The sequence below is a fragment of the Mauremys reevesii genome, linkage group 21 (genome assembly GCF_016161935.1).
Source record: "Mauremys reevesii isolate NIE-2019 linkage group 21, ASM1616193v1, whole genome shotgun sequence".
NCBI classification, from domain to species: Eukaryota; Metazoa; Chordata; order Testudines; family Geoemydidae; genus Mauremys; species Mauremys reevesii.
In genome coordinates, this window is record NC_052643.1 from 8,199,679 (window position 1) to 8,301,321 (window position 101,643).

The 101,643-nt window shown below is 46.8% G+C and overlaps 1 protein-coding gene across 1 annotated transcript; it reads right to left on the reverse strand.

The window, feature by feature from the left end:
• Window positions 1–260: 260 nt before the first annotated feature.
• On the reverse strand, window positions 261–83,674 carry LOC120388032. Its single transcript, XM_039509570.1, has 22 exons — window positions 83,462–83,674; window positions 66,970–67,060; window positions 62,670–62,795; window positions 59,730–59,885; window positions 59,516–59,609; window positions 58,676–59,058; window positions 58,382–58,504; window positions 57,875–57,925; window positions 54,492–54,517; window positions 50,706–50,919; window positions 47,142–47,385; window positions 46,338–46,419; window positions 40,037–40,225; window positions 20,174–20,276; window positions 13,636–13,764; window positions 10,857–11,015; window positions 7,485–7,578; window positions 7,201–7,385; window positions 6,280–6,357; window positions 5,414–5,424; window positions 4,678–4,942; window positions 261–2,690 (listed from the first exon to the last, which is right to left on the reverse strand). The coding sequence occupies exons 1-22, from the start codon at window positions 83,534–83,536 to the stop codon at window positions 2,389–2,391; spliced, it is 3,180 nt and encodes a 1,059-aa protein (XP_039365504.1). The 5' UTR covers window positions 83,537–83,674; the 3' UTR covers window positions 261–2,388.
• Window positions 83,675–101,643: the final 17,969 nt, after the last annotated feature.

Below are 101,643 nucleotides of genomic sequence, written 5' to 3' on the forward strand. Positions count from 1 at the left end.
GGGGATTTTTGTGCACCATTCTGTACACTGTATCTTTTGATATAATCACTAAGGCTCCTCATCCTGCAATGAGTTCCACACAGCTACACACATTCACCACTGAAGTCAATGGGAGTTTGGGTGGGAATAGGGCACAGAACAGATTGCAGGATCGCGGCTTCACTCATCTTCTCTGAAATTCAAGATGAATAGCTTTTTACTACATCCTACTTAACTTCAAACTAGTACCAACATTTAGAAAGTGGTAGATGAAACTGAACTTGATCAAACCTGCTTTAATTAGGCAATAATGATAAAAAGAGCCAAAAGTAATGGTTTGGATACAAATGAAATCAACAAATAGTAGGCTTTTTAATTTTTTAAAAACAAAAGAAAACAAAGGCATTTTGTTTACTAGAAAGAACAGGACAGGAGAGTTCAAGTCATACATAAATTATAAAAATAAAAACAGATTTTTACTTTTTTATACATAGCTAAATGACCAAGTTAAAAAATTTCTTTGATAATATTTACATGAATACATAGGATTTTTATGCCACCATGCAGCTGCATAATATAAAATTAACTGCCATGGCCGAACCCCTGGTTTTTCCTTTGGGCTGCTGTTTCAATATGGACCCAGTTCTTGGAAGTGATGAGCAACAGATACAGATATTCAGCACATTGCTGGAAACAGCCAGCTGTGCAATCAAGTCGTATGTAAGCATAAATTCTGTGGTTTTGGATTAAATTCAATGTTTCCATATGCTAAGTCATTTCAGAGCATACTCTCAAATGCAAGTTAAAATATAGTTCAGCATGTTTCACCTCTAACCTCCACAGCCACAGAGGATAATCCTGAAAGTTTAGGTGAAAGTGTAAAGCATACTTGCTCTTCAGCAGCTGTTGAATGAAAGCTGCATAAAGGCATTCTTCTTCAGCCTAAAGCCTCTGGAATAAATACTGCATTCTGTTACTCTTGAGCAGCTCCAATAGGGTTTGCAGGTGTTTTAATAAAGGACAGAATTCAGACCCCAGTTTGATTTAGCCTGAATCTGACTCAGCCGGAATCTGACTCACGCACTTTGTAACAAATTTATGTTTGAATGCAGACATCACAGTTGCTGGTTAACCCACCCATGTGCAACATGATTATGGGAAGTACAATCCCAGAACTTGAGCTTCAAAAGCGCAGACTTCTGCCACCGGCGCTAAAGAAAAGTCTCCATTAGTTGTCAGTAGGGAGTACAATCTCCTTGCAGATCAGCTACTAGAGGACGATATAATCACAAACAGCTGATTTTGTGGTTCTGAGGTTCCATTCAGCCTTTCACCGTTTCCTGGGGTCAACCAGGATGAGTTGTATGAAATACGTATTTGCCTGGGTCTTCACCATTATTAATTGAAATGCAGAGGAAAATATTTGGCACACACCATTCTCTCTGATAGACCTCAAGAGTCAGCCAGCTAACAGCATGAAATCAACCATGGCACAAACATGACAGTCCTTAGATTGACAATTACCTACTTTGATGTTACAAGTTCTACTTAATATATATTCTTTTTTTAAAAAATATATTAAATATGTACAGCTGACACAAAAATAAGTGCATTTTTGCTATTGTTGAATAGAATAGTTGTAGTCTAGTATAAAAGCTCATGCAGAAGATTTTACCCTCCAATACACACAAATCTTAGAGAACAGATATGCCTCCACCGTATGAGAGAGAAAGAGAAAAACAGCAGCAAAAAGTATCCAGGACAGAAGGAAAGATCTGAAGCATACATCCCTTAAAAAAAAAAAAAAGTGAATATTTTGAGAGGTGGGTAGATCAGATGGGAAATGGTATAATCTGATGCCATAAAAACATGTGACTAAATCAACAGCATTGGACAGCTGGTCACCAACTCATTTCTCATGGAATGCTGGTCTTAGTCCTGTTCTTAGCCAATGGGATGTGTGAATGAAAAATCCCATCATTATCCCTAAATGGCATCCTGGAGGCAGACTCAGCAGATAGGTCAATGACTGAACAAGCTCAAGACTGAATACACTTCCTTTTCAGCTGCAAAGGAGATCCCTCTAGGCCAGGATCAAGACACGTGGTAAAGGCATGACAGAAGGAAGCTTGCATGTGACAATTTGATGGATAAACAAACTACTAAATTGAAAAGAAAAAGACCGCTTTTAAAAATAACACTGACTTCTGCACCGATCTTCCTTCAACTTTTAAAACCATTACATATCAAAAGGTTAAAACATTTTTAAAAGGCTCTGCCTCCCTCCATATCTTTATACATTTTAGATTTTAAGTCTCCATAAGAATGCTATTCTTAACGCATTGTTTATTTTAGCAGATCAGAAGCTGCTTAGAGTTTTATTGATCAATATCTGATCTGTCATCTTCTTTAGCTATTTTTCATCCCTGCATCTTGAACACTCAGAGGAAATGGCTTTACTTCTGGAAACGATAAGCTTGGAGGTAAACTATCTGCAGCTTCCACTGAGATTTGAATTTCAGATTCTCTTTTCAAGGGGTTTTCTTCTTTAGAAAGGGGAATTTCTTCCTCTGTTGGAGTGCAGTAGGAAACATTTTCATAATCCGTGGCGGTTGAAGTGGTCGGTTCTGGAAATTGTGGGCTGTGGTTTGAATTACACAAGTTAACAATACAAGTTACGTTCACCTGCGTTCCTCCACTAGCAGAATGCTCTGTGAAACAAACAGAAAACAATACAAATTAGAAGTGGAAGAGTGAAACCTACAGCAGGATGATAAGATTCTTTATCCAGTTTAATGACTTAGGAAAAAAATTATAAAAGTTTTAAAACAGACTGTGTAGATTGAATCTCCTTCCTTCTCTTACTATAGGCAGAGTTGGTAGCACCACCTATGGTACGTCTACACTGCAATTAAATACCTGAGGCTGCCCCAAGCCAGTTGAATTAGACTTGTGGGGCTCAGGTGAACAGTCTGCTTAACTGCAGTGTAGATGTTCAGGCTCAATTGGAGCTCTGGGACCTTCCCACCTTGCAGGGTCCGAGAGCCCGGGCTGCAGCCCCAGCCTGTACAGCTACATAGCAACTGAACAGTTCCCAAGCCCAAGTCAGCTGGCACAGATCAGCCGCGGGTGTTTGTTGGGTGTGTAGACACACCCCCAGAGTTAAGGTTACCAAAACACTTTCCATTACAAGGTCCTGTTTTCAGTGGCTTATAGCTTTGCCAACCTGTAGCTGTTTGGACTAAAACTTTCATGCCAGGTGTCTGCCCCAGGCTGAATTTTTGGGGAAAATTTCAGCTAAAATAGTTCAGCTGTTTTCACTAATTAGCGTAGGGAAACCTTAATTCTGCACAAGCAACCTTAATTCTGGAATTTCCTAACTGCTGAGTGCTTGCCCTTGCAACCTTAATGTTCTTTTAACAGGTTTCAGAGTAGCAGTCGTGTTAGTCTGTATGGTAACACCCATTGTTTCATTGTGTGTGTGTGTGTGTGTGTGTGTGTGTGTGTGTGTGTGTGTGTGTGTGTGTGTGTGTGTGAGACACACACACACACACGGAAAATTTTATTTATATATATTTCTGTATTTTCCACTGCATGCATCAAATGAAGTGGGCTGTAGCCCACGAAAGCTTATGCTCAAATAAATTTGTTAGTCTCTAAGGTGCCACAAGTCCTCCTGTTCTTTTAACACTGGTTCTTTGGATATAACCCGTAAAAATATTGGGGCAACAAAAAACATTCAGAGAGTCACTGGATCATTTTTGACTCCCTGGATATTTGTTGAATTTTTCCCCTACTCCCCACCTCATTCCCTACCCTCTTCCCCGTCTTCTTGCTTTACTGCTCCCTTGTCTCCTTTTCCCACTCTCAGTTTAATACCTACAGTTATGCTGCCCCCTTTGCCTGTGCTTTTCCTGGAAGATGTTAACAGCTGCCAACAAGCCGTACTTCGATATATACACAACCAAGGACATGGTTAAAAGCCAATGGGCCCCCTTCTTTCAGCAATGGAGGGAGCAATTAAATGTCCCTTTATGTAGTGATAGCTGGAAACAATAGGAGGCTACCACCCAAGGCACTAGGCCACATGGCGAAGCCTGATTAGCTAAGCCATGTGATCTGAGGGGTTCCCTACTAGAATATTGATTGAAGGTGGGTGGGGGTGGGTGTTTTTAGGAGAAAGCCAGAAGACAGTGAGGGAGGACGGCTGTGAACATGGCCCTGAGAGGGAACAGGGACAGAACTTGTTAGGCATGGAAATGGCTGAAGGGGCAGACTTGAAAATGGTGAACAAGGAAACTGCCTATCGTTTGATCCTAGTGCGTTCAGGGAGACAGGACTTTGTGTACATTCTTCCTCAACAAACAGGATTGCATCCAAGAAAACGCTACTCATATCATCAGTTTCTCTTCCTACCAAAAACAAACCTGCAAGGGCCCCAGATATTGGCTAACTGCTCAGGCCAAAGGAGCAACAGCCTACAACATTCTGTTCACCCCCGTCCAGCGTCTCTAGTCTCCCAATCCTATTTCTTCAAGCAGTCACTCCTCCCTCCTTCTGATCAACCGTCTCCATACACTCCCACCTCTTGTCTTGTATCATAAAATTCTATTTCCATTTGTGGCACTCTCTGTGTTAAAAAATAATGATAATAAAATACCGGAGGGCTCTGGTGTTCACCTTTTGATAGACTCTTACCTGAGCTTGCAGAGCCGGGTCTGGCTCCGCTGTGATGATTACAACCTTCTGAGGTCATACGTCTCTGCTGAGTTCTCTCAGTTTCTTTCTTTTCTGTGTTCTTAATACTTATTATGCTGATTCCGGAAGCTGTGTTGTCCAAAGAGCTGCTGCTTGAGCCAGGAGTTTCTAAGAGATGCTGCTCCTCCTGCTTAGGACCACTGGTGCTCTGTGCTCCTGTATCTCGTGGCCTTTTCTCAGGCTGCTTCGGAGGACACAAGAAGGGCTGGGACGGTTACAGAAAATGGCAAAAGGTGAAATTTTGTGAAACGTTTAACAAGAAAAGAAGATAGTAGGTTGAAATAAAGTATGAGGCTTTATTTCACTGCTTGGGTCAGTCCCTTAGCTGTTGCTGATTGGCATAGTTTCACTGATGTTAATGGAGCCACAACAACTTACACCAGGTGATGGTCTGACCCCTTATGTCCTAGGTCTGTTCTTAGGGGCCTGAAGAAACCTTTAGTGATCCCCTGGTGATCCCACTGGCACACTGACCACCACAAGGCCACTGCAAACTGGTGCATCTGAGGCTCTGACTTGTTCAGAGGGCAACCCACTCCCCTTATCTTTCCAGCGATATTTTTCAGCTATTCATTTTTATTATTTTTTTTTTAACAGATATTGATCTTGCATGAATTTATAAAACATGAATTAATGAAAAGGGGCAGCAGGGAAGAAGGAATGAACTGATACTCACCAAATCTGGAGCTTCAATTCGACAAGAACCAAATCAGGTTGCAAGTGAGAAAAGAAAGTTAAAATTAAAAACAAAGCACCAAATACTATCAATTACAAAACAGCTGCACTTTAACTAAATGGGGATATGGTGCCTGCAAGAGGTCTGCATTTTATTTTGTTCTTGTATCATCTGTGGGTGGAGCAGACCTGGTTGTGTACCCTGTTTTAAAGTGTTATCAAACATTTGCTTTATATTCACTCTGCAATGTGCCTAGAGTCTGGGACAGGTGCAGTAGACAAAGGGGATTCTCAAAAAAATCAGTTGAATTAAATAATCAGCACTCTCCAGCGGAAAGGACAAAGAGTGCTGATCACAGTCAAAATCATGGCCATAATACTTAAGTAAAAACAACCATTAATAATGTCGTGTAATTATATCATGCAGCACAAAATACTTCACAAACTGCAGTGGCGGTTTTTGTTGCACAGGTGCTTGATTTCACGGGAACACTGGAGGCTTACAGGCCTGTGTCCCAGATATGAGGGATTATATGAGGCTTCAGCAGTGCACAGGTCTCATGCCAGCCTTCCATGGAGGGAAGAATTTCACCCCAAATACATATTGAATATTGTGGATAGGAGACTAGCATTTGTATATCTAAGCTTACAGATGCTGCCAAGTGAGGGATAGCTCTGTGGTTTGAGCATTGGCCTGCTAAACCCAGGGTTGTGAGCTCAATCCTTGAGGGGGCGATCTGGGGCAAAAACCAGTACTTAGTCCGGCTAGTGAAGGCAGGGGGCTGGACTCAATGACCCTTCGGGGTCCCTTCCAGTTCTAGGAGATAGGTATATCTCCAATTTTTTTTTTCACTCCATGAATCTTACCTCTTTTTCTAGAAACAATGCAACAGGCAACCCCTGCAACTACGATGAGTACTAGAGACGTCAATCCTACTATTATACCTACAGAAAACAAGAGAAGTAATTTGGCGGACAGATCTAAGCAGTACCGGTAAAAACTGGTGATTTTTATTTTTTTTTTGGTTCTCCTTTACTATAAAAGTTAAATATCACACACATCAGTTGTGCCTCTAAGTTTAACAGAGAGCGATGGTTTTGGCTGATAGATACAAAATATCTTATTTTGATCTCACTTGCCTCATTAAATTTGGACTGTCTCATAATCTTGAAAAGTGAGGGATGGGTTCTGGCCCACACACCACCCATCAGGGAGCCACAATGGGCTAGGAGAATTCCCCAGGTGCAGTAGAAGCATAGGGCTGACATAAGCAACCCTACGTTGGGCCTTATACACACAGAGGCCTCAGCGTAAAAGTTATGCCAGGAGGAGAGAGCATCCCCACCGTGTTCAATACTACGGAGATTCTGAGCTGCTCACAGGCAGCTGGGTAAGACTGCCATACATCAGAATGACTCCCAGGCAGCTTGTTAAGCCAGAGATGATTTTGGCCCCTATAGCAGCCCAGACTCTAGGCATTACACCTTTGCACTTGCTCCTCCTGGGCTGCATCTCTCAGGAGACACAGCACATAACCTGACACTGGGCCCCAGAGGAAATCTGCCAAGTCACAAGAGAGCTGCAGTGTACTACAGCTGGGTAAATATTCTGGGGGAAAAAAAAATGTACAAACCAGTCTAAGCAAGCCCTTTTGAACTCCTCCAACGGAATGCAGGCATTGCGAGTTTGCATTTGCAAATGATTTCATAAGCGATCAGCAAAGAAACACCTATGCATCACCTCACTTCCTGAACCGAAAAGAACATGAACTTAAATCAATAGCTCACCAATGGTCTGAGAGACATCAGGAGAAAGCTGGACGGCATCGGTTTTCATGGAGCTTGCTGCTATAGGCTGGCCAGTGCTGGGTGTGGTAGTATGAGGAGATGTGGCTGTGACAGCAACATCTACCTTGGAGTCACTGCAGACTGTGTCACTTGTGTTGCTTCCTGCAACAGACACTGACTGACAGCTGCAAGAAACAAGAGGAGGGTTTAAAAACAAAACCACCCCTGGACACAATTACAGGCTGATGTCTCGCTAAATCAGAAAGGGCAAATCTGGGACTTACACGCTGTGCGGTTTGCAGGAGGCAGTTGAGGATTCTTCATCTGAAAAAGTGCCGGGAGGGCAGGGGGAACACTCTGTATTCGTAACGTTCGTTCCTTTAAACAAATATTTTCAAAAGTTGCCAGTTAGTCACTTGCTGAGAAACGCCAAGTGAATCATAAAGTTTTAGGTGGGTCATACAGATCCTGGAAATGTTATGGAGACAAACGAACGCGCTAGCTTTGACAGCCTCTCAGCCAAGCATCCCACATGCTGCCCAGTTACAGAAGGAAAGATTAATTGGGCTGTTATCTCTCTGTCCTTGAGGGCTATGGTATTTTTCAAAGGGTTACTTGGAATCAACTGGAACAGTTAAAACATGGCATTAAAAGCCAAACCCTGCAGTCTTTGCCAATCCTTAATCAGGCAAAACTCCTAATCCAGTCAATGGAGTTTTAGTTGAGTAAGGACTGCAACGGTTGGCAACCATAAAAAATTAGTCCCCATTCCCCAGCAGCCTCTGGGTATGATGTTTTTTCTTCACATCAGTATATTCACCAACATTCTGGGGCCAACCAAGGTAGGCACAACATTTAAAATACCATCTAAACCCTGAGGCAATCCAAATAATGTTCTATGAGCAGGAACGACTGAAACGGAGGACGCATATTTCGCAAGTAGAGGCAGGATCCTAACAACAAGCCCTTGCCGCTGCCTGGCATGAGGAAGGAAGATTGCAGAATGAAACAAAAGCTCTGCAATACGAAGCTGCTGGGAAACGTACAGTTTAAGAGTCATGTACTACATCCCACAGTCACACTTCAGTGCCACTTAAAACAATACAGCTCACAACAATATGCAGCAGACAGGGAAGGCACTATAGTGCAAGTCACTATTAAAAATAATGACTCTCTCCATTCTAGAAACATTAACATTTCGATCGCTAAGAATGAAATTTCTTCCCTGTGCGGAGACAGCACAAGGCTCACATATCACTTAATCATTCAAAACAGGGCTTAAGTAATTCATAGGCCTTGAGCTGGCCCTCTGCACAGGGGATGAATTTTGCCCTAAAAGAATATTAAAATATTCAATATGGTTTTAGGGGCCCTGTGCTGCTGGATGTGCCATCTCTCAGGTTGGGTTCATTAAAGATCCCACGGAAGCTTTGACAAGATAAGTGTGTTAGCCCCAGAGTCCTGGCCACATGACTTCCCCTTAGTAATTACAGTTGACTCATCTAAAAATTTACCCTGAATGTTTTATCATGTTAGGTATTCTTCACTTTTTGTCCTGAATCACAGGATAGTGTTGCTTTGCAGATACATTGATTTATAAAGTGCATATTGCTATGGGTAACAACAGTTGTGACTGCCATCTTCCACCCAAGATGTGGCTACGTTTTACTGATGGGTGACAGGATACCTGTGTGGAAACTACAATATTGTCATTTTTACTCCCTCCTGACTCAGGAAGAACGCCCACTGAAAACAGGATTGCAGAAATAAATCCAGCTGTTCTGAGATTCTTAAGCCATCTTGAGATGGCTACACTGTCATAGGATCCTAGGAAAATGCAGAACCATCTACAGCAGGGTGAAATTCACTCGTGTACACTGTGCAGTGGGCCACCACAAAGTTTATTCTTCACCTAAATCAACCCTACGCCCTGTTTTGAGATCATAAGTGAGATATGAGCAGCATACAGGCCTAATGCTAACAGGCAGACTTTAGCAAACTCAGGGAGCTGGTAGATAAGGTCCCATGGGAAGCAAGTCTAAGGGGAAAAACAATAGAAGCGAGTTGGCAGTTTTTCAAGGAGATATTATTAAAGGCACAAGAGCAAACTATCCCACTGTGTAGGAAAGACAGGAAGTCTGGCAAGAGACCAGCCTGGCTTAACCAGGAGATCTTCAATGATCTAAACATGGTAAATCTTGACTTTAGTAAAACTTCTGATACTGTCTCGCATGACCTTCTCATAAACAAACTAGGGAAATGCAACCTAGATGGAGCTACTATAAGGTGGTACTGGTTGGAAAACCAGTTGCAAAACTGGTTGGAAAACTATTCCCAGAGAGTAATTATCAGCGATTCACAGTCATGCTGGAAGGGCATAACGAGTGGGGTCCTGCAGGGATCAGTTCTGGGGCAGGTTCTGTTCAATATCTTCATCAGTGACTTAGAGAGTACACTTACAAAGTCTGCAGATCATATTAAGCTGGGACGGGTTGCAAATGCTTTGGAGGATAGGATTAAAATGCAAAATGATCTGGACAAACTGGAGAAATGGTCTGAACTGAACAGGATGAAATCCAATAAGGACAAATGCAAAGTGCTGCACTTAGGAAGGAACAATCAGTTGCACACACACACAATGGGAAATGACTGCCTAGGAAGGAGCACTGCGGAAAGGGATCTGGGGGTCAGAGTGGATCACAAGCTAAATATGAGTCAACAGTGTAACGCTGTTGCAAAAAAAGCCAACGTCATTCTGGGAGGTATTAGCAGGAGTGTTGTAAGCAAGACACGAGAAGTAATTCTTCCGCTCTACTCCGGAAGTATTGTGTCCAGTTCTGGGTGCCACATTTCGGGGAGGATGTGGACAAATTGGCGAAAGTCCAGAGAAGAGCAACAAAAATGATTAAAGGTCTAGAAAACATGACCTACGAGGGAAGATAGAAAAAATTGGGCATTTTGTATGGAAAAGAAGACTGAGAGGGGACATGATAAAAGGGTGTTACAAGGAGGAGGGAGAAAAATTGTTCTTCTTAACCTCTGAGGATAGGACAAGAAGCAATGGGCTTAAATTGCAGCAAGGGAGGTTTAGGTTGGACATTAGGAAAAACTTCCTAACTGTCAGGGTGGTTAAGCACTGGAATAAATTGTCTAGGGAGGTTGTGGAATCTCATTGGAGATTTTTAAGAGCAGGTTAGACAAACACCTGTGAGGGATGTTCTAGATAATACATAGTCCTGCCTTGAGTGCAGGGGACTGGGCTAGATGACCTCTCAAGGTCCCTTCCAGTTCTATGAGTCACACACATGGAGCAAATCACAAAACGGAGCAATATAATAAAGCAACGAGTGGAGAGAGACAGGGAGAGCTTTACTGAAACATGCAGCTGTGAGAAGAGGGGAACATATATCCTTCCCCTGCCCAGACAACACTATTGTGATTCCTAATGCTGTATTTGGTGCATAGATACTGTTATGATGGGTGCACTAGAAATACCTAAGAAAGTAATTTAGGCGATCGGAGGAAAATATTTCTCTAATGTACAGTGTTCAGGGTGGATCAGCAATTATTTTTATGGGCAGACAAGTAGCAAAAATACTCACGCTTCATCCACTAATTCTTTGTACATGGAAACTGCTCACCCAAACTTAATTTACCTGGTTTGGAAACGCCAAAGCCTTTTTTACACGTCTTGTGTGCTTTACAAACCAGGCAGCGACTGGGACTTTGTTTTGATTTTGAAGCACAGTAGGCGTTAGCCGGGCAGATGCAGATTCTGTCATGGGTCCTTGTGCATTCTTGAGTCTGCACTAATCCTAATTCCAAAAACAATAACGGAAGTTGTGAGGATATAAGGAACAATTAAAGGGACAGTCCTCACTATCTGTTAGTACATAATGGACGTGAAGGTCAATTATTTTGCAGCAGGTGACTAGCAGGCTTAGATTCCTCCTCAAAGGAAGATTTTGCAATGAGTTTTGCCGTTGTGTGCACATTTTCTGAAGAGTGATCTCTCTTGTACGGGCGCAATTTGCATTTGCAAAATGTGCACTTAGATGTGGATCCCCACAGTTGAACTGCAGCCATAAATCTAAGCTCTTGTGCCTCTGATTACCCAGTTTTCAATACAAAGAGAGGACAGGACCCAGAACAGCTGAAAATATACCTCCCAGTGAGAGGAAAATATACCATTTAATGTGGTGCTTTGAAGGGGCCGCCCAGACATTTTTCACATAGTACACACAGCTGGACCCCCTCTTATCCTCCCCGCACCCTCGTCAGGGCTCCCCACCACCTCTCTCCTGGCTGGCTCCCCTGCACGGGACCTCACCACGGCTCCCCATAGTTGCAGCAGTCTTGAGGGTGTCATTGAGCGAGTCCTGAGGGCTCAGCAGTTGCGGGAAGTGGGATGAGGTTGGGCAGGCCTCTGGGGAGGAGCCCGGGTGCAGGAGCTGGCCTCACAGCAGCGGCAAGGAGGGGAAGCGCCAGCTGCCCCATGGCCCACTCAGGTTGGGAGCAGGCACGCGGCCCCACAGTCCCTCCTGATCAGCACTGCGACCCCTGTGCGCCAGGCGGCAATGCCACTCACGCCATTTTGGCCCCGCCCACCATGATGAAGGGGCCGCGAAGCCACACCTGAGTAGACAGTGCTGCTGCTCCTCAGCACTGCCGTTGGGCAGCCGGGACAGGAGTGTGGGGGGGCAAAACTGAGTGAGGGGCCTTGCAACCTGTGGCATTGGGGGGGGTCACAGTGCTGTTCAGGGGGGAGCCCGAGGCGCCGCTCAGATGACCCTAGTGCAGCATCGGGGCTTTCCCTCGGAGACCAGACCGGCCTCGCCATACTTCCAGCAGCCCGAGCCCTGGGCACCCCTGCCACTGGTGCTTTGGCCCTATGGACGCTGGATCAGGCCAGGGGCTGCCCACACTTTGCCCAAGGGTCACGTTGGCCACTTGCCAGGGATCAAAGGGCTGCACCTCATTCGCATAATATGGAGCAAAATGCAAATGCCCTCATTTTTTATTATGGAGATGAGGCCTATGCAGGCTGTAGCTCCTAAAACACAATGCCTCATCTGCATCCAGGGGGATCGCAAAGCAGCGCAGCATCCCATCTGTCTCTATCTACCTGCCCATCACTACGGTATCCGAGAGCCATGCCGGGACATGGAGCCTCGCCGGACAATCCCTCTATACTGAACATCAACCTGATCACAGAACACAGTGTAGACATCTGCAATTAGCCAGTTTTGTCACTTCTGCCTGCTCCCTTTAGGCCTAACCCAAAGCTCACGGACATCAATGACTCCCATTGCCACAACAAGATTTGCACCAGGCCCCTTAGTCTTTATGCTGCTTCCCCTCCCTCCTAATTGCTAGTGAAGTGAATGAGAGCATTACTTCCCCCCCCCCCCACTACCCCCACTAGGAGTCGCATGCAATGGGAGAACAGACTACAGTCACCAGCGATTACATTGTGTTACACTGTGCACCCTGTGATGGATTGAGCCAGTATCCTTCTGCCGCCTGAACTGCAGAGCAAATGAAAAACAAAAACATCACAAGTCACCCTCACAGCTGGTGCTAATTACTGGAGGCCAAGAAATGAATAGACCATAGGACCTATATCATACATACAAGATTAGGATTGGAAGGGACCTCAGGAGGTATCTAGTCCAACCCCCTGCTCAAAGCAGGACCAATCCCCAGACACATTTTTATGCCTGTTCCCTAAATGGCTTCCTCAAGGATTGAACTCACAACCCTGGGTTTAGGCAAGCCAATGCTCAAACCACTGAGCTATCCCTCCCCACTGAAGTATCCCCTCACCTGCTCAGGCAGCCCCTTCAAGTCAGGGTTCTAGCAATATTGGCTGAGGAGTGTAAGGAGAAACTGAACATGTGGTACCAATTTTGTGGCTAACAGAGAAGTTCAATCTCCAGGAATATCAGTCTGATGCCAAATTATTCAGAATAAAAAAAATCTGTGACAGGGATGGATAAGTGACCTCGAAATCTTTTCCCTCGTTGATTTCTAGGATACTATTTACATTTAAATTGTTGTATAATGAAAATTCGCACTGAGAATAGCCAGGTGACAGAAAGACAACCCCCCCCAATTATTTCGAAGATAGAAAATCAGGTTAAACCAAACCAAACCTAGAAGCAGACCACTCGTACCATTTCCAGGCAATCAATTCCTTCTGGATTGTGCTATTCATCTAGATGCCCAGTGCAAAGCCTACGCGTCACTGCTGCCTTCAACACAGAGCTGAAGTGAGACTTAAATGGTGCACAGGCATCTTTGTGTAGGCTCTCAACACCCAAGTGAGTTTCACCTCTAGAGTATCATTTAGATCTATCTTTTCATTCTCAGCATCCCTAAAACAAAACAGAGCTGGCAAAGGGATAAGCATCCCAGGCAATGGCTTCAGCATACCGCTATTGCAGGGGGGTGAGCAGCCCAGGCAGCGCAGAACTCTGTTCCAGAGCCCTGTATACGTGTTGTCATCGCACGGTGCACATTGTGTGTCAACACTGCTATTGCAGCTTTGAAGCATCCGGTAACCTGCAAAATAAACAATGAAAATGTCTGCTTGGAATGACTCAGTAGGAATTGCATCTGGTAAGTTTCGTTCATAGCTGTGGCACCGATTTCCCTTCATCATCATCCTGTTTGCTCGTTGATTAAAAGAAACATGAAGAAGTTTTGATAACCACAACATAGATGTTAAAATAATGGTGAGACTGAGACATTAAAGGATACAAGCGAAGAAATGCCACAGCAACCTCAATTCGTCATCCTCTTGTTCCTAAATATTGCAATATATATTGTACCAAATTCTGACCTAAGATACTTCTTGTTTTTGTATGGCACTTGGATACCAAGCTGATAGGTATCTTAGAATTACCACAGATCCACAGATATATATATACTCACGTCCCATTGATTTAAGCAGGAGTTGCAAACATTTACAACTTTTACATTTACAGAGGTTGATGATCTGTGCCATCTAATACAAATATCTGGTACCTTTCAAGGATCTCAAAGCACCTTACAAATACGAAGGCACTGATTTAGCAAAGAATTTAAGCCAAGACAAAAGCTTTGCATTCAGAGCACGTGTGATCAAAAGGATCACAGACCAACCGCCGTCTCAGCCACAGCATGGCAGTCATGTGAGAGAGGTGGAAGAACTTGATGGAATATTTGGTGATACTGGACTTCTGAAAAGAGATTCAGTTCAAATAACCTTAAAAGACAATGCTGAACCATACAGCGTACATACACCTCACAGGATTCCTAGCCCATTGCTTCCTAAAGTGGAAAGTGAGTTAACGAGAATGCAGCAGATTGTCTCCATTATGCCAATCTCTCTGAGCCAACAGCCAGGTGTGTCCCAGTGGTACCAGTTATAAAGAAAAATGGGAGAATACAAATCTGTGTGGAACTTCAAAGACTTAATGAAGCAGTTGTGAGAGAACATATCCTCGCAACGCTGGATGCCTTCCTCTCCAAAGTGAAAGGAGCTACAGTATTCTCCAAGCTGGATGCCTTGAGTGGATTCTGGCAAATCCCTTTAGCCATAGAAAGTGCTAAACCAACTACATTTATCATACCCTTTGGGAAATTTTGCTTTCAAAAGATTACCTTTTGGGATTACCAGTGCACCTGAAATTTTCTAAAGAAAGATGGCAGAACTGTTAATGAACACAAATGCAGTTGTAGTTTTCATGGATGATATTTCAATCTATGGCTCTCTGATGGAAGAATATAACAAAACCATCAACAAAGTCCTGAGGGCTAATAAGTCATTCTGGACACAAATGAAACATGGCAAAGTGCATTTTCCACCTACCCTAAATGGAGTTTCTGGGACAGGCAATAAACAGAGATGGAATCAGTCCCAGCCCTGAGAAAGTAAAAGCAATTCAAGAACTCAATGCACCAGTGAACATACCAGAACAGAAACATGTACTGGGCGTGGTAAATTACCTTCATCGAAACCTGCAAGACCTTTCTACAGTGGCAAAACCACGGAATAAACTGTTAAAGTCCAACGTATCCTGGTGCCAAGGGGGGAAAAGGGAAATCAAGACATTTCCTTCAGCAAGGTAAGAGAAACGATCTCAACAGCTCCAGTTCTCAAGTACAACAAGGGTACAAATCCACAATGGGAGTCAGTGCCAATGCACGCAGCAATGGCCTACATGCAGCACGGTTGCGACAACATGGCTCTGAGCGGAAGCCATTCGCATTTCACTTTTGCACACTTACAGAAGCAAAAAAGAAGATGCACCGACTGAAAAGGAGTGCCAGGCAAGGAGTGCCTGGTGTGGACATGGGAGAACTTTTACAGCTCTCTGTGTGGATTGGATTCGTTTACACTGACAACACACCACAAACTGCTGGTACCCTCATCGGTGGAAAAGTCCTGGATCAAGCATCATTAAGACAGTAACGGCTATCGAAAAGGTTAATGAGATTTAACCCAATTGCTAATAAATTCTGGGGGAAAAACTGGTCATTGCAGAACTCTGTCTCGGAGCGCAGCTCTGCACTCAACTACCCGTGAGTTCAAAGATGCTGTAACGGCATACATGGAAGCTGTGGACGCATACAGACCCAGTGTCAGAAAAGAGACTACACCAGCTACAAAAATCAACCTTGGCAGACATGCAAGTTTAGGAAGTTCTAAGTTACATTAGAGCTGGCTCACCCAAGTATCTAAAGGATTCTAAGGCAATGACAAGAGACTAATTTGCAGTGCGTAGACCAGGGGTCGGCAACCTTTCAGAAGTGGTGTGCCGAGTCTTCATTTATTCACTCTAATTTAAGGTTTCGCGTGCCGGGAATACATTTTTAGAAGGTCTCTTTCTATAAGTCTATAATATATAACTAAACTATTGTTGTATATAAAGTAAATAAGGTTTTTAAAATGTTTAAGAAGCTTCATTTAAAATTAAATTAAAATGCAGAGCCTCCCGGACTGGTGGCCAGGACCTGGGCAGTGTGAGTGCCACTGAAAATCAGCTCGTGTGTCGCCTTCGGCACGCGTGCCATAGGTTGCCTACCCCTGGCGTAGACAACTAAGCAAGTCAAATGGACACACGAATAAAGACAACTGCATCATAATTCTAAACAAAATTAAAGAAGAAATCCTAAATCTCATCCACGAAGGTCATTAAGGATTAACTAAATACTGTGAACAGCCAACCAGACGGTACGGTGGCTGGGCATCAGCAAGGACAAAAGTATGAAATAGTTCTGCAACATTTGCATGCACATAACACACCAACACAACACAAAGAACCTTTAATAACACCACCTCTACCAGAGAGACCTTGGAAGAGACTAGCCACAGATTTATGCGAATTCAGAGGACATTATTACCTAGTCGTCGTGGATTATTTTTCCAACAGAAATAACATACTTGAAAGACATAACATGTTGCAGTGTTGCTGAGAAAACTAACGTGCACTTTTGCTCACTTCAGTATTCCAGAACAACTCGTCATGGGAAACGGATCACAATTCACTGCAGCAGAATGTGAGTCGTTCCAAACAAAATAGGATTTTGATCATAGCAGCCCACATTACCCACAAGCAAACGGAGAGGCTGAGAGAGCTGTAAAGACAGCCAATAAAATCCTACAGCGGGAAGATTCATTCTTTGTTTTTCTGAGCGACAGATCAACACCAAGAGCTGCTCCGCGATATAGTCCAGCACAACTCCTGATGGGAAGACAGCTCAAAACTACTGTTCCAACTTTGGGAAAAGAATCAATCTCCAAAGTGACCAGATATGAAGAGGTGGCGAAATTGGATACAAAAGGCTAAGAGAGCTTGCAAACACTTTTACAACAGATGTCACTCATTAGAGAACTGCCAAGTCTAGAACCTGGTGACCGCGTTCCTCTCAATCTGGGGGGAAGGAGGAGGGGCGGGGGAAATGGATAACTCCAGCTGTTGGGGGGGGGGGGAAAATCAGGTCAGATCATATGTAATTAAGACCTTCCAACAGCGGAGAGTTCAACGGAAACTGTTGACATCTACAGTCTGTTCCTCTGAAAGAGCAATCAACAGAGCCAACTCTACAGATGGCAGATGCAGAACAAGAAGACACAGATTTGAAACAGACCACAGCCAGTCATTGCAGCTAATGAATCTCCTTATGACGAAGTTGCTAAGCATTCAGGACATTTAATTAGCAAACCAAAACTACTCAGAGACACTTAACAGATTGTTCCATATTGAACTTCAAAAACAGTGGAATAGCGTAAATTTTGTAAAATGGTAGGAATGTAGAACTTAAAGGGAGTTTAAATGAAATGCTAAATTGTATTATATTAGTTAGCCACTAGGTGGCGTTGTGTGTGGCATACAATAGAACCTCAGCCTTACTAGCAGCTCAGGAATGGAGGTGGTGAGACTCAGCATTGACTTAATACAGCTTTGAAACTTGATTTTTCACTCCATGCATCTGATGAAGTGGGTTCTAGCCCACGAAAGCTTATGCCCAAATAAATGTGTTAGTCTCTAAGGTGCCACACAGACTCCTCGTTGTTTATGCAGAAGAAAAATGCTGCTTTTAACCATCTTAATTTAACTGAAACAAGCACGGAAAGTTTCCTTACCTTGTCAAATCTCTCTTTTAAACTTTCCTTTTTTTAGTAATTTACATTTAACGCTGTACTGAGCTGCATTTGCTTTGTTGTCTCTGCTGCTGCCCGATTGCATACTTCTGGTTCCATATGAGGGGTGTGGTTTGAGGCTCTGCTGTACCTTATTTCAGCTAAACTCAGCCATACAGGCTGAGCACTGAAGGATTTTACACTGACCACATCTGGTGTGTATCGCTCTGTAGCCAGTCCGTATCTGGTATAGGAGCACAGCATACAGGAACACGCTGGAGGACATGCTTGCTCAATGAGAGGAACAACGAGACCCCGCCAAGAAAGCCTTCGTAGCCAGTTTTGGCCCCTCCTTTGAGAATCTCCATTTTAGGGATTAGTGATGTGGAATCTCCATCCTTAGAGGTTTTTAAAGGTCAGGCTTGACAAAGCCCTGGCTGGGATGATTTAGTTGGGAATTGGTCATGCTTTAAGCAGGGGGTTGGACTAGATGACCTCCTGAGGTCCCTTCCAACCCTGATATTCTATGATTCTATGATGTACTGGAGTCACAGGGAACCATGAAACCAGGCTCTGGCAGTTCAGTAACACAGGAAATGATTTCCAAATACTTGGTTTTCCAATATATTTTATCTACAATTTCTAATTTGGCTCCATGTATCCTGTTAATGATTTAGGTTCTTAGGCCCAGATTTTTAAAAGGCATTTAGAGGCAGCACTGTGCTCAGCATTGTAACGTCTTACTGATTTAGGAGCCTAAATTTCATTGACAAGTCATGGGATTTAGGCTCCAAAGTGCCTAAGTCCCTTCTTAAAAATGTGACCTAGGCTCCTAAATCATGTAGGCTTTGCAATGCTGATGGCAAAAATGAGTAAATACCTTTAAAAATCTGGGCTTTTTTTTGTTTTATATAAAATCAACATGAAAAATCCTTCCGTTCAACTTCACAAATATCGACAACTACAGAGACTTTCAGTTTCCTATGCACTGCCCCAAATCCTGGGCTTGTTATTGTGAAATATTATAATAAAGGGGAGAGGGTGCCACCGGAGCGTGATCGCTATTTACTGCCAGAGTGTGAAGGTTTAATTATGAATCATGACATTTTCCTCCATTGCATTTTTAACACAGGAAACCCAGATGTTAGTTCTTGACATTTTTGGTCAATTCGAGCCACTTCGGCTGCTTCAGCACATGCTTGTTTCCTGCTTAATCATCCAAATCTCTGCGACAGGAACTTTGCACTTACAGAGACAAAGAACATTTGCTCAGCATGTTGTGAGGTAAATGCTAGGGGAGTAAGAATAACTCTGATGGCTCGTCTCTGTAACGACAACATACCCACCAAAGTTCTGTGCTCTCCCTGGGCTTTATACCCATATGATCAAAATACATGATGGGAATTACAACAACCAGCAACTAAAATGTCTTCACCTGCAACCAAAAGAAAGCTTTCTATGCTGAATAAATACTTACCAAGATGATGTCACTACTAAATATCATTGGAGTATAGGTGGAGGCCAGGCTTCACATTAGTCACTTGCCTCATTTCTTAGTAGGCGTAATTGGGAACAATAGGAAAAGCCACAGCAAATCAGATCAGTGGTCCCTGTGGCCTGTCTTTGAAAGTGGTCAGTACTAGATGCTTCATAGGAAAAAGGCACCTAACTCCATAATGAACAATTATAGAATAACTGAATCTACCCAGAGCTAGATTGTACCTAATAATATTGTACAAATACGAAATCGTACCCCACACAGGGCTTAACAGTGTTTTTGCTATTACCGTACTCGGGCTGACATTGGCAAATAATGTTAAATTGGGGGCGAGGATTCGGTGCCACTGATTTAATTAGTTTTATATGTTATTTTCCTTGTATGAAAATACATTTTTACAAATATTTTAATAAAAAGATTATTCTCAAAAAATTGGCAGGGGAAACGGCATCTGTTCACTTATAAGAACCTAGCAAATTCCCAAGAAACCCCACGCCTCACCATGAAACAGCTGAATCTGCCACACTGCAGCTGGCATGGGATCCAAATCATGCAAGATAACACTTGGGCGCCAGACTCATTCAAAGGTTCAGCCAACTGGATGAGCCCTTTGGTAAACCCTGGCCAGAAGTAATTCAGGCAACTGGCTCCAGGCCCTGCAGTAAAATGTTTCTTACGGTCTCAGGATCAACAATATAAAGGTCTTATGGCTGGGAGTATATTAAAGCAGCAAAAATCAGCAGCTCCTCTGGCTCTCTCAATGATGCAGGCACACCACATTTATCCAGAAATCAGATGAATTTAGCCTTGCACAGTAATAGTCATAAATAACCTAAATCCATTACCTGGAGAGCATTTGCTGCAACATTTATTAATGTTTTCTTGAAAGTATTCAGATTCTGGGTCTTTGCACTCCGGGGTCTTCCACGTATAAGGCAACAAATAGTTCTAGGAAAAAGAAAGGAAAAGTTGTCAGATGCAAGCATATTATGACCCTTCATGTTGTTGGTGTGTTTTGGGGTTTTTAATAAAGGAAAACTGAAAGGTTAACAGCCGTTTGAGACAGGGAATGTCGTTTCATTGTATGTGTGCGCAGACCCCTAACTGGGGCTTCTTGCTGCAAGCTCAATACAAATAAACAATAAAGCAGAAATTGAAGATACAGCGCTAGAGAATCAATGTATTTGCAGCCAGCTTTCTTTTCAATCTGCTGTTGAGTACATGACCCAGCAAATAGAGGAAGCTGAGGCCAGTTCTGTTTGTGGAGCAGCACGGGCCAGACTTTGTCCTAACTTACACCCCACTGAGTTGCAGCCAGGGCAGAAGCTTGTCCTATGTTCTAGCAGATGCATGTTGTAGTTCTTGAAGAGAAGTTAAATCCAGTCATGTTTATGTATCTTACCTCTGTATCCTCATTAACACTTATCCTTGTGTATATTAATAACTTGCTTTCTCTTATGGGTTGATAAAAAGTAATATTACAGTAGAGGCTATTTTTTAAAAGAGAGAGAGATTCCCCCCCCCCCCAATAAACCTCAAAACCTTCGCAAGCGAGACTCCAAATGCCACTGAAATTTCCTGGTGAAATCCTGACCCCATTAACATCATTCTTTAAATATATCAGAGGGATAAATACCAGGGAAGGAGAGGAATTATTTCAGCTCAGTGCTAATGTGGACACGAGGACAAACGGATATAAATTGTCAGTCAGGAAATTTAGGCTTGAAATTAGACGAAGGTTTCTAACCATCAGAGGAGTGCAATTCTGGAACAGCCTTCCGAAGGAAACAGTGGGGGCGAAGGACCTCCATGACTTTAAGATTAAGCTAGATAAGTTTATGGAGAAGATAGTATGATAGGATAACGGGCTTAGTCAATAGGTCAATTAAGTGCCACACTGGTAATTAGTACAAAGGGTCAATGATAGGATATTGTTAGCCTTTTTCCAGAGGGTCTGGCTGGAGAGTCTTGCCCGCATACTCGGGGTTCAGCTGACCGCCATATTTGGGGTCGGGAAGGAATTTTCCTCCAGGGAAGATTGGCAGTGGCCCTGGAGGTTTTTCGCCTTCCTCCGAAGCATGGGGCAGGGGTCGCTTGCTTAAGGAGTGGATGGATCGGCTTATGTGGCCTGCATCTTGCAGGAGGTCAGACTAGATGATCATAATGGTCCCTTCTGATCTTGAATTCTATGATTCTATGATCAATGTTTTCACCCTCCGTGTTACGGCAAAAGGCTGCAAACATCCACACCTCCCATCCTAGATTTCGGGAAAGTTCAGATTCAGGGAATCCAAACATCACAAGTCAGGACTATCTCGGTAATGCCCCCAAATCGGGAACAAAAATATTAAACTACCACAAACACTGGGAAAGTTTGAGATCTGACCTGAATCCAGTTCCAGATTTTACAGTTTGACCCCATCTCTTCTGTTTAACAATCCGTATTACCAATTGCAAGCATTCAAAAATCAGGAGTCGGGCACCAAAAAAAATCATAAGATACAAATCAAGAGATTTTTTACAAAATATAATTTTGGGAGTTCTTTTCAATTGCCTTCTGATTTCTAAGCCGTTAGGCTGCACTTGCTTAGTATTATCGAACTACCTCCGTATCTAAGGCTAGAAACGTAATTCTTTAAAAAAATGAGCTCTGAGATTCACATGCAGTCTCTTGAGTCCAGTACCTGAGATTTCAACAAAAAACACCAAATATTGCAAGACTGGCAATAAAAATCGTAAGCGTTGGCAACGCTGCATAATCCAAAGGAGAATGTGTTTTGCATCATGTTACAGTTCTAACTTTTTCAACACCACTCTGGTGATGAAAATGTTAGGACGCACAACAAAACCACAGTACATTTATAGATGGAAGGAACTGGGCCTTCTTCCTTCATTTTCATGATGACTTTGCATTTAACTAGACCTGCAGTTTGTGGACTGTTTACTTTCTAGTGACAAATCACTACGAACAAAAATAAATTGTGCAGCTTGTAAACCACTGCTCTGCAATTTTTTCCTTGTAATTTCATAGCACAAACAAATAAACAAAACAAACAATCTGATCATCAACACTCCTGGTCAAAAATCCACAGTCCATCAAAATCAGCTGTGATCAAAATAAAATCCAGCCCCAAGCAGCAGGCCCTAGGCACCGCTTGACACGTGGTTCTAGTGTTTAAAAGTGAATCCATGACAATGGCACCTTCTTACTCCGCAGTTCTGCTCCCTGTGTGCATTCAGAGTCGTACCTCCCAACTTCATTTTTTTTTAAATAAAAGTACAATTTTACAACTTTTTACTCCTCTCAGGCTTTGTGAGCCATCACTGCGGGGGGAGAGGGAGATGGATTATGTTCTCGCCCATACATCATCAACAGAATTAACTGTGGAACTGCTCCAGCACCACTGAAATGGACAGAAATCTTTCCATTGATTTCAACAGACATTGGATGAGACCCTAAATTCCTCTCCTCTGCAGCCCTTAATTACATCCAAGCAACACCAGTGCAGGCAAGAGACTCTGGTCCCTACCGGCAAAGAACCGGTGCCATCAAACCCAGGCCACCAGATGAAAGCGGGAAGTGGTTTTATCATTGTCAGTACTTTCTGATACCACTGCGGACTTCAGAAACCTCTTTGTTTAAAACCCGATCAAAAGAAAATTCAGGAATGATGCTTCTGACAACAGTGATGCCTCTAAAGTGGCTGGCTGAGAGTCTCCTTTTTAAAAAAAAAATTATATATAATATAGCAAGTCAGATGAATACAGAACAATCAATCAAACACACTCTGGACCAGAACTTCAGCTGGTATAAATTGGCACAGGTCAGTTACTTCAATGGACAAATGTCTGAAAATCTGGCCCTTTATTCTCAAAGCAACCACAAAAAGTTCACTGTGTCTTTAAAAATAATAATCAAGGAAAGCTTTTTGTTGGGCAGCAAAAGTGTAGGCGTTTCCTGACACATTAAAAGGGCACAGCTCGGAAAGCACTTAACAGTCATTAATTCAATGAAGAGTAAGAAGACCACTCCGTCAGACTCAGAAATCTCATTAACCCAATTGTTATTGTAAGATTTAGATAAACTTGGAGACGTGCCTTAAAACATGGATAAAAAGAGAAATCAAAGCAGGAACAAGCCTGTTTGGAGACCGGCAATAAGAATATCCTTCCTCCTTGCCTAACAAACAAAACAAAAAAAAACGCATTCATATTCCATTGTGTCTCTTCTTCGGGGTCTGACAGAGATATCCACTTCCCACTTTCATTTAAAGGGAACCCCACTGTTTTTCTTCTAGCTGGTAGAAATGCTTTGCCCTTATTTTTAGCAGTGTTTGAGAACAGGGCTCGGAAAACCCACTCAGCCCGTGGCAATCACCAGCAAGAGTGGCTTCTTGGACCGTTGCTCCAGCCTGTGCCCATAACCGGGTGCATTTAGCCTCAAGGGCCTCTCTTAAGGAGAAGCACCTGCAATCCGTTCTGCCTCTCCTCGGGAGCTCTGGGCGTGAAAGTCCAGCAGATAGAACATCCGGAAGGAGAGTGGCCTTATCCTAAGCACTTCAGACACCTAACGTACATAAAGCACATCTCTCAGCTTCTTCTTTTTCTTCACCGCCACCATAACGTGGAACCGAGTTAACTACCTGTACGGATCCCTCAACTGTAACTACACTAAACCATTATCAAGACACTAAGGGCTTGTCTTCGTGGGGCTTTTGAACCATATAAATAGAGTTAATCCGCTTCTAAAACACGAGCCCTACCAATGATGCAGTGCATCACAGCGCATTAACTCTGCACTTCACCTGAAATCTGGACTCCTCTTGCGAAGTGGACTAAGTTTGTGGAGAACTGAATTAATTTGCACTATTGTTTGTGTGCAAGCAACAGCTGGCATCCCTGTGTGCCTCCAATAGCTATCCCACATTACTGACCTGCTCACATCCTGTGCCCTCCCCTGCCCTGGTCTCAAGTTCCCAAGACAAACCCTTCCCCCATTTAAGAGCTGGCACGGAGCCAGATTTTGGCCATTTGCTCCTGGAGTCAAGTGTATCAGCATTCTTGTGACACTACAGCAATCCTACTCCACAACCCCCACGACACACCTGGTGCTGCTGCTTGGAGCCATGCTAAGATCCTGGAGCTCATTGCCATCTGGTAAGAAGTAATCGGTGTAGTAAGCTCTTGTGGCCTGCCACCAGCTTAAAGACCTGTTTGTAGACACTGCAAAGCAGATGTCCACTATGTGACGTCCCTGGTCTTGAACCCAGGCTTAGGAGTCTCGAGATAGCCGCTACATCCTGGCCAACACCCAAAGCCTACTGATATCTGGTGGGCTGAGAAACGACTAGGACGATAGCCCCAGTCAAGGCACCACCCATGGGAGCTCTGATTGGAGGATCGCCCAGCTCCACCAATTGCTCCAACCACGCTGTTTAATGCAGGAGAAGACACAGGACGTTTGTCCCAGCTACCAGATGTTATCCTGTTGTGGCTGCTTCGTGCATCCAAACCTGTTCCTGATTCCTGCTCCGCCGCTGGCTCCTGCCTCACCCCGGCCTTTGTTCCTCTTCCCACCATGATCTTTGCCCCTCCTCCTGCCCTTACACTTTGCCTCCAATCCTCAGTGGCCAGACCTTTCTCTGGCACCAGCCTCCAACTTATGACCCTGACTCTGGCTTGGCCTTTGGCTCTGCTAACTGGCAGGTGACTCTCCACCCCAGAAGCTCTGCAGACAAGAAGAGGAAAAGCGAAGGCATATACCGGCCTCGGACTCTAACCCCCCTTAGCCGTTCTGCCATACCCTGCACATTCAGTTTTGGCTGCACTATTTTTAATGTTTTTTCCACAGTTTGCAGCTGGTAGCTTGGCTTGTTAAATGTATGTTCAAGTAACAGTTGTTTTAATACTGGTTCAATTAAAAACTTTATTTTGATTTGTTACATTACTGTTGGTTGGCTCTTAATGAAACTAGTTTAAAATTCATCCATTACAACTCACCGCTGCTCTGAAGCCAAAAGCCCCTTCACACGAAGCGGGAAAGTCACAGGCAGGGTCAGACTTCCAACACCCGTAAGCTACACCACCCAGCTCACCGTCAACCCAAATACCTCCCTCCACAGGCTGACAGCTGGATGCAAAGCTGCACATTTTCAGGCATCCCTAATAACATCCCCTGGGTGTTTCCATTTTCTATTTTCGGTGGCTGCTCAAAGTGCCGAGCAAGTGTCTGCACCTCGGACTCCCACTCATCTTGCAGGGTTTCTCCCTTAGTCCAACAAATATCACACAGAACGCAATGTGCTGCTATAAATGGGCAGCACAGGTTTTTTTCAGCGGCTTTTGAACCTATTCCACAAACTGCGCCATCTCCCTTCCCACGGGCCAACTGCACCCTCCACTTCCGTTCTGCAGATTCCTTCCTCTTGTCCAAGAGGCCTATGAATGGCATCTTTAACCAGGGAAGCAGAGGATAAGCCTGGGTATAACCAAAGAAACCTCTCCACCATTAATGCCCATAGGGTTCCTGTGGATAAATATCCTTTCTCCATTAATGCAAATAGGATCTCTCAGAGCTCAGCTGTATCACCACAGCCCCTTCCTGGCCACCCTACATTTATGTTTGTAAACCTGCCACGGCGGCCAGCCGGCCCTTGGAACACCATTGCGGAAATTCCCCTTTCTGTGCCCTAGTACGGGCGGCAATTGATGGAACCCATGTGCCTAATATAGTTTGGGAACCCCACTGGTGCAAAACCTCAATAATTTTCTGAGCATTACCCAGCTTTATAACCTGGTGTGACAGTATATTTTCCTAGGCATGACACATCCCTTTGACAGTTGCCTCAACAGTCCATCTCCCCACACCAAATTGGTTGGCCACATACTGGTGGCACTCTGGAGTGGCTAGCTTCCAGATGACAGTGGTGACCCAGGTATGGGGGAGCACAGATTGGTATGCTGCCTCTGCAGTCAGCTCAACACATCACTTACACACACAAAAAAATCCCATCCTGAAATTCTCTCACCAGTGCTGGTCATCCCAGGTCCGCAGAACAATCCTTTCGCACCAATCCACACTGGTTTCCAGAGCCCAGAAATGGCACTGCATAGTGTGTAGCTGATCCAGGACCCGGTCCTCTAGTACCAACTGCTTGGTGTTCTCTTCCTCCGCGCTCCCATCCTGCTTCCACCGCTGCTCAATCTCCCACTGCTGCCACCACATCATTTGTTTGGCGACGTGACAGGTGGTCTCCGAAGTCAAATTGGTCCAGCTTTGAGTGCTTAAAAATACACCCCAAGCAGACTCCGTGTGATCACAGCTACCACCACAGCAGAGCAGAGCATTGCCAGGTCCATGCTGGCCAACAACAATTAAAAAATGGTGCTAGTCGGCACAGGATGGTGGAGACATGGGATTTCTCAAAAATTTGAAGCCCCCTGGCTTCCCACAATTCATAGCAAAAACAATCTCAGGAGGGCTAGTGCTGTGCAGTAAAGCAAAGGACCGCGCCCTCTGAGAAGGCAACACCTTTGGTTCACAACAAGCCACCACTGTGCATACACATGACGCAAACTGAGAAACAGGAGTTCCACGTGCATGCTATTGGTGCAGCTCGCCTCCAGTGCTTTACCAGACACAGCGCAACAAGCTTCGCATTCACACACACACAAACCCCAGGAATGGAGAACACCCCGGATCCGAACAGACTGGAGTGGTTTGCTTCCATCTGGCACAGCAGTTGGAAGGAACTGAGATGGTAGAGGGCACTTGCGCCCCCTCATATCGCTCCATCCTCAGACGCTGCTTGGAGACAGTTCAGCACCATTAGACAGACAGTGCAATCTCCCTCAGTGGGACTATGCGAGCCACTGGAAGAACTCTCCCTGTCAAGTGAAGGTGAGGCTGAGCCCTTCCTTTCTGTCAAAGGTAAGTTTTCACTTCAAGAAAAAAGGGTTTCTAATACTTATGGTTAGGGCTCCATGTCAGTCACGGATACTGTGCCTTTCCGTGACCACCACAACTTCTGCAGCGGCCAGTGTGGCTGACCCCAGGGCCGCCCAAGCAGCTGCCACAGGGCTGATGGAACAGCTCCACAACCAGCCGCACCGGCTGCTGCTTGGGCGGCCCCGGGTAGCTGGCCTCGGGGACCACCGGGGCAGCCGCTGGTGTAGCTGGCCCTGGGACCACCTGAGCAGCAGTCCTGGGGGCGGCGGAGCAACAGCGGGTGGACGGCCCTGGGGGGCTCCTGGCAGCTGGTCTCGATGACCCCTGGCAGCTGATGCTGCAGGCCTCCCCGCGAGCATGTGCCCCTGCCCTGCCCCCCAGCTAAGATTTAGGCAGAGGTAAATAGTACAAGTCATGGACAGGTCACGGGCCGTGAATTTTTGGTTACTGCTCAGGATCTGTCCATGACTTTTACAAAAAATACCCATGATTAAATCGTAGCCTTCCTTACGGTGGTTGTGAAGAAAATCTAGTGAATGTAAAGCAATAGTAGGCTGCCTTCCTGCATCTGTCGCAAAGCGACATTGACAGGACTCTGGTCAATTTCACAATGGCTCTTCAAAATACTGTAGACCTTCTGGGTGGCTGAGAAACTGACCTGAATCAGGACACTTTCAATCTGCAGCTACTTGAGACATCTTTGAACCAATGTGCACATTCACTGGGAGCAGGGGGGGGTCCCAAACCAGAGGTCAAAGGACGAATAGAGAAGCAGAGTCCCCAGCCCCATACCAGCACCCAACCATGCACAAATACAGCTTACAGCAGACAGGCTTCTCGGGGAAAGGGTAGAATAGCACAGACCCCTCAACATCCACGAGGCTCCAGGACGGGGTGGAGAAGGCAGACAGGAAGCCCCTTCTCCCTTTCAGTAGCCACAGAAGGTCTTCAAATGTATTAGATCCCTACACCCCAGAGGCTGATAGAAAAGGGGAGTTGCTGAGCGGCACCTTGGTAGGTATCCCACCTTCCCGACAGCTGAATTTTTCACTAGGATATTGCCCCCACACTTCATCTCTCATAGTTCCTGGACGATAGGTTTGGTCAGGCCTGGCTGCTGGAGGCACAAAACATTTTTCAAGTTTTGTAGCGTAAGAACAAAGCCAGTTTTAAAGGAGTCACATTCCCGCTATAATAGGCTCCAAAAGCCGTGAGCACGTTCCCTTTCCTGAGCTACAGTCAAGGGCTGGGGACTCTGAGGCAGACAATGCAGCCCCTTTTCACCAGCAGGAGGCTTGATTCATTCTTATTATTCTCATTTATATAAAAAGGAAAAAAATATTTTCAAAAACGTCTTGGTTCAGCGCTCATCGTTAATGCTGGGCTTGCTATAGCAGTCTCACAGGAAGAGTAACAAGTAATAGAGAAACCACACCATTTGCAAATGTGAGCTGACAGCACTTCTGCTGCAAAAGCTAGCAAAGGAAAATAGTTTCTGAAGGCTTCGCTGCTGGCCACAGTATTTTTAGTTGAAACTCTTCCCTTGTTTAATAAGAGGAGGCCAATTGAGTGCAGTAGCTGCAGTTCTCCGGTCAGGTCATGGTGAACAGTATTAAGTCAAACACACCTAAGGAACTTTTTAAATCTTAAACCTTCACTTCAAAAACAGAGAGTGAGAGAGAGAGAAATAAAACAAACCACATCATAAATTATCCTGCTGGTGAGGCTTCCCGGCAAGACACGGTCTTGTCTCATTTTCTGCACTGTCTTTTAGATGTTGCAATACTGCCCTGGAAGCGGTGGAGAGACAGAAAAACCTGTTGCTCAATGGGTTCACATCCGCCTTTCAGAAATTTTGCTTGACACGGTGCATCTATTGACTGATACGATCACACAAAGTTTATCTGATTAGTGGTGGCTGTTGCTGACTAACTGTTAAGAAATTGTCAATTAATCCCAAACTAAACTAAAAAGAATCTTATCACTTTGGACTTGACTTCTCGGCAGAATACAATGGGCTGGGTTCTAATCTCACTGTTAAAACTTCTGTGGAATTAGTTCTTATTTACTCTGGGGTAAGCAAGGGCACAGTTAAGAACACTCAGTCAGATCCGCTGTGCAAGGACAAAATTAGGCCTCTCATTTGATGTTTAGCTGTCCTAAAGCTATGTTACCTGGCCACAGGACGATTCCCCTTTTCCCACCCTTGCCCCCTAAGTCAGGGACCAGAAGCTGTTATGCCAGTGTAGAAGCTGTTATGCCAGGCAAATCCTCAGATCCACTGGCTTTATGGCGGCTCTCCACTGGGATAGTGACAGAACACAGGTGCAGCAGGGGCCAGGGTCTGACCTAAAATTTTTCAGTTCCACCCAATTTTTGTGCAAGTCATCTCTCCCTCTGCTTTAATTTGTACCTCTAATTACAGCACCTAACCTGTATTATGAAAATAAACTCTTCACTTGAAAAAGAATGCTGTAAATCTGAAACCCTTTCATGGGCTGATGTGACTCATACCATCACTCAGGAATAAAATCTGATCCCAGATTCAAGTTAATCATAACCCAGAGTAACAATTTGGCACGAGACAAGTTTGAGAAGAACCTTGCGCTGAATACTTAGGGTCAACTTTAGAGTTGCTCAGACTAGACAGTAGCATGTGAGGAGGAAAGACTTTTCAGAGATTCGTACGAACAGAATGGAAACATCTGAATGTCGTCAGTGGAAGCAAAACTCATTTCCCAAGAGCAGGCAGAGACACTTACACCAGAGATTTTGATTCGCCCTTTCATAACTGTTTTCTACTGCCACCTCTGTACATTAGCTGAACAAACGTTGGCATGTTGCTACAGTGCTGGAATATCAGCAGGACAAACGGGGACAAGCCGAGTTCACAGGGAGGGGAAGTACGGTACAGTAGGCAATGCCCAGGACATTAGGCAGAGCACGAGAGGTTACATGCAAGAAGTCAGAGACCCAGAACTCTGTCCCTATGGAGTTAAAAACACAAATGCTTACAGCGCATTCCACTCTGCAGGGTGTATTACAGACTCCCAGCAACCTGATGGTCTAACCCAGGGGTGGCCAACCTGCGGCTCTTCAGAAGTTAATATGCGGCTCCTTACATAGGCACTGACTCCGGGGCTGGCGCTACAGGCGCCAACTTTCCAATGTGCCGGGGGGGTGCTCACTGCTCAACCCCTGCTCTGCCCCAGGCCCTGCCCCCACATCACCCCTTCCCCCGAGCCGGCCATGCCCTCGCTCTCCCCCCCTCCGCACCAGAGCCTCCTGCACACCACGTAATAGCTGGTCGCGGCGGGCGGAAGGGAGGGAGAGGGAGGTGCTGATCGGCGGAGCTGCCGGTGGGTGGGAGGCACTGGGACGGGGCAGGGGAGCTGATGGGGGGCTGCTGACGTATTACTGTGGCTCTTTGGCAATGTACATTGATACGTTCTGGCTCCTTCTCAGACTCAAGTTGGCCGCCCCCGCTCTAACCTACCACAGGCTTATGAGGGACCTAGCAGCAGCTTCTGTAACAACCAGGGCCACAGCGGGTAGCTCATCAAAACACATATTTACAAACACACCTGAGCTCAAAGACTCCCAGAATGGAGCTGAGCCATCTCCTCCCTGCCCCCCTTTGGGGGATTAGCACCCCAGGGACTGCAACGGTGCCTGGCCTCCCTGCTGGGCCCGATGGGAGGAGGCTCACCCTCCTCACACACCCAACCACAATCCAGGCCCTAACGTTCGTATTAGAGGTGGACCTGGGTCGTAAAGTTCAAATCCAGATTGGGAGTCACCCTTCCCCAAAGCGTGAGGGGCTTGGGACGGAAGCACTGAGTAGGCTCCATGTAACAGGGAGGACTGACCAGCTCAGAAGTTCAGAGAAGGGTCCTCCCCAACATTCAGGGAGATTTGCCCCCAGGCCACTCTAGCCAGAAACGTCTCCATTTCAGCCCTGGGTGTCACTACACAGCACTAACGGGTAACACTCCACTAAAATGTGTCTCCAAATTCAAGGAGTCAAGTGGAGGATTTTAAACAGGAACTGCCGCCTGTAGGTAAACCACAATGAAGTCATCTAACACTCTAACATCAGAACCTGTTGCTATGGAAAAGACTGTGGTTCAGAGACGCAGTCTGTTCAGCGGCAAGAGGGGAAAATATAGAGCTTGATTTAAAATAACTGAGCTGGTAATTTGGAGGACAAATACTGTCAAGGCCAAATCCTGCCCTCAGATGGTGGCAACTCTCACTGAAGTCAAGGGGTGCTGCGCCCGTGTAACTGAGATCGGAACCAGGCCCGAAGACCTACACTCAAAGCAGTGAGCTCTTCAAAATCACTTACTGCCATCACTGCTCTAAGACAGGGGTGGGCAAACGTTTTGGCCTGAGGGCCACATCCAGGTATGGAAATTGTATGGCAGGCCAGGAATCCTCATGAAATTGGCGTTGGGGGGGGGGGCCTCTCAGGTGGGGCCAGAAATGAGGCATTCAGGATGCAGGAAGGGGCTCTGGGCTGGGACAGGGGGTTGGGGTGCAGAAGGGAGGTGAGGGCTCCAGCTGGAGGTGCGGGCTCTGGGGTGGGGCTGGGGGTGCAGGAGGGAGCTCTGGGCTGGGACCAAGGGGTTGGAGGGTGGGAGGAGGATCAAGGATGGGGCAGGGGTTGTGGCGCGGAAGGGGGTCATGGAGCAGGCTCCGGGTGGCACTTAGCTCAAGCAGCTCCCAGAAGCACTGGCATGTTCCCACTCTGGCTCCTACGTGGAAGCACAACCAGGCAGCTCTGCACGCTGCCCCGTATGCAGGTGCCACCGCTGCAGCTCCCCCTGGCCGTGGCTCCCAGCCAATGAGAGCTGCAGAAGCAGTGCTTGGGGTGATGGCAGCACACAGAGCCCCCTTGCTGCCCCTATGTGCAGGAGCCGGAGGGGGGACATGCTGCTTCCAGGAGCTGTGCAGAGCCACAGCATACACAGAGTGGGGCAAGCCCCCGACCCCGCTCCCTGGCTGGAGTGCCACAGCAGGGCAAGCCCCCAACCCCGCTCACCAACGGGAGCTCGAGGGACAGATTAAAGCATCTAAAGGGTTGGATACGGCCCAGGGCTGTAGTTTGCCCACCCCTGCTCTAAGACAAGTTTTTGGGTCCACTGTATGAATAGTTCACCCATCCTGTACTCTCTAGGAGTAAAGAGGGCCAGAATAAGGCCTCTGAACTATTTAATGCGGGGTCTTCTGCACAAGGGTGAATTTCACCCTATAAACTAGGAGCTTGGCATATTCTGATAGCAATGGACAGTACAACTCTCCTTCCCTGACCATCAGCTCCCAAAACGTCTCTATTTTCTTTCTTACGACTATGGGTTTTCTTTTTCTAGCTTCTCTTATCACCATAGTATCCGAGCACATTTTTCCCATCATAAACTAGGAAAGCAGGAAACTTTATTATGCATGGAACTCATTTATAATCCACAAAAACAACGTAAGTGTCCAAAAATATCTGGCCCACAGTCTGGCTTGAAGATGCAGTGCCAGAATCTGATTGCTGTCATACTGATGTGAACCTGGTGTAACCCCAAGGGGCAGAGCTAGTCTGACAGACAAAATCAGAATCCAGTCAACAATACTTAATAAATCCTACGAGCCACCTGATTTTCTTTACTGGTCCTTGTCTATAATACTGTATCTTGATCTAGTCTGTAATATCAGATCCAGAGACAGATGCTTAAGAGACCACAGCTGTCAGTGGCTTTCTGATTTGTTGCTGATAGCTAACTTTGGTTTACTTTTGATGATACATCTTCTAATACCAACATTCAACAATATGTTGAAGGTGAGAATCATACTTTTGAGATTTTAGTCACATATCCTGTTCGTTTTCTATGACCTTGCTCTGCTAACCATCATTGGTGTATATTAACTAAGACTTATACTGCTCTGGGGCATACAGACACAAAGTTTGTACATGCAGGCTCACAGTAAATGTTAACAACACCTATGTGGAATTTTATAAGAACAGTTATGAAATTGTATTATTTTTCCTCTAATTCTGATACTGGTGAGCACCTTAAAGTTTCATTACTCTCTGATGGGACTATATCTGTGCACGTGCCGATACAACACTCAGTTTCACTGACTAGGCCCTGGTCTACACTACAAACCCATGCTGGTATAACTATGGAAAATCCACACCCCTGAATGACGCAGTTATGCCAACCAAACTCCCGGTGTAGACGACGCTGTGTCAACAGGAGGGCTTCTCCTGCGACATAGCTACCACCTTTCGCGTTGGCAGAGTACCTGTGCCAATGGGAGAAGCTCTCTCGTTGGCATAGCTAGCGTCTTCACTAAGCGCTACAGCAGCACTCTAAGTGTGGACAAGTCCCGAGCGTCCAGAGGCCCGTATCAAGATCTGGAACCCGAGATGACAGGAGCTGGACAAACAAATATAAAGACATGGTCCCTAATCCTAAAATCTTACAACGTAAGATGAGAAGGGTCATGAGAAAAAGATGGTAGATATTACACACAGTTGCCATTTTGTGCAGAGTACGGGAGAGGGAGGAATCAGAGATGACCACCAGATCAAAAGGCCCGAAGCACATGGAGAATGCTGGTGTCAACATTGGCAGAGAAGAGGGTCGGAGAAAGTTGCAGAGGGAAAAAAAGAAGGAAGCAGATTTGCCCATATTAAGTATAAACTGATGGTGAGACATCCAGGAAGAGGTATCTGAGACAGGCGGAGATGTAAGATTGGATGGAGAGGGGAAGAGTGGGAGTGAAGAAGACAACAGGCAAGTCACCAGCGTGAAGATAGCAGACGAAATCATGTGAGGAGACGAGATCACCCAGAGAGAGGGCGTAAAAGGAGAAGTTCTGGTTATACAAAATTAAGGGGAAACATTCATAAAGGCTTCTTGTAATGTGGCATTTGGGGGATTTTTAATATAGAATTTCCTGGCTCTGCAGCGTTTGTGTATTTTAAACTACAATGTCCTATTTAGATTTTCTCCCTTACAACCTTAACTCCTGCTTAATATAATTTGAACTGTGAATCATACAAAGGGCGTTAGCGCATTATTCTGGTCTCCTTCCTCTTGCATATAATGCACTGTGCTCCTTCTGAGACTCCAATTTCTCTGCATAATACCCACACCCCTGACGTCAACCAGGGAAACAAAGAGGAAATAATACAAGAAGAGATGGGCCAACGGTAAAACCCAGATCTTAATAGTCCCGTCCTTGGGAGAAAACGGGATCTGGATCTGAATTTTGCAGCTGGTTCTCTCCAAGGGTACGTCTACACTGCAATTAGACAACCTCAGCTGGCCTGTGCCAGTTGCTCGAGCTAAGGGGCTGTTTAATTGTGGCATAGAGATTTGGGCTCAGGCTCAGGCCACACGGAGCCCACACACCTAAAAAAAGGGGAAAAGTGCCAGATGAGTGGACCAGTGGGGTTATAGTGAAGAAACCAAAGAAAGGAACTCTCAGTGATTGTAATAACTGGCATGGTATCACACTTTTCTCTGTGCCAGGCAAAGTACGGTGTAAGATCATAGTCCAGCGTATACCAGAGGCAGTTGATAGCGTTCTTGGAAAAGAGCAAGCTGGTTTTCGGAAAGGGAGTGGATGCACAGACCAGATCATCACTCTGTGAAACATAATAGAACGGTGCTCAGATTGGCAATGGCAACTCTACATGAATTTCATAGACTTTAAGAAGGCTTTTGATAGCATTCAGAGGACCAGCCCATGGCGCATTCTGCAGCCATATGGAATTCCTTTCCGTATAATCAACATCATCAAAAGCTTCTATTTCAACTTTACATGCAGTGTTGATCACAGAAAGCTCAGTTTTGAAGTCAAAACAGGAGTACGTTGGGGTGTCTCATGTCTGCAATCCTCTTCAACATCATCATCAACTGGGTAATGCAGAGTACAACAGAAGTCATGCCAAGAGGTTTTAAATGGACACTCTTCTCATCCCTTGAAGACCTGGACTTTGCAGATGATGTCGTTCTCCTATCACATACCCAACACCATATACAAGAAAAAACAACTCAACTCAATGCATTCAGCCAGCAAATTGAACTGAAAATCAACCTCAGTAAGACAGATATCATGACCTTTAATATTGCCTCATCATCACCAGTACGGATAGAGGATTATGTTCTCACCAATGTAGAAACATTCTCATACTTGGGCAGCACCATCATCCAGGACGGTGGAACAAGCCAGGACGTCCAGAACAGAATCAGTAAAGCCAGGAACACCTTCAGGACCTTAAATACAGTCTGGAAATCATCAAAATACAACACCAAAACCAAACTCAAGATTTATCAGAGCTGCGTAATTTTAACACTACATTATAGTGCAGAATGCTGGGGAATAAGAACGTATGACATGTCCAAACTGTCTTCATACCATACAACCTCAGAAAAATCCTCCGTATCTTTTGGTCCAGAACAATCTCAAACCAAGATCTATTGACACAGTGCAGCCAAGAGGATCTGAGCACCATCACTGCCAGGAGGCATTGGAGATGGATCAGTCATGTGCTTCGGATGGAAGCTGATTCCAGAGTAGCAATAAGATGGACACCTGAAGGCACGTGAAAACGAGGCTGCCTGAAAAGAACACGATGAAGAGCTGTGGAAGCCGAGCTGAAAATCGTGGAGCTCAGCTGGGGAACCATTGAAAGACTTGACAGAAACAGACAGGAGTGGAGGAGCTTCGTCACTGCCCTAAATGTCAGAGGCGTAATAGGAATATCATGATCATGATGATTAGCCCAAGCCTCATAAGCCTGAGTCAGCTGGCATGGGGCAGCCACAGGTTTTTAATTGTAATCTAGACATAACCTTCCCAGCCAAACCCAAACCCTGTATCCATGGCCCTTGGGAAAATTCAGAGATGGCTCCAAACTTGGCAACTTGGGCCCATCTCTAGATACAAGGAATTCCGAAAATGATGCTGTACGAAGAACCTAACTAAAAGCAGGCCTGGTAGTCTCAGCATTCCCATACCTGTCACTGGAAAAAATGACTATGGATCAAACAAACTGCAAACATTAGAGTGACATTTTTTGCCAGTATGTTAAACACAGAATCACAGGGTTAGAAGAGACCACAAGGGTCAATCTAACCCCTTGCCAAGATGCAGGATTTGTTGTGGCTAAACCACCCAAGGCAGACGGCTTTCCAGCCTCCTTTTGAAAACCTCCAGTGAAGCAGCTTCCACGACCTCCCTCGGTGTCTGTTCCTTCCTGTAAGAACAGCAGGAGAATGGAGGTTTTTCCTGAGATTCAATCTAAATTCGATATGCTGCAGTTTGAACCCATTGCCTCTCGTCCTGCCCTCTAGCACGATCCTCCTGTTTTCCCTGTGACACTAATGGCTTTGCACAGCTCTGTTTACAGTCTCTTAGCCACAGAACTCCTTCATCATTGCAGCACAAATGAAAATGTGTGCAACCACCAGCTAGCAGTGGCACATAGCCCCTAGACCTAATGGTGAGACAAGCTGGGGAAATCAGCACGGTTATCCTGAGCCTCTTGCTTTGGGTTTTTAACAACCTCCCGCCCGATTCCCATCTCTCAGCTGCCCAGGCCTTGTATCATGGTCATCACTCATCCTGCCAAGATCTAAATGGAAATTCCTCAGAAACCGGTTATCACTTACAGGATGGGTCACCGGGGAGAGACCAGAGACACTCAGCTTTCCAGTGAAAGGCATGTGCCCTTGCGGGCTGCTGAAACCACTTCTATTAAAAACACTGGTTGACTGAATTGTTCTAAACGGCAAGATTTAGGCTCAGTTCCTGTGGGTAAGTGCAGACTTTGACAAGAATCTTTCAAGTATCTCAGACTGAATGAGAAAAACAAACCAAGAAAAAGTGTGTCATTCAAGAGCTATTTGCTTTGCTAACTTCCCCTGACTGAACCCTCCTGCCAGCAAATAAAATGCTGAGCTTTCATTAGCCCCACTATGCACCGGTTCTTTGAACTGATCACATTTTGCAATAATGGGCAGAAGATCTCTTTTTTCCACATCATTATGGTGGCTGCAATGTTTCTGAAATGACCTCTTTTTTTTTCCCCCCAGATCTGCATGCGATTTATTTATTTTATTTTTTTGCTGATGAAAGGTGCAAGATTCACAGCCCCAAAAAGACCAAATACCCCTGTATGACAACAGAATGGGTACAGCATGGGCAGTGATGGTGAAAGCTTCCCCAGTTCTCTGCCACCAGTGTGGGACCATGTGTAGGAGTGAAAAAGGAGTTCACTATCCATTACCCAGTCGATCTTGGGCCTCGCTGAAGCTGCCAGCAAGGGGCACAAGCAGGGCTAATTGTGAGGATTTTGGTGATGAGACGCACCACAAGACTAAGACACAAAGCAGGCAAACTGGCAACCAAATGCTAACTGCTTTCAGTCACTACTTACCTGGGCTAGATTCAAACTGGAAAACGATAGCTGAAAAGCTTGCTAAACCGTTACCAATCCACCAAGGTATCCAGTCCCTCTAAAATACCACTGTATAACTGCAGGTGTAATATATATAAAATACCATTGTGTAACTCCGTGTGTATATATACACACACACACACACACACACCCTGATTGTCTGGTCACTTTAGCTTTTCATCCTATAAACCCTAAATTAATATAAAGAAATACAGAAATAAATTGCACATCCCATCAAAGCTTCCCCTACATAGGAAATATTTTAGATCTTGAAACAACTAAGACAAACGTACAGATCAGCATGATAGAGGGAAATTATGAATGTCCAATTCTGTACCTATTCAGAGAACATCAGCCAAGACTCCTTAGCCTATATAAAGTGTTCGTTATACTGTATAAATATTTTAAACATGTGAATCAGAGGTCACTAAAACTATTACAAAATCACTTCTTCCTAAATATCAGAAAGGCAAATGACACCGCAGATCCCTCATTACTGTACTGTGCATGCAGATCAGTGTCAAGGTCCTACAGCTCACCCCATCTCACCTTCACTGTGGTCCTGTTATCCAGGTCCCTCCCCTACTACCTACAGTTGCTTGGAAGCTATTTTCAGCTCTTTGAATATCTCAATTTTTCTGGTGCTCTTTTCTCCAGATTCCTAGTCCTGTTCACTAAAATCATTCTGGTCTCCAGACTTCTACATTTGCTATAAACAAACATCAGAGAGCCAAATCTTGGATTTTCTGCGCATCCCAGGCTATGGGAGATCGGGGTGTGCAAGGAACACGAGACCAGGTCCATACAAAGCTTCACGGAAACTCTCTCTCTGAAGCAGTGATGCTCAGACTGAAGCCCAAGAGCCACAAGTGGTTCTTTAATGTGTCTCCTGTGGCTCTTTGCAGTGCCTGTATTCATTTAATTAAATCAGAAACCAATCAGGATGCTTTTAGTATGTTATTAACCAATTAAGTTAAATTAACAACTTATTTGCTGTGAGAATTGTGTGTGTATATATATAAAAATAAAAACACAAGTATTTCCCCTGTCATACTGTTTGACTATGAATAGTACTACAGTAAATGAAACAAGGAATTCACACTGCTACAGCTCTTTCGGGTAATGTTGATTGCTAATTTCACTCCTGAACCACTGAGATCTGAGTATCCCAGATCTAAAGTATGTATATGGTCTCCCTTGCACAGTATCTGAGTACACCACCACAGTCATTGTATTTATCCTTGCTAAAAGTCCACTGCCAGGAACAAATCAATATAGTGTGTAAACACAACGTTCAAAGTCAAAATGGCCTTTCCAAGGTTTCTTACTTGAAAAGTTATGTGCTCTGTTAGACAGAAGCATAACAGAAAGTGGAAGGGTCCCAGCTGCAGCTCCAAATCAGGCTGTGGATCGAAATCAAAGGACTTTTCTATGTATATAAGGGCAGATTTTAAAGTCTTATTAAGTACAACCAAAGGTTCCTGTTTAATGCACACAGTAAATAATGTGCAGATTTTTATTCTGCACCTGCCAGGGTGCACTTCGTCTGTGCATAATAAGCAAACAGCCTAAGGAAGCGGATATAGTGCTAAAGCAGATTCCCCAAACAGGGAACCCACCAAGGGTAACAATGTTTTTTAAAAAGTAGTGACATTTGCAACGCTGCAAAGGGTTAACGCTTGGCTGGGATCTGAGGGGCTGCAGCGCTCGAAGGGCACAAGCAGCGGCCGTTTGAGGGCTGCATGTAGTCATACCAGTAAAGCAATGAGCAATCTCTTGTCTCTCTCTGGTGCAGAGCAGACACGCCAGCCCCCAGATGTGCTCATCTCTCGGGGGCAGGAGACTGGCTCTGCACAGCACGCAACCTCGGAGGGGCCCTTCGAGCCGCACCGCAATGCACAGGCGTGAACAGAAGAAGAATGAGCAGGATGCACCCAAAGCTCGGTGCACGGAAAGGGGGGGCTTTTGCACCACGGGTTGGGGCACCCAGCTGCGGAACCTGGTAAAGTCTCCCCACGTCTGGCCGCTGGGTGAAGGGAGGGGGGGGGGCGGTGGAATGACTGCAGCCCTACGGCGAGAAGTAACCAAGCAATCGGGGGAGAGGGGCCTGCCCCACACATGGGGGGTGCGGGAGGCCTCAGGACTCGGCGGGCGGCGCGGATCCGAGCACGGGCGCCCGGCCCGCTCCGCTCCCCCTCCCAGCTCCGGGTTCCCAGCAGCCGCCCGCTCTGAGTCAATGGGCGCCGTCACGGGAAAGGGCCGGAGCCCCGGCGGGCTCCCCGGGCCGCGCTCACCCACCTTGCCGGGCTGCGAGCCCCCCACGTGCAGCAGCAGCGCGCCCACCAGCCAGCCGGGCCCCCTCCTGCAGCCCCGCCGCGCCGCGACTGAAACCCGCCGCCGGCCGCCAGCCGAGGGGCGGGGCCGGCTGTGGGACAGCCCCCCCGCGGCAGGGCTGAGCGGAAGCCTCGGCCCCTCCCTCCCCCTCGGCTAAGCGGTGGGGCTGCTAGGAAAAGCCCCCCCCCCCCAGGGACCAGAGGGCCTGATCTGATAGAGACAGACCCGAGATTTGGGGCTTTGTCTTATCTAGGTGCCTATTACCCCCCCACACACCCCATCCTGATTTTTCACACTTGCTGTCTGGTTATCCTACCCCGCCCACTTCCCCTGGAGCGGGGGCAGCTGTGGCCCTGCAGGGTGGGAAGTACTTGGGGGGGTCCACACCTATCCGAGGGGGCTTCTGGGAGCCAAGAGAATAAGGCAGGTTGCAGGAGGCTGATCCGGTCCCCCCAAAAGTCAGTCCCGTCTCTGCATGGCACAGGGTGGATCGCAGGTGCCTTGGGCTTGGGGCAGGGCAAATGGGGCTCGCCCAAGGCTTGGGCCAGCTCAGGGCCAGCGCTAGCCTGAAGCAAGAATATTTTTGCTGGCCGCCAAGGGCTACTGCTTGCCTTGCACTGTTTCCACAAACCAAAAATATCCCACCCCAAGCTGCACTAATACAGAGGGTAAAGAATCCTCATTAAATGGGATGAATGGGATTTGGGGGGGCAATACTAAAATGAGGCCATTTCCACCTGCTGGGGCCCCTAAGAATGGCTTACAAGCCCTGTCTACACTACAGACGTGTGGGTATAACTCCAGTTTGCGATGCAGTTATCCCCGGGGGGGGACCAAGCTCCTGGTGTAGACAGAGCGGTGTCGACAAGAAGCCTTCTCCCATTGATATAGCTACCACCTCTCAGGGAGGTGGATTAACTATGCCAGTGGGTCTCAGACTTTTGTCCTGGTGACCCCTTTCACATAGCAAGCCTCTGAGTGTGACCCCCAATCCCCCCTTATAAATTAAAAACACTTAAATATATTTAACACCATTATAAATGCAGGAGGCAAAGCAGGGTTTGAAGTGGAGGCTGACAGCTCGTGACCCCCCCCATGTAATAACCTTGCGACCCCCTGAGGGGTCCCAACCCCCAGTTTGAGAGCCCTGAACTACGCTAATGGGAGAAGCTCCCCCGTGGGAGTAGGTAGGATCTTCACTAAGCACTACAGCTGTGCTGTAAGTGTAGACAAGCCCTCGTCACTAGCATCACTACTGCCCGGTGGGGCGGATCACCCGCGTGTGATGGATTAGACAGATTCCTACAAGGCAGATGACACATTTTTCCCTTCTGGCGCTCCACCCATGAACTGCAGTGCAATCAGCTGCACCTGTCTGATTGGAATCTAATCCCTGAGGCCTTGTGTACACTGGGGAAGTGACTCATGATAGAAAACATGTTACCTAGCGACCAAGCACGATTTTGTCTTTAGTGCAGACAAAGAGAATTGAGTTTAAGAACAGGTCTGCTACTTGTGATTAACCCTAGGGTACCTTTCCAAGGTTACCTATGACCAACTAACTGGCTTTAAAACATGATATTAAACATGGCTTAGACCTAATGTAGACAGGGACACAGCATGTTTAAAAACATGTTAGCTGATTGTGGTTAATGCCCCAGTCCTCTTCAGAGTTAACCGTGACTGAGTAACACGATCCCTGGGTGGGAGTGGGGAAAACCATGACCAGCTAATACATTTTTACACATGCTTTGTCCTGCTCCACACTAGCCAGTGTCATATTTAACATCAAGCTACATTTTCCCATTGTAGACACAGTCGATGAGTATAATAAACGTTTCCTGGTCTGAATTTACTCTGTAGCAAAGACGGTCATGTTTTATGGACCAAACACCACTCCCCTTACTCATGGGAATATTCCCACCAGCTTCAAGTCACCTCTTGGGAAGGGAGAGAAGGTGGGGCTCAGATTGCGGGGGCAGGGTGGGGAAGACAGGAACTATACAGCAGGGTGGAGTGGGGATGGGAAGTGAAGTCTCAGCAGGAATTTCTCCAGCTCACTGGTCCCTTTTCTGTTTCCCCTTCATTATTTATTTCTCTGATCTGCTATTTTGCCTCTCTTAACACTCCAGCTTTTTTCCAATCCCTTCTACAGCTCCATCCTCCACCAAATACACTTTCTAAACTTGTGATGTTGGGGGGATGGGCATCACACTCTAAGCAACCCACACGGTCACTGTACAAACATCTGTGAAATTGCTCCAGTCGTTGCCTGCAGAGTAATAAATCAGCTATTAGTCAGCCCTGTCCTCCAAACATTCCAGTGGAGTCAAGGTGCAGACTGAACATCTTAACCTATGATGTAATCTCATACTCCAGGCTTCAGCTGCAGCTCTTCAATGCAGTACTCCTATCTTGGGGGGGGGAGGGGGTGCACAGCCACTGACAAGGAGGTATATTGGGGGCTTCCCATAGGGGGGGAAAGGAGACTGCTGGCTTGGTGGACAAGGGGGAAAATGAAGCACCTGCCATGGAGCTAGAACGGGGGACCCTGGTCTAGGGGAAGGAGAGAACAGATGTTATATAAACGCCTGCCACAGGGAAGGGGGAAGAAGGAATGGGTGTGCCCAAAGAGCCACTAACAGGTGGAGATTGTGGGGAGTTTCAGGGTGTCCCTGAAATAGAGGGGAATAGGAGAGTGGTGCCGAGGGAACTTATTGGAGGGAATGGAGGGAGGCCTTGGTGTATGTGAATCACTCAGCCTATCAAAGCGAATAAGTGTGCAAACCCCTCCCAAGATCAATTAAGACAGGACTTAAACCAATTTTTTTGGGCCTTATCCAAAGCCGAGTGCAGCCAATAGAAAGACTCCCAGTGACTGCAGTGGCCTTTGTCCTTTCTCCATCTCGCCCTAATTAAAATAACCCATAGCATTAACCCGGGGCCAGCCTCACTCGCTTTGTCCTGCTCTGCAGTCTTGCTCCATTTTTTCGTAGGCACCCACACAGCTTTGAACTTGGGGGAGGAAATAAGCAATTTCCCTCAATCTAATATCTCAGCCCTTGTGAAGAAGATGATTGTGACATCCGAACTTGACCTTTACCCCCTCCAGTCACAACGCTGTAGCTATATTTTATACATCACCGCGGGAGCAAGCAATACATTTTAGCACATGTATGATCTCTATCGATAAATCCGCTCTTCTGCTCTAATTAGAAAGGGGAACTTTCCGTTCTGAGCCTGAATTTAATTTACACTGAAGTTTATAGACACCCAGATGAAGGCTTCTTTCCACGTTGCCCAAATGGTGTAAATAAGCCTTAATGGCAGAGGTGAAAGTAAGCCGGTACACCATGCCAGACCATACCAGCTTCCCCAGGCCAGCGATTTAAAGGGCCTGAGGCTCCCAGCAGTGGCCCTGGGTGTTGGAGGCAGCAATTTAAAGGGCCCTTTAAATCACCACCAGAGCCTTGGGCCGCTGCCATTACCCAAGGGGCTCCAGCAGCGGGGCTCAGGCAGTGATTTAAAGGGCCTTGGGCTCCGCTGCGTCAGGCCCTTTAAATCGCCCCCTAGCCCCAGGGCTGCCAGCCGCCTCTGCAGCTGGTAGCTTCAGGGGTGATTTAAAGGACCTGGGGCTCCCTGCCGCTACCACAGCTGGAGCCCCGGGCCCTTTAAATCAAGATTTAAAGGGCCCGGGGATTTAAAGGCCCTGCCTCTTCCAATTGAGCCCCCCCACCCGCTCAGGACTCCAGAGTACCAGTAAGTCTTTTAAGTTACTTTCACCCCTGCTTAATTGGAATGAGAATCCGACCCTTTGGATTGTGAATTGCATTCCCTGGTGACGAGGGAACCTGCAGCTGCCAAACTGCTTTCTTAAAGGTTAAAATTGTTTGGTCTTTGAAATGGGGGTGGGGTGGGGTGGAAACCACCTTTTCCTTTTCCTGGGACCCATCTGATTCTTTAACACTTACCTAATTACAGGGCCCTTTAGACAAAGTTTCATCAAGAATATTAAAAACAAAGTGTGCCCACAGACTAAAGCGCATTTAATTTTTTTCATTAGAAAAGTTAGCAAAATTTTCGTTTTAACCCACTACACTAGATCTACCAAGAAAATGCATTTGATCCCCCTAGAAAAGACTGTTGTATTAACAAGATTAACATAGGCACAGGGCACACACCTCTATAACTATTTCCATTATTGTGGAAAACCCTTACAATCACAGTCACATGAGCACTGTTATTCAGAACCGCGTCGGTGTTCATAGCTGAAAAAAAAGAGTCATTTCTCCATAAGCCATGCTGAGCCCTGGGAAACAATGAGGCACCCGTGGTTAAAATGAAGAAAGTCTGGGCAAGTTTGTCCTCTGTGGTTTCACTTCCTTCTTGCCTCTTAGTTTAACGACAATATTTGGTGCGCTGACCTTCTGCTGCACAATATCAAGAAGTTTTAGCGAAAAATGTTATTTCAATTTGCTTCCGTCTTCACCACCACGTGCAGCTTCCACTGAAGACGAGCACTGAGAACAATAGAGACCCAGACTGTTGCCTTTTGGTTTTAGGAGCAGCATGTCTTTTGCATGTAACAAACAAGTACGACAGAGAAGGCACACACCAGAGGTTTCTTTAACTCTGCAGAGGAGCTGAAGACACGTGCAGCAGCAATAGAAACTGGCACTGAGCAGCTCAGAAGCTTTATGGAGAGGAAAGGAGAATTCAAGAAGGAATGAGTGAAGGAGCTGCCCATGCTGGGACCTAGTGCCATTTTGCAAATGAATTAGAGGCAGCGAGACAGGATGCTGGGATTCTCCAGCTTGCGCTGCCTTACTGCGTCCACAGACAGTCACACTCTCTGTCCCTCTGGTCCCAGCCATAACAGTTCTTCCCTCCATTACATGGGTCTCACGAGGCTTAACCAATGTTTGTAAAGTGCTCTGAGACTCAGATAAAAGGCAGGCTGAAAATTAACATAAGCTAATTTGTAATGAAAGAGGTAACTGACATGCCAAGTCCAGAGGTGTCGGGCTCTGAACTGCCAAGCCCAGAGTGTCGGGGCTCAGTCCTGGCACAGATTAAGCCCTGCATAAGGAAGTGCTTTTCCATGTAATGCACAGTCAGCCTGGGGAATGCATTGCGGGGGGATGTTGTGAAGGCCAAAAGTATAACTGGGTTCAAAAAAGAAGTGGGTACGTTCATGGGGGATAGGTCCATCAATGGTTATTAGTCAAGATGGTCAGGGATGCAACCCCAACCTCTGGGTATCCCTAAACCTCCAACTTCCAGAAGCTGGGACTGTATGACAGGGATGGATCACTTGAAATTACCCTGTTCTGTTCTTTCCTTCTAAAGCATCTGGCACTGGCCACTGTCTGAGACAGGATGCTGGGCTAGCTGGACCATTAGAATGATGCAGTATGACTGTTCTTCTGAATGCACTAGAGAAGCACAATTATCCATCACTGTATTCCGTCCAATATAAAAACTACTGAGCTGGTAGTAATTCTGTGGTTCCTCCTTTTTTTTTTTTCTTGTTAAACCTATCAAGAAACACGTTGTCATGTAGCTCATTTTCCATAATCACGTGAAAGTACAGTCAGCACTGATGCATTAAATTTACAATTATAGACGGGGCAGCATGAGAGGTTGCGTAATTTGATCTTGCGTAATTTGATCACAAAAATAATATGTAAATAAGCGCTTCCCAGATCACCACCTGCTCTTCTTCCAAGAGCAGCAGAAACTGACATGGTTTTAGGAAACCAGCAATGTGGCCTTTAAAAAAAAAATCTTTATTTTGGGAAATCCTTTGTTTTCCTTATATGACTGTATTCATATTCACCAGGCCTGCTTAATTCAGACTCAGAGGCAAAGTTCACTTTTTGTACATCTAAATATTCAAAACCCTTTGGCTTGTATTGGAGAAGGCCATGATGTAGGCACTGCCAATCCCAAACATCAAAACCCTGGAGTCTGAATTGAAAGAAACGTGGACCTCTTTTTTAGATACATTTGGATAAAACAGATGTAGAGAGGGCTCAAAGAATGCCAGACCTCCATTCTTTTCCACTTCCTCTTGGGCTCCTCTTCCCTCTTCTCCCTATTCACATATGTCTTCTCCTATTTTATTTCTAGCATGTTAGGTCTATCTAGGAATGTCTGGTTTTCTATTGTCCGGTCTTGCAGCTTTGACAGGTTCTGAAACAGAGTAACTGCATTGGCGATCCCGTGAAGCATGCAGTACTGGAAAATATTGTAAGTCATTTACCTTTTTGTACATTTCATTGTCTGTTTTCTTTATCAAAATCAAAAAGTTAATCACGGAAGTCCACCTTGAGTCCAGTTTCAAACTATTCATGAGATTGGCTTAAAAAAAATAATCATGAATAAATGTTGTTTTATTTACACTCTAGTTTCTGTGCTTTGAGGACACACTTAGGTCATGTTTCCAAGTTTTTCTCCACTACTGTCAGGTCTAGAAACTTTTATTTAAAAGGAAAAAAAATGAGCTGAGATTCCCACGTGATCACATGACTCCAGGAGCTGGGACTTTCAGAAAAAAAATTTTGTGAGAATAGCAATAAAATCCCAAGAGTTGGCAACAATGATAGGAACAACACAATTACAAATAGATGATTCCGAGATAGGCCCCAATCTTCAGTCTTTGGAGCCTGACTTGAATTTTCACAATTGATTTATTCCATTCAGTTATAAAGACGAGGCAGCTGTGGGGTTTGGATCAGGATCCAAAAGTCCTCAGAGTTGTGGAGTGTTCAAACCTGGGGTTTTGATTCAGTCCCATCTGTAACTGGATGTGAGGAGGAGGAGTGGAGAGAAATATTTGATGTGATCCATAAGTGTAAATTCTTCTTGTTGCTATTGACGATTGTCTTGTTTCCTGGATGAAATCAATTCTCTGACGCCTTGTACCAAAGTGCTCCCATGATCCCCAACCATCCTTCCAGCATCTGAGACAATAAGGCATTCAGGGCTCCCCAATGCACTGGATATCACTAGCACAATGGGCATCTCTGTAGCTTTAGTCTTCAAGAGCTGCTCTGCAAGACATCACTTCTCAGTGGCCGTGGTAGGGTGATGAAATTCCTTGCCCTCCTCCTCCACCGGAATCATTACATCACTTCCTGGAAATGATTCTGTCTCCTGCTGCGGATAATGCATTGCAAGTTCGTTTTCCTCCATGTTTTCTTGAGCCTTAGCATCATTTTCACATCCTCTAACCGCGCAGTTCTTGCTGATGGGCACTTCCGAAATGGACCCCACAATCACGGTGTCAGCTTTCATTATGTATATTTTGTCTGCGGAAGGAAGCAGATAGGAATCAGTCCTGAGCATTACTAATGATCATTTCTGGCGATAGCCAGAGATGGTTCCCTCTGTTGCAATGCTTGGTTGCCTAGCTGTGCAGATCTGGCCCATCTCGACCATAATTCCCCTCTATAATTAATAGTTAAGACATGCCGGCCTTTGGTTTGTGCCCCGCTAGTTATGAATAGTCAGTCTTGGCTATTCATAAGGCACCTTTCATTTGGAATCTAAGTACTGAACACAGAGAATGAAAGAAAGGGTTATGGAAAAAGGCCATGTGCAAGAGAGAGCTGGATATTTCATACTACAAAATTTCCAAATGTTTTGGATCACATAGAAAGCTTTGGGTCAATATTTGTTCGCGTCTCCTGCAAATCTCATCTGATTACTGAACCACCGTCCCCTCCCCCAGCAATATAAACTATGTTTCAAGTTCTTCTCTAACCAAAAGACATGTTTGCTGCGTAACAATGATCAAGGTTCTGGCCCTTCTGCAAAGGCCAGAGAGAAAATAATAATGCCAACTACCAGGATGCAAGAGTCTTGTATGACCCCAGGGCATAAGCACTAGATGGTTTTTTTTGCTTTAATCTACAGCGACACCAATAGCGGCATGAAAAGGCTGCCTTTAAGCAAAGTTTTCAATTGACAGGAAACTCAGATAGCTGTAACAAGAAGGATAATTGAACTCTGTTTTTCGGTCTTGCACAGGAGACTTGGTATCAGGGGTCAGGCAATGCAGGATCAGCTACGCTGGAAAGGGTATTTTAGGACAGATTTGTAGGACATGAACATAGTGTCCAACATGTTAAACCTGGTCCTGATGGGAAAGTTAATTCAAAGCCTTCATTATGACTTGAATGGCAAACTCCACCCCAAAGGTCACTGCAGTTCAGTGGTGCTGTGGGTGGGGGCAGTACCTGGGGATGACAGGCCTTACAGACTTTACATTGTTATCATAGAATATCAGGGTTGGAAGAGACCTCAGGAGGTATCTAGTCCAACCCCCTGCTCAAAGCAGGGCCAATCCAACTAAATCATCCCAGCCAGGGCTTTGTCAAGCCGGGCCTTAAAAACCTCTAAGGATGGAAATTCCACCACCTCCCTAGGTAACCCATTCCAGTGCTTCACCACCCTCCTAGTGAAAAAGTGTTTCCTAATAGCCAACCTAGACCTCCCAGACTGCAACTTGAGACCATTACTCCTTGTTCTGTCATCTGCCACCACTGAGAACAGCCGAGCTCCATCCCCTTTGGAACCCCATTTCAGGGAGTTAAAGGCTGCTATCAAATCCCCCCTCACTCTTCTCTTCTGCAGACTAAACTAGCCCAGTTCCCTCAGCCTCTTCTCATAAGTCATGTGCCCCAGCCCCCTGATCATTTTCGTTGCCCTCTGCTGGACTCTCTCCAATTTGTCCACATCCTTTCTGTAGTGGGAGGCCCAAAACTGGACGCAATACTCCAGATGTGGCCTCACCAGTGCCAAATAGAGGGGAGTAATCGCTTCCCTCAGTCTGATGGCAATGCTCCTACTAACGCAACCCAATATGCCATTAGCCTTCTTGGCAACAAGGGCCCACTGCTTACTCATATCCAGCTTCTCATCCACTGTAATCCCCGGGTCCTTTTCTGTAGAAGTTACAAGTGCGTTACTCACAGGGTGGGAAGGTTCTGATGCATTTGCAGGACCTATGAAAGCCACTTAGTTCCAAAAGATCAGCACTAACGAGGACAGGGTAGCGTAGACTAGGAGCTGACTTCCATGGAATACCGTACCATGGCCTGGCACCAAGATGCTACTGGAACAAGTGAGTTATGTAAAATAGGCCAGGCAGCCAAGTTCTCTGGGGAATGTTAACTCAGAGCTGTTTGCAGAACTCTGACAGGATGCCATGACGTCCAAACATACAATCAGTTTGAAAACTGGCACACAACAGGCCTGCACTTTAACGATAACCTTTCCTGGTGGAGCACAGTATAGGAGCTTTGTTCCAAAAACCATACTGCCGTGACCACACAGTGCCCTCTAATCAACATCACTTAAAAGTGTTTCACAGCATTTGCACCAGGCATGAAGAGAGCGTGGATTGCATACAATACAGCAGTGGTTCTCAAGCAGGGGTCTGCAGAGGTCTGCCAGGGGGACATCAACTCCTCTAGATATTCACCTCGTTTTACAACAGGCTACAAAAAAACACTAGCAAAGTCAGTACAAACTAAAATGTCATACAGACAATGGCTTGTTTATACTGCTCTATATACTATACACTGAAATACAAGTACAATATATATATTCCAATTGATTTCTTTTATAATTATATGGTAAAAAAATGAGAAAGTCAGCAAATTTTCAGTAATAATGTGCTGTGACATTTGTATGTCCGATTTTGTAAGCAAGTGGTTTTTAAGTGAGGTGAAACTTGGGGGTATGCAAGACAAAGCCTCCTGAAAGGGGTACAGTAGCCACTGCAATACAGAATCTGCAGCACCCCACATCTCCTCACTTTGCATATTATCTGACAACCAGGCTTTGAAATCACACTGGTCACTAATAAAGACCCTTCCTCATTACACATGTGCTTAAACAAATAAAGGGAAGCGCTCATACCAAATCATTTCGTAACATCAAACTCAAATCTGCGCACTTGTCTGTCTCCCTGTAATTGAGAACAAGTTCCAGTGGAGATTTGTCCTTCCTTCAGATATACACGTAGGGCCAGATCTCAGCTGGTGTAAATCTGCCTCGATCCAGTGGAGTTCTGCCAATTTATACCAGCAGAGGATCTGGACCATTACTCAAGATTTTCCGCAGAGGAGAGAAGACTCTCAAATGCATCTTCCCCTCCAGCCTCATTGCAGAAACTGCCTGTGAAATATCTCACTGGGAAAAATATCACCATGGTTTAAAAACAGTTTTTCAGGCTGGAGAAGAGTTGTGATGAATATTTTTTTTAAAATATATTCAGTCATTAACTCTTCACCCACTCTATTGCTTAATCCCACCCTGGGCACGCCCCCAGCTGCACAGGAAATGGCCTTTGCTTATTTTCCACTTTGCTCCATCTCAGCAGCTCTTGATTTCCTTTTAAGCAGTTTTCTTTGGCAGCAGTCACTGCGGGTCAGGATTCTGTGCTGCTTGGTTGATTGTTCGAGGAAATGTTTGGAGCCAAAGTCATGCAACTGACAGTAAATGAAAACTTTAAAAAGCAGCTAGTTAATTATACAAATGGGCTGAATTCCTTCCCTCCTCCCCAACACACACACACACACACACACACACACACTATTCTGCAAAGGCATACGAGACTCACCGATTCTGTTATTAGTGTGGTCCCTCACTCGGGAATCAGCAGGGTAGTCTGTGGCATTCCCAGTGCTCTGGATCACCTCCGTCAGGCTTGAGTCGGGACTGGGATTTTTTTCGGAGATGGAGACCAAGTTGTTGTTGGTTTCCACAATGGGGGTTCTGTTTAACAACTCCCTCTCTTCGGACTCTTTGTCAGCTTTCAGCATACTGAACCTCTTCTGTCGACATAAAGAGGAGATGAAACAGGGCAGTGAACCTACGGCTCACCGAACGAGACACAAACCAGGGAGGGACCGCAATAGTTTTGGAAGCATCCACATCCCTCTGAATCAGTGAGAACAATAGTTGTATTTACAGAATATCTTCCATCCGTTGAGGCAAATTTTCAAGAGGGCCTAAATGACTTCAGAGCTCAGGGTCCTTTGAATTAGGCTCCTAAGTCCCTTAGGGCCAGATTTACAAAGATACATAGGTGACTAAAGATGCTGATAGGTGTCTACCGGGCAGGGCTGCCTGGGGGGGGCAAGTGGGGCAATTTGCCCCCGGCCCTACAAGAATATAGTATTCTATAGGATTGCAACTTTTTTTTATGGAAGAGGCCCCCGAAATTGCTTTGCCCCAGGCTCCCTGAATCCTCTGGGCAGCCCTGCTACCGGGATTTATAAAATACCTAAGCAGGTTCAGCTCCGATCTGCAACTTTAGGCCCTAAATATCTTGGTATGTTGGGAACCTCGCCGCTTTCGAAAATTTTATTCCGTCTTAAAGCACTGGAAATACAGCAATGAATTAAGTCTCACAGCACTCCCCCTCCAATCGAGGGGTAAACTGAGGCAGAGAGCAGTCAAATGACTTGTCCAAGGTCACAGACTGAAAAAGTGAGCATCTCTGGCAGAGCCAGTGATAGAACCTAAGTTCCCAGGCCTGTCCCATAAACACAGACCATCGGTCCTACTGAAATTGGATACAATGAACTTTGTGACATGAGACTTTAAAAAAAAAAATAGATCCTGCCTGCTCTGCATGACACAAACAGCAATGGGAAGAGATCACTGAGAACTGGCCTCCAGAGGACTGAAGTTATCATTGGCCTCCACCGGCTGGCCCTTTTTGGTTACGTTGCCGGACTCAGAGACAAAGTCCCTGCACACTGAACTCTGAAGATTGACTCTGAGGTCAGGAGGGTCACTGCCCCATCACGGACAGGTGGTGGTCACGTGGTCGCCTGCAATTAACCTGGCTGCAGCAGATCAGTAATGATCCTGGGGAGTTAGTAGATACCGTACAGTGCGGCCATGGACATTCAGCGCTACGGGCCGCCACTGTCTAAGCACATGGAGGTTGCTGCTCTGCATAGTCCAATGGCATTTTCATAGAAGTAGCATCCACGGCCAAGACTGTCCTCTCCCCACCTGCAGTGTTGCATGCTGTGCACCAGCGGCTGCTATCCTGTACCCTTGAGGTAGCTGCACCTCAGCGGTGGAGTATAGAGTTTGCAAAGCTCTAGGGTAGCAGTTTTCAAACTTCATTGCACCGTGACCCCCTTCTGACACCAAAAATTACTACATGACCCTGGGGGAGGGGGGACCAAAGCCTGAGCCTGCCCGAGCCCCACCACCCTTGGCAGGGGGGGCCCGTAACCTGGGCCCCAGCACCCAGGGCTGAAGCGAAGCCTGAGCCCTGCCACGCAGGGCTGAAAACCCTTGGGCTTCAGCTTTAGCCCCGGGCCGTAGCAAGTCTCATGCCAGCCATGGTGACCCCATTAAAATGGGGGCGCACCCCACAGTTTGAGAACCCCTGCTCAAGGGGAGCGTGTAATGAACAGAAATCCCAGGGAGAAGAACTTTGTTTTAATGGCTGTATTCAGGCAGAACGTCAAGCTGGATTGATGTTCTCGCTCTGTATTTAGGAGTGAGCTAGGCAAATAGCACAGCGTGAAATTATGTAGCGCTGGGTGACCAAGGGGCAAAGAATTTAAAGGAAAACAGATGCATGTAAATTTCCCCTGATTTCCTGCAAGTTCTTGCCCTCTTGTGGAAGGTCAAGCAAGCACAGGATTTGAATTGATGTTACAGAACTTCAACAGGGAGTCCCTGCAGTCCTGTCTCAGAGGAGCTCCCTCTCAGGGGTTAATGCTTATTTATTTATTTAAAAGAGGAAACTAAGATCCAATTAACCAAAGCTGTAGCTTTCATGTCACAAAGCCAAATTCTGCTGATGGTTCCTAGCTCTGCTGCTGTTTGCACACGATTAGATCAGCAAAAACCGAGCAAGGGGTTTCAAGTGTGAAGTTCCCAGCACTGGGCACAGGGCTGACTCATTTTCTACGAAAAAGCACGAAAGGAAGTTTCCTGAGCAGCTGGCAGTGAAATATTGAAACGATGGCAGACGTTTGTAAAAACCGGGTTTCTTTACAATTGGAGATTTAAATTGGAGATTTTAAAACATTTTTGCTTTGAAAAATACAGAGCTCAACTGAAAGACCTAGCTCACTAGCACGGCAGCCGTGTAGGCTTCAAAGATTATAAAGACATTTAAAACAAAAGACATGAATTTCAGTGGAGCCATGACAATGGACTGCAGCTCAGGATCTGTCCTCTAATGTTACTGTGTTTGTTTATGTTTTTTTGTTCATCTCCAGCCCAGGATAGTCTTACTTTATCATTACTGTTGTTTTGTATTAACTGGAAATATCCCTGCACTGTGGATGAGGGTAATTATTTCCAGAGGGTCATGTTGGCTAACCAGCTTCAGTCTGTGTCGTCACACCAGGCCTGGCACACCCAGCAAATAACATCCTCCTAACACCCACTTTAGGGCTAGCACTCTTGCCCACACCTGCAGAGAAGGGAAGGGGGCACCAGACGGGGAAAACGGAAGCGGGGGCTCAATCCCAGTGACTTCATTGGGAGCGACAAGTGGAGATGGGATGAAACTGCCAAGTTCAGATCCAAACTGCTCCCAAAAGCTCAGGCATGTTCACCTCTGCGATTTTGGTTCCTGCCCCAATCTAACGAGAACGGGTCACAGCCTGGACTCCCCACTAAAGCAAAACTCCCATTAGCAGCATGACATTGGTGGGAATTTTGCCAGCGGAAGGATTCTAAGGTCAGGCCCCAGATAACAAGTAGATACATCCCCCATGTGCATGTACATCAGAGGTTACAATGGAAAGAGGCAAACTGAAGGGCAGGTTTACGCTTTGGTGACGATGCGGATGGGAGAGTAGTTAATCCACCTCCGCAAGAGGGAGTAGCCATGTTGATGGGAGAAGCTCTCCTGCCAACATAGCACTGTCTACACCAGGTGTTAGGTTGGTAAACTACATCACTCAAGGGGGAGGATTTTTCACACCCCTGAGTGATGTAGTTACACTGATACAAGTCTGTAGTGTAGACCTAGGCCATGGCTACACTTGCAAATTTGCAACGCTGCAGCAGGGTGTGAAAACACACCCTCTCCAGCGCTGCAAATTGCGGCACTGCAAAGCGCCAGTGCGGTCAAAGCCCCAGTGCTGGGAGCGCGGCTCCCAGCGCTGTACGTTATTCCCCACAGGGAGGTGGAGTACGGACAGCGCTGGGAGAGCTCTCTCCCAGCGCTGGCGCTTTGACTACACTTAGCGCTTCAAAGCGCTGCCGCGGCAGCGCTTTGAAATGCAAGTGTAGCCATAGCCCTAGTCTGAGAAGGTTGTCACTGATGGTTTAAAAGGACATTATAAAATACCACTAATTATTTTTACCCCTTTCGAGGAAAACAGGAGTGATTTGGGGGGGGGGTCTATTTCATACTTACTGCACAGTTCTTCATCAGATCAGAACCTGCAATGAGAAGAGGGAAAAAAAACCACATACCATGAGTAAGTTTATATTAATTTAACAATCCCAAGAAGACTATCAATGTCTCATCTTGTATTTGTACAGCACCCTTCACCCTGATCGATTTAAAGTTACTTTACAAACTGACATACCTTTTGTATTCCTTCCCTACCACGAAAATGCAGACACATTTGGAGTGAATGCAGCTGAGTAGTAAAGAAGAACCCCATATTCAATAAAGAATGAACCACGCACGGCAGATGTTGATTAACGCCCTGCTGACTGTATTTAGATATGAGGGCAACGAGAACGGAAGAGAAGCCAGATAGAACAGACTATTCAATTGAAATCACAAGGGGAGGTTAGCTGGACAAAATGTAATTGTGAGGCTGGCAGGCCAGATGGCAGTTCTTGCCCAGGCTGCAGGCACTGGCTAAGAGCTGACAACCTCATAGCTGGAGACCAGACCAGGTCAACTGTACGTTAGTTTTCCTCAAAACAGGTATTAGTCTTATAAGAATGTATTTAGTGTTTAGATTTTATGAAATGCTTGTAAATTGCTGCCTGCGTTAATCTCACTTGTAATGTCTGTATTCCAGGCTATAAGGAAATATGCAAGTTGTGCTTTGCCCTGAACTTGTGAACTCAAGCATGGGAACCATTCCCCAACTCCCTCTGCCCATCCAGAAGGACTGTCAAAGTCAGATGGGCCATCAAGAATCATTGCCATACAAAGGACTGGTTAATGGCCCTGTCCATCTGGGAAGTGCTCAGTGCAAGGAAGCTCCTCCTGTGGGCTTGGAAGCTGAATGAAGGAAATAAAACAAAGCCACAGGAAACATTTCCATCTTTTTGGCGGTTTGCACTCTGAAGTGCCAGAAACTGTCTACATTTGCCATTTAAAGCGGAAAAAGTTCCTTTTTTGTGCAAAGACCATGGGACTGTCTACACTTGCCAATGCCTTTTTTGCGGTGAAACTCAGAAGTTTCACCGCAAAAAGAAAACCACCTCCACGAGAGGCACACAGCTCTTACCGGTGATGCTTTTGCGGTGATGTGCAAGTGAAGACACATTGTTCCTGTTTACAGAGATTTTAGCCTCTGCAGGATATCCCGCAGTGCCTAGGTGGCCACTCTGGCCAGCGGCTCTGCTGCTCCGACGCCAGGTAAACAGACGTCTGCCCCTCCCCCTGTAAAGCCCCGGGAACTTTGAAACTCCCCTTCCTGTTTTTTTTTGGCAAGTGCTCACTTACCCTCTGGCCAGGTGACACTGGCTGCTCCCCGGAGCAAACGTTCCCCTGCTTGGAGCAATGCTGAGCTACTGGAGCTGAGCAGTGTTTGGGGAGAGGAGGTTGTGCAGGGACCCAGGATGCCCCACGGTCACCCCCCGCCCTTCCCACACAAGACCTGTCATGAGAATGGAGAGAGTTGCACTGTGGGATAGCTGCCCTCAGTGCGTGGCTCTCATTGGCGATGGAAGTGCTGCAAATGTGAACACTCTCTGATGCCTGTGGAAGTGAGAACACAAACCAGCACTTTTCTTTCACCGATTCACTATCACCAGTTAAACTGACAGCGCAAACACTCTGCAAGTGTAGACATACCCTAAATTGAAGCCAGAGATTCCCCAAGGGCTGCCTCCTGGGTCTGCCCTGAAAGACACTTGGAATGGCCCGATCACTACAGCTCTGTCACTCTTATGATGTAGATGGAAACCCATTCGTGCTTTAACCCATAAATAACTCTCCGATTCCTTTTTCCTAGTTAATAAACCTTTAGCTTGTTTATTGCAGGATTGGCTACAGGCCTTGTCGCTGGTGCAAGATCTAGGTGCTAATTGATCTGGGGGTAAATGACTGATCTCTTGGGACTGGAAGTAACCTGAATGTGGTGTGATTTTGCGGGGGTAAGTGATCATTTATCACAAAAGTCCAGTTTGTCTGGATTTCAAGACAGACTGTAGAGTCTAAGGGGACCGTCTGTGACTCCGGGGTAAGGCTAGTATGGTGATGAAGGAGTTCGCATTTCTTATTGGTTTGGTGAAATCCACTTCTAGAACCAGGAGCGTTGGAAGTACCCTAAAAGTGTGGGGAGGGGGTGCCCCTCAGGCACTCAAACCACGGCCATGCCCCCCATTCCGCCCCTTCCCCCAAAGCCTCGCTCTCTGCTCGCTCCTCTGTGCCCCTCCCCCCGTCACCAGGGCCGGCTCCAGGCACCAGCTGACCAAGTACGTGCTTGGGCGGCACCTTGGGGCAGGGCGGCGCTCGGGATTTGGGGTTTTTTTGGTTCGTTGGGGCAGCGCTGGAGGGGGTTTTTTTGTTTCGGCAGCGCGGCGCTCGGGGGGGCAGGGGCGTGGCACGGCACTGGGGCGGCGGGGGCTGGCGCAGCACTCGGAGGAGGGGCAGGGCTTCAGGCAGCGTGGTGCTCAGGGGCAGGGCTTCAGGCAGCGTGGCGCTTGGGGGGGGGGCTTCAGGCGGCGTGGCACAGCGCTGGGGAGCGGGGCGTGGCACGGCACTCGGAGGGGGCGGGGCTGGGGGCAGCACGGTGCTCGGAGGGGGCAGGGCTTCAGGCAGCGTGGCGCTCAGGGGTGGGGCTTCAGGCGGCGTGGCGCTCAGGGGTGGCGTGGGCGGGGGCTGGCGCAGCACTCGGAAGGGGGGCGGGGGCTTGGCACGGGACTCGGAAGGGGGGCGGGGCTTTGGGGGTGCGTGGCGCTCGGGGGGGCAGGGGGTTCGGCAGTGCGGCGCTGGGGGGGTTCGGTGGCGCAGCACTCGCGGGGGGGGTACGGCAGGGCAGCGCTCTTCTTTTTTGCTTGGGGCGGCAAAAAAATTAGAACCGGCCCTGCCCATCACTCACCCTTACCGCAGGTGATAAGTGGGAGGGCCCTGGCCACCTGCCCCTCCCTGATCTGGAGCCCCTGTCTAGAATACCCCACCAGTTTGGGGTGTCTCCCCTGTTGAGCCACTCCAGACAGCATGACAGTAATGACTCAGGCTGGGGCTTGGCCAGGGTACTGTGGTTAATGCCCTCACTACTTCTGTAACACACGCCACAAGGCCTTCAGGTCAGGCACCGTGGTTTTAAGTTTCATCTAAAAAACGTCACATCTCCAGCAGCACCAGGCCCCACGTACTATGCCAGGGCATCGATTCAGGTGGAAGAGCGCCATCTGTTGCACCGTTTTAATCATGCTGGAGAGAGCAATGCAATGTGTTTTCACTGCCCCCTGTCGTATAAGTCTAATAACGTAAAAACGTGTCTCAGTATCAGTTGTCCTAATTAACACAAAAATGGACTGAAATTCAGCTAGAAAATATTCCAAGATAGACCTGAAAGATGGCTCCAGCCTCTATCAATCACTTACCCTGACTTGAAGATTTGGGTCTACATGTAGTGACTGGATACAGATCAAGAGCTGAGAAAATAAAGAGACACCGTGTTCAGCACCAGAGTAGCTCTGGGACATATGGAGGACTAGATCTGATCATTACCAATGAAGATTACTCTTCCCCTCTCTCCGCTTGGGGCTATACCAGCTAACACACTCCCTGCACAACACAGACCCCAGACAACACCATTCTGTGCCGAGGAGAGACATTTTATTACCATTTCTCCCACAGCCTCTGAGAAACTCCCCACGCAGCCTGTGTTTCATGGAAGCACCATCTCTTTCTTCCTCCATGAACTGCTTATAGGATTCTAACATTGAAAACCCGGCGGTCAGGATCTGCCTGGAGCCCTCACCCTGCCCTGCTGGTAGCTCTCCCCTTCTTCCCGACACACGCAATGGCCACCCAAACCTCTAGGAGAACAGGTGACACTACCACCTTGCTACAGGTTAATGAACAGCCAGAAGGCTCAGGAAACTCACTCTTCCCATTGGGGGTGAAGATCCGCCTCTTGCAAACCTTCCTTTGCCAAACCACCAGCATACCAGCGAGAAGCACCATGCTGCAGAGAACCACCGCACCCCAGGGAACAAAGCTCCCATCACCTGCAACACAGAGCGGGCAGAGGGAGTATCGTTAATAAAGCTGCATGTTCCGCAGCTAGGATTTTTTTTTAAAAAGGTATGAGAGGGTCCACAGGCAGTATGAGAGAGAAAGATGTTCCCACACCAGAACACGCCCGCAGAGCCACGCCCCCCTTCATGTGCTGCACTCACCACGTGCATTATCGGTGCTGTCACCTGTCTTGGCAGTCTCTTCTGTAGCTATATCTGAGGTAGGAGAAGTGCCAGCTGCGTGTTTTGTATCCGATCCACCAACGGGTCCCGCAGTGGTCCAGTTGGCATCGCCAGAGGCTGCGTCACTCGTGAGGATGCTGGCGCTGGTCACTGGCTTTGTGGCAGTGTGGGAATGCTGGCCTCCCACGGTCATTGGCTGCTCGTTCAGGAGCGGCACTTCTGGCCCGTCGGAATCCTTCGGCCTGTTGCTGAATTTTGCAGACAAATTGGTGGGTGGGAGGTGGGTGGGAGGCAGGTCCATGCAGACTTGGTCGTGCGTGGAATTTCCGCTGTCCATGGCTACTTTGTTTAGCTTGGCACAGCTGGAAAGGGGAAGGAGAACACGGAGGTTACAGGTCACAGAGTAAAAACGCATGAGGAATCCTTGGGGGAACGGAAGACAGGAGAGAGGTTATCTGAGTGATAACCACCCCCTTGCTCATTTTTGTGCCATCTGCCCTTAGCCAGAAGCTCATCCCTCCCCATTATTCCTCCCCCTGCCCCACAGGATCTCTTTAAGCCAGATGCAAATCTAACATTCATGTTCAAGTCTAACCCACTCTAGTCAAGAGAGCTCAAGGTTAGAGGGGTTCCTCCATCCCCACTCAAACCTCCCCCTGGCCATGTCGTCTGGTGTAAATAATAAGAGAAATAGGGATGCCCTCAAATCTCTGTTCACTAGCAAAAAGCTGCCCCTTGCCCCGGGGCTGGATTTGGCTAGTTTGCACCAGAAGAGCGACAGTTCTAGCTTTAGACAGCCGGTCAGAAATCTGGGCTTACTCCGTGTGGGGCTTGCAGCGTTCGGTGCTGGAGTGCCGATCAGAGAAGGTCCCCGAAGGGCATTCTTGGCAGGAGACATCAACTTCTGACGTGCCTGCAGGAAGGGGGGGGGGGAGAAAAGTGGTCATCGAGCAGTACGCAAGACATGTCGCCAGTACCGCCCCATGGCCAAAGCCAGGGGAGACTGGCTGGCATGGGTGGGAGGGATGCTTACCTCTGGCTAGGACTCCAAATCCTGGCTTGCAGACAGTGTGGGAAACGCATTGTGCACAGCTGTTCTGAATGGCTAGCTTACAAAACAGCCCTGCTCGGCATTCACACACCCTTCTGGAATTGAAGGAGCAAGGAACTTTCTCCACAAGGTCGTATTCTGAAAGGGGGAGTGAGAAAATCAGCACGGAGGAGATGCAGGGAGAGGAGAAGAGTTGAGCAATTTCAGTCCAGGGGTCCTGGAAATCAGGGCGGGGACACAGGATAATGAGTGTTCTGTCCAGCGATAACTCAAGTCACAAGAGCAGGAGAAGTCTGCACACCAACAGGCTGGAGTCTTATCAACCAAGCAGGGATCAGGCTTGGTCAATAGCTGAATGATCTCACAAAACTAAGTGATTGGGCAACAAAATGGCAAATTAAATGTAATGTGGATAAATGTAAAGTAATGCATATTGGAAAAAATAACCCCAACTATACATACAATATGCTGGGGGCTAATTTAGCTACAACGAGTCAGGAAAAAGATCTTGGAGTCATCATGGATAGTTCTCTGAAGATGTCCGCGCAGTGTACAGAGGCGATCAAAAAAGCAAACAGGATGTTAGGAATCATTAAAAAGGGGATAGCGAATAAGACTGAGAATATAGTATTGCCCTTATATAAATCCATGGTATGCCCACATCTCGAATACTGTGTTCAGATGTGGTCTCCTCACCTCAAAAAAGATATTCTAGCACTAGAAAAGGTTCAGAAAAGGGCAACTAAAATGATTAGGGGCAGGGCCGCCCAGAGGATTCCAGGGGCCCGGGGTCTTCGGCGGCAGGGGGCCCTTCCGTTCTGGGACCCGCCGCCGAAGTGCCCCGAAGACCCGCGGCGGGAGCCCCCCGCCACCGAATTACCGCCGAAGCGGGACCCGCCGCCGAAGCGCAACCCGGTCTTCGGCGGTAATTCGGCGGCGGGGGGTGTCCCCACCGCGGGTCTTCGGGGCACTTCGGCGGCGGGTCCCGGAACAGAAGGGGCCCCCGCTGCCGAAGACCGGGCTGCACTTCGGCGGCGGGTCCCGCTTCCCCCGCCCCAGCCCCAGCCTCTTACCCGAGCGCATCTCCGGCGGGACCTGAGCTCCGTCCTGCTCAGAGCCGCGTGGTGAGGGGGCGGGGCTGGGAGCTCCACGCTGAGCGGAGGCAGCTGCCCCGCCCCCTCCCCACGCCGCTCTGAGCGGGGCGGGGCTCAGGCCCCGTTGGAGCTCCCAGCCCCGCCCCCTCACCACGCGGCTCGGATCGGGGCGGGGCTCAGGGGCTCTGGCGGAGACTCGGCGCTTGATGCGCTGAGGCTCCAGGAGAGGGGCGGAGGCGGGAGCCTCCGCTCTTCTCTTGGGGGCCCCTGCGGAGCCCGGGGCAAATTGCCCCCCCCTCTGGGCGGCCCTGATTAGGGGTTTGGAGAGGGTCCCATACAAGGAAAGATTAAAGAGGCTAGGACTCTTCAGCTTGGAAAAGAGAAGACTAAGGGGGGATATGATAGAGGTATATAAAATCATGAGTGATGTTGAGAAAGTGGATAAGGAAAAGTTATTTACTTATTCCCATAATACAAGAACTAGGGGTCACCAAATGAAATTAATAGGCAGCAGGTTTAAAACAAATAAAAGGAAGTTCTTCTTCACGCAGCGCACAGTCAACTTGTGGAACTCCTTACCTGAGGAGGTTGTGAAGGCTAGGACTATAACAATGTTTAAAAGGGAACTGGATAAATTCATGGTGGCTAAGTCCATAAATGGCTATTAGCCAGGATGGGTAAGAATGGTGTCCCTAGCCTCTGTTCGTCAGGAGAGAGATCACTTGATCATTGCCTGTTAGGTTCACTCCCTCTGGGGCACCTGGCATTGGCCACTGTCGGTCGACAGATACTGGGCTAGATGGACCTTTGGTCTGATCCGGTACAGCCGTTCTTATGTTCTTAATGAGAGACCTCTGGGGACATCCCAGGTCCTGCAGGAAGTGGCACTGGGAGGTGGCATTCCACTCTTTAAGTACTGAGCCAGCACAGGAGGCCATTCTGCTGCTGGACATACCGTTCTGAATGAAATGTTATTACTGGGATCCCGACCACTTGTGGCCTGTCAAGATCTCACTGCACATTTGCAGGATCGGGGTGTTAACTCTCCTGCCTGAGCCAAATTTTAGCTCAGGCAATTGTGTTCCATCCCCCTAAATTTTCCTGGTAGCTTCTTTTAAACATGCTAGCCTCCCTGTTCTAACCTGGTGGGTAATGTTGTTGTGCATTGTTAAACATCCCTGTGCATCCCCCCAGAGGTAGCTGCAATCCCAGTAAAGCTTGCACTTCGGTTCTGCATCTGCAAAAACTCTTTGGGATCCATTGGGGTGAAAGACACAAGAGATGGGTCCGCACTAGAACCAGACTTTGGGAGAACCAAGATGCAAATCTGAATTCAGATCCAAGCTCCTTGGCTCGTTCCTCTCTCTAACGTCATGTCACGTGGTGGGACGACTTTTCAAATCTGAACGGAGCATCCAAGTCAAGCATTCGCATGCTCAAGTAGGTGCACAAAGTAGGAAAGTAAAATAGCCCGACGTGCACTCTCTAATTCCACCACAGTCAGTGGGAGTCTTTCCATTGACTTCTGTGGGATTTGGATCAGGCCCCAAATGCAGCCTTTAGATGTCCTACTGAGATACCCAACTATACAAATGGGACTCGTTTCACGTAATGGGGATACCTTACTGCAGTGCACCTTAACTTGAAAGGTGGCTCGCATCAGCTCTGCGTCTTAGGATCAAGGACTAAGACAAGACAGCTTCCCTCGCCAGTCCAGACAGGGAGCGGAAAGGCAGGAAAGCGAGATACAGTGAAACTGGCCCAGAGAAAGCAAACCCAGAGAAGGTCTCGGCATGATGTCAGTGCAGGGGATAAGCAAAACAAATACCTGGCTTGCACGACACGCAGGCCTCGCAGTGTGGCTTCCCTTGCTCCCTGTTCAGGAAGTGCTCGGGTTCACACTGCCCGCAGTCCCAGTCGGGATCTGTGGGACACTCTTTCCGTTTATGGTAGCCTGGAAGAGAGAAAGCAAAATAAATAAGAAGCCTCTGAGCAAGGGCTCTGAGAGAAGCAGAGGGAGAGAACCATCCTGTCCAATGCTGTGCCTGCCCGGCAGCGCCCTTTGCTGGCCAAGCGTAGCTCAGAAGTGCCACGCCTCAGTTTCCTTTTCAGAGAGGCTTTTCTCTTCCAATACTACCCTGGATTATCATCATAAACGGTTCCCATCAAAATAAAGTTCTCAGAGTCTAAGTTTCATCCTGCCCAGCCCTACCTGGCTGGAGTCTTCTACTCCGCTGCAGGCTGCTTTCTGCTCCAGCCCCAGGTGCTCCTCCTTGGAGCTGGGGGTGTAATTGATGCCACCTGCTGAGCCTCAGCTAGCTCCTTCCTCCAGCTGGCTCTTTTCCCCAGTCAGCCCTTCACTCTCCCCCTAGGAGGATTCCCCTGCAGATCTCCTCCAGCCACTGCCTCCACTCCTTCTGAGGGAGGATAGAGTGTATATATATTTGTTTCCCTCCCAGAGCTTGTCCTGATTGGCTGAGAGAGGAGTCCTGCCCCGCCCACTCCACAAAGCTCCTGATCCCAGGCCCTTAAAGAAACAGCAGCCTGGGTTTTCCCCAAGCCTTAACTATCCCCCCTGGGGCCATCTTCCTCTCCCCCAGTACCAAGCTCTGCCTTCCCTGGGTCTCCATCCACTCTTAAAAAGTCCAAGCACTTAAAGGGACACACCACAGAACAGGTGTTGACTGACCACTAGTGCTTACTACCCTTTAGAGGACAGTCACCCGGTTACACGGCCAAAGGCTCCTCAGTCCATGCGGTCACCTCCCACACAACACACTCTGCCCCTGTCACCCGGGCTGCAGTAATGCTATTCCAGGGTGCTGAGCTTGGGATCATTGCCGCAGGCAGGTTACAAAGGGGACAATAGAGGCGGCTGGCAGGTCTGCAGGGAAGTGCCCCACTGCCACGCAGATTCCTCAGACAATTGCTCCTCGCTGGCTCCTTCAGGTTTATGGTAGCGACCCCCAGGGCCGGTGCTAACCATTTTGCTGCCCTAGGTATCTGCTTTCCTCTCAACTGCTGCCAGCACCTCTGGGAGGCTGGTGCAAACGGGAGCTTGAAGGGGCAGAGCTGCACCCTCAAAAGAGTGGAAGAAGGCAAAGCTGGAGCCTCTCTGATGCAGCTCCTGTGGGGAGCAGCGGTGGCTGGGCCAGAGGCACCTCTAAAAGGCTGGTATTCTAAGCAGCTAGGTACACGGACTGACGAAGGCCCTGACTATACCATGGAGATCAAAAGGGCTGCAGAAAGCTTGACCCCAGGAGTTGCTGGGAGGTGGGTAACCACGACCACAGAGGAAGGCCCAGTGGCAGCAGCAGATGCACAATGAGACATCCCAACAGCAGCACGGGAACGGGGCACAGGGTAGGAGAGATAGAATCCAGGAAAACGGCCCACCTATTTCTGCAGAACGCAACCCTCCGGGCTAACGACTCGGAGGAAAACGATACACTCGCTAAACGCTCTGGCAAGCCCAGCGTGGGCGGTGCAGGTGACAGCATCAGTGCTATATTTAGGTGACTAAATGCCACCAGACAACTCCCAGCTACATGGCTTTCACCTCCCACTGTCTGAAGCCAGTCTCACTAGGGTGGCGACCGCTGCAATACTGGTGCTCAGGCCTGCAACATGGTTCTTTTAAAAAAAATAGCTGTTCCTTTTAGCAACCAGCTGTGTCAGGAATTGAGGCGGAAATAATGCACTGCAGAGAGCAGGCTGAGTGTGGCTGGGGATCATCTGACCGCCCGCCCAGGGAGTAAACACTGCTGGCCTACTCTGGGATTCAGCTCGGAGGAATGATGGTCTGGTCTAGTGGACAGGTTCAGGGATGCAGGCATGGAGCTGAGGTTGGGGGACCGGGACTAGGGTGAGCAGCCAAGGGAGGACGGGACAGACAACTTTCATTCTGGCATTTCCTAACTTTTGAGGACTTGATTTTGCAACCTTAATATCCGTTTAGTGTCATTTTTGCTATGTAGTGTAGCAGGGGTAGGCAACCTCTGGCACATGTGCAGAAGGCAGCACGCGACTTGATTTTCAGTGGCACTCACACTGCCCAGGTCCTGGCCACCGCTCCGGGAGGCTCTGCATTTTAATTTAATTTTAAGTGAAGCTTCTTAAACATTTTAAAAACCTTATTTACTTTACATACAACAATAGTTTAGTTATATATTATAGACATAGAAAGAGTCCTTCTAAAAACGTTAAAATGTATGACTGGCACGCGAAACCTTAAATCAGAGTGAATAAATGAAGACTCGGCACAGCACTTCTGAAAGGTTGCCGACTGCTGTAATATAGTATCTATTTGTCCAGGGAACATTCCTCTCTCTGATCCTTTTTTAATGCTATTCTCCCCCTAGATTTCTGCCCGCTTTCTCCTCTCTCTGCGCCTCTTTAACCCCCAGTCTTCCTTAAGCACAACACCAACCCAACCTCCTTCAGGTACAAATCAAATTTAACAACTCCAGATCTGCAGCTGCTATAAAAACGGTGAAGCCCCTTTGACGGTAACAAAGCTACACTGACATACTCCAGTTGAGGATCATAGACCCATTGGGTTAGAAGGGACCGCCAGGGTCCCGAGTCTAACCCCCTGCCCAGATGCGGGATTTGGATGGTGTAGACACAGGACAGGTGGCTGTCCATCCATTTGAGTAGGTCCCAAACTGGGTAAAAGCAGCTTCCTCATCCCTAATTTCTTGTTTTACTGGAAGCAGCCTCCCTCTTCCTTATCTGTAGGGTCTCAGCTGGCCACACACAGCGGTGTGTCTCTCAGGAGCCCTGGCATAGTCTTGACATCACATGGCTACAGCGCAGGATGTCCTGCTATTGACCCAATCCAACTTCATGCAAATACCCGCAGGCAAGCACAATAGCCCTACGCGCTATCAGCCGAAAGAATAAATGTCAAAAATTTCCTTTTGAGGAAAAAAAAAAGAAAAACATTTTTACAAAGAGGGAAATGCCACCAAATGCCCCGCCCACTGAACTATTTTGGCCAATGGAGCTAGCTTCAGGCATTTCCAGGACTCAGTCTCTCTAAGCCATTTCCTGTTTCTGACCACAGGGCTTGTTACTCTTCATGAGTCATGGCTAACTTCTGAGCGGCCTGCTGCCGGCGCTGAAAACAAGCTGCCCACCTCCCTCTCCTCTGGAACACTTTCTAAACTGTTTTGACTCTGAAGAAAGCGACAGTTTCCCCGACGCTGTTTGCTATCTTTATGGCCTGCGATTGGATGCAAATTGAGCTTCACAGTTTTACTGGACAGTTTGAAACCCTGCAGCAGCAAATCCGTGGGTCTGATTCTTGTGCAGTCACTCACAGCAGTGCAAAGTGGGTGCAAAACACCAGCAAGTCACGAGGGCAGCGTTTTACACCTTCTGTCCACGTGCTCTGCACAGGTGGACGTGACCACGCAAAGTGACTCAAATTCAGCGGGGTGCAAATTAAGGACCCGATTCTGCAAGGCTCTGAGCACCTCCAATGAGGTGCTGAGTGTCTTATTGCTAGTGGCACAGCTCCTTGCCAAACCAAGTCTACAGGACACGTTTACACCCTGGAGATGATATTGGCCTGGCTATTCCACTGTAGTTATGCTGGCATAACCCCGTAAGAGAGACACTGCCTACGCTGACGAAAGGGGTTGTTGCATCAGTGTAGTAACACCATCTCCCCCAACGACAGCAGCTAGGTCGATGGAAGGATCCTTTTGTCAGCATAGCTACCTCTATGCTGAGGGTTAGGTCTGCATAGCTGCAGGGTGTGTGTGTGTGTGTGTGTGTGGGGGGGGGTGGATTTGTCACCCCACCCCCAACCAATGTAGCTACATTGACCTACATTTTAAGTGTAGACCAGCCTAAATGTCTGCAAGCCGCACTGACAAAACTGTCAATGCCTAAAAACGAGCAGGGGCTTATGCCCTTCATACTGCGGCTCACTGGGACGTTTGAGGGGAGGGGATCTGGAGCCAGACCTGTTGCTCATTCATAAAGCTGCGCACTGCACATTTATGCAGGGAACAGAAAGAACCCTCCCCCACCACTGCACGTTGCCTAGTGCATTGGCACCAGTAAGATGTGCCGGAACATTTGCCTGTTAATTGTTCCCGAGTTACAAACATACTGACCTGAGGGACATTGGTAGCAGCAGCGTTGGGAAGCTTCATCATAGAGCCAGTTCTCTAGCACATTACAGGACTGAGGTGAGGTAATCAGTGTCTAGAAAATCAAAGAGACCAAAGCCAGCGTTAAAGCTCAGTGGCAGAAGCAGCCGTATTCAACGTACGGCACTTCGTAATTACCCAATATGCACCCAGTCCAGAACACAGAAACGCCCATCTTCGTGCAGCTCTTTTCTGTGAACGAGTAGACGAGTCGAGCGTGGGAATGGGAAACTGCATTGCAACCCGTCCAGCTGCCATTTCAGTGCTCAAAAGCCTACAGTGACAAACGCGACTGCAGTACTGTCTTAGAAATGACCCCCTTCAAATCATGCCATCAAATCAAAACTCGGCTCGCGTGCCACCTTTGGCACGCGTGCCGTAGGTTGCCGACCCCTGTTCTAGAGACAGGAATACAACCAAGGATCCTGACACTTCAAATGGACTCAAGAGGCCGTCTGAGGTCACAGAATGAGGAAGGGGGCTCTCCTTGCCTCTCCTGAAGAAGCACCTTAGCTAGCTTCTAGGACTAATTTAAGCAGCAGGAGGTGATGTTATTAAATCAGTCGTTTAGAGGGGAAGGTCCCTCCAGGGCTGCCCGGAGGGGGGGGACAAGTGGGGCAATTTGCCCCGGGCCCCGCAGAGGCCCCGTGAGCCCTGGCCCAGTGGTGGTCCGGGTCTTCGGTGGCATTTCGGCGGCGGGGGGCCCTTCAGTGCTGCCAAAGACGCGGAGCGACTGAAGGGCCCCCCCGCCACCAAAATGCCGCTGAAGAACCGGACCGCCGCTGGGTGAGTACAAGTGCCGCAGCTCCCCTGCTTTGCTCCAGGCCCCCTGAATCCTCTGGGCGGCCCTGGGTCCCTCAGGGGTCACCCTAGACTGTTTCAACTAAGACATTGTCCTGTGAAGGGGATTAGAACTAAGCCCAGTTTTTCTATCCAGTTTTAAAAAGATAAATTTAAAAAAACCACAGTCAGTGGCCATATCCAAGTCCCGCCGGGCCAGCTTTTCTGTAAGTTCTCTGGAAAGTCACTGACAAGGGCAGCGCTTCCTTCCTGGCTCTCCGATGAGATCCGACTTTGGGCTGTAAGGGATGTTTAGTATCAGATCAAATTGAGCAATGTGACTTTAAATGATTGATGCAACACTCAGCTTCTTCCACTGAATTTTCTGGAAAAAACGTAGGCGCTTTTCATCATTTAATTAAATGAGAGGGTTTTTACAAAGTTTAAAATATTTAATATACAGGACCAGATTTGGCTCGTAGTTACTACTGCATAAATCTGGAGTATGGACTTATTCCAGATTTGACTGAGAGCAGAATCTGGCCCACTGCCTAATAACGACTGTGATAAATTATTGCACGTCTGCAAACAAATGTGACTCAATTACTTAATACCTCATTTTCCCACAAGAGGGCAGCTGCCTGCCACTTTAAGCTTATTCACTGCCTGAAATCCACAACCTCTCAGATTGAGCTGCTGCCAAGGCCAGGTCTGAAAATGACACAGCATAGTAACACGCAATCCACCCACCATTACCACTCTGCGGCCAGCACAGTAGCGTTGCTGCCTTCGTTATCCTCTACGCAAAATCCCAAAGTGCTCCGAGTTCGTAGAAAACTTTGTAAAATGGTTTCTTAAAATCAAGGCACGGTTTCTCTACCATGGAACGGCTCTTTCTGCTGACCCAGCCTTCCTATTTCTTGGCCGTCCACCAAGCATCACGGAGGGTTTGTCACTTATGCTGTGTCATGAGCATGAACTTTACTCATCAAGCTCTTCCCACTGTCAGCTCGGTGGCAGCAGACATCCCATTTTTGACTCAGACCTTGGCTGGCCTCCCCTTTTCATTCCCTCAGCTATTAGTTCCTACTTCAACCAGTCAACGGCAGCGCAGCATGGTCGAGTTCTGTTATCGTAGAATCTTGGGCCTGGTCTACACTGGGGGGGGGAGGGGGAAATCAATATAAGATACGCAACTTCAGCTACGAGAATAGCATAGCTGAAGTCCACGTATCTTAGATCGACTTACCTCCCGTCCTCAAGGCGCAGGATCAATGGCCACGGCTCCCCCGTTGACTCCACTTCTCGCCCTTGTGGAGTTCCCGAGTCAACGGCAGAGTGTTTGGGAATCAATTTATTGCATCTAGACAAGATGCAATAAATTGATCCCCACCAATCTGGTGAGTAGTGTGGACATACCCATAGAATCTCAGCGTTGGAAGGGACCTCAGCTAGTTCAACCCCCTGCTCAAAGCAGAACCAATCCCCAGACAGATTTTTGCCCTAGATCCCTAAATGGCCCCCTCAAGGATTGAACTCACAAGCCTGGGTTTAGCAGACCAATGCTCAAAGCATTGAGCTATCCCTCCATCTGTGTTAAGTGTAATGAACGGAACAATGGCCCTTGAGAAGTGACTCCTGGGGCACTAGCACTGACCGTGCAGTTTGCCTCACATCCCCAGTCCCTGTAGTAGCAGCGAGCCATTTATGCCTGATCAAGGCAGAAAATGAATGATATAAGCAAAACTGACAGCAGAGAAACGATGTGGGCTTCACTTCTTTGACATGTACCAGGGTTTCTATAACCTCGGTTTCAGAATTTCACACTTCTGATGTCAAAAACGTACAGTGATAACCACAAGGTTGTGTGGGACGAAGGCAAGTGTGTGTCCAAAGCCGACTGGCGGGCCTCAGAGCCAGTGGCGTGAAGGCGTTTGGGGTTGAGAGCGGCATGTTAAAAATGACAAGGCCAGCTGGGTGTATGTGTGAACTGCAGGCTTGGGGAAGGTGGGGGTCAGAGTTACACACGGCAAAGTGAGTCTACAGGCAGCAAGGATGGTGTAATTTACACCACCTTCTGGCCTCTCAGTTTGCTGATGTATAAAAGGGTCTCACTATAAACTGATGTAACACACTCAGGGACAGAAGGTGTGAATTACCTCATTTTAGCTGCCTTTAACCAGGCGTGCCCATGTGTCAATTTAAAACCCCCCCCCCCCCCCGCATTTGCTCTAATTACAGCCCTGGATCTACATTAAAGAGTTGGTTGGTTTGATTTTTTTTCTTTTTGAAACGAGTTCCTTGTTTTCAACCAGGGTTAGTGGCCTAGAAATAAACCTCAGTGCTTTGAGAGAGCAGAAGAGAGATGGATCACAGCGAACAGACAACGAAGCTAAATTACTTTGCCCAACCAGTTTAAAAGGGAAGTGATTCTCTGGGGAATCCAAAAAGAGCAGAGGAGGCAGGATCCAAGGTGCTGCTAGAAATGATCTTTCGAGGTTAGTGATACTCAGATCTCAGTGGTTCAGGAGTCAAATTAGCAATCAGCATTACCCCAAAGAGCCAAGTTGTGTTCATCTATTGTTTCATTTACTATAGTACGATTCATACTTAAACACTATGACGGGAAATTAAATAACTAAACTACCGGTATTATTTTCACAGCAAAATGACTGACCAAGTATTATTTTATCAACGACAATCGGTTAACATAGTAAATGCATCCTGACTGGTTAATCATTAAATCACACAGTGTTTTAATATCATAGGCGGCAAAAAGTCGCAGGAGACACAGAAAAGAGCCACTTGCAGATCATGAGCCTCGGTCTGAGTATCACTGTTCTACGTTTAAAGCCCAAGCCCCTTGGTCTGTATAATTTGAAACATGGTACAGAAACCTACTGTGGCACTGCTATTTCTGCCAGAGGGACAGAGCAAAGATTTCTTGGTGCTAACAGCCCTAGATATTAAACCAATGTCTCTAATCGACTCCGACATTTCCAAAAGCTGTAGACTGAAGGCACTGGCTCCTCAAATGAAATCAAGGCCAGTGTTTAAACCTCTGCCTTCCAAGCAAAAATAGAAGCCAGTGCAGTCCCACATCAGAGGGCAGAATTCATCATACCTGATTTCTTAGCCACCCTCAGCCCTCCAAATGCCACTCTCAGACCCTGTTCTGAAGCAATTCTAGCACAAGTGCTGCCTTTAGGTTACATTTCCACAAGGGCCCGTCAAAATTTTTCCGTCAAGACTTATTTTGTGCCGAAAATTGAGTTTTCAACTGAACTAAAATGTTCATAGAAAGTGACTGCTTTCCTCAAAAACGTTTGATTTTTTTTATTGTCAAATAACTAAAAATCAAAAAGTAGCTGCCAAAAAAATATCAGTTTTTTGAGGAAAAGTCAAAATTCTCCACACACAAAAATTGATGAAGATGATTTTTTTTTCCATTTGTCGTCAAAAGTTTCTTCAGAGAAAGAAACAATTCCAGCCAGCTCTAATTTTTACTATCCTTTCGTGAGAACTTATGCATGGAAGAAAGAGAGAGAGAGGTGACACGATACAGGTGGGCAAATTCATATCCTCACTGCAGCTCAGAAAATGCTAGTTAAGGAGCCACCTTTCTGGCTTTTCTAATCCAATCAGTTTTTATAGATCATGGGTATGTTTGGGCGGAAGGATACATTTCAGATTAACAATAATATTTTGCTCTCACACCATACTTTTCACCTGTGGATCTCAAAGCATTTTACTTGGGTGATTTAGCATTATTACCCTCATTTTATAAGTGGTGAAACTGAGGCACAGAGAAGCGAGCAAGCCAATGACTCAGCCAGGTGTAGAACCCAGATTTCCAGCCCCTTGGCCTGCCCACTGCATCACTGTGCTTATTAGAGAGCATCACGGAGGGTAGTGCTGAGAATTCTACCTTTTTATTTTTTTTAATGGAGGTTAGGCTAAATCAAAATTCTAGTACCCATATAATTAAGTGACATTTCATGTGCTTTCTTGATTTGACTATTATATTGGATCATTGTCCATTATATGCAAATAGCCAACATGTATGTGATTTCCCACATTCCAAGGTGGGTTTTCTGGAGACTACACCCGGTACTTCTTTTTCCCCTTTATCCTGAGCGCCATGTAGCGGCCCCTCACTTTCTGATTAAGGAAGGCTAGACATTGCTCCTGCAGGAGCCCTCCAGCCCAGTCTGGTGGGACCGCAAGGCATTTTCTTGCATAATGTCCACTCCTCCTCTGCCACCCGGTGATGGAATGTCTCATGCTAGACCCTGAATCATGAAATGTTTGCAATGCAGATTAAGAAAGGCTTTTTTAAAAACAGCAGAGCTATTTCCAATGGGCTAACCGCAGACTTCCCTGGAATCACAAAAAAGATTATGAAAGCAGTTTTGAGTGACTTCTCAGGAAAATAACTTTGTCAGAGGCCATCTCTGTTTTCACTGGCAAGCATGAGTGTTTTGCTTAAATACTGCAGTCAAAATGTGGGGTGAAGAGAAATCCCTGACCAGATAATAAGCAGTGGGGAGGGATAGCTCAGTGGTTTGAGCGTTGGCCTGCTAAACTCAGGGTTATAAATTCAATCCTTGAGGAGGCCATTTAGGGAACTGGGGTAAAAGTCTGTCTGGGGGTTGGACCAGTTGACCTCCTGAGGTCCCTTCCAACCCTGATATTCTACTTAAATAAATATAGTAGATCCTCCTGCTTAGCAAAAAGAATGCCCAAACTATACCAACCCATAAGAAACAACCTTTCTTTTAGGAAAATAACCAAAAAGTACAAATGCAAAACAAGATTAAAATCAAAGACTTAAACCAAGGTTTCCTATTTCCTTATTTAAATCATGATAAAAAAGCGTGATTTAAATCAATCCACCCTCTTGGCCCTATCACTTTGTGACCATAGGTCAGTAACTTAAGAGCTCTGTGACTCAGTTTACCCATTAGAAAAGAAGTCTCTTATTATTTTTATCTGCATGGTGGTCATTCCTTCCCCCTGGGGCTGTGGAAAGGATTCATTACTTAGTGTTTGTTCAGCGTTTTGAAGATAAAAAGCATTGCATATGTGTTAAAGCTTATAATATCAGGGCATGGCACATGTTGCACGTACAGCCAAAATACCCATTACAAAATTCTTTTATCCCTGTACACGTTTCTGGCCTTCTTATGGATCATGTGAAGCCAGCTACTCCTCTGGCACAGAGGGCAAATCACCTGAAAACACAGCTGCACTGTGCCGATCCATGCAGTGCTCCATGACAGCTAAAAAGGACCTCTTCTCTCTACTCCGTGAAGAGCAGATTGCTTGGTTCCACCAGGTTTCGACGGTGGCGCTGGAGATGCTTGGGTCTTGTCTGCACTAGCAGTTAAACTTTTCAGCGCCAGTGCAGGGGGAGCAGCCACGGTCAGCAATAGGTCAATTTCCTAAAGCAGACGGGACCTTTGTCCAGGGAAGCTGTTTTAGCACCTTGCCAGGAAAAATCCCCATATCTAAGCCCAACCTGCTAAAGGGGTACTAATATGGTATCCTTAGCCAAAGATACCAGGGGCCAAGGTGATGAATTTACGGCTTGGGACTGTCTGGCGGCGGATTGTATCACTCCGCCCTGTCTACGTGAGGAAAATTCTGAGAAAATTTCCCATCAGTAGCAGTGACGTTGATCGCCCTGGACACACTGTGTCACTTAGAACTGGCCTGAGCTCGGTTACATGAGATGTGTTGACAGCGGTCGCAGCCGCAGGAGCCTTGTCTGCTTTCCTTAAGACCTGTTCACTGGGAACCAACAGTGGCATTTTTTTTTCTTTTAACTTCCCGTAATGTGAGCTAGGCCCTAGAAAGCTCAATGATCATCTTCCAGAGGGGAGGGAATCACAGGGGATCATTCACATGCCAGCTAAGTTTGTACAAGGACTAAACAAAAATCATTCCTGTTGGGGGAAGAGTGATCGACGGTGCAGACGAATACCCTATTTACACAAGTTTCTAATGCATCCATGGCGGGTAGGATCTCAACACAAATAATAATCCCTAATGTCCTTATAGGTGTTAAAGGGTCCAAGCATGGGGAAAACATGCATCTTGTAAAATAGTAAGAAACTTGGGAAATGCAGTACAGGGCCGGCTTTATGAAGAGTGGGGCCCGATTTGAATACCCGGCGGCGGTCCGGGGCTTCAGCGGCACCGCCGGCACTTCGGCAGCGGGAGGTCCACTCCGGGTCTTCCATGGCACTGAAGGACCCCCCGCCGCCGAAATGCTGCCGAAGCCCCGGAGCGGACCCCCCCGCCGCTGAAATGCTGCCAAAGCCCTGGAGCAGACCCCCCCACCGCCGCTGAAATGCCTCCGAAGCCCTGGAGTGGACTCCCCTGCTGCCAAAATGCCACCGAAGGCCCGGAGCAGAGCCCCCCACTGCTGAAATGCCACCGAAGCCCCGGAGCGGACCTCCCCTTGCCACCGGGTGAGTTAAAAAACATGTAAAAGATGCCTAAGGCGCGGGGCCCTCTTAGGTGCGGGCGCGGGGCCCTCTTAGGCTCGGGGCCCGATTCCAGGGAATCAGGGGAATCAGCTTAAAGCCGGCCCTGATGCAGTAGATCTAATATACTTGGACTGCAGCAAAGCATTTGACATGGTAGCACATAGGAAATGTAGCTAAACGAGAGAAGATGGGGATTAGTAAAGGAACGGCGAGGTGGTCAAGAAACCGGCTAAAGGGGAGAAGACACTGGGTTGTGCTGAAAGGTAAATTCCCAGCCGGAAGGGAGGTTACTAGTGGAGTTCCTCATGGGCTAGTCTTGGGACCGATCTTATTCGGTACTTTTATTAATGACCTTGGCAGAAAAAGTAGGAGCGTGCTCGTGAAATTTGCTGATGATGCAGAGGAGGAGCGGAATATTACACAAGAAGGTCTGGATGAGCTTGAAGACTGGTGTGACAGAAATGGAATACAATTCAACAGGACAAAGGGTAAGGTGAGGCATCTACAGTCTAACCAGAAGAATTTCCGCTATACGCTATGGACTCATCAGTTGGGAGTGAGAGGGAGAGAGACCAACCTGCGTGCGTGCGTTGACCACAGGATGACTCTGAGCCACCAATGTGATGCGGCTATGAAACAGCCTAGGTTTGCATTTGCGGTTATCAGACGAGGCATTTCTAGCAGAGATAGGGACGTATTAGTGCCACTGTACTAGGTACTGGTAGGACCTCATATGGAAACCTGTATAATTCTGGCCACCCATGTTCAAGAAAGAGGAGTTCAAGCTGGAACAAGTGCAGAGAAGAGCTACTAGGATGATCAAGGGAATGGAGGGCCTCTCTTATGAGAGGAGACTGGAAGAGCTTGGTGGGTTTAGCTTAGCACAGTGAAGACTGAGAGGGGATCTGATTGTCCTCTAGAACTACATCAGGTGGTAAACACCAGGGGCAGTGAAGCTATTAAAGTTAAAGGACAATGTTGGCACAAGAACAAATGGGGATAAACTGGCCATGAAAAAAATTCAAGCTGGAAAGTAGAAGGTTTCTAATCATCAGAGGACTAAGTCTGGTAACAGCCACCCAACAGAAGTTGTGGGGGCAAGCAACTTAATTAGTTTTAAGAGCAAGCTGAACAAATTGATGACTGGGATTGTATGATGGGGCGGCTTGTGATGGTGGCTGACAAGGCTCGGGAGCCATGATGGTTCATGTATGATGTCCCTAAGATCTCATGCTTCAGGGCTGCAGTCAGTCACCTCCAGGTTCACCTGGGAGTCTCTCAATCAATTCCCTGCCCTTGCAGGGGTCTCAGGCATTGGTGCACTCCCATTCTCTGCCTAACATATAATAGTTCAGCCTCCTGTGGGCTGAAATACTTTGGTCTATTTCATTGTTGGGTTTAGTGCACAGGAGCTGGGTGGTGTTGAAGGCCTGTGATATACAGGAGGTTGGATTGGATGATCTGGTCATCCCTTGTGGTTTATGGCTTGGCAGGGTAGGATAGGAGGATTTAATTACAGCATAGCAGAAGGCAGATGATCTAGAGAGCTTGGTCAAGTCACACCATTGCTCTGTGCCTCAGTTTCCCCATCTGTAATGGGGACACTGGTAATGACACTGACCTCCTTTACAAGGCATTTTGAGACCAACAGATGAAAATCACTTTATAAGGACTAGTTATGATCACAGAAAGGAAAAAGGTCCCTTTGCCAGTTACTCTTTCTGGAGATACGTTGGTCCTTCTCTCATTCCCCCTTCCCCTCCTCCCAGCCTCACCAAGCCTGCTGAGGAGGAGGATTTCCCCATTTGTTATATTGTCCTTAAGTCTTTATAAACAAGTCACACAATGAGTGTGGGAACCATCAAATGCAGATTCTGTTCTGAGATGGGTTTCATCCAGTCCTGACTCATTGTTATTAATATCACTAATAACTGATTATTTCAGAGCAGATATGGTCTTATTCAATAAAGACGCTTTGTTAGCTAAAAACTCAAGGTAAAGATTTGACTTAGCTGGCCCCATTGCTCATATTTAGCTCTTGAAATGAAGCGAATGGGGTGGGGAGGGAGGAAGGGGAAATCTAAGGTGTCAACCAAGCTCTATAAACCTCAAAACTATCACCTTCTTGCAAAGCAGCTTGCCGGGAGACCTACCCGTCAGACACGCCTGTTACTCTGTTCAGGGGACCCCTAAAAAGAAAGCAAAGACGGCAAAAACATTCCGGGGAACCACTCCACCTCTCACCCAACTTGGATCATTCATTCTTCATGGACCCTATGATCTTAATAATAATTAATATATGGAGATATACCTATCTCATAGAGCTGGAAGGGACCCCGAAAGGTCATCAAGTCCCTCAGTGGCCCCCTCAAGAATTAAGCTCACAACCCTGGGTTTAGCAACCCAATGCTCAAACTGCTGAGCTATCCCTCCCTTGCAGGTGGTGAGGGTTGATTAGTCAGCTGGAGAAGATTCACTTCGTAAGTTTTACCCCTTGTTTCTTATGTCATAAAGTACAACCTCTGTATGAGAACTTTCACTTCTGCCCCACTCCCCCTCTTCTCTCCTGTTAATATCTAGACACATTTCAGAGTGCAGTGTAATATAATTGGTTTGCATTTTCAACACTGCACGTGGGTTGGCTTTATCGGGGAAACCTCTTGTGAGCTTCAAAAGCCAAATTCAACTGCTTCTCTCATCTGTGAAAGGTACAGAATGAAAACATGGTAACCTCAAACTCTTTTTAATCTTCAGTATCTCTCTCCCCTTTCGTCTTTTGACTGCGTTTCCTTCCCCCATTGTCATCTCTGAACCTCAGTGGGGAGGCAAATTGAACTCAGCATCTTTGGTCCGGTGAATCCAAAGAGCTGTTCCAATTCCAGTGGGCATGTTAACATCAGTAGCAACCATCACCCAAGCTTGGGTATCACAACGGTTCCTGAAGGCAAGAAGGAGGAGGAGGATGAAATGGCACATTTCCCCATCCAAAGGACCAGCCACTCCAAATGAAAAAGCTTCAGTTTTATCTCAGTGACATACAAGACTTACCAGCTCTGAAAGAGAAAATATATTAAGTTATACAACTTCCAGCCTTCTTCAACTGCAGACTAGGGCTAAACACAGCTAACAACAGTTTGCAAATTCTTGTGTGGGCAGAATACGCCATTGTGTTAGTCATGTCACAGCATGACTAAAAGTTCAAGTATAAACATGCCACCCCCATGTTTAGGGTCAGAAGCTGGGAGGAATGTGGACAGTGGCTCTTCCTTATCCCCAGATGTGGTTGTGAGCAGGATGGAGGTGGAGGTGTTTTTCCCCCTCAGAGTGGACTAGCAGCGAGCACACAGAGACTCGACTCAACTAGCGGACCACTGTGCTTAGGGCCCAATCCTGCTCACAGGGTAGCCAGAGAAAGTTTTATCACTTCAGTGGGAGCAGGATGAGGCCCCAACAGAGCAATAGAACCCACAAGCCCATAATAAATTTGAGACTATCTTGAATATTAGAAGGTGCCCAGAACGCAGCGATTCCCCTGAGCAGTAAGTTGGATGGATCTCAAAGATCAGTGCTGTTTACAAGGGAGCTAGATCCTATTTTCAACTGCAAGATAATAAAGACCAATGAAATAAAATTAAGGAAAAAAAATCAAAATGCACCAGTACAAAATGGGGAATAACGGGTTAGGCAGCCATACTGCAGAAAAGGATCTGGGGGTTACAGTGGGTCACAGATCGAATCTAAGCCAACAGTGTAATGGTACTGTGAAAAAGGCAAAGGTCATTCTGGGATGTGTCATCATATGTAAGACATGGGACGTAACTGTCTCACTCTGCCGCAGCTGGGGTAATGCATCCAATTTGGGGCACAACCCTATAAGCAAGGTGTGAACAAGTTGAAGAGTCCAGAGGAGAGCAACAAAAATGATAAATGGCTTAGGAAAACCTGCCCTAGAATGAAAGGTTGAAGGAACTGGGCATGTTTAATCTAGAAAAGAGAAGGCTGAGGGAGGACATAACAGTCTTCAAATATGTTAGAGGTTGTCATAAAGAGGACAGTGACTGACTGTGCTCCATGTCCAGAAAGAGCAGGATAAGCAGTAATGGGTTTAATCTGCTGCAAGGGAGATTTAGGTTGGTATGACACAGAGATTCACTACTCTTTGTTCAGCAACTTTTGTCAGAACTGACATAGTCACTAACACACTGTAGTTGCAATATATACCCACAAGGTGGCATGCAATACATCACTGGAAAACTAATAATTCACTGATCCTTAATATTCTTGTGTGGTGTCTGTAGATACAAAGAGTTATAGCTATGGGCTAGAAATATGGTGTTAAAATGTGCTTGGCAAGAAATGCGTAAGCACAGTGAGCCTTAGACAAAGGGATGTGTATTTGCTTGTCTTGGTCATCAGGCGAAGACAGATGATACCATCTATATAAAAAAGGTAAACAAAGCCGTCAGACTAGAGCGTGAGGGAGATATCTCTGTCTTTATAATTAAGAGGCTCTGTACCCCAAATGATAAACAATGAATGCTACTATAGAAGCATATCCAGTAAGATCTTTTATGACAGCCTGTAGCCTGCTGGAGATTAATATAATGGTGCAATGTATGCATTAACGCTACATGAGGAATTATGGATACTCACTGATGTTATGCTTCGAAGTCTGTGACCAAACACAGGGAGAAACAGATTTTCTCCCAGAGAGGAGGGAAGGCAGCTGTCTACATCTCTCCAATGTAAATTAAGCATTATGGAATCAAAACAATGGAAGCCTCATTTAGATACCAATCAGCAGGGAGATGAGAAGTACAGCAGGAGATGTTCCTGCTTCTTGAAACAGGATCAATGAATTCTGAGAAGACAGCCTGGCATCTGCATCCCCCCACCGCCCCCCAGGCAGAAGAGGCGGGGCTGACTTTTCAAAGAAGAAATTTCAGAGATTTACTGAACTTCAAAAACAAAGGGAGAGGCCCCCATAGTTGTCCATCACTTGGAGGATTCAAGTGGCCAGAGCTCTTGAAATCACAGAACATTGGGTCCTTCAACCAGGGATGCTGAATTTAGGCAAAGATTGTAACTTGCTAAAATTAAGTTTTAATCTTAGAAGCGTATTTTTGCTTTTGTTTCTTTGTAACCCCTTCTGTCTTTACTCCTAAGATTCGGTATCACTTAAACTTTCTGTTTAATAAATTTGTTCTACTTTTACTGTAAACCAATTCAAGGCTGTGATTGAAATAAGAGCGTGTTTGTCAAGCCCCAGTTAAATTAATGAGCTGCAATGTCTTGTCTCTTTAAAGGAGCTATGAACGTAATAACCTCCGTGAGTGTTCAGTGAAAGGGCTGGGCACTGTAGGGAGATAGCTCTGGGGAACTTGGGAATCAGGCTTCAGTGTTTATTACCTGCAAGACAAGGACTGGACTGATGAAGTCCCGAAAGGTTTGCTGGCAACACACATAAGCTGATGTGTCAGGGAGTTGCCACACAGTTTAACAATAGCAAAACTCTCCTTCGCTGAAGCTGAGAGGGGTAGGTGGTGACTCAGCTCTGGGAACCCCAGCAGCTGCTCTGAAGGAAATTCAGGACGAGAAGCTGTGGGGTGACTCCACAAACAGTAATTGGGTGGTGGAAGCCAGGGTGGGACCTGCAGGCTCCCTGGTGTCAGGGCTGTGAGTCACAGCAGCAGAGCATTTAAGGCACCCAGAGTCACAGGGCAAGGGGTGACACAACCCCTTTCTGGTCTGGGTTGAGCCCCAAAGCCTCACAGTTGGATATTAGGACAAACTCTGTAGCTATGAGGATAGTTAAGCCCTGGCACGGGTTACCTCAGCAGGCCGTGGAATCCCTTGCACTGGAGGTTCAGAACAGATTAGATCAGTGGATCCCAAAGTGGGTTTGTAAACCCCTGGGGGTTCACGGAATGTTACAGGGGGTTCTCGGGAAAAAAATTTCCTAATGGCAGACAGAGCTGTCCCTAGGGACCCTGGGCAGCTCGGGGCCACCAGGCCAGAGCCTTGGGGACTTCCAAGAGCTAAGCAGATCAAAGCAAGCGTATCGATCACGCTGAGGAGATTGAAACTTCAAGACTCCTTATACAAAATAGAAAGGGAGGTGGATATTTTCTGCTGTTTTTAAATTTTAATAGGTTGCTAGTGGGTTGTTGTTTTTTTAATTATTATGAAGAACAAGTTTAAGCTTTGTTGTAACGTTCATTGTTTGCCTGGACTGCTCAAGACCTGAATGCTTGTGTAGGAGGAAGTCTTTGAGTTGGCTTCTTAAATACCTTCCTGCTGTTTCACATCTGATACTCCTTGATGAAATATAGGAGCCAGAGGTGCCAGTACGGGGAGGCGACAAGGTCACGTGCTGCTCCCACGTCAGCCCCCCCACGGGTCCCTCCCTCTTTTTTCCAGCAGCCCCTGTGGCCCCCCCACTTTTCTGGCAGTGCCCCCCCAGAACCCGAGGTGCACATGGGCTTTGCCCCCGGAACCCTTTTTTCTACTGGTGCCTCTGATAGGAGCCTCGTTTTATAACAGGCTTCCTCAAAAGTGATACAAGCTACAAAAGTGAGATCTTGGAACAGTGTTGCTGTTTTCATAATGTAATAAAAATACTGTGATGATAAATCATAGTTAATAAATAGTGTGTAATAAGCATGTCATAAAAACAAATTTTATATTTCCAAGATTACTGCTTTTATAATTTATGCTGAGGCAAGGGAGAAAATCCCTGGAAATAAATATTTTTAGGAGGGAGTTCACCAGACTTGACATTTTAGTGAAAGGGGTTCACGGGTTGTTAAAGTTTGGGAACCACTGGATTAGACAAACATCTGTCAGGGTGGTCTAGATTGATTTAATCCTGCCTCTGCTTGGGTGGGCGGGGGGCAGGTGGACTCGAGATCCCTTCCAGTCCCACATTTCTATGACTCCCTGAAAATGAACACATCTTTGGCCTGGGAACACTGAACCCTTTGGATATCCCATGGATATGTTTGTTCAAGAGCATGAAAGTTTGTTCCTTGTCTTCACTATTCTGGTGCCAGCAGAAGCGAGGGCCATTACCAAGGCAAAGCAGATCTCAATGGGATATGCTGCATTGAGTCTTGTGCTGACTGAACTCATTCATTAATATTCATTTAAGCTCACAGGAAAAAAAAAGTGTGGTGGTGAATCACAGTGAAATGAGAAAGTCGGTTTGCTATAGATGAGTCGTACGTCAGGAAGAAAAGTATATTACAGTAAAAAAAATTTTTAAAAAGGATCTTCTACCAGCACTAGCTGCTCTGGAACTGACTACAGTATGGCAATAGCAAACCAATTGCCTCCTTCTTGGCTCCTACTCAAAGGCTGAAAATACTGAAGAGAATCCTGCCCAAGTCTAAGAGGGTGACCAGACAAACTTCATCTGTCCGATGGGGTGTGTGGAAAAAAGATCAATAACAACTGGTAACTGAATGTAAAAAAAAAAAAAAGTAAACTAAAAAGCAGAAAAACAATTTAAACTATAAATAGGCTATGAATTGTCAGACACCAAACCGGAACATCTGAATTCCAGTGGTGCCTCAGGCTGCCAGCAAGAGTCATCATACAGAAACACAGTAAAAAGACAATCCTTGGTCCAAAGCAATCAATCTTGGCGACTCCAGGTTTTAACGGGCATGGGATAAGTAATGGATGGGACCCGAGTCTGAATATTAGAAAAGCAAATGCACTGTCTCTTGCAATAAAATAATAATTTTGCACTGACATAGGGTCTTTCCCCCCATATCAGTCTGCAGACCATCAGGCCAGTCCTGCAATCCTTACTCAGATGAGTAGTCCCAAAGATTGCCCAGGTGAGTAGGGATTGTAGGATCAGGACCTACATATTGAGGAATCACTCCACTTAAGGATGAGAGGATGGGAGCCAGATCACCATGGTACAGTAAATTGTGGGAGTGTGGGAGGGGAAATTACAGCTCAGGGCCACAGGGTAAACCCCTACTTTTATCAAAAGGGCCACGAGGATCTGCTAACGTCAGCGCAGAATAGCCAGGACTAAGTGTTCTCAACCATCTGCTCCAGAAGACCCTCGAGCTTTAAATCTGGCTTTGTTCTCAATTTAATAATCTCCAAGCACACAAAGTTCTGCTGAAATATTTCTCCATAATTTGCCATGATAGGCACAGCCTAGACAACATACCTACAAATGACTCATGCACATGGGACTGTTTGGGTTTCGCTAATATTTCCATTGATGGGGGAAATCATTAAGAGGTCAGCTTGGGGCCCTGATTCCTGCACGCACTCACCCACAGGCTTGACTTTACTCAGGCAAGGCCCTGAGTGGCCTCCACGATCCTACTCCCATGCATTACACACAGGTATAAGCTGCACAGGATGAGGGCAATTATTGGGAATTGCACCAAGCAACCCCTGTACCAAGATGCCCAGATTACTAGATGACCTGTTTTCCCATTCTAACACGGTACCGAGAACCAACATGAACTGAGCCCAGAGCTGAAATCTCCTGGGCTGGAATCAAGAGCTTTAACAGCCAAGTCTTAACCCAGGGAGCAGGTGGGGGAAGAGGCAGAGATCACGATGCTCTCTCCTTGAATGAAATTCAATGCAGAAGCCGCCTCCCATTCAGAAGATACTACAACAGAGAGGGGTGATGGGTGGTCCAAAGAAGGAGCAGTTTTCTTCCTACACTTCGGGGACATCGGAGTTTCTCCGCTTGTAACTGAGCCTGGGCCAGGCAGATTTCCCGAAATCTCCGGGGGCCTCCCAAGGCGTAACGAGGACCCGGGGCGAGCCCGCTTCCCCCGGGACAGGCTCCGCTCGCCCCCCGGCCCAGCTGATGAGCCGGGGGCGATTGTCGTGTTCGCGAGGGAAGAATTCGGATCCTTTGCCGGCTCTCCGGGGCAGGCAGCTGGCGGCTCTGGGGCGAGCGCCCCCATTTCCTCTCCAAGGCGGAGATCCCAACCCAGGGATCCCAACCCTGTGATTTCCCCCCGCTGCCACCCACCCCGGGCAGGGCACCGCCTCCCTAAGCCAATAGCCGCGCTGGGGCAGCCGAGCCCCCCGGCCCCGCGCACCGGAATCCCCCAGCGCCCCCACACACCTGCCAGCCCCAGCTGCGGAGCCACGTGCCCCCGCCTGGCACGGCGAGCCCGGCGCAGCTGCCTTACCTGCGGGGGCGCCGCCTGGGTCCCCTGGAGGAGAAGCAGCAGCAGCAGCCGCCGCCGCCACCCCCGGGCAGCCATCGGCCCCTAGCGCATCTGTCCCCGGGACTCCCGCATCCCAGCTCGCCTGGACCGCTCCGAGCTCCTCTCCCCTGGAGCGAGCCCCGCGCGCGCCTGCAGCTCCCGCCGAGACTTTCTAGCGCGAGCAGCGGGGGTGGCAAATCCGAAACCCCGAAATCACACCGAGAAAAGGGGTTTGGCGGAGCGTGTCACTGGGCCGGCCCAGCCCAGCCCCCTCCCCTGGCCTCCCCCCCCCCATGCAAACTGCAGCGGCCTGCGGGCTCTCACGCCTTTGCCCGAAAACCAGCTGGCGCCGAGGGGTCAATATCTCTCCCTGGCTGCAGGAACAAAGAACCTCGGAGCCCCCCCGCAGCCCTTCCTCTCTGCCCCGGGCTCGGCAAACTCCTGCTCCAGCCACCCCTCGCCCTCGGCCAGCCTGGAGAGAGGTTCCTGCTGGAGACAACGCTCGTTTTCCTCTGCTGGAAGGAGAGCGAGCTCGCCTCCCCCGGGAAAGCCTGGGTGCTTTAAGGGACCTGTTTGAACACGGGCTGTCCCCTGGATTCAGCGAGCCGAAGCGCCGCGGGATTATCTTTACCCCCAAGAGAATTTCAGCCAGTCCCCTCGCTGGAAGACTCTGCGTGAAGCCTCTTCTGCAGCCCCCAGCAAAAACAAGTTTTGTACCCTTGAAAAAGGACAGAACGGGTTAAAAACAAAAAAAACCCAGAGCCAGGCAGTAACGTCCTGAGAAGCTGCATTTTCATGACGATGCTTTTTTGTGTGCGTGTAAATTCTGCTAGGCAAAAGGTCAGCACAGAATGAGCGGAGGGTAATTCGTTGGTTTATCACCGGGGTGCAACAGCCCCTGTAATTACCCAGCATTTCACTCTCCTGCAGCTAAGTTCATTATGCAGAATGGAAGCACTTTCCCTGAAATGGCTTTTGAATTCCTTATTTAACTCACGCCCAGGGGCTTTATTCAAGAGTCATGGATGTCTTCTCTAGAGACCCCCACCCTGCACAATCTACTTAACTTTACACACCTGAGTCATGCCCTTGGACTAGTGGCCTCAGGTGTGTTTGCAGGATCGGGGCCTTTCTTGTAAAATTAGTCTTCCACTATTTTTAAAAGCAATTTTTACATTTAGAAATGTAGTTCAATGCCTTCATTAGACCACCAATTTATTTCCAGCTATCACACACGAATGAAACCTAAAATAAACATAAGGCCCTAAATTTTCAGGAGGTGAATATGTCCTGGGCTGCAGTCTCAATTATGAATTTACAGAACACAAACTGTGTGTAGCTGTGAGTAGCAGGTGTTTGAGGTTTGGGGACAGCAGAATGGGATAGTGTGTGTGTATTGGACTGTTAAAATTACTGGCTGGAAAATTTATTTAAACTTCATGGTAGACTGCATGGTTTGCTTGGTTCATAGGTTATGTTAAATAACAGCCCTTAGAATCAAGGTTCCTGGATTGGGTTATTTTTGGTTTTGTTTTGAACTTTAATCAACATAAATACAACAGCCGAATCTGGGGATAGGATGTGTGTTTCATTAGGACAGGCACCAGGCTGGGACTGCCTCTGCTTAACTTGACTTCCATGAGTGGGTTTACTGAAGTAAGTGCAGCTAGGTGACTGACAGGTTCCCAAGACCACAATGCTCATAGAACAGGGGTCTAACATTAGGCAAATGCTTAAGTCTTTCCAAAATCAGAGAGGTGGGTTTAAATCAAATCAAATCTTCATTGAATGTGCCATGTCAGTGTGGGAAAAAAAACCCTGAAATGGTCACCGAACACTGTTATTGTCTATTAGGTAAGGTTGGCTCTGCACTAAATAATGGCATTCTAGTCCTCAGGCATTTGAAATAAACACATTCTAGTCACACTGTGTTTTGATTATATTCAAGTGAATTACCAGGGACTTTCTGAAAGGAGCCATACCAGGAACTACAACACCCACCTCTGTTTCAGCAAAATAAAATTATTTTTCTCAAAACGTTCCGTTCATTTCCTAGAAAATAATCCCCTGCACTGAAGACGGAAACAGATGTTAAGGACAAATTATTTCTCCAGGTCCCAGTTCTCCATAAGGACTTTTAATTTAACAGGCAGAAAGAGAAAATCCTTGGTAGCACAATTGTTTATAATACCCATCTAATTGTATATGTCTCTCTATTTACACACTTATTAACATGTGTTTTTGCCTATAAATAGTCCTTTGAACTCAGTGCAGGTACAAAGTTACTTACATGTGTAAGGATTTTCAGGTGGGCAGCTTTGTTAATTACCAATGCTATTAGCACAGTGCCAAAGGTAAATATTTTGGCTGCTGCATGAGTGAGAAAATCGCTGAGAAAAGAGGTATCATTCTTAAACACTGTCAAATGGAAACAAGGGATCATTCTATCAAAGGAGCCAGTTTAAAATGCCATCTTTTGAAAACTGGGTTTCAGTGTCTCTCACAGCTACTATCTAAGGCATCAGCTGTGCACCCATTTATGGCAGTGGGAGTGTTGCCAATGACTTCTGTTAGTACAGGATCAGACCCAAGGGACCTACAGTCTTTGACTCTTACTCACGTTAGCCTCAATGGCTTGAAAGGAGTCTCTTGCTGGAGGTCAGGGCTACACTATGTGCAGGCTGCAGAATCAGAATAACACAATATTCAATGAACACGGCCTTATTACATTTTCTGGTCAAGGATTCTCGTGGCTACAATGATACTCAAGGAAGGTATTTGCAGCTGAAGATCATTCACCAAATTTCTCTGTTGCCATCCCCCTTCCCAGTTTTACCAGGGGAGAGCTTCCAACCTGAGGCCCTTGGAGGATCACACCTGCTGCTGTATCAGACAGGGAGAGAAGTGGCAGCTTGTATAGTCAGTATCCAAACCATTTAATGCCTTATAGGTGAAACCCAGCATCTTTAACCTCTCCTGGAAATCAGCTGGCTGCCAGGGCAGAGGTGTATTGTGCTTGTATCAGAAATCACCACTTAGGCCTGGTCTACACTAGAAAATTAAATCAGCTTAACTGCATCACTCACAGGTATGAAAAATCTACACCTCTGAGCAGCATAGTTAAACTGGCCTAGAGTTTAGAGACTTTAAAGAGTTCTTCTGTCAACCTAGCTACTACCTCTCAGGGAGATGGAATAATTATAGCCCTAGGAGAACCCTGTCTGCTGGTGTAGGTAGCATCTAAGCTGAAGCATTTCAAGTGTAGACAAGCCCTTAGCAAGCAAAGGCCAGATTTTTAAGGCGTTTAGGTGCCTACTGAGAGAGGCACATAGTGTGTTTTTCAAAAGCAAGGTGTGCTTAGCTGCTTCTTTAGGCACCTAGATACCTTAAAAAATCTGACCCCCAAGTGGCTGCATTTTATACTAACTGTGGTTTCCAAACGATTTGAAATTGCCACTTGCTGTAGAATAGTCTCATTTACATGAATTGGAGTAGGTCAGTTTGCAGTCCAATCATTCCAGGAACATCATTCTGCAGTATTTACTGTCATGGATGTGCATGGAGATGTTGCATTACTTCTTAATTTTAAACTTTCCTGCAGTTTGTTTAAATTCAGCCAGCTGTTCAAATCACCTGCTGTATGTTAAATATTTTCAGGGCAACTTTGATAACATGATCTGTAGAGTGCTGTTAATTCTCTGGTTTCACCCCAGAATGGGTGTCCACTATGGTCAGACTTCACCATAGCAGATGTGTTATTTCTCTTTTTTTTTTCACCACAGTTCCAACGTTTGTTTATTCTTACTATGTTATGTTAGCTGTTGTCCATGTCTCATAAAAAGTAACCTCCTTTGAACTGGATTCCATATTGGCTACATGGAGTCTTTGCTGTTTCTACATATTTTGATTATAAATTGGCTAGTCTAGGTCTTTAGCATACAAATTATGCAATTTTTCATTGAACTTTTAAGACTTGATACATCATTTCCTTTTACGCTCTGAACTCTGACTTTAGTCACAGAAAGGTAAGGGTTTGGGTTGTACAAGGAATGCTGGGTTGGATCTTTATGGACATGAAAAGAAAGTTGAATGCTGCAGTCTTGGAGATGTAGCAATGTTCTTGAGAATTAATTTGCACAATATGAAAATCAGGGGTCATCCCCCCATAACACTAATCAGCAGCAAAGTTTAATACAAACAAGAGGAAATACTTTGTCACAAAATGCACAATTAAGTCATGACACTCACTGCCATGGAATGTTGTGATGGCTAAAAGTACAAATGGGTTTTAAAAAAAAAACTAGGTAAGTTTATGGAAGATAGGCCCATCAATGGCTATTAACCAAGATGGTCAAGGATGTAACCTCATGCTTGGGGTGACCCAAACCTCTGACTGCCAGAAGGCAGGAGGGGAACACACAGATGTATCTCCCCCCAGTTGTCCTGTTTTGTACACTGCCCCTGAAGCATTGGTACTAGCCCCTGTTGGAGACAGAATACTGGGCTAGATGAACCATTGCTCTGACCCAGTAGGGCTGTTCTTATGTAATAAACATTCCCATTTGTTTCTCTCCCATACATGTAACCTCTAAGAATTAAAACAGGAAGTCCTAGGAGAATACTAAGAATTTCTTGTTGTGGACTTGGATACAACAAGTCCTTGAACAGAGGGAAAGTCCCAAATTATTTCAACGCTTGCCGTTCCACTATAGCAGACATCCTCATACTGAGGAGTTGTTCTATAATAAACACCAGGGACGGGAGAAATATCAACATCTCTAATAGTATAAAGTTCCACACTCAATAGCTGCAATCTAAAGAAAAAGAAAGTAGAAAACCAGACCAGATTTTCTGATCTGAGTGGGGAAGGGACTTTTGTCTCAATCAGCTGTGCTATGGAAGAGTAATAATTTAAGTGCAGTGGTTTTGGGGGGAATTAGTGACCAGCTATAGGAAGCTGATTCACCTTGGGCCGTTTACTCCAGCTGGTCATTTATTCCACGCAATACCAAGATCATCATTACTATTACAAAGTAGCATTTTGAAAATAACCTTTTGGGCATTTCTCCATTTGTTTTCTCCCCGTATTAGACCAAATTCTACTCTTAGCCACCCTGGTATAATTCCTGTGACATCAGTGGAGTTACTCCACATGTACATTGGTGTTAATTAGGGAAGAATTTGGTCCTTTGTAGGACTTACCTGTTGGTCACTCCTATCATGAGGCTACTTTTTTCTCCAAGATTCCATTTCTTCTGCTACTAAGTTCTCCTGCAAGTTACAAGCAAGCCATATCCAGGTGCCCAAAACCCATGATTCAGGCCCCAGAAAATCTTTAAGATCATGGGATTTTAAAATATTATTTGCTTTCTGGTTTCTGAGCCTTCAGGGTGCACATTTTCAACTTTTCCTCTGCAGCCATGAACTTTTCTCGTAAATGAAAACAGAGTCTCTCACATCATCACATGACTCCAGGAACTGGGACTTTAAGAAAAACACCAAATATTGTGATAAAATAATGAGTTGACAACATTGAACAAGGTAGACATGGATCCAAATGAAAAACTTGCATTTGAACTCCACCTACTAGGAGGCACTGCCTCTGACTTAACATCCAAACTTTCCAAACCAGTTCAGATTTGGTCCATTATGGGGAAAGATTTAGCTAAGCTGATCTGAATCCTGATCCAGTGGTTTTGGTTTAGCCTCAGCTATAAAGTGAGGATGGCTGCATCAGGCATAAAGCAGTTTTATGCAAGTGAGCGTTTGGCTAGAATGTAATTTAAAAGAGCGTATTTCCATTTTGTTTGTATAGATTTTCTTCAGTATGACGTTTTCTTTATAAAAGTACTGAATTTTTCCTTCTGCCACCACATAAATTCCCCAACTCACCTTTCCTTCTTCTGACGACCTCCATCCTTCTGTTCTCCACTCACTATAGATCTGATCCAAGGCCCATTGAAGTCAATGGAAAGTCTCCCATTGACTTCAGTGGGCTGGCATCAGGGTCTATAACTAGTCTGCAAAAATATACAGATCTGGCGGGATGGTTACAGAGCCAGCACTGACCGGAGAGGCCTGGCTGCAGTCACAGGTTACACAAAATTATGGCACACATTCAATGAGAGTTATGACATCCCAGCTTAATTTAGTCCTAGGAATATTTTTTGGAATGGGGATGGTCAGTGGAGAACCTAGTTAACACCAAGGAAAAGGAATCTTCATGCTTGGTTTTAACTTTAATGTAAAAAGGGGGTTTGATTTAGCCCATAGACCCATCGAGTGTAACCAAATTGTCATCAAAGTCTCTTCCCCACAATCTTGCTACTGACCTCAAAGGCTGACCCTCAATGAGACCCGTTGCTATTTGGCCGTCGGAAAGCAGCAAGGTTGCTTTGCATGTACGAACGGTTGATATCATTAGAGGGCCAACATTTCTGCAGATGTAAGTCCACCGACGTCAGCAGAAATTTTGGCCCATTGTTTTAGTGGCTGATATTAAGCAGGATGCTATGTATATTTTATTTGCCTTTTATTGTATTGATTCATTCATTATTTTGATTTCAATGAAAATAAAAGCCGGCGTAAAAAATATGTCAGACTGTTCCATCTGAATCGCAATAGCTGGGGCCTAATTTAAAAATAAACGGCTGTTACAAAGTGTTGTCATTTACATAGAGGTGACTGAAGAAGAGAAGTCCTCTGAACCTATTTTTGGCCTGTCAAACTAATAATCTTAGCTTATATGTAGAGATGAAATTACCCTAATATTAAGAAAGGAGAAGCTATGTGATAGATTTTTTTCGTTCTGAGCACAGTAACATCAAAACCAAAAACACTTCCTGAGTCAAAGTGAAAAATGAGAAAGCTGACAGAAGTCAGGGTGCTGTCAGGAAAGAGGCTGTTGGGTCTTCCATGAAAGACACCACCACCATGTTGCAGAATTACTATCCTGAGAAGTTGACTGAGAGATAGGTGACCTCAGAAGAAAGATCATAGCCTATCTGATGCTTTCGGTAACCCTCATGCTCCTCCTGACCAGACAGAGCCTCTGGAAAAGAGCAATCGATTTACATTGTGTGTTCTCCACGAGGACCGTTTCTGATGCCGCTTTATTCTTTGCATGCTATGATCCTACCGTGCCATCCCTTCTGATTTATGCCCTTGCTGCAACTGGCAGGGTTCAGAGAGGAAAGGATGAGTCAGCATCACAGTCAATGCTGTGAGCCAATCAACCATGATAATCAAACAGCTGGGAAGAATGTTGAGTGTGTGTGTGTTGGGGGGGGCGGGAGAGTGTGAAGCTATCACATGAAGATTTCAGCCTACGCTGCTGTTGTAGCTTCCCTTGACACTCCTCCAGCACTGGCCTCGCCTACGACCCCACACGCAATCTCCTGCCTGCACAGGAGCCTTCTCCTCTGCAGCTCCTTATTTCTGGTACAACCCCTCACCTGTTTCCATCTTATTTAAAAGTGAAACAATTCTTTTATTTTTTATGATGTCAGTGGAAATGAGCCCTACCGCTCCAGGGCTGATTTAGGTCCTCCTCAATCTCACGCTGCTCTGAAGTCCTACAGCGCACACCTGTATCAGTGAGGCTGCGACGCTGTCCCGACCACAAAGCGTGCACAGGGAGACCACTGGAAAGCCACTGACGACAAGAAAGGCCTTGTAAAGCAGGAAGTAAAGGATACACGTCCCTTTGGCTGGCAAGTTTCTAAGTGTACAATGTTTTAATGTGAGGTGGCCTAGGAGGTTCACTAGCATTTGAGGAGACCGTGCTATCTATTTCCAGGAAGCTACACCCGGATCCACTGGTGCTGATTTTCATTTTTCTGGGTGGGTGCTCCACCCCCACTCCACCCCTTCCCCCAAGGCCGCACCCTCATTCCACCTCTTCTTGCCCCCACTTTACCCTCTCCCCAGAGGTCCTGCTCTGACCCCACCTCTTCCCACCCCTGCTCCACTCACTCCCCTGAACGCATCCCGCCCACTGTCAAGTAGTTGATCGGTGGGTGCTGAGCACCCACTATTTTTTTCCATGGGTGCTCCAGCCCCGCATGGTGCCTGTGCCTGGATCCATCTGGAGCTAGAGTCAGGGCCATCCATTCAGAGCCTGTTCACTCTCTTTCAGTTAAGTCAGAGAGAACCTGCTCCTAGGGTCTATCCTACTCACGGAATAATCTGATTCTGGATCTAGCCTAGAACTTGGGGGTACACAGGTTCAGTTCCCTGCCTCAGCAACCTTCCTGGGTGACCTGGAGCAAATCATGTAAGTTGAATTGGTTCCCCCATCTATAAAAACAGGGCTAATACTTCCCAACCCCACAGGGCTGTTATGAAGACAAATACATCAGCGACTCTGAGGTGCTCAGATACCATGGTAATGGGCACCATGTAAGTACCTAGATAGATATTCTTGGTATAACAGATCAGCAGGTCCCTGCCAATTAGGGAAAGCGAAATCTTGTTCTAGCTATATGCCCAGTACAGGAATTAAATCTGGTTTGCATCTCTGAGTCAGAGAAATTCTACTGCTGATTCATGCAGACCAGTTCAGAACTAATATGGTCCATCAAATCTGCTTTAGTTCACAGGACCTGATTTCAGTCCCTGTATAGTTATCATACACAGAGTTAGTAGCGTACCTATTATTAAGGCTTCCCAATGCTTCCCCAATTTTGTTTTCAGCTGCTTATAACCTTGGCAAACTAACTGTTTGGGCTGAAATTTTCTATGCTGGCTGGCGTAGAGTGATTTTTTCTGGGAAATTTCACCCCAAGCAGTTCAGCCGTTTCTGAGAATGAGGATAATGTCTGGCCGGTGTTCAATTTTTGAACAGCTCCGGCGCTCACATGCGTTGAAGCAAGGCCTTGGAATTTGACAGCAGGTTGGTCCTTGTGTCAGCGACACGCCTTTTACAGTCCCTGTGAAAATCTGTCCAAATTTGGCCAAGTTACAAACCTTCAAAAAATTGCAGGCTGCACGTGCTCAGTAGAGAAATTGCTGAAGATTCCATCCACACGGAGCATGCTCCATCCCCTTGCCGCTCAAGTGTGTGATTGCGCTGCACCCCTGTGCCATCCCAACTTTTCAGTGCTTGACTTTGCAACTTTAATAATGTTCTTTTAACGTTTTTTTTTTGCATGCAATAACTGTATAGCTCGAGCTTGTTAAACAAAACTGAAATCCACCTCCAGCGAGTTTAATATAAACCCGCCACGTCTGTCCCAGTTTTCACTCACAATCGTTGGAAGAGGCTGCTCTTTCAATAGGAACCAGAATCGAGCGGGTAGACAAACACAAGGTCTCAGAGACATTACTTAACATCTTCTGTGCAATCTGTGTAAACAAGTTCTGGGAAAGCTGACAGCATGAAAGAGAGATTCTTTCCAGGGCTGGGGTGAGAGGTGAACGGTCTGCCATTTATTGTCCATGGAATTTAACAAAGATCTAGAGCCAGATAATCTGCTGGAGTAAATTCATACAGCTTCACTGAAATCAGGGGGGGCCATCCTAATTGACACCAGCAAGTATTTAAACCACTAAAACTCACCTGTCAATTAACAGTAGGGTGACCAGATGTCCCGTTTTTAAAGGGAGGGTCCCATTTTTAGGGACTTTTTCTTATACAGGCACCTATTACCCCCCACTCCCTGTCCTGTTTTTTCCACAGTTACTATCTGGTCACCCTAATTAATAGGCGGTTTCAGACTATACCTAGCTGGGGTTTCAGGATGAAACACCCTGTGCACAGGCACAGAATTACCCTGCAATATCAATTAGCTATTGTTCGGCCAGCACCTTGACGACAAGAACTGCTAACCAAGGGTTGTTAGTTGTTAGAGATGAAGCAGGCTCCAGCTGCGTACAGGTCTGGGAAGTAAAAACAGGGAAATTGAGAGAGCACCAAGAGTTCCAATTCTGTTTCCATTCAGAATCGAAAATACAGCTCGAGTTTGGGGAAGGGCCGTCTTGTGGCTAAAGTACAGGACTTGGTGTCAAGAGTTCTGAGGTCTCTTCCTAACTTTTACACACACTTGCTGTGTAACCTGGGGCAGGTCACTTCTCCCCTCTGACCAGGCCTTCCTCAGCAGCAGGCAGCCCTCACTGTGATCTTAACAGCTGCTCTTTCTTGAATGCTTCCTAATTCATGATTGTTATCTCCTTTATCTGAAAGCAACCAGCTGCTGTGTTCTTGGCTCTCAGCTTAAGAGCAGCAGCGCCAGGTCCTTGGAAAAGCCTTTTAAAAAAGCGGCACATGCAACAAAGCTGATCCATATGTTGCTACCGGTCTGTTTCACCAGACCCCTGTGAAGGGATCCAACCCTTAAATCCCCGCTTTAAGCCCACCCAGAGTCTAAACGGAGTCCAGGCACTGCCGCTGTCTCAGGGCCTCTAGACATGCAGTTGGAATGCAGATCTATTTGCTCCCTCCTCCTAAGAACTTAGATTACACAGCCCAGTCCCTGGACCCAGTGTGAACTCCCCTCCCATACAATAGCTTAAACATACCCTCTTCCAGAACGCCACACAAAGATGTAAGCCTTCTGGCTTACCAATTCAGAGGGGAAATGACAGATCTAGTACGCTCACGTGGTGAAAGGCTAGAGGTAGTGTGGGTTCATGCAGTTCAGGGAGGGGAAATGAAGCCAGTCAAGATCATGGAGAGATCGTGGGGAAATATAGAGGAACAGAGCCTGTAAATCCCTCTCTAGAAACTGGGGATAGTAATTCCGACAGGGATGTGATGACACTTCCAGCTCCTCAGATGGAAGTAGATATAGACATGCAAAGTATTGTTATATGAAATATATAAATGAGATTGTATTTCATGGTTGTAGGGTTCTTCTGTTTCTATGGCTGATCCAACCAGGTCTTTGAGAAAGTTACCTTTTGTCAGACAGGGGAGGTCTGCTGAGAATCTGGACACAGAAAACTCTAGGAGCTGATTCTCCTTCCTCGCACCGGTGTAAATCAGGAGTAGCTACTGAAATCAATTGATTACACCAGGATGAGTGGCGAATCAAGCTCCTAAGCCTACTGATGAAGTAAAGCAGCATCCACCATTAGCCAGGAAACGAGTTGAACAGAGGGTTTCAGTGATGGGTTTCTCCCACGCTTTCAGGTGTTGTACAATTCAAAAGCAAAGATTGACATTCTGGCCGCGAGATTGCAGCAGCATCTCAAGAGATGAAAGCTGCCCCCCAAATCAAAGTTGGTAAATCATTCCAAAAGAAAGCCCTGGCTGGAGGTGGGGGTTGGTGGGGCTGGGTGAAACATATCAAAGGGGCTGTGTGTGGTTGAGACAGTCATTTCCCGACAAGCTGATTACTACATAACATAATTAGCCCAGGGCTGCACACTCATTCTTGGTGCTACTACGAGGAACGTCTTGCTAACGGGAAAGCTTAATGATGAAACAACTCTCAAAATATCTTACAATAATCCCGGAGGCAGACAGCAGGTAAAAGCAGACAGAGTAAACCCGCTGGCAGCGTCTCCCGCTACCTCTGGAGGAACAGAATGGAGTTTAGCCCTTAAACTGCTGAACATCTGCTCTGGACTGACTCCAATGAAAAAAGCATAATTTGCCACACCCTGCTCACCCATTTAAGCATATCTGGCTTTCCCGTGCTATGGGGAATAAACTGTGGCCGCATACAGACAGACAACCCAGGGTGGTACCCTAGACCTTCATCACCAAAGGGACAGGCCTAATGGAGTCCTACCCCGTGTACTAAAGGAGAACTCTCTTAGCTGGCTATTACGTTTTCTGGGCCAGCCACCAGCACAGTAGCCGTACTCTCACACACTAAGCCAATGTATCCCACGTGTATAAAAGGGAAGCTAAAACGCAGAGGAAGCCCATGCTGGATTTCGCCCTGGCCACTCAGGCAAGTGATGGAACAGATGAGCGGGTGTAGTAACATCTTCCAATTCCCCAAAATACATGCCATATTTTTCTAGTTCACAGTGGGCAAAATCCTGAAACCTACTCCGTGCCCCATGTGTTCCTCAGCTTGCGGCTGTATTGACTTCAATGGCTTTGCTCCACCGTGCAGTGTAGACCCCAGCAGCCTTTACATTTGGTTCCAGGAGTAGTCATGGGCAGGGATCTCCTTGGCAGCATGTATCTGCCTCGGAAAGACAAAAAGCCTGAGAGCCAAAATCTAAGTGGAAGCACAGGGCTTCTCAATGGGCAGCATGTCCACTTGCAGATCTTCCATGGGCTGAAACCTCACCTTCTTCTGTTGTGGGGTGCGGTGGGGTTTGAGGAAGAATTCCTAGCTCTCTCTGCTCTTTGAAACTTACCTCTCCACACAAGAGTCTAAAATCAGCATCAACTGTAGCTATCCTTGGACAAGATTCATCCTCCAAACCCTGCTTATAGCAGCAAAGAATGTTCTGGCTTAAAAGAAGAACCGAGAGTTCCTCGAACTATGGATCAGCTTAACGTTGCCTGTGTCACGTGTTTGCTTAGCCAAGTTGTTACAACAATTACGACAAAACTATTGTAATCTTTCAAACCCTAGTTCTCAGCAAGTATGACCAGACATGTTAGTAATCATCTCTCCCTCACCATGCATGTCACTGATGTTTGACTAAAGACAACCAGTATTTGTGTAAGCACTAGAATCTCATATGTGATCAGCATCCAGGCCTCCCCACACTCACCCTGTGACCTCAGTGGAGTCATTGTGAGACACCACATAAGAAGGGGACACTCATTTTCATTAGCTACAAGCCACAAGAGAAGATGGCCTGAGTTATTCACTGGTGATCGAACACTGGAGTGTGGTCGTGGGCAGAAGAGTAAAAACAAAAGCTTCTTACCAGAAGATCAGTCCCCCTCTGTGCAAGTTCAGCGTCAGATCTTCTTACAAAAATATAAGGTTTCAATCATTTTTTTTTAGCCCTCTTGACCCTGGAGAGCTGACTGGACTCTGCTGGCTCATGTATCATTGACATCAATTCAGTTCCAACAGCAGAGTCTTTGCAAACAAGGATGGGACAGAAAGACCAGGCTGAATTTGCAGCAGAGGTGGCCATTAGGGACCCCACCCCCCAAATACATGTAAACTGAACACATTTGATCCAGCAAAACCAAGAGACAAAGTCATTCTCACGGAGTCACTTCTCTGAGTAGAACCATACTCTAAAATAATCTAGGCATCGGTTAGGCTCATGTTGGAAAAACAAATGACATACATTTATTATAATGTGTGCCATTGCTGTACAAGTAACATAAAAAAAAACCATCCGGTCATTCACAGTGTTAATACACAACCCAGCTGTCTCCTGCTTCAGAAAAATAGCACACACACACACACACACACACACACACACACACACACACACACAGAGTAGAAACCTCAGATTGCTCCCTAAACCAATTCAGAGAGAAAGCAAACCAAAGGGGGTTAACATGAAAATTAATGTTAGTAAGAATCTCCTCCCACTACAAAGGCCGAGGCACCGACTTTGTGGGTGCTCCGGAGCTGATGCACCCATGGGGAAAAAAAAATAGTGGGTGCTTAGCATCCACCGGCCACAGCTGTTTGGTGCCTCGAGGAGAGGCTTGGGGGAAGGCGGAGAGCAGCCAGCGGTGGACAGGCAGGGGCCTTGGCAAGTGGGGGTGGGAAGAGGTGGAGCAAGGGTGGGACTATGGGGGGGAGCAGGGCTGGAGCACCTCAGGGGAAAAATAAAAGTGGGCACCTACGTTCAAAGGTGAAGTGTGCCAGAGCGGGCTGCAAAGGGAATGGCGTTAGCAGTTCAGAAGCCTTGGGATGAACGAGGCTCAAAAGAAAAGACGACTCCATCTGAGATGGTGCCCTCTGTGGAAAGCTTAGTTCCCAAACACACACAAAGGCCCTGAGAGCACAAGAATGGGGATAACTGGAGGCCAGGGTAGCACGGGGGCAGGATTGGAGGGTTCTGTGACTAACGAGGGGGAAAAAAATTAAGTCTCCTACAGAGATAGACCCCTGCTGCTGAGGGCAACACCAGAGTATAGCCCCAGATGCTCTGAGCCAGCAGGTCCGCATGACAATGTTCTGCGTAACGAAGTGGGGGCAGGAGGGAGTGGGGAGGAGGGAGGGAAGGACAAGACATTTGGTGATCAGAGGGTGGTTCAAATAGTCAAAAGGGCTTGGCAGACATTTTGAAAGCTACTCAACGTGCAACAATGGGCCATATCCTTAGCTGGTGTCAATCAGCGTAGCCCCGTTGACATCAGTGGAGTTATGCCCATTTACACCAGTGGAGGATTTGGCCAACTAACTGCAATTAGTCAGTTACCAAAGGGCTAAAGGAGTCTTGTTCTTACCCAGAACTAGTTAATTCCATTCTGATTAACAGAATTGTGATTGCAATCACGCCAACATAGATCCAGAGTCATTGCATCCGTATCAGTGGAGTTACTCCAGTTTTACCTCATGAAAATGGGATCAGAGCCTGGCTCCTGAACATCTAATCACGTCTTGTACTTGGGAAGGAGATCCCAGGACGCAGTCAGAGAGGCATGAGAGAGAAATCCGTGTCCAGCCCACTCAGCACAGGGTTCCTAGCCTCTCTCCTTGCGCACGCTGACTGGGCCAGAGGAATAGTCCAGAGTCTAGTGCAGTTACTGAGAGAGGAAAAAGTTTCGTGACCACCTAGCAAAAGAGGAAACAGAGCGGGATCTGGGGCCCAGTTCAGCTAAGTAAGGAGAGAAAATGGTCCTAGGGTCTGATCTGGCTCTGGAGCCTCGTCCGAGGAAATACGGCCCTCCTGCTGCTCAAGAAATGAGGAGCATATTGGGGCCTGGCCCAGTCAGTGGAGGAAGGGGTTCTAAGGCTCACTTGGGCCATCAGAGACAGTTCTAATGTCCAGCTGTATCATTGGACTTGTTACCACGACACCCACGAGTGGGCAGCGTTTCCAGACTGCTGCGGTTCGGAGGCAAGGGCAGGACAAACAGAAACCAAATGCAGGGCCAAATTCAGACCAGCTGTAAGGGGGGGCATCTCGACTGGTTTACGCCAGCTCTGCCTTTGGCCCAGTGGTTTCTTTCGTATATGGGAGCCGTGTGAGATGGGGAAAGGAAAAGTTAACTTTCCAAAGAGGATTACATTTCCATTTAACTTTATTCAAACTCAGCTGATGTTGGGTCAGCCGTCATGGAGCTCTGAGTCATACAATGCAGCCTTTAGTCATCCAGCCCAGATTCTCTAGTCCATTTCAAGCAGTTGCTCCAGCAGAGTGTATTTCTTCTGCTCCATCTTGCCATGCGCTCTGCAAGCCTTGTCCTCAGTCCTGTCCTGTCTGTCGCAGCAGAGTGGAGCACAATCACCAGAAAGTTACACCTCACTCCCCTCTAGGCCATTACTTCTCACCTGTGTCATCCACCACCGGGAGACTCTCATAAGATTCGAAGTCAGGGACGCTCACGGGAGGTGGGTTAGCGTTGCTGGGCTTTGAAACGGAGAGATGTTCGAATTGGGGCAAGAAGCCAGATAGCCTAGGGCTGCCCGGACACTCCTCCGGCTTGCACATGATGCAATCCAGCAAGGAGCAGGCCTTTTCCTCCCAGAATTCACCCGTCTTCAGGTTCACGGTGACGTTTTCAGCCGAAACCACAAAGTGCCGGATTCGCGCCTGTTTGTGTAACTCGCACATGCAGACCCAGGGCTGCCAGTTGTTCCAGTGGAAAAGCTGATCCCCTGTGGAGAGTCAAATCAGATACATGGGCAGGAAGGGTGGGAAACAGAGCAGTTTGGGGATAAGCAGGAGTGATAATAGGCTATGGAAGGGGGCATGCTCTAAATGGCAGACATTACTGGGAGAGCAGCCGCAGGGTATGATCCTACTCTTCTTGGAATCAGTGGCAAAGCTCCCATTGACGGCAGCGGGGGCGGGACCATGCACTGGGCTCAGAAGGGAAGTAGAGACCCCTAAGAACTTAGAGCTGGGTAGGGGAAGAAAGAGACAAGAGGATTTTGAAACATGTAACCGAGAGAATGTCTTAATGCTGCAAATACACCCACAATGTGAGACACTCAGGCAGCTAATGGATTGGTTCTGGCATGTCGATCACTACTTATACTGAAAGAGGATTGAATGGGGTTGTATGAAAAAGGCCAGCGAACTTTGCGATGGCAAAAATGGTAAAAGGCAAAAGCCCTGTAGATGGAAAACGTCCATCCACAGATTGGGCAATAAAACATTCACCCACTCCTCCATGCCGCTGTGCCTCCTCTCTGATGTGGAGTCATCATCTCGAGGCGGGAGAGGGCCCTTGGCCTCTCTGCTGAGACTACCAGCAAAGAGTTTAACTGGGATGGTCATCTTGGTGAGGTCGTTACGCCTCCTTCAGGAACTGGTCTGAGGCCCACCGACTTGTTTCATGAAGTCACCGAAGAGCCAGGAGAGAACATCTTTCACCATGACCAAGCTGGGCTATATTCCAGTTAGTGATCTAGCTATCAGAGACTTTGTAGCCAGTTACTAACCCCCACTGCCATACAGGCCACGACTAGAGCATCAGTTGGACGCTAAAGGTCGAACAAAATCACCTTCTGCCTGACTTTGCTAGAGGTTGTAAGCGATTTGAGACAGGGAATGTTCTGGTTTTGGACAGGGCTTAGCCCGGTGAGGTTCTGGTCCATGGCCAGGGTTTGTAGGCACCACCACCATTCAAATAATAATAGTAACAATTACCTAGAGTCTGCTGTATACTGGCACCACGAACGCACCCCAGCAACCACAGCTCAGAGCTCAGGAACAGCAACATACGCAGTCCTTCTTCCATGTAGGTTAGAGTAGGACAAGTACTCTGGCGGGATCACAAAATCCACGATGCACAGAGTCCACCTGGAACTGCTGGAACCTAGCAGGGGATATTTACCTGCTCCCATAGCAACGTCACAAAAGGCTGTCAAATAGCAGCCATTCCATAGAACACGTGCACCAGTCAACGTCTTCAGAACTTCCTGGGCTTGGCTTCGTTTCAATTCAGCAGAGCCTGGCTCTTTACGTACCTGGGAAGATGGTCAAGTATAGACTGGAAAGCTGGTTTCCCTTTCCTGGCTTCCAGTACAGGATACAACTCATTTTCCGGCTGACATGTAGCACGACACTACCAAAATCACCTGTTCTCCCAGCGTTACTGGTTCCCGTATGGAGCCAAAGGGTTCACAGCCCGCCTTTTTAGAAAGGCAGTATGGTCTGTAGGAACGAGCACAGTCCGGGAGCCAGGAGACCTGAGTTGTAATCTTGGTTCTGCCACTGATATGCTGTGTGGCCTTGAGCAAGTTACTTAACCTGCCTGGGTTTCAACTTTCCCCATTAGTAATATGGGGATAACCTATGTGGATGGGGATGTAACAGCAGCAGGTTCACATGGCTACGGTGTAGCCACGGTGGTGCGTAGAATGGAGCAGTGGGGGTATAACACTTTATATAAACGCTGTGCCTTATTCCAGGGAGGAACTGGGAAAGGGTTTATGAGTTGAGGGCTTAGTGGTGAAAAGGTTTTAAGGAGTCCTGCCGTAAGATACAAGTTTGCACAATGAAGTTTTACTGCTGTGTTCTGAATTAGTTTGAGGGGTATGTGTAGTTTCTGTGCCCCCAAAATGGACTTTCCATGTACTTTGCATCATATTTGATATACTGTTTGTTGTACCTTTTTCACACTGCATTCAGATTAAGGCAAAGAAACTAAAGTGATCAGTTGCGCTTTCCATTTACAGTCAGTTTCATTTTCTATTTCTCATCCCGTCACCCAGCGCAAGCATGTCTAAACATCCAACACTAAAGAAGAGCACTTCATTTAAAACAAAATTGCTTTCAATTAAGTTATTCCATTCATAGTCTTGTAAAATTAATTCCCATTTTAAAAAAATGCACAACCTACATTTGGTGCCTGTAGTAAGCTCTGTAACACTAACAGACAAGGAGCCAAACTCATCCCTGGGGTAAGCCCATAGAAGTCAATGGTGTTACACGCTAGGGACGGGTTTGGACCAAGGTTTCTAAATACTCTTATGAGTAGGGCTCTTTGTTGGCCACGGAAGTCACGGATTCCATGACCTCCATGACTTCTGCAGTGGCCAGTGTGGCTGACCCAAGGGCCGCCTAAGCAGCTGGCTCCGGGACCAGCTGCTCGAGCAGCCCTGCAG

Excerpts from the sequence above, each read along its gene's own strand:
- LOC120388032 (XM_039509570.1), bottom strand. The coding sequence starts at position 83,536 with ATGGCTGCCCGGGGGTGGCGGCGGCGGCTGCTGCTGCTGCTTCTCCTC. Across the intron at positions 54,518-57,874 it reads ACCCAAATCTTCAAGTCAGG|GTTCTGATCTGATGAAGAAC; the intron begins GTAAGTGATTGA and ends TTCTCATTGCAG. Across the intron at positions 46,420-47,141 it reads CCTACCACGGCCACTGAGAA|TTTGAAACTGGACTCAAGGT; the intron begins GTGATGTCTTGC and ends TCTCATGAATAG.